General features: G+C 41.3%; 1 protein-coding gene, 1 long non-coding RNA gene and 1 pseudogene across 2 annotated transcripts; 2 read left to right on the top strand and 1 right to left on the bottom strand.

Annotated features, from left to right (window-relative positions):
• The first annotated feature begins 2,748 nt into the window (after nucleotides 1-2,748).
• On the top strand, nucleotides 2,749-3,274 carry LOC134216200 (uncharacterized). Its single transcript, XR_009980549.1, has 3 exons — nucleotides 2,749-2,808; nucleotides 2,861-2,936; nucleotides 2,999-3,274. It is a non-coding gene; the product is annotated as an uncharacterized LOC134216200 (long non-coding RNA).
• Nucleotides 3,275-44,649: 41,375 nt separating this feature from the next.
• LOC134216199 (male-specific lethal 1 homolog) lies at nucleotides 44,650-46,541 on the top strand. The gene has a single exon (XM_062695151.1). The coding sequence runs from the start codon at nucleotides 44,826-44,828 to the stop codon at nucleotides 46,374-46,376; it is 1,551 nt and encodes a 516-aa protein (XP_062551135.1). The 5' UTR covers nucleotides 44,650-44,825; the 3' UTR covers nucleotides 46,377-46,541.
• Nucleotides 46,542-55,294: 8,753 nt separating this feature from the next.
• On the bottom strand, nucleotides 55,295-100,787 carry LOC134212093 (voltage-dependent calcium channel subunit alpha-2/delta-3-like; annotated as a pseudogene).
• Between the last annotated feature and the right edge of the window lie 43,392 nt (nucleotides 100,788-144,179).

Raw genomic sequence — 144,179 nt, 5'->3', positions numbered from 1 at the left:
CGTATCTTGAGCTCCATCCACTTCACTGAATCTCCGTAGCCAACTTGTTCTTCGCTTTCCAGTGTAAAGTTTCATCCTGATCCAGTGAAAGTGTCGCACCTGGCTTTGCAACGCTTCCGTATCGGTCAATGCAGAAAGTTGGTCGACCTCAGATGCTGTGAGGACGCAGTCCAAGCCGAATTCTTCCCAACTGTCCTGATCAGCGATCTGACTGTAATGAAAATCCATTGCGAAATGATGACACTTTTATTTATTTCACCAGCCTACTGCGAAAAAATCGTCTACCTTCAGCTTTCGTTTTGAAATGTTGGTTTGTTCCATGGATTCGTTATCACAAAACTTTCTTTTAGAAACCCAGCCTACTACTAAAAACTTCTTCTCCATTCCTACCGCTTGACGTTTCCATGGACACGAGACTTTGTATACTTCTAGAAAATTCATTATCAGATCGTAGTTCATTGGAGCATCTATTTCATTCCCAGGTAATATTTGAATATTTATTATGGAATTTCTGAATTAATTAAATGAACTCAGGAAATCTTGTTCATCTTACCATAATCTTCAGGAAGAATTACATATATGTTCACTTCCATTTTAAGGTGGATATGAATATGATGAACGTATTATCTAAAATCTATTATGAACATACATATTCCTCCGATATGCTGTTTACCGTCCAAGACGTATGTGGTCCGGCATATAAGTGGCCAAACTATATAAAAAAATTATAGTGTCATCATCTTCAACTATTCGGAATGAATCAAGCTTTTGACGTTTTTTGGTGAACGGATTTCGTGATCACGATGGATGGTATCAGTTTGTCGTAAAATAAAAGGAACGTCATTTTTAAGTACAAATCAGAGATTGAAAGTATATAAGTATATACAACGAGATGATATGAAACTTAAATATTTTTCATATTGTGTTGTCTATAACCAGTATGAAATTTGGATGGATCGAAAAGGTATAAATCGTAACATATAAGCATACATATAATAGTAATAATTATGTTATTGAAATAAAATTATGAAATACTATTCAAGGGTAAGATTGTAATCAAAATATCTACAATACTAAATATTGATAAAGAACTGCCCTTGAAATAAAGAAGGTAATTCTGAATATGCTATTAGTTTGTGCCTTCGACCTTTGTCCATTCGACATTTTGTCCATTCGACCTTTGTCCCTCTGGCTTTTTTGCCTTTCGATCTTTTTCTCTTCGACGTTTGTCCTTCGACCATTTGTCCTCGACCTTTGTCTTTCGACCTTCTGTCCCACAGCCGTCTCTGTACCAGTTTCTAAAGAAAGCAAGCGAGTTGTCATCGGCGAGAAGGCCTGTACTGCTCCTCGAAGGCCAATGATTTTCTCAGGAACCTCTTGTTCCACCCACATATTCTCATGATAGAGTCAAAGCTTTTCCGCAGTCTATGAATACCAAATAAAGGGTTTCTTGAATTCATTGATCTGCTCCAGAATGATACGGAGCGTGACAATATGGTCCACACAGGATCTTTCGGATGAATCGCCTGCGCCGCCGGAGAGTCGCATTGATCGTCCCCTGAATCCGATAATAGTATAATTTGCATAGAACTAAATATGAGAACGGTACACAGCAAAATAAGCCTCGCCAGTTATCGCATCGTCAGGTCCCTTTTGGCAACCTTCACTAGATATCTTGCATCCAGTCGACCGGAAAGTGCGGTGTTCCAGATATTCGAAATAAACGATGCAGTAGTTGAGGGATGTCATGGGATCAGTTGAGCATCTCGGCTGATATGCGATCGACCCCTGGGGCTTTATTCGGTTTCAGCGTTTAGATGGCTGTTTGGACTCTAACAGTGATGGAGCTGGTATTGACGCGTAATACGCCGGATCCTAGGCAGATCGCGCCTGTGGTGGCCTGGCCGGCACTTAAAAATTTGTTCGAAGTGCTCGAACCAGCGTTTCAGCTGGTCAGTTGGGTCGGTCAATAACCGATCATTCGTGTCTTTCACAGGCATCGTTGCATCTTTTTTCGTCCTGTTTACCACGGAATCCAGATCAGGCTCGCAGTGGGCACACCACTGATACGGAGGCACAACCGTCATTTTGTTGATTTAGCTTTTGCGTCGCTGCATGAGTGAAATAATAAAAATGACAGTTGTGCGTTGCTTCTATATCGAGTAATGTGCCTGACAATGCGAGCACTTTTAAATTGAATTCCGTGATGAGTGATTCGTCTGAGATATCGAGAGAGGCGAATGTCCCTGGTTGCTGCGGTCTCGATTTCTCGTCGGCCAGAAAGTCTGCCCACACTTCGTGTCCCGTCGAACTGTGGAGGACCAGAGCTATGTTAGGGCTCCTTCCCGGATGTCTTCTCACCATTTCATAACCTAAAACTAATCATAAAAAAACCAAAAGCCTCGGATACAGTTATGTATTTGCGAAAAAAATCGCTTTACTGTTTAAAGGCTCAGAGTACAGACGCTAACGCGCCAAATAAATTTTCTGCTACAACCAGCACCGACGGGCACCATTGATGCCATTTTTGCTCTCGACGCTATCATTGTATTAATTGTTCTGACACCATGACGAAAATTCAATGGTGGAAATAACAAAATGTGCGCAACGGTTCAAGACCCCTCGTTAACTGCTAACGCTACAAATGCACGGAGTTGTCTACTGACAGTGTTAATGGGTGAAATACGTCAGCCTGGAGACGTCAAGCTCTAGATGTGAGTAATATCTGCTTATCATTGTGAAACAGAGTACAAATATAACACAACATTCTCGGCTTGTTAAGTTAAACTTTTTTATTAAAATACTATTGTAAGTACACCCTAAATTATATAACATACACAACACTAATTGAATTACACAGCTTAATTAAGGATACATCGAAGAAAAACTACAATTGTTACGAATAAGACGGATTGTAAACGAAGAGGATTAAAATTGTAAGTAACCTAAAATTATATTAAAACGTGCATTGAATAAAAAAAAACAAATATACTTACAGCTAAAAGCTTACTCTAAACTTAAAAATACGAGTTTGTCTTGAGGAAGTCCGAACGACTTCACCGTCTCCGTAACAAAACTTTTAGAATTTTATATTCTTAAGTTGTTCTTCGTTGGACATTCATCGAGTAGATAGAACATAACCATGTCCCACTCGAGTCAGCATCAGTGCATCATATGCAACCAACCAAATGAAGCAGATCGGAAAATGGTTCAATGTGACGTCTGCGACCGATGGTACCACTTCATGTGTGCCGGAGTCAACGACAGTATTGAGAACGAGAGCAGAAACTTCATATGTACGGCATGCCACAACTCAGATCCGTGTGAATCCGTAGCATCAACGACCACCAGCGCACGAGCCGCAAGGTTGGAGCTTGAAATGCAACGATTGGCAGAGGAAAAGCGGTTGCAGGACAAAATGCGAGAGGAACGCGAGAAGCAGGACAGGGAAATGCAAGACATGGTGCTGCGTTTGGAATCTGAAGCGGAGGAAAAGGCGATCACAGCGATGTTCGCTCTGGAGAAGGAGTATATCAAGAAAAATACAATCTACTCCAAACCAAGCTGGACGATGGAAGTGCAACAGGTAGTGTTCGCAGCCGACGAAACTGTGATCAAGTACGAGTAAGGTGCAGGATTGATAGATCGGAACCCACAGTGACCCTGAGTTCCAATACTGGGTGCATTCCCACTGGACTTACGTTGCAAGCGGAGACGACATCAGATTCAGTCCAACCTACTTCGACGACTACTACAACAGCAGCTGGGACAAGTCAAGCTAGAATGACTGCAGTCGCCGTCGTTAGTGAATGTGAGACACCTGTATTAGCCCCAAACAGTTCAATTGTACAACCAGTGAGATCCCCTGTGACAACAACGTTACAGCAAGTGTATGCACAGCCTATGTCTTCGTTGCGGAATCCACTACCGCCACAAACCACATCAATAACAACATCAGCGTTGCACTTCAATCAACACAAGTCGACCCCGTTGGTGAGCAGAGAGATGACCATGACGAACGATGCCTTTGTGATATCCCCGACGACGACGGCATCTATCTCGCACTCGTTGCTACCACCGCCTTGCTCTTTATATTCTATTCCATCCTGTGTCCCACAACCGACGTACTCTATGCATACATCGATATCTGCTCCGTCATACATGCAGAACTGTGCTACACAACAAATCGCATCGCATAGACCGCTACAAACAGCATCAACAGTAGACCCAACACGTGCATACGCGCCTTCAGTACCACCGTCTTCTGTACCGATGTATGCGCCACAAGGTATGGATATATCGCTTTGGCAGCAGCCTTCAAACTTCATACCAGCATCATCGCACTCAACACCAACTACTAGATCACACCAAGTCGCTCAACATATGGGTCATCCGACACATACATTAATGCCAGGTATGAAAACAGCTAATCCATTGATGCACCCGAGTTCGTTTGCTGGTCCGAATGTAAATACAACAGTAGGTCAGTACACATTTCCAACGTCGGCGGTGAGCAACCGTTTTTACGAGTCTGATAGGCAACAATCAAATCAAAATAATGCGATAAATCCATTGGGTTCGAACTATATGTCGGCTTTGTCTTGAACAGCCAGGAGTCCATTCCAATTGTTTTCCTGTATCGATTTCGAATGGGAACTGGGGTCAGAACAGACAGTCTGGGTATCAGGGATTAGAAATAAATCAGCCTGCTTTTCCGTATTTGCAATCAGTGCCATCGGGTGGGACCTGTATGGGTGTAAATTATCCTAGAGTAATCAACACATCCAATGCTCCGATTATGAATGTTCGAGAAAATGTTCCAACTACAACAAGCATAAATCCGGGGCCAAGTACTCATCAACTTGCTGCGCGGCATGTTGTTCCAAAGGATCTTCCATTGTTTGGAGGAAATCCTGCGGAATGGCCATTGTTCTGGAGTGCCTTTGAGACGTCGACGCAAATGTGTGGATATACGGAAGCTGAAAATCTCCTAAGATTGCAGCGTTGCTTGAAGGGGGAAGCGAAGAAAGCGGTTAGTAGTTTTTTATTACATCCATCGAACGTTGGCGAGATAATGTCAACCCTTCGAATGCTGTATGGAAGACCAGATGTTATTATTGGTTCGCTTCTAAATGATGTCCGAAGCACACCTGCACCCAAACCGGAGAAGTTAGATACTCTAGTTAACTTCGGCTTAGCAGTTCGAAATCTTTGCGCACATCTTGTGTCAGCTGGACAGCAAGTGCATCTATCTAACCTGATCCTTCTTCAGGAACTTGTGGAAAAATTACCAGCAAACATCAAGCTAGGGTGGGCAATGCACATGCAGTCTGTATTAGTAGACGACTTACGCGCGTTTGCAGACTATATGAACATGATCATCAATGCGGCGAGCAGTGTAAGCGGTGGAAGTTTGGAATGCTCTAGGCCAGAGCGCACAAAAGGAAAGGCTTTTTGTCAACTCTGTCCGCTCCGAGGTGGAAAACAACTCTGGTGGTAAGAAACCAGATAATCTGCAACCATCATCGGTTCCTAAGGTACGTCCATGTGCGGTATGTCAAACACCCGGCATAAACCAAAGGAATGCTCTGTATTCAAAGCTAAAAACTTGGCGATCGTTGGAAGGTAGTTAAGGACTCACATTTGTGTAAACGATGCCTTTACCCGCACGGTAAGTGGCCGTGCAAAGCTCCAGTGTGTGGGATGGACGGCTGTCAAGAGCATCACCACAGGTGCCTACATCCAGGGAATCCACAAGATGAAGGAAAACCTAAAGTTACATCAAGCAGCACAGGTGTAGTAACAGTACATCATCATCAACACCGCAGGATACTGTTTCGGATCATTCCAGTTTCACTCCATGTAAACGGGAAAACGGTAAAACCTTCGCCTTTCTGGATAGTGGATCAGATTCCACACTGCTGGAGAGTTCCATTGCCAAGGAGCTTGGGATATCGGGGCCTATGTTTCCGCTGTGCATGCAGTGGACAAACGGTGTAAAGCGTGTTGAAGAAGATTCCCGACGGGTGCAGATGGAGATTTCTGGAGACAACTCTAACAAGCGCTTCGCTTTGGGCGGAGTATACACGGTATCCAGACTAGATTTACCACATCAGACTGTAGATTTCGAAGAGTTACAAGCTAGGTTTCCATATCTCAAAGGGCTTCCGGTTCCAAGTTACGAAGAAGCGGTTCCAGGCCTATTGATCGGTTTGGATAACACCAAGCTGAAGTCGCCTCTCAAACCTGAGAAGGAAAATGGGATGAACCAGTTGCGGCGAAGACACGTCTCGGTGGATATTATATGGTAGATCCGGAGATACGAATGATTCGGAATCGCATAGAGTTATGCACGTCTGTCACCGCCCAACAAATGATGACCTCCACGAATTGGTGAAAATTTCTTCGCGATTGAAAGTACAGGTGTTGGAGCAAACGAACTGGTTGAATCAAACAGCGAGAAACGGCCCGTGAGCTAATGGAAGCAACTACGGTGCGTACTAAGTCTGGGAAGTTCAAACAGGTTTGCTATGGAAGCACGATAAGGTGGAGTTCCTGAATAGTAAGCCTATGGCGGAAAGAAGGTTACAGTGTCTGGAGAAGCGGTTGTCGAAGGATCCGGAGTTATACGAAAATGTTCGAAAACAAATAGTCGTGTATTTAGCTAAGGGCTATGCTCACAAAGCTACGGAACAAGAACTGCAGAATACAGATCCAAGTCAAACTTGGTACTGACCACAAGGAATATTGATGAACCCAAAAAAACCGGAAAAGGTTCGCATCGTGCGGGACGCAGCCGCAACTGTCAAAGTTGTTTCGTTAAATTCAGTTCTTCAAAAGGGTCCGGATCTGCTGCAGTCGCTACCAACCGTATTAAGTCGATTTCGTCAAAAGGACGTCAGAGAGATGTTCCACCAAGTGTTCATCAGACAGAAAATCGCCAAGCTTTGCGCTCCCTATGGTGAAACTGTCCGTCGCAGCCGGTGGAAATATTTGTCATGAATGTTGCAATATTCGGTTCAACATGTTCGCCAAGTTCGGCACAATTTGTGAAAAACCTTAACGCAAATGAGCAATTGACTGAATTTCTAAGAGCCGCAGCGGCAGTAGTGGAGAACCATTATGTCGACGACTATTTAGATAGCGTCGATACGGTCGACGAAGCGGTTCAATTGGCGAAGGAAGTAACAACAGTTCATCAACGCGCTGGATTTGAACTTCGACATTGGTTGTCTAATTCGTCAGAGGTGCTGCAACGAATCGGCGAAGCATCATCAGAATCAACCAAAAGTTTTGTGATGGGAAAAGGTGGTGGATCAGAACGAGTTCTGGGCATGATTTGGATACCACGAGAAGACGTGTTTACCTTTGCCGTGCGTTTTCATAGTGGCCTTCAAAGATTGCTAGATGGAAATGTATTTCCTACCAAAAGAGAAGCCCTGAGTCTAGTTATGTCCATATTTGATCCAGCAAATAATAGCAAATTTTGTAACACACGGCAAAATTTTGCTACAAGATGTGTGGAGATCTGGTACAGCTTGGGACGATGAAATACCGGAAACCATTTTTCCACAGTGGCGCTGATTTGTGCTGGCAATACAGGATTTGGCACAATTGCGAATTGAAAGATACTATTTACCTGTTATGATCTGAGAGTTTTGGAAATACTCGAGCTACACATTTTTGTAGACGCGAGTATGACTGCTTATGCCGCCGCTGCGTACTTTCGAGTTATTGATCGAGGAAGTGTTCGTTGCACATTAGTGGCATCCAAAACTAAGGTTGCTCCTCTGAAGCAATTATCGATACCGCGGCTAGAGCTGCAGGCGGCGGTTATCGGCACAAGGCTCATGAAGGCCATCCTCGATAGCCACACACTTTCCAATGGAAGAAAAATATTTTGGAGTGTGGCCTCCAATTTGTGGCCTTCAGAGTCGGAGAGATCCTTGAAAGTTCAGATGTATCAGAATGGAGAAAGGTGCCTACGAGATGGAACGTATCCGACGAGGCTACGAAGTGGGGAAGTGGTCCGACTACGTCCGAAAGAAGTAGGTGGTTAAGAGGTCCAGAATTTCTATATCAGGATGAACAAGATTGGCCGCAAAAAGAGGAGGATTGGACTACTGCCGAAGAGATGAAAAACATCAACATACACCATCAAGCGGAATCAGGATTAACTATCCAATTTGAACGATTTTCCAAATGGGAAAGGTTGTTAAGAGCAGTAGGATACCTGCGACGATTTCAAGAAAAACTGTAGGAGAAGTAGAAGCAAGCTGCCGCTACCAGGTGCTTTTGGACTTAAACATGGAAGAACTTCGGGAAGCAGAGCTGACGGTGGTGCGACTGATTCAGCGAGAAGCGTTCTCAAGCGAATACGCCAGCGATGGATTCGGACCAATCGGTTCCTATGGATCCATGGAAGAAAATAAAGAAAGCGAAGCAGTAGGATCTATAAACTGTGCCCTTTTCATTGGAGTTGATGGAGTAATCCGCAAGGACGGAAGGATCAGTGCGGCACATTGGCTGTCGGAGGAATCAAAGTATCCAGCAATTCTACCAAAGAATCATTATGTGACGGAACTTATCATCGACAGCTAGCATCGGGAGTTTGGACATGCGAACAACGAGACGGTCGTAAATGAGCTTCGACAGCAGTTCCACGTTTCCAAACTAAAAACTTTCATGAGGAAGGTGGCGAAGAAGTGTTGGTGATGTAAAGTGCGCAAACTGAGTCCACAGGCTCCCCGAAAGGGGCCCGCTTCCAGAGGCACGACTTACTCCATACATCAAACCGTTCACCTTTACAGGTTTAGATTATTTCGGACCAGTATCCATCAGAATTGGACGTAAGTTGGCTAAACGTTGGGTGGCACTCTTTACTTGCCTCACGACAAGGGCAGTGCACTTAGAGGTAGCTTTCTCGCTGTCCACGGAATCCTGTAAGCTAGCTGTGCGAAGATTCATCGCTCGTCGTGGTGCGCCTCTAGAAATATACTCCGATCAGGGAACAAATTTTCAGGGGGCGCGAAAGGAGTTGCGGCAAGAAATCAGTAAAGTGAATCATGATCTGGCGTCGACGTTTACTAATGCTCGAACACAATGGAAGCTGAATCCTCCATATGCTCCCCACATGGGAGGCATTTGGGAACGGTTAGTGCGCTCGGTAAAAACAGCATTGGCCGCTATGGAGTTGTCGAGAAACCCGGACGAGGAAACACTCCTCACCGCTATAGCTGAAGCAGAGTCAATGGTGAACACTCGTCCTCTAACGTATCTTCCATTGGATTCAGCTGAAGCTGAAGCACCACACCGAACCACTTCCTGCTTCTTAGTTCGAGTGGGGTATGTCAACCAGCTTGTGCTCCGTCGGATTCCTCATCGGTGATGCGCTCAAACTGGAAACATGTCCAGGTCATGCTTGACCGTTTCTGGAATCGGTGGATAAAGGAATATCTCCCTGTTATCTCGAGACAGTCCAAGTGGTTTGCGGAAGTGAAGCCGATTCAAGTTGGAGACCTGGTTATAGTCGTCAACGAGTCACGGAGGAACAGCTGGGAAAGGGGAATCGTAGTCAAAGTGTATCCAGGCAAGGACGGACGTATCCGGAGCGCAGATGTGAAAACAGCAACAAGCATTGTTCAGCGGCCGTTAACCAAGCTCGCAGTCTTGGACGTGCTAGGAAAAAACGGTATGGCTGAAGAAACTACAAGCAATACGGGGCGGGGTATGTGCGCAACGGTTCAAGACCCCTCGTTAACTGCTAACGCTACAAATGCACGGAGTTGTCTCCGGACAGTGTCAATATGCAAAATACGTCAGTCAGAAGACGCCAAGCTTTGGATGTCAGTAATATCTGCTTATCATTGTGAAACAGAGTACAAATATAACACAAGCATTCTCGGCTTGTTGTTAAACTTTTTATTAAAATACTATTGTAAGTACACCCTAAATTATATAACATACACAACACTAATTGAATTACACAGCTTAATTAAGGATACATCGAAGAAAAACTACAATTGTTACGAATAAGACGGATTTGTAAACGAAAGAGGATTAAAATTGTAAGTAACCTAAAATTATGTTAAAACGTGGATTAAAACTATAAACAAATATACTTACAGCTAAAAGCTTACTCTAAACTTAAAAATACGAGTTTGTCTTGAGGAAGTCCGAACGACTTCACCGTCTCCGTAACAGGTACTTAAAAATTACAATTTATGCTTCTTGATGCACCTCTGCAACCACTAACATAAAGCAAAAGACAATCTAAATTTTGCGAGCAAATTTCATGTACTGATGACAATTGTCACACCACAATTTGCTCAAAATTCACTAGAGTGGTGATGATGCTGATGACGCCCGCACGATGATTTACAGCAAACCCGCCAACATTGAAATCAATTTCATTGCAATTCAATTTTATCATCATCCCGCTATATTTTTAATATACATCGAGTAAAATATTTATGCAATTTTTCACATACTTTTACTGATTTTTTGAGCCATGACAGAACCAGTGCTGTCATGGTGGTTACTCAAGTTACTCACTGAGTAACCAGCTCTCGGGACCAAAAAAATTTTTTTGCCTCTTTCACCGAAACGAAAAATAATTTTCTTTGAAAAATTGTCCGCTCTCTAAGATCGCTTTTACTGCTCCTACCATTCTGAAATCGTTCCCCTTATATTCTCCATGTATCCTATTCGAGTTCCTGCTCCCCTAGAACGTATTATTCGAACATTTTGCACCCTGTAGATTTTGAAATATGTCCTCTGCAGGATCTCCGCCCTCCTATACGAATCCCTCTAACTGATTTGCGCCTCCTTAGATTAAAAAAGTCCTCTACGGGATCTAGAACGTATTATTTGAACTTTTTGCGCCCCTGCAGAATTTATTTAAAATATCTCCGCCCTCCTATACGTATTCCTCTAACTTTTTTGCGCCCCGTAGATTTCAAAATATGTCCTCTACGGGATTTCCGCTCCCCAAAACGTATTACTCGAACTGTTAGCGCCCCTGTAGATTTAAAAATATGTCCTCGGCAGGATCTACGCCCTCCTATATTTGTTCCTTTAACTTTTTTGCGCCCCTGCAGATTTAAAACATGTCCTCCACGGGATTTCCGCCTCCATAAAATGTATTATTCGAACATTCTTCGCCCTCATTAATTTAGAAATATATGCCTCTGCTGGATCTCCGCCCTCCTATATGTATTCCTCTTACTTTTTTGCGCCCCTGTAGATTTTAAGAAAATTTTCCGCTTCGGTTCCCTAGAACGTATTATTCGAATTTTTACTTAGATTTCAAAATATGTCCTCTACAGTTCCGCTCCCTAGAACGTATTATTCAAACTTTTTGCGCCCCGTGGATTTAGAAATATGTCCTCTGAAGGATCTCTACCCTCCTATAGGTGTTCATCTAACTTTTTTGCGCCCTGGTAGAATTAAAAAATTGTCCGCTTTTTGGATTTCCGCCCCATAAAACGTATTATTCAAACTTTATTGCGCCCTCAGAATTAGAAATATGCCCTCTGCTGGATCTCCGCCCTCCTATATGTATTCCTCTTACTTTTTTGCGCCCTGTAGATTTTAAGAAAATTTTCCGCTTCGGGATTTCCACCCCCTAGAACGTATTATTCGAACTTTTTTGCGCCCCCGTAGATTTCAAAATATGTCCTCTACGGGATTTTCGCTCCCCTAGAACGTATTATTCAAACTTTTTTTGCGCCCCCGTGGATTTAGAAATATGTCCTCTGAAGGATCTCCGCCCTCCTATACGTGTTCCTTTAACTTTTTTTGCGCCCCAGTAGATTAAAAAAAAAATTGTCCGCTTCGGGATTTCCGCCCCATAAAATGTATTATTCGAACATTATTGCGCCCTCATTAATTTAGAAATATGCCCTCTGCTGGATCTCCGCCCTCCTATATGTATTCCTCTTACTTTTTTTGCGCCCTGTAGATTTTAAGAAAATTTTCCGCTTCGGGATTTCCGCCCCCTAGAACGTATTATTCGATTTTTTTGCGCCCCCGTAGATTTCAAAATATGTCCTCTACGGGATTTCCGCTCCCCTAAAACGTATTATTCGAACTGTTTGCGCCCCCGTAGATTTAAAAATATGTCCTCTGAAGGATCTCCGCCCTCCTATACGTGTTCCTTTAATTTTTTTTGCGCCCCTGTAGATTAAAAAAAAATGTCCGCTTCGGGATTTCCGCCCCATAAAATGTATTATTCGAACATTATTGCGCCCTCATCAATTAAGAAATATGCCCTCTGCTGGATCTCCGCCCTTCTATATGTATTCCTCTTACTTTTTTGCGCCCTGTAGATTTTTAAGAAAATTTTCCGCTTCCGGATTTCCGCCCCCTAGAACGTATTATTCGAACTTTTCTGCGCCCCCGTGGATATGAAAATATGTCCTTTGCAGGATCTCCGCCCTCCTATACGAATTTCTTCGATTTTTTTGCGCCCCCGTAGATTTCAAAATATGTCCTCTACGGGATTTCCGCTAGAACGTATTATTCAAACTTTTTTGCGCCCCCGTGAATTTAGAAATATGTCCTCTGCAGGATCTCCACCTCCTATAGGTGTTCATCTAACTTTTTTGCGCCCTGTAGAATTAAAGAAAATTGTCCGCTTTTGGATTTCCGCCTCGAGAACGTATTATTCAAACTTTTTGCGCCCCCGTAGAATTAGAAATATGACGTCTGCATGATCTCTGCCCTCCTATATGTATTTCTCTTACTTTTTTTGCGCCCTTTAGATTTTAAGAAAATTTTCCGCTTCGGGATTTCCGCCCCCTAGAACGTATTATTCGAATTTTTCGCGCCCCCGTAGATTTCAAAATATGTCCTCTACGGGATTTCCGCTCCCCTAAAACGTATTATTCGAACTATTTGCGCCCGTAGATTTAGAAATATGTCCTCTGAAGGATCTCCGCCCTCCCATACGTGTTCCTTTTAACTTTTTGCGCCCCTGTAGATTAAAAAAAAATTGTCCGCTTCGGGATTTCCGCCCCATAAAATGTATTATTCGAACATTATTGCGCCCTCATTAATTTAGAAATATGCCCTCTGCTGGATCTCCGCCCTCCTATAGGTGTTCCTCTAACTTTTTTTTGCGCCCTGTGAATTTTAAGAAAATTTTCCGCTTGGATTTCCGCCCCCTAGAACGTATTATTCGAACTTTTGCGCCCCGTGGATATAAAAATATGTCCTTTGCAGGATCTCCGCCCCCTATACGAATTTTCTTCGACTTTTTTTGCGCCCCCGTAGATTTCAAAATATGTCCTCTACGGGATTTCCGCTCCCCTAAAACGTATTACTCGAACTGTTTGCGCCCCCGTAGATTTAAAAATATGTCCTCTGAAGGATCTCCGCCCTCCTATACGTGTTCCTTTAACTTTTTTTTGCGCCCCAGTAGATTAAAAAAAATTGTCCGCTTCGGGATTTCCGCCCCATAAAATGTATTATTCGAACATTATTGCGCCCTCATTAATTTAGAAATATGCCCTCTGCTGGATCTCCGCCCTCCTATATGTATTCCTCTTACTTTTTTGCGCCCTGTAGATTTTAAGAAAATTTTCCGCTTCGGGATTTCCGCCCTCAGAACGTATTATTAGAACTTTTTGCGCCCCTGTGGATATGAAAATATTTTGCAGGATCTCCGCCCTCCTATACGAATTTCTTCAACTTTTTGCGCCCCGTAGATTTCAAATATGTCCTCTACGGGATTTTCGCTACCCTAGAACGTATTATTCAAACTTTTTGCGCCCTGTGGATTTAGAAATATGTCCTCTGCAGGATCTCCACCTCCTATAGGTGTTCATCTAACTTTTTTGCGCCCTGGTAGAATTAAAAAATTGTCCGCTTTTGGATTTCGCCCTGAGAACGTATTATTAAAACTTTTGCGCCCCTGCACAATTAGAAATATGCCGTATGCATGATCTCTGCCCTCCTATATGTATTCCTCTTACTTTTTTGCGCCCTGTAGATTTGAAAAAAATTGTCAGCTTCGGGATATCCGCCCCCTAGAACATATTATTCGATTTTTTTTGCGCCCCCGTAGATTTCAAAATATGTCCTCTACGGGATTTCCGGTCCCCTAAAACGTATTATTCGAACTATTTGCGCCCCCGTAGATTTAGAAATAAGTCCTCTGAAGGATCTCCGCCCTCCTATACGTGTTCCTTTAACTTTTTTTGCGCCCCTGTAGATTAAAAAAAAATTGTCCGCTTCGGGATTTCCGCCCCATAAAATGTATTATTCGAACATTATTGCGCCCTCATTAATTTAGAAATATGCCCTCTGCTGGATCTCCGCTCCCTATATGTATTCCTCTTACTTTTTTTGCGCCCTGTAGATTTTAAGAAAATTTTCCGCTTCGGAATTTCCGCCCCTAGAACGTATTATTCGAATTTTTGCGCCCCCGTAGATTTCAAAATATGTCCTCTACGGGATTTCCGCTCCCTAAAACGTATTATTCGAACTGTTTGCGGCCCTGTAGATTTAGAAATATGTCCTCTGAAGGATCTCCGCCCTCCCATATACGTGTTCCTTTAACTTTTTTGCGCCCTGTAGATTTAAAAAAATGTCCGCTCCGGGATTTCCGCCCCATAAAATGTATTATTCGAACATTATTGCGCCCTCATTAATTTAGAAATATGCCCTCTGCGGGATCTCCGCCCTCCTATATGTATTCCTTTAACTTTTTTTGCGCCCTGTAAGATTTAAAAAAATTTTCCGTTTCGGGATTTCCGCCCCTAGAACGTATTATTCGAACTTTTTGCGCCCCCGTGGATATGAAAATATGTCCTCTCAGGATCTGCGCCCTCCTATACGAATTTCTTCAACTTTTTGCGCCCCCATAGATTTTATAATATGTCCTCTAGGGGATTCCGCTCCCTAAAACGTATTATTCGAACTGTTTGCGCCCCGTAGATTTAGAAATATGTCCTCTGAAGGATCTCCGCCTCCTATACGTGTTCCTTTAACTTTTTGCGCCCCTGTAGATTTGAAAAAAATGTCCGCTCCGGGATTTCCGCCCCATAAAATGTATTATTCGAACATTATTGCGCCCTCATTAATTTAGAAATATGCCTCTGCTGGATCTCCGCCCTCCTATCTGTATTCCTCTGACTTTTTTGCGCCCTGTAGATTTTAAGAAAATTTTCCGTTTCGGGATTTCCGCCCCTAGAACGTAATTATTCGAACTTTTTGCGCCCCGTGGATATGAAAATATGTCCTCTGCAGAATCTCCGCCCTCCTATACGAATTTCTTCAACTTTTTTGCGCCCCCATAGATTTAAAAATATGTTCTCTACGGGATTTCCGCTCCCATAGAACGTATTATTCGAACTGTTTGCGCCCCCCGTAGATTTAGAAATATGTCCTCTGAAGGATCTCCGCCCTTCTATACGTGTTCCTTTAACTTTTTTTTGCGCCCCTGTAGATTAAAAAAAATTGTCCGCTTCGGGATTTCCTCCCCATAAAATGTATTATTCGAACATTATTGCGTCCCCTATTAATTTAGAAATATGCCCTCTGCTGGATCTCCGCCCTCCTATATGTATTCCTCTTACTTTTTTTGTGCTCTGTAGATTTTAAGAAAATTTTCCGCTTCGGGATTTCCGCCCCTAGAACGTATTATTCAGAATTTTTTGCGCCCCCGTGGATATGAAAATATGTCCTCTGCAGGATCTCCGCCCTCCTATACGAATTTCTTCAACTTTTTTGCGCCCCCGTAAATTTAAAATATGTCCTCTACGGGATTTCCGCTACCCTAGAACGTATTATTCAAACTTTTTTGCGCCCCCGTGGATTTAGAAATATGTCCTCTGCAGTATCTCCACCCTCCTATACGTATTCCTCTAATTTATTTGTGCCCCCTAAGATTTCAAAATATGTCCGCTACGGGATTTCCGCTCCCCTAGAACGTAATTTTCGAACTTTCAAGCCCCCATAGATTTAGAAATATGTCCTCCGCCCTCCTATACGTATTCTTCTAACTTTTTTTTGCGCAACTGTTGATTTAAAAAAAAATCCGTTTCCGATTTCCGTATTGCTCAAACTTTTTTGCGCCCCCGAGGATTTAGAAATGTATCCTCTGCAGGATCTCCGCCCTCCTATACGAATTTCTTCAACTTTTTTGCGCCCCCATAGATTTCAAAATATGTCCTCTACGGGATTTCCGCTCCCCTAGAACGTATTATTCAAACTTTTTTGCGCCCCCCTGGATTTAGAAATATGTCCTCTGTAGGAACTTCTTCCTCCTATATGAATTCCTCTAACTTTTTTGCGCCCCCCCTTAAAAAATGGTTCTCTGGAGGATTTCTGCTTCCCTAAAACATATTATTCTAATGATTAATTATTTTATTATTTTAGAGCATCTTAGGCTGAATGCTACAAGGTTAAAAGACTATAATAGTCTTTAATATTATTCTAACTTTTTTGCGCCCCTTGGATTTAGAAATATGTCCTCTATAAGATCTCCGCTCTCCTATACGAATTCCTCTATTTTGCACCCCCATAGATTTTGAAAAATGTCCTCTGCAGGATCTCCACCTTCCTATACGTTAGATCTGTTCACCATTTTCAAAAAGTATTTCAGATTCAAAGTGCCACCGCTCTATTTCAATAAGTATCTTTAATGGAGTCTCCTGATCAATTTTCAGCCAAATCCATGGAGATTTAGAGGTGCATCAAACGAGATTTGTGATTTTTCAGACTTTTTTCGTAAAAATATCATCTGAACGCATCAATTTAACTCCACCTAATAAAAGGATTAGTTGGTGATAGCTTCTTTAGACTATTCTCTACCACTTTGTCCTTTGCTGGATCTCCGCCCTCCTATACGAATTCCTCCATTTTGCGTAGATTTTGAAATATGTCCTCTGCAGAATTCCTCTAAATTTTTGCGCCCTGTAGATTTAAAAAATGTCCGCTCCGGGATTTCGCCCCTGGAACGTATTATTCGAACTTTTTGCGCCCCGTGGATTTAGAAATATGTAGTCTGCAGGATCTCCGCCCTCCTATACGTATTCCTCTAACTTTCTTGCGCTATCTTAGATTTCAAAATATGTCCTCTACGGGATTTTCGCTCCCTAGAACGTATTACTCAAACTTTTTGCGCCCCGTGGATTTAGAAATATGTCCTCTGTAGGATCTCCGCCTCCTATATGTATTCCTCTAACTTGCGCCTCCTTAGATTTAAAAATATGTCCTCTATGGGATTACCCTTTGCAGGATCTCCTATACGTATGTTCTGGGCTGCAAGAATCAGCGAAAATGCATCCGGAAGATTTTGTTTACAAATTACAGGGAAACATCCGGAAAGCAGCGGAATGCTTCCGGACGCATTCGTTTCATAATGGTACGCTTCGAATCAACAATCCCCAGCATTCTGAGGCTGTTCCAATACGGGAACCAAGCGAAATGTTCGTTCCGGGATGCGAGAATCAGCGAAAATGCATCCGGAAGATTTTGTTTACAAATTACGGGGAAACATCCGGAAAGCAGCGGGAATGCTTCCGGACGCGTTCGTTTCATAATGGTACGCTTCGAATCAACAATCCCCAGCATTCAGAGGCTGTTCCAATACGGGAACAAAGCGAAATGTTTGTTCCGGGATGCGAGAATCAGCGAAAAATGCATCCGGAAGATTTTGTTTACAAATTACGGGGAAACATCCGGAAAGCAGCAGGAATGCTTCCGGACGCGTTCGTTTCATGATAATACGCTTCGAATCAACAATCCCCAGCATTCATAGGCCATTCCAATGCGGGAACCATGCGATCTGTGTGTTCCAGGCTGCGAGATTCAGCGAAAAATGCATCCGGAAGATTTTGTTTACAAATTACGGGGGAAACATCTGGAAAGCAGCGGGAATGCTTCCGGACGCGTTCGTTTCATAATGGTACGCTTCGAATCAACAATCCCCAGCATTCAGAGGCTGTTCCAATGCGGGAACCATGCGATCTGGTATGTTCCGGGATGCGAGATTCAGCGAAAAATGCATCCGGAAGATTTTGTTTACAAATTACGGGGAAACATCCGGAAAGCAGCGGGAATGCTTCCGGGCGCGTTCGTTTCATAATGGTACGCTTCTGAATCAACAATCCCAGCATTCAGAGGCTGTTCCAATACGGGAACCATGCGATCTGTGTGTTCCGGGATGCGAGATTCAGCGAAAAATGCATCCGGAAGATTTTGTTTACAAATCACAGGGGGAAACATCCGGAAAGCAGCGGGAATGCTTCCGGACGCGTTCGTTTCATGATGGTACGCTTCGAATCAACAATCCCCAGCATTCATAGGCCATTCCAATGCGGGAACCATGCGATCTGTGTGTTCCGGGCTGCGAGATTCAGCGAAAAATACATCCGGAAGATTTTGTTTACAAATTACGGGGGAAGCATCCGGAAAGCAGCGGGAATGCTTCCGGACGCGTTCGTTTCATAATGGTACGCTTCGAATCAACAATCCCCAGCATTCAGAGGCTGTTCCAATACGGGAACCATGCGAAATGTTTGTTCCGGGATGCGAGAATCAGCGAAAAATGCATCCGGAAGATTTTGTTTACAAATTACGGGGGAAACATCCGGAAAGCAGCGGGAATGCTTCCGGACGCGTTCGTTTCATGATGGTACGCTTCGAATCAACAATCCCCAGCATTCAGAGGCCATTCCAATGCGGGAACCATGCGATCTGTGTGTTCCGGGCTGCGAGATTCAGCGAAAAAATACATCCGGAAGATTTTGTTTACAAATTACGGGGAAACATCCGAAAAGCAGCGGGAATGCTTCCGGACGCGTTCGTTTCATGATGGTACGCTTCGAATCAACAATCCCCAGCATTCAGAGGCTGTTCCAATACGGGAACCATGCGATCTGTGTGTTCCGGGCTGCGAGATTCAGCGAAAAATGCATCCGGAAGATTTTGTTTACAAATTACGGGGGAAACATCCGGAAAGCAGCGGGAATGCTTCCGGACGCGTTCGTTTCATGATGGTACGCTTCGAATCAACAATCCCCAGCATTCATAGGCCATTCCAATACGGGAACCAAGCGAAATGTTTGTTCCGGGATGCGAGAATCAGCGAAAAATGCATCCGGAAGATTTCGTTTACAAATCACAGGGGAAAACATCCGGAAAGCAGCGGGAATGCTTCCGGACGCGTTCGTTTCATAATGGTACGCTTCGAATCAACAATCCCCAGCATTCAGAGGCTGTTCCAAAACGGGAGCTATGCGAAATGTAAGTTCCGGGATGCGAGAATCAGCGAAAAATGCATCCGGAAGATTTTGTTTACAAATTACGGGGGAAACATCCGGAAAGCAGCGGGAATGCTTCCGGACGCGTTCGTTTCATGATGGTACGCTTCGAATCAACAATCCCCAGCATTCAGAGGCTGTTCCAATGCGGGAACCATGCGATCTGTATGTTCCGGGATGCGAGATTCAGCGAAAAATGCATCCGGAAGATTTTGTTTACAAATTACGGGGGAAACAACCGGAAAGCAGCGGGAATGCTTCCGGGCGCGTTCGTTTCATAATGATGCGCTTCGAATCAACAATCCCCAGCATTCAGAGGCTGTTCCAATACGGGAACCATGCGATCTGTGTGTTCCGGGCTGCGAGATTCAGCGAAAAATGCATCCGGAAGATTTTGTTTACAAATTACGGGGAAACATCCGGAAAGCAGCGGAACAAGCTTCCGGGCGCGTTCGTTTCATAATTATACGCTTCGAATCAACAATCCCCAGCATTCAGAGGCTGTTCCAATACGGGAACCATGCGATCTGTGTGTTCCGGGCTGCGAGATTCAGCGAAAAATGCATCCGGAAGATTTTGTTTACAAATCACAGGGGGAAACATCCGGAAAGCAGCGGGAATGCTTCCGGACGCGTTCGTTTCATGATGGTACGCTTCGAATCAACAATCCCCAGCATTCAGAGGCTGTTCCAATACGGGAACCAAGCGAAATGTTTGTTCCGGGATGCGAGAATCAGCGAAAAATGCATCCGGAAGATTTTGTTTACAAATTACGGGGGAAACATCCGGAAAGCAGCGGGAATGCTTCCGGACGCATTCGTTTCATAATGGTACGCTTCGAATCAACAATCCCCAGCATTCAGAGGCTGTTCCAATACGGGAACCAAGCGAAATGTTTGTTCCGGGATGTGAGAATCAGCGAAAATGCATCCGGAAGATTTGTTTACAAATTACGGGGAAACATCCGGAAAGCAGCAGGAATGCTGCCGGACGCATTCGTTTCATAATGGTACGCTTCGAATGAATAATCCCCAGCATTCAGAGTCTGTTCCAATACGGGAACCATGCGATCTGTGTGTTCCGGGCTGCGACATTCAGCGAAAAATGCATCCGGAAGATTTTGTTTACAAATTACGGGGGAAACATCCGGAAAGCAGCGAAAAATGCATCCGGAAGATTTTGTTTACAAATCACAGGGGAAATCCCCAGCATCCGGAAACATTCCAATGGGAACCAAGCGGAATGTTTGTTCCGGGATGCGAGAATCAGCGAAAAATGCATCCGGAAGATTTTGTTTACAAATCACTTGGAAACATCCGGAAAGTAGCGGGAATGCTTCCGGACGCGTTCGTTTCATGATGTTACGCTTCGAATCAACAATCCCCGGCATTCAGAGGCCATTCCAATGCGGAACCATGCGATCTGTGCGGGAATGCTTCCGGACGCGTTCGTTTCATAATATTTCGCTTGAATGAATGATCCCCAGCATTCAGAGGTTGTTCCAATGCGGGAATCAAGCGAACTGTTTGTTCCGGGATGCGAGAATCAGCGAAAAATGCATTCGGAAGATTTAGTTTAGAAATTACAGGGGAAACATGAGGAAATTAGCAGGAATGCTTAATTATGTTTAATTATTTTTGGATTGAGCGCTCGTCGGATTCCATGAGGGCGGTCGCAGTATCATTTTGAGTTCAATTCGGTTGCTTGATATGAGTTCAATATGGTAGCACTTATGTGATGATAGTGGATTGAGCGCTCGTCTGAGTCCATGAGGGCGGGCGCAGTATCGATATGAGTTCAATTTGGTTGCACTTTTGTGATGATAGTGGATTGAGCGCTCGTCTGAGTCAATGAGGGCGGGCGCAGTATCGATATGAGTTCAATTTGGTTGCACTTATGTGATGATAGTGGATTGATTGCTCGTCTGAGTCAATGAGGGCGGGCGCAGTATCGATATGAGTTCAATTTGGTTGCACTTATGTGATGATAGTGGATTGAGCGCTCGTCTGAGTCAATGAGGGTGGGCGCAGTATCCATATGGAGTTCAATTTGGTTGCACTTATGTGATGATAGTGGATTGATTGCTCGTCTGAGTCAATGAGGGCGGGCGCAGCATCGATATGAGTGCACTTTGGCTGCAATTATGTGATGATAGTGGATTGAGCGCTCGTCTGAGTCCATGAGGGCGGGCGCAGTCGAAATTCAATTCGATTTGGTATGGGTAATATGGTAGCACTTATGTGATGATAGTGGATTGAGCGCTCGACTGAGTCCATGAGGGGGGGCGCAGTAGCATTCTGAGCTCAATTTGATTGTTTTAACTCATGTGATGATAGTGAATTGAGCGCTCGTCTGAGTCCATGAGGGTGGGCGCAGTAGCATTCTGAGTTCAATTAGGTTTCTCTAATGAGATTATAGAATGAGCGCTCGTTTTAATCCTTGGGGGCGGTCGCAGTGTCGATATGAGATCAATTTGGTTGCACTTATGTGATGATAGTGGATTGAGCGCTCGTCTGAGTCAATGAGGGTGGGCGCAGTATCGATATGAGATCAATTTGGTTGCACTTATGTGATGATAGTGGATTGAGCGCTCGTCTGAGTCAATGAGGGCGGGCGCAGTGTCGTTATGAGTTCAATTTGGTTGCACTTATGTGATGATAGTGGATTGAGCGCTCGTCTGAGTAAATGAGGGCGGGCGCAGCATCGATATGAGTTCAATTTGGTTGCACTTATGTGATGATAATGAATTGAGCGCTCGTCTGAGTCAATGAGGGCGGGCGCAGTGTCGATATGACTTCAATTTGGTTGCACTTATGTGATGATAGTGGATTGAGCGCTCGTCTGAGTCAATGAGGGTGGGCGCAGTATCGATATGAGTTCAATTTGGTTGCACTTATGTGATGATAGTGGATTGAGCGCTCGTCTGAGTCAATGAGGGTGGGCGCAGTATCGATATGAGTTCAATTTGGTTGCACTTATGTGTTGATAGTGGATTGAGTGCCCGTCTGAGTCAATGGGGGTGGGCGCAGTAGCATTCTGAATTCAATTAGGTTTCTCTAATGAGGTTATAGTATGAGCGCTCGTTTTAATCCTTGGGGCGGTCGCAGTGTCGATATGAGTTCAATTTGGTTGCACTTATGTGATGATAGTGGATTGAGTGCTCATCTGAGTCAATGAGGGCGGGCGCAGCATCGATATGAGTTCAATTTGGTTGCACTTATGTGATGATAGTGGATTGAGCGCTCGTCTGAGTCAATGAGGGTGGGCGCAGTATCGATATGAGTTCAATTTGGTTGCACTTATGTGATGATAGTGGATTGAGCGCTCGTCTGAGTCAATGAGGGCGGGCGCAGTATCGATATGAGTTCAATTTGGTTGCACTTATGTGATGATAGTGGATTGAGCGCTCGTCTGAGTCAATGAGGGCGGGCGCAGTATCGATATGAGTTCAATTTGGTTGCACTTATGTGATGATAGTGGATTGATTGCTCGTCTGAGTCAATGAGGGCGGGCGCAGCATCGATATGAGTTCAATTTGGTTGCACTTATGTGATGATAGTGGATTGAGCGCTCGTCTGAGTCAATGAGGGCGGCATCGAAATGAGTTCAATTTGGTTGCACTTATGTGATGATAGTGGATTGAGCGCTCGTCTGGTCAATGCGCAGTATCGATATGAGTTCAATTTGGTTGCACTTATGTGATGATAGTGGATTGATTGCTCGTCTGAGTCAATGAGGCGGGCGCAGCATCGATGTAGTTCAATTTGGTTGCACTTATGTGATGATAGTGGATTGAGTGCTCGTCTGAGTCAATGAGGCGGGCGCAGCGATATGAGTTCGAATTTGGTTGCACTTATGTGATGATAGTGGATTGAGCGCTCGTCTGGAGTCAATGAGGGCGGGCGCAGTATCGATATGAGTTCAATTTGGTTGCACTTATGTGATGATAGTGGATTGAGTGCTCGTCTGAGTCAATGAGGCAGGCGCAACATCGATATGAGTTCAATTTGGTTACTTATGTGATGATAGTGGATTGAGCGCTCGTCTGAGTCAATGAGGCGGGCGCGTGTCGATATGAGATCAATTTGGTTGCACTTATGTGATGATAGCGGATTGAGCGCACGTCTGAGTCAATGAGGGCGGTCGCAGTGTCGATATTAGTTCCATTTGTTTACACTTATGTGATAATAGTGGATTGAGTGCTCGTCTGAGTCAATGAGGGCGGGCGCAACGTCGATATGAGTTCAATTTGGTTGCACTATGTGATGATAGTGGATTGAGCTCGTCTGAGTCAATGAGGGTGGGCGCAGTATCGATATGAGTTCAATTTGGTTGCACTTATGTGATGATAGTGGATTGAGCGCTCGTCTGAGTCAATGAGGGCGGGCGCAGTATCGATATGAGTTCAATTTGGTTGCACTTATGTGATGATAGTGGATTGAGTGCTCGTCTGGAGTCAATGAGGGCGGGCGCAGTATCGATATGAGTTCAATTTGGTTACGCACTTATGAGATGATAGTGGATTGAGTGCTCGTCTGAGTCAATGAGGGCGGGCGCAGCATCGATATGAGTTTAATATGGTTGCACTTATGTGATTATAGTGGATTGAGCGCTCGTCTGAGTCAATGAGGGCGGGCGCAGTATCGATATGAGTTCAATTTGGTTGCACTTATGTGATGATAGTGGATTGAGTGCTCGTCTGAGTCAATAAGGGTGGGCGCAGTGTCGATATGAGTTCAATTTGGTTGCGCTTGTGTGTTGATAGTGGATTGAGTGCTCGTTCTGAGTCAATGAGGGCGGGCGCAGTGTCGATATGAGTTCAATTTGGTTTGCACTTATGTGATGATAGTGGATTGAGCGCTCGTCTGAGTCAATGAGGGGCGGGCGCAGCATCGATGAGTTCAATTTGGTTTGCACTTATGTGTTGATAGTGGATTGAGCGCTCGTCTGGGTCAATGAGGGCGGGCGCAGTGTCGAAATGAGTTCAATTTGGTTTGCACTTATGTGATGATAGTGGATTGAGCGCTCGTCTGAGTCAATGAGGGTGGGCGCAGTATCGATATGAGTTCAATTTGGTTTGCACTTATGTGATGATAGTGGATTGAGCGCTCGTCTGAGTCAATGAGGGCGGGCGCGTCGATATGAGTTCAATTTGGTTGCACTTATGTGATGATAGTGGATTGAGCGCTCGTCTGAGTCCAATGAGGGTGGGCGCAGTATCGATATGAGTTCAATTTGGTTGCACTTATGTGATGATAGTGGATTGAGCGCTCGTCTGAGTCAATGAGGGCGGGCGCAGTATCGATATGAGTTCAATTTGGTTGCACTTATGTGATTGACAGTGGATTGAGCGCTCGTCTGGAGTCCAATGAGGCGGGCGCAGTGTTGATCTGAGTTCAATTTGGTTGCACTTATGTGATGATAGTAGATTGAGCGCTCGTCTGAGTAATGAGGGAATTGGGCGCAGTATCGATATGAGTTCAATTTGGTTGCACTTATGTGTTGATAGTGGATTGGAGCGCTCGTCTGAGTCAATGAGGGCGGGCTGCATGTCGATATGAGTTCAATTTGGTTGCACTTATGTGATGATAGTGGTTTGAGCGCTCGTCTGAGTCAATGAGGGTGGGCAGCAGTCGATATGAGTTCAATTTGGTTGCACTTATGTGATGATAGTGAATTGAGCGCTCGTCTGAGTCAATGAGGGCGGGCAGGTATCGATATGAGTTCAATTTGGTTGCACTTATGTGATGATAGTGGATTGAGCGCTCGTCTGAGTCAATGAGGGCGGGCGCAGTATCGATATGAGTTCAATTTGGTTGTACTTATGTGTTGATATTGGATTGGGTGCTCGTCTGAGTCAATGGGGGTGGGTGCGGTATCGATATGAGTTCAATTTGGTTGCACTTATGTGATGATAGTGGATTGAGCGCTCGTCTGAGTCAATGAGGGCGGGCGCAGTATCGATATGAGTTCAATTTGGTTTGCACTTATGTGATGATAGTATTGAGCGCTCGTCTGGAGTCAATGGGGGTGGGCGCAGTATCGATGGAGTTCAATTTGGTTGCACTTATGTGATGATAGTGGATTGAGTGCTCGTCTGAGTCAATGAGGGCGGGCGTAGTATCGATATGAGTTCAATTTGGTTGCACTTTTGTGATGATAGTGGATTGAGCGCTCGTCTGAGTCAATGAGGGCGGGCGCAGTATCGATATGAGTTCAATTTGGTTGCACTTATGTGATGATAGTGGATTGATTGCTCGTCTGAGTCAATGAGGGCGGGCGCAGCATCGATATGAGTTCAATTTGGTTGCACTTATGTGATGATAGTGGATTGAGCGCTCGTCTGAGTCAATGAGGGCGGGCGCAGTGTCGAAATTACTTCAATTTGGTTGCACTTATGTGATGATAGTGGATTGAGCGCTCGTCTGAGTCCATGAGGGTGGGCGCAGTGTCGAAATTACTTCAATTTGGTTGCACTTATGTGATGATAGTGGATTGAGCGCTCGTCTGAGTCAATGAGGGCGGGCGCAGCATCGATATGAGTTCAATTTGGTTGCACTTATGTGATGATAGTGGATTGAGCGCTCGTCTGAGTCAATGAGGGTGGGCGCAGCATCGATATGAGTTCAATTTGGTTGCACTTATGTGATGATAGTGGATTGAGTGCTCGTCTGAGTCAATGAGGGCGGGCGCAGCATCGATATGAATTCAATTTGGTTGCACTTATGTGATGATAGTGGGTTGAACGCTCGTCTGAGTCAATGAGGGCGGGCGCAGCATCGATATGAGTTCAATTTGGTTGCACTTATGTGATGATAGTGGATTGAGTGCTCATCTGAGTCAATGAGGGCGGGCGCAGCATCGATATGAGTTCAATTTGGTTGCACTTATGTGGTGATAGTGGATTGAGCGCTCGTCTGAGTCAATGAGGGCGGGCGCAGTATCGATATGAGTTCAAGTTGGTTGCACTTATGTGATGATAGTGGATTGAGTGCTCGTCTGAGTCAATGAGGGCGGGCGCAGCATCGATATGAGTTCAATTTGGTTGCACTTATGTGATGATAGTGGATTGAGTGCTCATCTGAGTCAATGAGGGCGGGCGCAGCATCGATATGAGTTCAATTTGGTTGCACTTATGTGATGATAGTGGATTGATTGCTCGTCTGAGTCAATGAGGGCGGGCGCAGCATCGATATGAGTTCAATTTGGTTGCACTTATGTGATGATAGTGGATTGAGTGCTCGTCTGAGTCAATGAGGGCGGGCGCAGTATCGATATGAGTTCAATTTGGTTGCACTTATGTGATGATAGTGGTTTGAGCGCTCGTCTGAGTCAATGAGGGTGGGCGCAGTATCGATATGAGTTCAATTTGGTTGCACTTATGTGATGATAGTGGATTGAGTGCTCGTCTGAGTCAATGAGGGCGGGCGCAGCATCGATATGAGTTCAATTTGGTTGCACTTATGTGATGATAGTGGATTGAGCGCTCGTCTGAGTCAATGAGGGTGGGCGCAGTATCGATATGAGTTCAATTTGGTTGCACTTATGTGATGATAGTGGATTGAGCGCTCGTCTGAGTCAATGAGGGTGGGCGCAGTATCGATATGAGTTCAATTTGGTTGCACTTATGTGATGATAGTGGATTGAGTGCTCGTCTGAGTCAATGAAGGCGGGCGCAGCATCGATATGAGTTCAATTTGGTTGCACTTATGTGATGATAGTGGATTGAGCGCTCGTCTGAGTCAATGAGGGTGGGCGCAGTATCGATATGAGTTCAATTTGGTTGCACTTATGTGATGATAGTGGATTGAGTGCTCGTCTGAGTCAATGAGGGTGGGCGCAGCATCGATATGAGTTCAATTTGGTTGCACTTATGTGATGATAGTGGATTGAAGTGGATTGAGCGCTCGTCTGAGTCAATGAGGGTGGGCGCAGTGTCGATATGAGTTCAATTTGGTTGCACTTATGTGATGATAGTGGATTGAGTGCTCGTCTGAGTCAATGAGGGCGGGCGCAGCATCGATATGAGTTCAATTTGGTTGCACTTATGTGATGATAGTGGATTGAGCGCTCGTCTGAGTCAATGAGGGTGGGCGCAGTATCGATATGAGTTCAATTTGGTTGCACTTATGTGATGATACAGTCAAACCTCCATGAGTCGATATTGAAGGGACCATCGACTCATAGAAATATCGAGATGTAGAATAGAAAATCCTTGGAAAGCTCTTTGGAGGACCATCACAGTAACTCCAGAAAATATTTTTAGTATGGAATAATTTGCTTCCGTCGATATCGAGTCATAGAACATCGACTCATGGAGGTTTGACTGTGGTGGATTGAGTGCTCGCCTGAGTCAATGAGGGTGGGCGCAGCATCGATATGAGTTCAATTTGGTTGCACTTATGTGATGATAGTGGATTGAGTGCTCGTCTGAGTCAATGAGGGCGGGCGCAGCATCGATATGAGTTCAATTTGGTTGCACTTATGTGATGATAGTGGATTGAGCGCTCGTCTGAGTCAATGAGGGTGGGCGCAGTATCGATATGAGTTCAATTTGGTTGCACTTATGTGATGATAGTGGATTGAGCGCTCGTCTGAGTCAATGAGGGCGGGCGTAGTATCGATATGAGTTCAATTTGGTTGCACTTTTGTGATGATAGTGGATTGAGCGCTCGTCTGAGTCAATGAGGGCGGGCGCAGTATCGATATGAGTTCAATTTGGTTGCACTTATGTGATGATAGTGGATTGATTGCTCGTCTTAGTCAATGAGGGCGGGCGCAGCATCGATATGAGTTCAATTTGGTTGCACTTATGTGATGATAGTGGATTGAGCGCTCGTCTGAGTCCATGAGGGCGGGCGCAGTGTCGAAATTACTTCAATTTGGTTGCACTTATGTGATGATAGTGGATTGAGCGCTCGTCTGAGTCCATGAGGGTGGGCGCAGTGTCGAAATTACTTCAATTTGGTTGCACTTATGTGATGATAGTGGATTGAGCGCTCGTCTGAGTCAATGAGGGCGGGCGCAGCATCGATATGAGTTCAATTTGGTTGCACTTATGTGATGATAGTGGTTTGAGCGCTCGTCTGAGTCAATGAGGGTGGGCGCAGTATCGATATGAGTTCAATTTGGTTGCACTTATGTGATGATAGTGGATTGAGTGCTCGTCTGAGTCAATGAGGGCGGGCGCAGCATCGATATGAGTTCAAGTTGGTTGCACTTATGTGATGATAGTGGATTGAGCGCTCGTCTGAGTCAATGAGGGTGGGCGCAGTATCGATATGAGTTCAATTTGGTTGCACTTATGTGATGATAGTGGATTGAGCGCTCGTCTGAGTCAATGAGGGTGGGCGCAGTATCGATATGAGTTCAATTTGGTTGCACTTATGTGATGATAGTGGATTGAGTGCTTGTCTGAGTCAATGAGGGCGGGCGCAGCATCGATATGAGTTCAATTTGGTTGCACTTATGTGATGATAGTGGATTGAGCGCTCGTCTGAGTCAATGAGGGTGGGCGCAGTATCGATATGAGTTCAATTTGGTTGCACTTATGTGATGATAGTGGATTGAGTGCTCGTCTGAGTCAATGAGGGTGGGCGCAGCATCGATATGAGTTCAATTTGGTTGCACTTATGTGATGATAGTGGATTGATTGCTCGTCTGAGTCAATGAGGGCGGGCGCAGCATCGATATGAGTTCAATTTGGTTGCACTTATGTGATGATAGTGGATTGAGCGCTCGTCTGAGTCAATGAGGGTGGGCGCAGTGTCGATATGAGTTCAATTTGGTTGCACTTATGTGATGATAGTGGATTGAGTGCTCGTCTGAGTCAATGAGGGCGGGCGCAGCATCGATATGAGTTCAATTTGGTTGCACTTATGTGATGATAGTGGATTGAGCGCTCGTCTGAGTCAATGAGGGTGGGCGCAGTATCGATATGAGTTCAATTTGGTTGCACTTATGTGATGATACAGTCAAACCTCCATGAGTCGATATTGAAGGGACCATCGACTCATAGAAATATCGAGATGTAGAATAGAAAATCCTGGAAAGCTCTTTGGAGGGACCATCACAGTAACCCAGAAAATATTTTTTAGTATGGAATAATTTGCTTCCGTCGATATCGAGTCATAGAACATCGACTCATGGAGGTTTGACTGTAGTGGATTGAGTGCTCGTCTGAGTCAATGAGGGCGGGCGCAGCATCGATATGAGTTCAATTTGGTTGCACTTATGTGATGATAGTGGATTGATTGCTCGTCTGAGTCAATGAGGGCGGGCGCAGCATCGATATGAGTTCAACTTGGTTGCACTTATGTGATGATAGTGGATTCAGCGCTCGTCTGAGTCAATGAGGGTGGGCGCAGTATCGATATGAGTTCAATTTGGTTGCACTTATGTGATGATAGTGGATTGAGCGCTCGTCTGAGTCAATGAGGGCGGGCGTAGTATCGATATGAGTTCAATTTGGTTGCACTTTTGTGATGATAGTGGATTGAGCGCTCGTCTGAGTCAATGAGGGCGGGCGCAGTATCGATATGAGTTCAATTTGGTTGCACTTATGTGATGATAGTGGATTGAGCGCTCGTCTGAGTCAATGAGGGCGGGCGCAGCATCGATATGAGTTCAATTTGGTTGCACTTATGTTATGATAGTGGATTGAGCGCTCGTCTGAGTCCATGAGGGCGGGCGCAGTGTCGAAATTACTTCAATTTGGTTGCACTTATGTGATGATAGTGGATTGAGCGCTCGTCTGAGTCCATGAGGGTGGGCGCAGTGTCGAAATTACTTCAATTTGGTTGCACTTATGTGATGATAGTGGATTGAGCGCTCGTCTGAGTCAATGAGGGCGGGCGCAGCATCGATATGAGTTCAATTTGGTTGCACTTATGTGATGATAGTGGATTGAGCGCTCGTCTGAGTCAATGAGGGTGGGCGCAGTATCGATATGAGTTCAATTTGGTTGCACTTATGTGATGATAGTGGATTGAGTGCTCGTCTGAGTCAATGAGGGCGGGCGCAGCATCGATATGAATTCAATTTGGTTGCACTTATGTGATGATAGTGGATTGAACGCTCGTCTGAGTCAATGAGGGCGGGCGCAGTATCGATATGAGTTCAATTTGGTTGCACTTATGTGATTATAGTGAATTGAGTGCTCGTCTTAGTCAATGAGGGCGGGGGCAGCATCGATATGAGTTCAATTTGGTTGCACTTATGTGATGATAGTGGATTGAGCGCTCGTGTGAGTCAATGAGGGCGAGCGCAGTATCGATATGAGTTCAATTTGGTTGCACTTATGTGATGATAGTGGATTGAGTGCTCGTCTGAGTCAATGAGGGCGGGCGCAGCATCGATATGAGTTCAATTTGGTTGCACTTATGTGATGATAGTGGATTGAGTGCTCATCTGAGTCAATGAGGGCGGGCGCAGCATCGATATGAGTTCAATTTGGTTGCACTTATGTGATAATAGTGGATTGATTGCTCGTCTGAGTCAATGAGGGCGGGCGCAGCATCGATATGAGTTCAATTTGGTTGCACTTATGTGATGATAGTGGATTGAGTGCTCGTCTGAGTCAATGAGGGCGGGCGCAGCATCGAAATGAGTTCAATTTGGTTGCACTTATGTGATGATAGTGGTTTGAGCGCTCGTCTGAGTCAATGAGGGTGGGCGCAGTATCGATATGAGTTCAATTTGGTTGCACTTATGTGATGATAGTGGATTGAGTGCTCGTCTGAGTCAATGAGGGCGGGCGCAGCATCGATATGAGTTCAATTTGGTTGCACTTATGTGATGATAGTGGATTGAGCGCTCGTCTGAGTCCATGAGGGTGGGCGCAGTGTCGAAATTACTTCAATTTGGTTGCACTTATGTGATGATAGTGGATTGAGCGTTCGTCTGTGTCAATGAGGGCGGGCGCAGTGTCGATATGAATTCAATTTGGTTGCACTTATGTGATGATAGTGGTTTGAGCGCTCGTCTGAGTCCATGAGGGTGGGCGCAGTAGCATTCTGAATTCAATTAGGTTTCTCCAATGAGGTCATAGAATGAGCGCTCGTTTTAATCGTTGGGGGCGAACGCAGTGTCGATATGAGTTCAATTTGGTTGCACTTATGTGATGATAGTGGATTGAGCGTTTGTCTGAGTCAATGAGGGCGGGCGCAGTGTCGATATGAGTTCAATTTGGTTGCACTTATGAGATGATAGTGGATTGAGCGCTCGTCTGAGTCAATAAGGGTGGGCGCAGTGTCGCTATGAGTTCAATTTGGTTGCACTTATGTGATGATAGTGGATTGAGTGCTCGTCTGAGTCAATGAGGGCGGGCGCAGCATCGATATGAGTTCAATTTGGTTGCACTTATGTGATGATAGTGGATTGACCGCTCGTCTGGAGTCAATGAGGGTGGGCGCAGTATCGATATGAGTTCAATTTGGTTGCACTTATGTGATGATAGTGGATTGAGTGCTCGTCTGAGTCAATGAGGGCGGGCGCAGCATCGATATGAGTTCAATTTCGTTGCACTTATGTGATGATAGTGGATTGAACGCTCGTCTGAGTCAATGAGGGCGGGCGCAGTATCGATATGAGTTCAATTTGATTGCACTTATGTGATGATAGTGGATTGAGTGCTCGTCTGAGTCAATGAGGGCGGGCGCAGCATCGATATGAGTTCAATTTGGTTGCACTTATGTGATGATAGTGGATTGAGTGCTCGTCTGAGTCAATGAGGGCGGGCGCAGCATCGATATGAGTTCAATTTGGTTGCACTTATGTGATGATAGTGGATTGAACGCTCGTCTGAGTCAATGAGGGCGGGCGCAGTATCGATATGAGTTCAATTTGATTGCACTTATGTGATGATAGTGGATTGAGTGCTCGTCTGAGTCAATGAGGGCGGGCGCAGCATCGATATGAGTTCAATTTGGTTGCACTTATGTGATGATAGTGGATTGAGTGCTCATCTGAGTCAATGAGGGCGGGCGCAGCATCGATATGAGTTCAATTTGGTTGCACTTATGTGATGATAGTGGATTGATTGCTCGTCTGAGTCAATGAGGGCGGGCGCAGCATCGATATGAGTTCAATTTGGTTGCACTTATGTGATGATAGTGGTTTGAGCGCTCGTCTGAGTCCATGAGGGTGGGCGCAGTAGCATTCTGAATTCAATTAGGTTTCTTCAATGAGGTTATAGAATGAGCGCTCGATTTAATCCTTGGGGGCGGTCGCAGTGTCGATATGAGTTCAATTTGGTTGCGCTTATGTGATGATAGTGGATTGAGCGCTCGTCTGAGTCCATGAGGGCGGTCACAGTAGCATTTTAAGTCCAATTAGGTTTCTTTAAGGAGATAGTAAAATGAGCGCTCGTTCGAATCCTTGGGGGCGGTCGTAGTGTTGATATGAGATCAATTTGGTTGCACTTATGTGATGATAGTGGATTGAGCGCTCGTCTGAGTCCATGAGAGCGGGCACAGTAGTATTTTGAGTTCAATTTGGTTTATCTAAGGAGATAGCAGATTGAGCGCTCGTTTGAATCCTTGGGGCGGTCGCAGTGTCGACATAAGATCAATTTGGTTGTACTGCTCGTCTGAGTCCATGAGAGCGGGCACAGTAGTATTTTGAGTTCAATTTGGTTTCACTAAGAAGATAGTAGAATGAGTGCTCGTTTGAATCCTTTGGGGCGGTCGCAGTGTCGATATGAGATCAATTTGGTTGCACTCATGTGATGATAGTGAATTGAGCGTCTGAGTCCATGAGGACGGGCACAGTAGCATTTTGAGTTCAATTAGGTTTCTCTAAGGCGATAGTAGAATGAGCGCTCGTTTGAATCCTTTGGGGCGGTCGCAGTGTCAATATGAGTTCAATTTGGTTGCACTCATGTGATGATAGTGGATTGAGCGCTCGTCTGAGTCAATGAGGGTGGGCGCAGTGTCGATATGAGTTTAAATTGGTTGCACTTATGTGATGATAGTGGATTGAGTGCTCGTCTTAGTCAATGAGGGTTTGCGCAGTGTCGATATGAGTTCAATTTGGGTGCACTTATGTGATGATAGTGGATTGAGTGCTCGCCTGAGTCAATGAGGGTGGGCGCAGTGTCGATATGAGTTTAAATTGGTTGCACTTATGTGATGATAGTGGATTGAGCGCTCGTCTGAGTCAATGAGGGCGGGCGCAGTATCGATATGAGTTCAATTTGGTTGCACTTATGTGATGATATTGGATTGAGCGCTCGTCTGAGTCAATGAGGGTGGGCGCTCTGTCGATATGAGTTCAATTTGGTTGCACTTATGTGATGATAGTGGATTGAGCGATTGTTTGAGTCAATGTGGGTGAGCGCAGTGTCGATACGAGTTCAATTTGGTTGCACTTATGTGATGATATTGGATTGAGCGCTCGTCTGAGTCCATGAGGGCGGGCACAGTAGCATTTTGAATTAAATTTTGTTTCTCTAAGGAAATAGTCAAATGAGCGCTCGTTTGAATCTTTGGGGCGGTCGCAGTGTCAATATGAGTTCAATTTGGTTGCACTCATGTGATGATAGTGGATTGAGCGCTCGTCTGAGTCCATGAGGGCGGGCACAGTAGCATTTTGAATTAAATTTGGTTTCTCTAAGGAGATAGTAAAATGAGCGCTCGTTTGAATCCTTGGGGGCGGTCGCAGTATCGATATGAGTTCAATTTGATTGCACTCATGTGATGATAGTGCATTGAGCGCACGTCTGAGTCAATGAGGGTGGGCGCAGTGTCGATATGACTTCAATTTGGTTGCACTTATGTAATGATAGTGGATTGAGCGCTCGTCTGAGTCAATGAGGGCGGACGCAGTGTCGATATGAGTTCAATTTGGTTGCACTTATGTGATGATAGTGGATGGAGCGCTCGTCTGAGTCAATGAGTGCGGGCGCAGTATCGATATGAGCTCAATTTGGTTGCACTTATGTGATGATAGTGGATTGAGCGCTCTCCTGAGTCCATGAGGGTGGGCGCAGTGTCGATATGACTTCAATTTGGTTGCACTTATGTAATGATAGTGGATTGAGCGCTCGTCTGAGTCAATGAGGGCGGACGCAGTGTCGATATGAGTTCAATTTGGTTGCACTTATGTGATGATAGTGGATTGAGAGCTCGTCTGAGTCCATGAGGTTTGGCTCAGTAGCATGTTGAGTACAATGTGGTTTCTCTAAGTAGATAGCAAATTGAGCGCTCGTTCGAATCCTTGGGGCGGTCGTAGTTTCGATATGAGATCAATTTGGTTGCACTAATGTGATGATAGTGGATTGAGCGCTCGTCTGAGTCCATGAGAGCGGGCACAGTAGTATTTTGAGTTCAATTTGGTTTCTCTAAGGAGATAGCAGATTGAGCGCTCGTTTGAATCCTTGGGGCGGTCGCAGTGTCGACATAAGATCAATTTGGTTGTACTGCTCGTGTGAGTCCATGAGAGCAGGCTCAGTAGTATTTTGAGTTCAATTTGGTTTCTCTAAGAAGATAGTAGAATGAGTGCTCGTTTGAATCCTTTGGGGCGGTCGCAGTGTTGATATGACTTCAATTTGGTTGCACTTATGTGATGATAGTGGATTGAGCGCTCGTCTGTGCCAATGAGGGCGGGCGCAGTGTCGATATGAGTTCAATTTGGTTGCACTTATGTGATGATAGTGGATTGAGCGCTCGTCTGAGTCAACGAGAGCGGGCACAGTAGTATTTTGAGTTCAATTTGGTTTCTCTAAGGAGATAGCAGATTGAGCGCTCGTTTGAATCCTTGGGGCGGTTGCAGTGTCGACATAAGATCAATTTGGTTGTACTGCTCGTCTGAGTCCATGAGAGCGGGCACAGTAGTATTTTGAGTTCAATTTGGTTTCTCTAAGAAGATAGTAGAATGAGTGCTCGTTTGAATCCTTGGGGGCGGTCGCAGTGTCGATATGTGATCAATTTGTTTACACTTATGTGATAATAGTGGATTGAGCGCCCGTCTGAGTCCATAAAGGGGGGCACAGTAGTATTTTGAGTTCCTTTTTATTTTCTCTAAGGAGATAGTAGAATGAGCGCTCGTTTGAATCCTTGGGGGCGGTCACAGTGTCGATATGAGATCAATTTGGTTGCACTCATGTGATGATAGTGAATTGAGCGCTCGTCTGAGTCAATGAGGACGGGCACAGTAGCATTTTGAGTTCAATTAGGTTTCTCTAAGGCGATAGTAGAATGAGCGCTCGTTTGAATCCTTGGGGGGGTCGCAGTACCGATAAGAGAACAATTTGGTTAAACTTATGTGTCGATAGTGGATTGAGCGCACGTCTGAGTCAATGAGGGTGGGCGCAGTGTCGATATGAGTTCAATTTGGTTGCACTTATGTGATGATAGTGGATTGAGCGCTCGTCTGAGCCAATGAGGGTGTGTCGATATGACTTCAATTTGGTTCCACTTATGTGATGATAGTGGATTGAGTGCTCGTCTGCGTCAATGAGGGTGGGCGCAGTGTCGATATGAGTTCAATTTGGTTGCATTTATGTGATGATAGTGGATTGAGCGCTCGTCTGAGTCAATGAGGGCGTTCAGTGTCGACCTGAGTTCAATTTGGTTGCACTTATGTGATGATAGTGGATTGAGCGCTCATCTGAGTCAATGAGGGTGGGCGCTGTGTCGATATGAGTTCAAATTGGTTGCACTTATGTGATGATAGTGGATTGAGCGATTGTTTGAGTCAATGTGGGTGGGCGCTGTGTCAATATGACTTAAATTTGGTTGCACTTATGTGATGATAGTGGATTGAGCGCTCGTCTGAGTCAATGCGGGCGGGCGCAGTATCGATATGACTTCAATTTAGTTCCGCTTATGTGATGATAGTGGATTGAGTGCTCGTCTGAGTCAATGAGGGTGGGCGCAGTGTCGATATGAGTTCAATTTGGGTGCCCTTATGTGATGATAGTGGATTGAGCGCTCGTCTGAGTCAATGAGGGCGTTCAGTGTCGACATGAGCTCAATTTGGTTGCACTTATGTGATGATAGTGCATTGAGCGCACGTCCGAGTCAATGAGGGCGGGCGCAGTGTCGATATAAGTTCAATTTGGTTGCACTCATGTGATGATAGTGGATTGAGCGTTCGTCTGAGTCCATGAGGGCGGGCACAGTAACATTTTGAGTTCAATTAGGTTTCTTCAAGGAGATAGTAGAATGAGCGCTCGTTTGAATCCTTGGGGGCGGTCGCAGTGTCGATATGAGAACAATTTGGTTAAACTTATGTGTTGATAGTGGATTGAGCGCACGTCTGAGTCAATGAGGGCGGGCGCAGTGTCGATATGAGATCAATTCGGTTGCACTTATGTGATGATAGTGGATTGAGCGCTCGTCTGAGTCAATGATGGCGGGCGCAGTGTCGATATGAGTTCAATTTGGTTGCACTTATGTGATGATAGTGGATTGAGAGCTCGTATGAGTCCATGAGGGTGGGCACAGTAGCATTTTGAGTACAATTAGGTTTCTCCAAGGAGATAGTAAAATGAGCGCTCGTTTGAATCCTTGGGGGCGGTTGCAGTGTCGATATGAGATCAATTTGATTGCACTAATGTGATGATAGTGGATTGAGCGCTCGTCTGAGTCTATGAGGGTGGGCGCTGTGTCGATATGAGTTCAATTTGGTTGCACTTATGTGATGATAGTGGATTGAGCGCTCGTCTGAGTCAATGAGGGCGAGCGCAGTGTCGATATGAGTTCAATTTGGTTGCACTTATGTGATTATAGTGGATTGAGTGCTCGTCTGAGTCCATGAGAGCGGGCACAGTAGTATTTTGAGTTTTATTTTTGATTTCTCTAAGGAGATAGCAGATTATGCGCTCGTTTGAATCCTTGGGGCGGTCGCAGTGTCGATATAAGATGAATTTGGTTGTACTGCTCGTCTGAGTCCATGAGGGCGGGCACAGTAGCATTTTGAGTTTAATATGGTTTCTCTAAAAAGATAGTAGAATGAGTGCTCGTTTGAATCCTTTGGGGCGTTCGCAGTGTCGATATGAGATCAATTTGGTTGTACTTATGTGATGATAGTAGATTGAGCGTACGTCTAAGTCCATGAGGGCGGGCACAGTAGCAGTTTGAGTTCAATTCGGTTTCTCTTAGAAGATAGTAGAATGAGCGCTCATTTGAATCCTTGGGGGCGGTCGCAGTGTCGATATGTGATCAATTTGTTTACACTTATGTGATAATAGTGGATTGAGCGCTCGTCTGAGTCCATAAAGGGGGGCACAGTAGTATTTTGAGTTCCTTTTTATTTTCTCTAAGGAGATAGCAGATTGAGCGCTCGTTTGAATCCTTGGGGCGGTCGCAGTGTCGATATAAGATCAATTTGGTTGTACTGCCATGAGTCCATGAGGGCGGGCACAGTAGCATTTTGAGTTTAATATGGTTTCTCTAAGAAGATAGTAGAATGAGTGCTCGTTTGAATCCTTTGGGGCGGTCGCAGTGTCGATATGAGATCAATTTGGTTGTACTTATGTGATGATAGTAAATTGAGCGTACGTCTAAGTCCATGAGGGCGGGCACAGTAGCATTTTGAGTTCAATTAGGTTTCTCTAAGACGATAGTAGAATGAGCGCTTGTTTGAATCCTTGGGGATGGTCCCAGTGCCGATGTGAGATCAATTCAATTATTTTAATAAACCTAAAATTTATTTCTTATTACAGCAATCGTACACTACTTTTTAATAACATTTACTAACCGTCTCATAGTTTTAATCCACAATAAATAGAAGTAGATTGTTAGAAACCCGGATAAAATTTAGAAAAAAAAGTGATATTGTAAAGACCTCAGCTATTAGCAGCAGGACTTTGCGATTTCGTAGAAACTTCTTATAGTTGGGAAAATCATATTTGAAAAGAATTTCTACCTCTAATTGAATATTAAAAGGTTTTCTGGACTTGAAGATACAAAAGTTGAAAGTTTAATCATACATCGTGGAACCAATGCTAACAGAATCCTGAATTGGCATCAAAACATTTTCACTTGGTTGAAAACTACCAAAAATATGTGAAGTGTGATAGTACGGTTTTTTTTGTTCAAGAAAAAACACGTTGGGGACATAGGAGGAGGGGGTCAAAATCTACAAAAAAAATGTGGATTGCTCTAGTAATGAGTAGAGACATAAGCCATTGAACTAATTCTTTCATAAAAATAATTTATTTTTGATTAAAGAAGTTATGAAAATTTTCAATGAAATTGTTATGCGGATACATTAAGTACAAGCAAGCATGTATATATTTTCTACATTTCTTTCGAAAAAAGGCACAATTTCCATCGTGGTATGCCAGACCCCCCTAAGATATTTATCATTGCCACATGGTTAAATTCATCTACCCAAAATGAAGTTCAAACAAGTCAAAATTAAGTTCAATTTCCTTAATTCTAGATCGTTGCTGGGGGAAGCCAAATTTCAGTCGAATGGGTCAGCCTGAGCTTTAGTATTTGATTTGAGTTTGCGTTTGATCATGTGTAGAAAAGTATCTGAATTCTAAGTTGTTTCCACCTAACGAAAGGTTTGAATAGGTTCAAAAAACCTAAGTTTGAGATAAACCCCTTCAACCCAATTTTTAATTCCCGTCGAACTGCTATCGTTAAGGGGTTTACTTTTTTTCTGATTCTGATATCATCGGGTGGAATGAGACAACTAAAACAACTCAAAATTGAATTGGAAATGTTAATTTAAAAAACCTTTTTTGTTTCTTTATTTTTGTATCTTTATTAAGAAGACTTTCAGCCCTAGGCTGGCTCGACTCAATAAATCTTTCTTAAATTCAATTACATGTAAAATGTGAACAGTAATAACCTTTCAAAATTTCAGCTAATTTAACTTACTTTCGCATTTACTACGGTAATTCAATCGTTGTAACATCGATAAGTTGCATGTCTCAAACCTCATTTAAGTTTTTACGGGTAAATTGTTTTAAGATTTGCGATATTTGTTTTCAAGTAATTCCAAATATCAACTATAAAATCATGGACAGATTAAGTACCCAACATTTTATATTAAATATTCAAAAATAGCAAAGTTCATTTTATCATCGTACAATGTTCTGTGAAATTGTTCTGTAACATACCAACAATCGAGCGATCAGAACCAATTTCCAAATCGAATGTCGGAGGTGTATTTTCCTATAAATTTTGACTCAAAGCCCCATAAAAACATCTAATCAAATGCGCAGCCTATGCTACAAGCGATTGAGCTGAAATTTCGAGGGATTGATATTCTTACCATAAGACACAATCCAAGGGGGGGAGGGGCGTGGAATTCGACAACTTTTTGTTTCCTGGGCGAGTCTACTGGGTACTTTGCGTGGGCGCGGCGTTCATAGTGACTTGAGCGCTTGCCAGAGCCCCATGATGGCAAACACAGCACGAGTTTGAGTCTAAATATGTTGCACTGAGACGACCATAGTGACTTGAGCGCTTGCCAGAGTCCCATGAGAGCGGACACAGCATGAATTTAAGTACAAAATTATTACTCTGAGACGTTCATAGTGAATTCAATACCTAATTTCCATAACGACTTATCTGCTTTTGTAAATAAAGATTCAAACGACGATTTGACGAATCTGATGGCTCACCCACGCAAACCATCACCATCTACACGTAAGTGAAGGCTTCGGCTACCTGTTATGGTGTTGGTTAGCGTGGAAGTGCCATCAGATTCGTCAAATCGACGTTTGAATCTTTATTTACAAAAGCAGATAAGTCGTTTTGAAAATTTGTTATTGAATTGAGTGCCCCCCAGAGTCCCATAAGGGCGGACACAGCATTGTTACTCTGATTCGTTCATAGTGACTTGAGCGCTTATCAGAGTCCCATGAGGGAGAACACAGCATAAGTTTTAGTCTAAATCTGTTGCACTGAGACGTTCATAGTGAATTGAGCGCTTGCCAGAGTCCCATAAGGGGGAAAACAACATGAATTTGAGTACAAGATTGTTACTCTGAGACGTTTATAGTGAATTGAGCGCTCGCCAGAGTCCCATGAGGGCGGATACATCATGAGTTTGAGTTCAAAACTGTTGCCTTGAGACGTTCATAGTGTCTTGAGCCCTCGCTATGAGATTTGATTACAATTTGGTTACTCGTAGGTGCTCATAGTTAAATTAGTGATCGTCTTAGTCCCATGTGGGTGGACATGAATTTGATTTGAGTACAATTCGGTTACTCTGAGGCTTTCATAGTGAATCGAGCGGAGGCTGAGGCTTTCATAGTGAAGGCGGACACAGATTGGATTTGAGTACATTTTGATTACTCTGAGCCTGAGGTGTTCATTGTGAAATGAGCGATCATCTGAGTCCCTTGAGTGGGCGGACATTAGGGTGGCTCAAATTAGTATGGGAAAAATTTTGTTCAATTTTTTTGATGGGCCGCCCTCTTAATCGGTTCTATTTGATGCCCTGATGCTCTGGACAAAATTTCAGCCAAATCGGTCAACGTTTGGGCAGTGCTAAACTCGTTGGAAGTTTATATGGAAAAATGTATGCAGAAACATTCAAAAACAGTAAATTGCAGCTGGACTACACAACTTACGATGAAGAACTATGATAGTCATTCAGATCTTGGAGAATTTAATACAGAATGTTATGCAGAAAACCGCGAGAAGATTCGAGTTTGCGCGGCTAAGTTATTAGCATTTCTCTGCAGTGGGGTTTGTGCAAATTTCGTTTCTTTTACCTTTGAAAAGAAATAAATTCACCCCTACAACACTCCAGTAAAATGCTAATATCTTTGCGTAATAAACTCTAATCTTCTCGCGGTTTTCGGCATAACATTCTGTATTTTATTTTACAAGAACTGAATGAGTATCATGGTTCTTGATCCTAAATTGTGCCGTCCAACTGCAAATCACTGTTTTTGGATTTTTCTGCATACATTTTTCCATATAAACTTCCAACGAGTTTAGCACTGCCCAAACGTTGACCGATTTGGCTGAAATTTTGTCCAGAGCATCAGGGCATCAAATAAAACCGAATAAAAGGGCGGCCCATCAAAAAATTTGAAAAAGTGTTTTTTGAGCCACCCTAGCGGACATAGATTTGATTTACCCTGAGGCCTTCATAGTAAGTTGATAGATCCTTTGAGTTTTGTAGTGCGGACATAGAATCAATTTTAGTACAATATGTTTGATTCGAGGCATCCATAATGAGCTCAGCGAACGTCTGAAACCCATGAAGTTAGACACAGATTGGATTTGAGTACATTATGGTTACTCTGAGACCTTCATTGGGATTTGGGCGGTCTTGTGAGTCATGTGAGGGCGGCCTTAGTAGCAATTGAGTACAATTTAATTGCTCTAAGGCATTTATAGTGAATAGTTTGTTTTGGTCGATTGATGAACATTTAAAATTAAAATTAAAGCCGGTACACCTTATTAGTTTTCATTTTAACGTGACACACCACGATAACAAATTTGTCTTGGCCTAGACAACGGACAGCACTCTCATGTAACAAAAGTTGATTAGTGATAAATTTTCCGATGCCAAAAAAAATCTTTTTACTAGGGTAGGAATCAAACCGACATTTCTCAGCACGTGCCACTAGACGATTGAAGTTACCCAGAAGCATTTTAAACGTCTAAAACACATGGGCGTAAAACTGTTAATGAAGTAAAGTTTAGGAGTGTGAAAACAAGCATTTTTATGGAATGTTTGTTCAATGAAGATACCGAAATTTGTGGAGACGAAACTTAAAAAAAAAGAAAAAATGTCGGGTGCAGGCGAAGTTCAACGGACGCGGACGTAAAGACATTTGTTCAGTTTGTTGAGCTGAGTCGATTGGTATACAATACTATGGGTCTAAGAGCCTTTTATAAAAAGTTCGTTGTTGGAGTGAAATGATAGCCTGAATGAATTTATTCACATTTAGGCGTGGGGCGCAATTTTCAAATCAATAAAGTTTGATGGGCGGATTTTCCAAGGGGCGCAAAATTTTAAATGTATGAGTAACCAGCTCATGATTTGCCATGACAGCACTGGCGGTGATCAAAGCTTTCCTAATTAACCACGGTTTTGCCGAATCTGGGTCACTTTGACATTATTCTGGGTAGGTCCATGTTAGCATGTAAAAATACATGGAGAAAAATTCCGCGTATTGCATTCCCGAGGCTAGCTAAAGACTGCCTTACACCTCGCGCGGAGATTTGAGATTACACATTTTATGTTTCAAAATCACCCACCTTTAATAGCTATATGAAGCTGTCAAAAAGGTGGGTGATTTCAAATTTACAAAAATGTGTTAAAAGCACCCACCGTGGACTTGCGTTATGTAGTCCCGAATATATATATATGCCGAATATATGCCGCGGCATATCACGTGCATTTTTGCTACAACTTCTACAATTTCGTAAGCTTTTTCGAAAATCTAATAAGTACTATTGATAAATACTATCAATAATCTACAGGTAAGCCTTTTCTAAATATATGATAAATAAAACCGTCATGGAGGAAACAAGGAAGCGCATTCTCTCTAAGCATTCTGCCCTTGTCCTGTAGTCCTGCGAATGGCAATGTGACTCCTTTCAAATGGGTGCAGGTTGTCGTGTTCCGCCGCTGAGAGCAATCAAAGGAACTCCAACTTTATCACAACTTTATCTTTTGAACCAAAATCTTTTCTAAGTATTTTGTATTGTAATTGATAAAATGTTGAGGAAAAATAAAAAAATGTGTGAATAAATAAATGAACCGTTTGTTTGAGAAACTGCATATGTAACATTTTTGGCCAAAATGAGATTTTTATATATTCTGGATCCTCGTCCAAAAATACGTATTCTAGCAAAAAATGCGAAAAAAAAAAATTTGTTCAGGAATGTATGAAATTTTTTTCGTTTTTTTGAGAAACTATACATATGTCCACGTACTTTGAAGAGCAATTGTGGAGTACTGCTTAAATTTTTTGCACTGAAAGTGCCCCAGAGTGTTGAGTTTAGCCAAAAACTATTGATCTGTATCAAAGAAATCGAAAAATTCGGTGCAAATTTGTTCAAAAACAGTTTTTTGTTGTTTTTTCGAAATAGTGTAAAATGGACTTATGCAGTTTCTCAAACAAATGATTCAAATATGTTTTGTCGTTAGTTTCCAGCTTTTCATTTTATTTATATTAATTTTTATTTTTTCGAAGTTTTTTTTCTATTCATATACTACTGCTACTACATGGGTACTTTTCACCCATCTACTGAATTTTTAGATTTCTGAAGGTGGGTAAAAATTATACATCCATTTTGACGTTCAAGTTGTCTACCCACTTATGAGTACAGCTGCTCTACCCACCTTGTGGGTTGGTCCACTTATCTTAAAGGTGGGTGAAAAAACACCCACTTCTGAGTAGTTCTAATCCCCCGTGCGGGGAAATTTTCCTCCGGAATTTAGTCTCCGTGTATTTTAAAGGGGTCCGGGATTTTTATTTTCCGTGTCCAAATCCCGAAAACATCGCATATGCAAAAAAGTCATGAGGAAAAAATCCGCGGATCAAATTCCCAAGGTGTGAGGCTACCTTAAAGGCTGCCTTACACCTCGGGAAAATTTTCCGCCGGAATTTGGTCCCCGTGTATTTTAAAGGGGGCCGGGATTTTTATTTTCTGTGCTCAAATTCCGAAAACATCGCATATGCAAAAAACATGGCGAAAAAATCCGCAGACCAAATTCCCGAGGTGTGAGGCTACCTTAACTAGCAGCGCGTTTAGTAGTGTCCGGTGAAGTGCCAAAGTTATGATACTGCGCTGCTAAACGACTAATACTCGCACGCGGTAATTTTGCTCTATCAGATTCAATAAAATATTTCTCTGCATATTAATTAAATTATTGTCTATCCGGAATAAAGTTAGAACGCTTTTTATACCGAAGTTTGATTTTTCTCCAGATACAGGCAACTTTTCCAACTTCGTAAGTAGTTCACTGGATTCGCCTAAAGATGTGCTAAACAACGCATCAATTAGTTTGACAGATAAAACTTCCGAAGAAAGTTCGGTTCGGAAGTCCCGATTTCCGAATTCTAAGTTGGTTCTACGCCGACAATACATAATAGAAAACTCGTGACGTTGAACGGAGCTTATTGTTATTCCGTGTATGGTATAAAATCGGAAATTCGTTTTCAATTAAATTAAAATATCTGAAGTTATAAGACGTCGCAACAAATTAATGCGCATGATAGTGCACTGCTAATGATATAATTCGATTGCGACTCGCGTCGCAACGCGAGTGTTCAATCGCGCTCAATCGTGGCGGCCCGACAATATTAAACGGTACAATCAAATAAAAAAAACAAAGTGCAAAAAGCCCTTCTATGAAAACATCGCTAAAACATTGAGCTGTCGCCTTGACAGCTCTCGCCAGGCCACAGTTGATCAGAAGCTACCTGCTGAGCTGACAGGTGCCGTCAACGGCTTTCAGTACTGCGTTGTTTTCGGCTTTATGGAAAATTTTTATTGCGGCGTGTTGAATCTTGATAAGAAGTTTGTGAATATATTTCAAAGTGAATTTAAATGTCTCAATAAATAAAACGCGGTTCATTCGGAGGTGATTTTGATTGTGCTGTGGAATAAACGAATAATCATGATGATGGAAAACCTGGATCATGTCTATTGCAACACGGCTTCCGCCGATGTTGGTAGCAAAGATTCGTCGGAACAGATGAGTCTGTTCAAGGAGGTGAAACAATTGCAATCAATTTTGTTGCTCCATCTAGATCTGATACAGGAGCAAAGTGATCAAATCCTGGCCAAGGATAAAATGATTATCAAATTAAAAGATGAGAATGAAATGCTCAAGCATCAGCTGGAACTAGTCAACAAACGGCTTCAGCAAATGAAACATCAGAAAGAGCAACGCGAAATAGGCATTCCAATTAGAAATGTTACTGTTGACAAAGTGTACGAATACAACAACCGCGTAATTTCAAGTGTCGTACCGGAGCCGGCTCCACGAGAACAATTATCAGATGCAACCAATGCTGTCAAAATAATTAAAAAGGAAGTCATTTCCAACGACTACGACAGTTTCGATGTGATTTGTCAAGATTTCAGCGGCGAGCTGGAATCCGACATCAAAATTGAAAATAACGAGATTGAAGAGGAAATTTTTCTCAACTACTCCAAGTCTGACGACGAATCTGTTCCTTCAAATGAGCCACCGATAGTTGAAACAATCCCCCCGGTGGAATCAAGACCCAACAGTTGCAGCACACCAATCAGTTATGGCGTCATCTCCTCGCAACCACTGAAAAATATTAAATCAGAAAACAAGGGCCAATCTGTCAAAAGCAGCGACAGCGAAGACATAGTCAACAATCTGCAGCAATCAGAAGAGGATCCGGCATCTAAAACAGAGGTTATTGTTATCAATGATGATCCGATTAAAAGTAGTTTGTACAATCCGGTTTGTTCATCGGGAAATTCTTCGGATGGTAGTTCGGTAAGGAAATCGTGCAAATTTATGATGACATCGAAACCATACATCACATGTAATTGGAAAGATGAAGCAATAACTAATGATCTGGACCGGCTACTCGAGAATGAGGCTGCTGAGCTGGAAGTTCCATGTTGGACAGTGATTGAAGATAATTACGAGTGTTTGTCAAGTCCCAGTGAATTAACGTCGGAAAACATTAGTGAAGAAGTATATTTAAAGCGCCATGCAAAGTTTGAAATTGATGAGCGGCGGCGCAAAAAATGGGATGTTCAAAGAATTCGCGAGCAAAAGAATATCGAGCGCCTCAAGAAACGACACCTAAAGGCCGACTCGGATTGTGAACAGAAGAACATTGGATCGTTCTTCCCGTCAGTCGAGTCCATCAAATACGTACAAATTACCGAAGACATACCAGTGCAAGCATTTGGAGAGTTGATTCCGATCCTACCTACCAGTAGTTTCAGCCTGCCCTGGATGGCAGCGCATATTGACACGACGAGTATTAACAATGTTACGCCATCGGAACTGGGCCCGGGGCCGCTATTCAGTGCGGCGACTGGCATTCCAACGACAACGACCTCCGGCGCTTCATGCTCAACATCGCAGGAGCAGAAAACAAAATTCATGCATCGCCTAGGACCCAACCTAAACATTCAGAAACAGCGGTTTACGAAACGCATCAAGAAAGAAAACTAAACAAAATATCAACTCGACTGACGCGGCTGGTGATGTGCTTTAACGGGAATCTACTGGAAGTGATTTTAGGAGTCTGTTTGTCAAAAGTGAATCCAATAAGAATCGAAAACAAATCCAATAGGGTTAGGGAAGCTTGTGTAAAAATGCAAAATATAAATATGTATCGTTCCAAAATGTGTCGTATTGAGTGTTTTCAATCCGAAATTGGGCCCAATTGTCAGCCTCCGGTGTTCCAGAGTCAAACTGCATGTGAACTTGTAATGAACCATCCACAAAGTAGGTCACGCCTATAGGGGAGAGGGTGGTACAGAGCAGCGTGACGACCCATACAAAAAATTAGAGGTTTGTTACAAAAACCGTGTCAAAGGGGGGAGGTTGGTGGTTTGAAAATCGCCATTCTTTCATGACGTACTTTATGGATCTTCCCTAATTAATACTATGTTAAGATCAGCGATGCCAGATTTGTAAACATTTGAGTCTCTGTGAAGATATTTTATTTTATGAAGACATTTTAAAACGTTTTGAAATATTTCTCGCGCTGATGTGTAACTGCGTTGATCGATTTCACTACATCGATATTATTATGCATCTCGAGATAAAATAGAATACTGCGGCTTCCTACTGGTGCGGTGTTGAACTTAGTCTGTAGATTAAAAAAACACCTTAACGAAGATTAAAAAAAATCCTACTGGTTGCTTCTCAGGTAATCACAACGGTCACAAAACACAACAGCAACAAAGATGGTTGTAACACAGACAAACAGACATAACACATTGAACATTTACTCATCAAATTCATGGTCGTTCAAACACTAACGACATCTGTTAATTTCAGCTAGTTGGGCAAATCACGAACCAGGTGGTGGTAGTGAGTAAACCTCAAACTAGAGCAAATCCTATGCGAGCGCCACGAGTGATCGATTGACCAGCTAATGATTATTTGAATTGACCAGTAAATCAGTACTTACTAGCTTATGGATCCTGTACACCTCCGGTGGTGCAAAGGGCCGACTTGAAAGATCTCCATCCTGAGCGTTTCCAGTAAATCAGTGGACGATGGAAATTTGACGAGTGTTATGTCTGTTTGTCTGTGGTTGTAGTTTTTAAGTCAGTTGAGTTGTTAAGATAAAAAACATCGATGAAGAGGAATCGATCAACACAGTTACGCCCTTATGAAGCAAAGCGCGAGAATGAAGAATCTATAAATTCTGAAATAAATCTATCATGAATTTCCAAAAGAAATGTCTAATAAGTTCGATGTATTGCTTAACACGTAAGCATTATGTGAAATCCTATAAGTAGTACGTAGTAAAGTATTCATATTCATAAGTGCAAACATGAATAATAATGACAACAGTTCATATTGAATGTATGTGCTCGTTACATGTTTGATGTATAATGTATATGCTGTGCACATAACTCCGACCGATCGGCTTCGTTGTCATGTATATTTAGCTGTGCTAGCAGTGCTTGCAACCCAACTGAAGATGAGCAAACCATGCATGCCTCGTTCTCTCGTTTGATTCACAAGCAGCTAGTGGTAGTGAGGAAACAAATTCGGCAAGCAACACGAAGCGTTGCTTGATCGTTGTTTGATCGCCTACCGAGGGAGGCGATTGTAGCGAAATCTTGTGTTGATGTCACTCCTGCGTTGTATTACGGGAGAAGATGATACATAACAAAGCAAAACAATTCTGAATTTTGCTGCTGTTCTCAGGCTGCAATTCGCGAATACGAAGGTAATGCCTCTACTCACTCTTATGACAAAATCTCATTGCTATCTGTCAGACTGTGCGTGAAACATGGCCGCCAATCACCCCTTCTTGTTCCTCCACAGTAAAATCCCATAATGAACTGTCAGTCTGTGCGTGAAGAATTTACCTTCGTAGTCGCGAATATACGAGACAAATGTAGCGCTTCTCTCTGCTGAATACATGTTTTTACGAAGTAGTTTTGATCAAAACGCGGAACAAAAAAAATGCGGTTATTTCGAAAGGTTAGAGACTAATTGAGTATAACAAATCTAATATATCTTAGAAGCGGTTAGATTTAGAAAGTAGTCGTCTTCTACAAAGTTGTTTGAAAGGTCAAAACCATTATGTTAAAGATTAGTTTAGTTCAGAATTCATCCACTTAACGGCGCTAGTGTACGTGAGAGATCGGCAAGGAAGGATATCTCGGAATCTATTTAACTTAGAAAGTCGTTGGCTTCTATAAAGTTAATCGGAAGTTCAAAACCATTATGTTGAAGTTTAGTTTAGATCAGAATTGATCCACCCAACGGCGCTATTGTACATGAGATCTTCGGCAAGGTAAGATATCTCAGAATCTATTTAACTTAGAAAGTCATTGTCTTCTATAAAGTTAATCGGAAGTTCAAAGCCATTATGTTGAGGATTAGTTAAGTTCAGAATTGATCCACCTAACGGCGCTGATGTACATGAGACCTTCAGCAAGGTAGGATATCTCGGAATATATTCAATTTAGAAAGAAGCCGTCTTCTACAAAGTTGTTCGAAAGGTCAAAACCATTATGTTGAAGATTAGTTTAGTTCAGAATTCACCCACCCAACGGCGCTAGTTTACATGAGATCTTCGTAGTAGTTTACATGAGATCTTAGAAAGTAGGCGTCTTCTACAAAAATGTTCGGAAAGTCAAAACCATTATGTTGGAAATTAATTTGGTTCAGAATTCATCCACCCAACGGCGCTAGTGTACATGAGACCTTCGGCAAGGTAGAATATCTCGGAATATATTCAATTTAAAAAGAAGGCGTCTTCTACAAAGTTGTTCAAAAGGTCACAACCATTATGTTAAAGATAAGTTTAGTTCAGAATTAATCCACCCAACGGATTAAGTGTCTTACGTAAGTGTACGTAAGACTTTCAGTTAGGTAGGATATTTCAGAATATGTAAATTAAGAAAGTCGTCGCCTTCTACCAAGTTCAATAAACTGAAATATAAAATTTTGACGGTTTCCAAGAATGTAACAGCTTAAATGATTTCGGTAACTTCATCGAGTCATCGGTAATCGTAATCTCGCTCTGGTACTTCCCAGAGGGGTATTTCTCAAGAATTTTATTTAGTTCACTTTAACAAAAGTGAACTAAAAAATTTGAACAGTTTCGAAAAAGCCTGTAATATGTCCCATGTCCATGTTACATTGGAACATTTTCGCAGGTCTGGGGGAAATTTCTAAAACCCCACTCAGTGCCGTAAGTGCCGAAATTGCGACCAAGGAACCAAACATTGCCACATGGATGCTGAATGCATGATTTGTGATGGAACCTTTCACGCCAAGGACGCCTGTCCTGTGAGAGAAGATTCCAATAAATTTAAATGTGCCAATTGTGGGGGTAATCATAAATCCAATTTCTGGGAATGCACTTCATGCAAAAAAGTTTTGAATTCGCGTGCAAAATTGATGACGGGAAATTCCAATAGGATCCCAGATTCGCCGGGTAAACACATTTCAAACACTCAAAATCCGCAATTATTTGCCGGTCGAGCAATTCATACCCACCACAATCAACTAACAAATTTTACTCTTATCTCTCACCGGGTAACGAACAGTTCGTCGAATTCTAAGCATCGCTGTAGGCAGGCAAAATTTCATGTCTGAAAATTTACCGACGATGAATGATTTTCATACCCATTCTTCAACGGAAAATAACGTTCGTTCTGGCGACTCAGGTAGCATGCCTGCTTCTTACTTTGATTTTCTAAATGAACAATTGCATCACATGATTGATGCGATGTTCAAGGCAAATACCAAAACTGAAGCTGTTCAGGTTGGTATCAAATCTACTCAAAAAAATGTTATTGGACTTCGTTTTAATGGATCCAAATAATTCTTGGAAAATTTTAAATTGGAATTCCCGCTCTCTAAAGAGTAAGGGAGATAAATTATACAACTTCCTATCAGTTCATAATGTGTACATTGCCAATATAACTGAAACGTATTTAAAGCCCGGACTCTCCATTAAAAGAGATCCAAATTACTTCATTTATCGAAATGATCGTCTTGACAGCGCCTGTGGTGGGTCTCCAATGTCATTAATAGACGTATCAAACATAAATTATATTCTTCATTTGAAACCAAAGTTTTTTGAAACCTTGGGTGTTTCTGTTGAAACAAATTTTGGACAATTTTCTTTTATTGCTGCCTACTTGCCTCTCCTTTATGGCAGCTAATGCACGAACACGGTTTTCCGGATAAACTGACACGATTGATCAAAGCGACGATGGATCGGGTGATGTGCGTAGTTCGAGTTTCAGGGGCATTCTCGAGTCCCTTCGAAACCCGCAGAGGGTTACGGCAAGGTGATGGTCTTTCGTGTTTGCTATTCAACATCGCTTTGGAAGGGGTAATACGAAGAGCAGGGATTAACACGAGTGGTACAATTTTCAATAAGTCCGTCCAGCTATTTGGTTTCGCCGACGACATAGATATTATGGCACGTAACTTTGAGAAGATGGAGGAAGCCTACATCAGACTGACGAGGGAAGCTAAGCGGATCGGACTAGTCATCAAAACGTCGAAGACGAAGTACATGATAGGCAGAGGTTCAAGAGAAGACAATGTGAGCCACCCACCGCGAGTTTGCATCGGTGGTGACGAAATCGAGGTGGTAGAAGAATTTGTGTACTTGGGCTCACTGGTGACTGCCGAAAATGACACCAGCAGAGAAATTCGGAGACGCATAGTGGCTGGAAATCGTACGTACTTTGGACTCCGCAGGACGCTCCGATCGAATAGAGTTCGCCGCCGTACCAAACTGACAATCTACAAAACGCTAATTAGACCGGTAGTCCTCTACGGACACGAGACCTGGACGATGCTCGTGGAGGACCAACGCGCACTTGGAGTTTTCGAAAGGAAAGTGCTGCGTACCATCTATGGTGGGGTGCAGATGGCGGACGGTACGTGGAGGAGGCGAATGAACCACGAATTGCATCAGCTGTTGGGAGAACCATCCATCGTTCACACCGCGAAAATCGGACGACTGCGATGGGCCGGGCACGTAGCCAGAATGTCGGACAGTAACCCGGTGAAAATGGTTCTCGACAACGATCCGACGGGCACAAGAAGGCGAGGTGCGCAGCGGGCAAGGTGGATCGATCAGGTGGAAGATGACTTGCGGACCCTCCGTAGACTGCGTGGTTGGCGACGTGTAGCCATGGACCGAGCCGAATGGAGAAGACTCTTATATACCGCACAGGCCACTTCGGCCTTAGTCTGAATAAATAAATAAATACTTGCCTCTCCGGTGCAATGGGCATCAATCTTCAAATTTCAACTCGCAACAAATTCAAATTTTTCGTAATTGGTGACTTCAATGCCAAACACCGTTCATGGAATAATGCTCAAACCAATTCCAATGGTAAAATTTTATTTGAAGATTGTTCTGCAGGATATTATACTATTCAATATCCCAATGAGCCAACTTGTTTTTCTTCCAGTCGAAATCCTTCTACAATTGATTTAGTTTTAACGGATTCAAGTCAGCTGTGTGGCCAATTGTTAACTCATGCTGACTTCATCTCATAGCTCCTATTTCCATCCCATCAAAAACAAATCAATGGAAAGAAATGTGGTTTGTTTATTATTTTTGTGATTATTTTCAGCAGTGAGCACGCATGTTGACAAAAAGAAGCGACGAATTTGGGGCCGAATTTCTTTGTTTAGCGATGAGATGGATATATGTACAGTGGGATGGAGATCGGAACAGTTCCCCTAATACGTTTATCGATAGGAATTTTGATGTTGGCAATCCTCTCGATACCAAAAGTGTTATTGATAATGCTCTCGTATCTTTGACAAATTTGATTGTCATAGCCAGAGGCATTGCAATTTCAAAATGTGAAATTAAATTCAACTCCATTATTATTGACGATGATCTTCAGCTACTGATCCGTCTTAAAAATGTAAGACAAAGGCAGTACAAATGGCGAAAAGGCTCAAAAACTTGCTCAGCAGTTCGAGAGTGTCAATAATTTTAGTCTAGGTCTCACTAGTCCAATTGAGGATCAGGTTACACGGAGCTTCGAAAACATTTTCAATCATGAGAATGTTTTTGACCCTTCGTTGGGAACTAATTTGGATGAAGTGAGATCTATTACTAGAAAATTTAAAAATATGAAAGCCCCGGGTGATGATGGTATTTTCTACATACTTATCAAAAAACTTCCTGAGAGCTCTTTATCCTTTTTGGTTAATTTATTTAACAAATGTTTTCAATTGGCATACTTCCCAGATAAATGGAAAAACGCCAAAGTTGTTCCTTTTTTGAAGCCGGACAAAAATCCAGCTAAGGCTTCTAGCTATCGCCCAATCAGTTTGCTTTCTTCAATAAGCAAACTGTTTGAAAAGATTATTTTAAATAGAATGATGGTTCATATTAATGACAATTCTATTTTTGCTGATGAGCAATTTGGTTTTCGCCATGGGCATTCAACTACTCATCAGTTATTAAGAGTAACGAACTTAATTCGGCTCAACAAATCTGAAGGATATTCGACTGGAGTTGCTCTTCTTGATATAGAGAAATCATTTGATAGTGTTTGGCATGAAGGTTTGATTGTAAAATTGATGAATTTTAATTTTCCTCTGTACATTATTAAACTGATCCAAAATTATTTATCAGATCGCTCACTGCAGGTAAACTATCATAATTCCAAATCTGATAGATTACCTGTAAGGGCTGGTGTTCCCCAAGGCAGCATACTGGGGCCCATATTGTATAACATTTTTACTTCTGACTTACCTGATTTACCACCAGGGTGTCAAAAATCTTTGTTTGCAGATGACACTGGTCTCTCAGCCAAAGGGCGAAGCCTTCGTGGCATTTGTAGTAGATTGCAAAAAAGTTTGGATATTTTCTCCACTTACTTGCAAAAATGGAAAATTTCCCCGAATGCTTCCAAAACTCAGCTTACAATTTTCCCACATAAGCCGAGAGCTTCTTATTTGAAACCTTCTAGCAGACATATTGTCACTATGAATGGGGTTCCAATTAATTGGTCTAGCGAAGCTAAATATTTAGGACTTCAGCTAGTACAAAACTTAACTTTTAAAAATCACATTGAAGGCCTTCAAGCCAAATGTAACAAATATATTAAGTTTCTATATCCACTTATAAACAGAAAATCAAAACTTTGTCTTAAGAACAAACTTTTGATTTACAAACAAATTTTAAGACCAGCCATGTTATATGCTGTGCCAATATGGACTAGTTGCTGCAATACCAGAAAGAAGGAACTTCAGAGGATTCAAAATAAAATTTTGAAAATGATTCTGAAGTTACCTCCGTGGTAACGTGGTAACCAATGAACTTCATAGAATTTCTAATATTGAGACATTGCAACAAATGTCAAATAAAATAATTTCGAATTTTAGACAAAAATCGTTGCAATCTTCTATTGCAACGATTAGCTCCTTGTACCCTTAGTATAATTTAGGTGAGGTTTAGTTTAAGTAGAAAACAATGTAATTCCTACGTGGTTTATATGAACAAGATGAAATATCCTAATTGCCAGAGGCAATTAAAATGTATTAATAATATCTAAAAGCGTTACATAGCAAATAAGGATGATAGTGTTAAGAAAACACGGAACACCTAGTCTAAGAGATAAATGCATGTATTCGAACATTAGCAAATAAAATTAGTTAAAAAAAAATAACTGGTGAAGAAATTTGATTTATTCTAAATAATGTTGAAATTTTTTCAATAATAATTTGGTTGAGTGTTGATTTTATGCCGTTTCCAAACAGGTGGTCGGTTGTCGGCAATGAAGTGAATTACATCTAAGTACCGTCAACTGGGGGGAAGATGATCATTGAGGTGAAGATGATCATTTGATGTGTCAGTCAAAAGTGCCAAATTTTTTTATGAAACGGTAGTCAACAATATTCTCCGTTCAAGTAATGTTACCGCTAGGTAGATATCCGAGTTTTTCGATTATAATCATGAAAATGTATTTTGTGGAAGAAAGAGAGAGATAGTCATAAATGACGCTATTTTCCTTTCAAATATTGATTTCGTAGACTTCTGTACGTAGTAAATGCAACATTCATACAAATAACCTAGTGTATTTTGACTACTAGGTCATAATGATTTTAGTAGAGCTGTCTTGATCAACTTCACCCCAAACCAGATTACTCAAAAAATGTGTGATAATTTAATTTATTTTAATAAATGCGAATGCATTTCAGAAAACTAAAGTTGTTGATTATTGCAACGTATAGCAGTACATGTTTTGAAAATATTTGTTTCGATTTAAAATGTAAACACACATTGTTATTGCATGTTTTGTATTAAAAATGATCCTCTCCCCCCCAGTTGACGGTACATTATTTATTTAATAAAGTTTTCGAAAATGGTTATTTTCGCTCACATTATGGCTAATAACCTGAAATTAGGCAATTAACTTGGATTTGTCGTGGAAAATTGGGTGCCGTCAACCAACCATATGTGGGTGCCGACAACCTAAATTAGGTACTATTTTGAAAAGTGAAAATAAAAGTAGAATTGCCAATGAAAAAAGTATAATAGAATCACAAAAAAGAGTAACTTTATTACTTTGTAAATACGTAATAAAGTTACCTTTTCGATCGTTTTAGTTCGTTTTGTAACACAAAGAAAATGACGGAAAAAACTTCTGAGTAGGTTTTCACTTGATTAAAAAAAAAGTTTTCCATGTTAAACGAAACATCGACATCTGTTTGGATCGGTAGTCGGCACAAAAAGATCGTGCTTATATAGCACATGCTTGGCATATGTCAAAATGCCCATATCTGTTCAAAAATTACGTGGGGATGCCGACAACTGGAAGGTTATAGTCTACAATTTATAGCAAAGAGTATAGATAGATTGGGATGTGATATCTCTCAATTTCCAATAACGTAAATACACTCAATTAACAACAATTTCACATAGGATGTGTTCCGTTATACCTCTGGTTACTTCGAACAAAATATAAACTTATGAATCTCCGTAATTGCAATAATGTAACAAAATTCCCATTAAAAAGGCGACTTCGACTAGCTACTTTCTACTTGTATACCACTGTTTATGTCACCGCTGTATTAAATATTGCGTCCGAATGTCATCTTTTCAATAAACGGATGAAGTGGTGGCCATCACAAGAAATGTGTCTTTTTACAATTATAGTTATTTACATTTTTCTAATCTGAATTTTGACTATCCAAAAAACCACTTAAAACACAATTCTTACCTTAATTTTTTTTTTTCTGTGCAGATTACCTTTTACCCAGTTACACGTTTACCTTTCCAATAACAAGTATCAAGAATAAAACAACTATGTCATGTGCATCAGATTCCGTACTTCACGCAGTTTTGAGTATTGACTGAGGTTCTGTATATCCGTATGTTGTTCGTGTTCTAGTTAAAAAGTGCGGCTCGTGTTAAGGGGAATGATAAAACATTTGTGCTTATGATGAATTCGAGTTCAATGTTATTTGTGGTTTGTATTTGTGTTTGTGTGGACGAAAGCATAACTCGTTTACCAATGAATGGGTACTTTTTTTCTATCTCTTCCGCTTCACTAGTGATGGTTTCAAACTAGAAAATCTTCTTATTCAATAGACCCACTTATTCTAGGAATAGAGTAAGGTTAAAGAGACAGTGAAAAGTATCCATTTATGAACATTTTGGATTATTCGTATGTGGGTGGAGGTCACTGACCCTTGAAGTAAATCAAAGTATTATCAGCCGGTAAGTCGTGTGGAAATGATAATCACATGGCACGATAGTAAGAAAATGGAGGGCGGTAAATGGTAAGTCTTCGAATGCCATAATTGTGGACGCAAGAGTGTACAAGTTCAAAATATTGACTCTTCCTGATTGTATAGATTCCAAGGGTTTTTCCATTTGAATGTGCGTTTCGCTTTAGGAAAAAAAAGTTGTACAACAAATTTGGATCCTTTCACGTGTCATCACGGCTTACGAATAGGGTCACGTGTAATGTTTCCAGTATAAAAGTTTTCTCATCTTTTCATCTACAGGTATGTATATGCTTGCTCGAAAAATGTTTCTCCTAGTTCTACGAATTTAAAGACTTTGGTTTCAGCCTAGAGTATTGAGCCAGGATTACCATCTGACTCCGTCTACGCTCGGTTTGCTTAGCTCTAGCCTAAGCTAACATTTGGGCACATCGATATAACAGAAGTGATACTAAAGACGTTACCACTACAGTCAGTTGAATTGTTGTCTTGGAGGCATCGCCACATTGAGCCACTACATCCTCCTGCAAAAAAACACTATTGTACTCGCACAGCAGTTAAATCATGGAATGTAGGACTTACATCGGGATGCTCAGTGTAGCACTCCTCCAACCGTCGGCGGGGTAAGAAGTTTAACCTTGTTTTCACGCACGGCAGCTCGTTGGTCGTATTGTGAACGACGTTCTGCGGAGCTGCCGAAAGGATCACGTGGTCCGATGGGAACTCGCTTTCTACTATCACCATCAGTAGATTCGATCGTGGAACTCGTTTGGCAAAGTATGGCCGATGTAGCAGTCTGTTGAATGTTAGATTGAAAATGTGGAGCTCTCTGAAAATTAATCCACTTATGATCAACTTACTCCATTGGGTTCACTGGTTCTGACTCGTAGAAGAATCCAACCCCTTTGATAAACTTGTCCTGCTGCATGACGTACAGGTTTGATTTTTTGTCGCACGCTTCGTAGATTGTCTCCATTTTGATTTCCTTGGGACGGTTAAAATATTCCTCTTCTTCATCTACAAGAGGTTTCTTTGGTTTTTTACGTGGTACATCACTGTAATCGGAATCCTCGTAGTCCACTGCATTAGAGAAATAATTAGTACATAAATTGTTCGTGATGTAGATTATATTCAGCATATTCCGTTTACCTCCTATATCATAATCGAAATCAGGGCTGGGAATGCCGTGAACCCAGAAATCGAACTTCGACAAAGCAATGAAGAACTCCGTTATCAACCAGTTGATTCCGAGCTTCAGTATCCGCCAGGGCTGAAATTGGAAGATTTAAATGCATTTTATATTTTAGTGATCCAGTAGACTACGTAATTCTAAAAAAAACTTACTATTGAAAGAATTTCAAGGTACTTTCAAATTCAACGATCAAAATATCAAAAATAGCACTTATCGAATACTTTGGCGATAAACGAGATCTTTCCAGCCTCGTAACCCAGATTTGCTATTTAAAACAAGAGCATGAGTATAACCACCTTTTATAACGAATGTCACGAGTTATTATCAGATATTGTTGCAAAGCTAGCCTTAGATCCAGAATTGAACAGAAATATTCAAACCCTTTCTGACAATTATGAAAACATGATTCTCAATTCATTTATTGATGGCCTCCTTGAGCCCTATTCCACACTCTTTTGAACTACATGCCCTACTACTCTCCTGTTAGCTTATCAACTTGCGCTTGATCAGTTTAACGCTGCTCAGCGTAAGAGAGAAAAATTTCCAAAACTTTGGTTTCCTTCGAATAAGAATAACAGAGCCCCACCTCAGCAAACTGGAAATTTCAATAGATATCCCCAAAATAATTTTAGGACTCAATTTCAACCAAACCACAACCCGAATTATCGCCCATACTACCAAAATAATTTCAAACCTCATAATCAGAACCAGCATAACGGGCAATTGCAGAACGCAATTAAATTCGAACCCCAATCTGCCTCAAACTTTAGACAGAACAAGCCACCCCAAGGCCTATTCCAAAACAATCAAACCGAACTAAAGGGTTTTTTGGGAATCCAGAGCTACTATAGGCTAGTATAGGCGTTAACCGCTCAACTACGCAAAGCAGAATCCACAGAGCACACGCCTTTATTCATAAAAAAAACTTTTAAAACCTGCAAAAGCCTACTGACTCATAGTAACATTTTGCAGTATCCCGACTTTGATAAGCCGTTCGTTTTAACATCCCAGGTTTTAACTACGGATGCGAGCAATTTCGCCCTAGGAGCAGTGCTATCGCAGGGACCTATCGGAGCAGATAGACCCACAGCTTACGCTTCGAGAAAATTGACCATGTTCGAAGAGAATTGTTGGCTATCGTATGGGCAACTCGATACTTCCGCCTGTATCTCTTTGGTAAAAAGTTCACGCTCTATACTGATCACCAGCCTCTCACATATGCCCTAAATTTGAAATCCCCGAACACGAAACTCGTAAAATGGAGACTTCAGTTATCAGAATACGATTACGAGATAAAACACCGTCCAGGGAGATAAAATTTTGTAGCAGATGCTTTGTCCAGAAAACTCGAAGTGAATTTAAACGAAGAATCATCCGATTCAAGTTCAGTTCATTCGGCAGATACTGATGTTTCAGAATTTATCGAATGCACTGAACGTCCCATTAACTTCTTTCGTAATCAGATTATTTGGAAAATCGGTGTTGATGATTCTGAAACATATGAAGAAATCTTTCCGAGAGTGCATAGACGTATCATTAATAGAGATGGGCGCTCCGCTCAGGAGCTGTTCCAAAGATTCGCTTCCTTACATTGAGCTGATGAGCCATGGATCTTTTTTAAAGAAGCCCAGCTCAGCAGCTCACTTTAAATTGATGAAATCTTTGTCAAACACGCGCCTAGAGAAACTCCCTCGAGCGTACGCACTCGAGTACGCGCGCTGTTGTATTTTGTACAGCACAAACGAAAATACCACGGTCGCGGTACACAACACAAGCGAGCTTGCATGAGCATTCCAGTCTAGTACCGCGCACGTGCTGTTCGTTTTTATTTGCACCTCAAGCACCATCAAGCCAAGCGACAGCACCATCTAGCCAAGCTACAGAAATCATTTCTGCTGCAGAGAGGAATAAGAAACACACAAGCAAAAATAATCTAGTTTGCCGTCTATTTCTTAACCCATACCCACATACTCGGCGCTACGAACGGACACACAAAGGATACCTAGTAGTGCGGTAGCGAACGAACCGTACTAAGCAAAAGATCCGAAGATCCGAACAACTCTCAGTTCCGCTCATGTCGTCGTCCAGCTCGAAATTGCTGTGACATGGAAGCGAGAGCTGCGCCACCAGCTCAGATCCGTGCGACACGGATCTCGATCCGGATCACACGCTTAAAGTCATTCACACAATTTTGTGTTTCGTTCACACAAAACGGGCCTAACCTGGAACAACACATATTATGAGTAACTGCCATGTTACTCATTTTAGTGTAATTGACGGTGAACGATTTCCGATGAGTTCATTTCACACAGTGAGAGAGCGGTCGAAAAACGGACCTAACCTCAATTATATTTTTTCATGTAAATTGAAAATTATCGCAACATTTTTATACTATTTCAGAGGAGTCCCCATTTGTTTCGATATGACCAAACTAAAGTGCGATGTTTATAGTCGCACATTTTAGTTGTATCGTATCGAAACAAAACGAAAATCCACAGAAAAAGTCATTTTCGTTGCGGTGCATGCCGGGCGCAACCGCCATCATGGCAGTCAAAATAGACTTGACAGTTCGAAGCAAAGTTTCTTACACATATTAGAATAATAAAAGACATTACACAGCGACTGTGCATGTCTTATACATAATTTTCACACAGATTGCTATTCTCTCGTGTCATCGTCGTCATGTGTGAAAATTATTCATGCGATGTGTAATTTACTTTAAGCGTGCAGTCGCGACCGATTTTAGCGAGCGAATCGTGTGGTTCAAACGAAGCGAACTGGGAGCTGTGTCTTGCACGAAGCGGATCTTTTACTTGCGACGGGTTTTCCCGCCAGCATACTGCTACATATGCACTCGGTTTGTTTGTAGCACCGTGCTCTGTATTTTTTACTCTCTTGTTTCTATTTCTCTCGCATTTCGGGAACCACACGCTTAAAGTCATTCACACAATTTTGTGTTTCGTTCACACAAAACGGGCCTAACCTGGAACAACACATATTATGAGTAACTGCCATGTTACTCATTTTAGTGTAATTGACGGTGAACGATTTCCGATGAGTTCATTTCACACAGTGAGAGAGCGGTCGAAAAACGGACCTAACCTCAATTATATTTTTTCATGTAAATTGAAAATTATCGCAACATTTTTATACTATTTCAGAGGAGTCCCCATTTGTTTCGATATGACCAAACTAAAGTGCGATGTTTATAGTCGCACATTTTAGTTGTATCGTATCGAAACATAACGAAAATCCACAGAAAAAGTCATTTTCGTTGCGGTGCATGCCGGACGCAACCGCCATCATGGCAGTCAAAATGGACTTGACAGTTCGAAGCAAAGTTTCTTACACATATTAAAATAATAAAAGACATTACACAGCGACTGTGCATGTCTTACACATAATTTTCACACAGATTGCTATTCTCTCGTGTCATCGTCGTCATGTGTGAAAATTATTCATGCGATGTGTAATTTACTTTAAGCGTGCAATATAGATGAATGGGCTCGCTTGTATGAAAATGTCAACTACGCTACTACGCATGGTTAGAAGGGTTAGAAGCGCGCGCAAACAAGGCATTGATTTACTGCACCCAATATGAAGAGAAAACTTATGACACGTGATATGGTTCATATGTATACATATCAGAGACTAGGGACTGAATTACAGGTATACCTCGATTATATGGACTTTTTCGATGCAAAAAAGTCCATATAATCGAATTTTCCATATAATCGAAGCAAATTTTTTTTTCTCGAAATTTGTGTTACACGATGAAATAAGTCTTAAAAGTTGAAAGAAAATATCCATATATTGCCTTACAGTCTAATCCGCATGTTTGGGCTCATTTTATGATAACTCAGTAGATTATGATTTTCTATAAGAACGTAACCTTTTTCCAGCCGCTTGTTTCTAAGAATACATTAGTAATGAAGACTTCGCCCAGCTCAATGTGAGCACACTAATATACTTATTCACGAATTCAACTACAGTGCCTTCCTGTTTCAGCAACAAAGCAAACACTGAGTGGTCGAGAAAGGTATATGTTAGATTCAAAAACTGGCTTTATATAGAAGGACTGACACTTGTCCTCTTTTGATTTGGTCGCAGCAAATTAAAACCGATGTAAAGTTTTGTCCTATTGTCTCCTTATAAAAATTGGCCGGATTGGACTATGGGCTCAGAAGATATGGGCAAAATGCATTTGTTTATGCAAAAATCGCGTAGAAAGAGTTTCACTTTTCTGACACTTAACTTTAAAAGATCTCCTTGCAACAAGTTGCGTTTGTTTGATATTCTTAAAAAGAATTTAAATCAATGTAAATAAGGGGCTCTATCCACGTATCAGTGTCATTTTTACAAGATTCAATTGACATTTCCCGCCAAAAAATGTATCTCGTTTTATTGTCTCAGTCAATTCTTTGATCTATTTAAGTTCAACTTTTTCACAGAATTCATATTTTAGAACCAAAAAAAATCGGAAAAGTGCCACACGTTTGAAGAATTGGAATTGGCCTTATTTTAATTCAAAATCGGGCGAATGTTAGGTCAAGCTTGGAAACCAGTACTATTCGCCAAAAAGTATGGCGTCAAAAAGTATGGGTTCTTTGGGAAAGTTGTCCTCGAAAATTGAAGAATCGATTGAGCGGATAAAAATTGGACGGGAAAGGTCAATTGCACAGTGCACCTACACCTGCTAAGTGAAATATTAAAGGATAAATTGTTATGGCTATTTTGGACTATGTTCGTATATCAAAGCAGGGCTGTATTTTGCACCGGGTTTTAAAATTCAAAACGACGCACAATGGCGGGCCCTCATAAAAATCCCGGACAAAACTTGAGATTGCATTCAAAATTTCACCACCGCGCGCTGTTGTATTTTGTACAACACTAAAGAAAAACACATCGCTCACATTACACGAGTGAGCGAGTTTGCATGAGCATTTCAGGATCACGCTTTACTGAACGGTTTAGCAGCAATTTATTTTAGAACTGCTAACAAGAACATTCTAAAGATATTCAATTTCTTTTCCTACCGTTGAGCGTCAGTATAATCCTTAAGCCTTGTGCTGAACAAATGTGAATTTGTTCATTCGACAACATTTATTTAAACATATTCGATATTCGACAACATTTATTTAAACATAAAGACTGCTCGAAGAGCTTTCAGTTTTTTACATTCAAATAATTATCAAGTTCGTCCAGAAGAAATAATGCCAGGTTTGAAAACCATTTGGAACTTTATGTATCACATATTGAAATAAACTCTTCCAGTTTCGTGGATATACCTAAGAAATCTGTCTCAGTGGGTCCGGTTTGCTAAATGTTAATGCATCATCCGTCCTTCTATACTTAATTCCATGCACCAATAGCAGAAAAAGGTTGGAAGCAATGACAATCTCATCTTATCACTTGCTCCGCATACTGTCAGTCTGACAATTCACTTCACGTTTTCGTATGGCAGAGATCACCAAAAATACGCATTATTTTTCACCACCTATTTGTAAGGACGTGGCCGTGGCTGTTGCAGATTAAAGAATTGTATATTTATTATTATATACAATGAAATTTTCCAACGCGAAAATGGTAAATCGATCAAGTCAATCGAACATATGACTCAGAGTGCATATCCATATATAACATCACAACATGCCTTACGGGCCTTTATTTGCCCCAATGTACCATAATAAATAAAGAATCAATGTAAAATATGACTTACAATATTCAACATCTTTTTAAAACCCCAAAACACAACAAAAAATTGAGCTTAAAAAAATGTCCATATAATCGAGGTAAAAAGTCCATATAATCGAAGTCCATATAATCGAGGGTCCATATAATCGAGGGTCCATATAATCGAGGTAAACCTGTATTCAAATTAACGATTTGAGAAACGTTATCAACAAAATGTAACTTAGAATTATGAATAGAAAATAATGTTGAGTTAGTTTTTGTATAGAAATAAATGTGATGGTTCTAAATGAACTCCTAGACTTCAAAACTAGACGGTCAGAAATGTTATTAGTTTAAAATTGTCTGGTTTTCAATAGAAATTATTACCTCACTGTAGCTTAACATTTTAAAAAATTCAAAGAAAGGTAAATAGATGAATGATGAATGAATGAATAAATTAATGAATGACATAAATTTTTCAAATTTTTGAACAATAATTAAAATAATAATATTAACAATTATGTTTTATTATAACAATTATGATACATTAAAGAACTGAAGAGCTGATCCAAGGAGCTGACTCTTTTCAATGAGCTGAACGGATCAGATCCGCTCACTGCAATGAGCTGTTTTGCCCATCTCTAATCATTAAAGCCATGTCCATTTAGAATCCGGAATCATTTATTGTTTTGCAGAGGCACGGAAAGTGACCGCTGCAAAAATTCTTTTACAGCGGTTTTTCTACCTAGGCGCCCACTTGCTGTGGTATAAATTTCACGAAGTTTCGGGCAGCGTGTCAAAAATTATTCCAGATGGAAGCCGTAAGGAAAGAAAAAAGTCTGCACACCCACGTTGATAATCCTGCTCATCGTCGATGAAACCTACGTCAAAATGGATTTCGGACAGCTTCCTAGCCAAAAATTCTACACGGTGACTGCACGAGGAGTAGTTCCTGCGAGGTTTAAGTTTGATTTTTGGACAAACTTGCAAAAAAAACTGATGATTTTGGCAAGGGATATGCAACTGTGGGGCAAAGACCTAAGTGTTTGTGGCGAATAAGACGATGGACTCGAAGTTGTACAAGGAGGAATGTCTCAAAAACCGCGGTCGACCTTCCATAAAGCTCATAAAGGTCCCGTGAAGTTTTGGCCAGATTTGGCGAGTTGCCACTACAGCCGGGAGGTCATCCAGTGGTACCGCGATAATAACGAAGATTTCATCGATAAAAACATAAATCCACGCAACTCCCCACAGCTCCGGCCCATCGAGATATTTCGGGCAGTAATGCAGCGGAAGCTTAAGAAAAGTGAAAAAAAGTGGAAAATCAGCTCGAGACGCGACTCAGATGACCAAAATGTGCCAAGGAAGTTGACTCCGGAGGTGTGCAACTTTTGATGAGAGGAATAAAGAAAATGACCCTTGTTTTGATGTATTAACCTTCTTTGTACGTCAATCCGTTACCGAGATACAGATGATTTTATTATTCCGGATTCTAAATGGACATAGCTTTACCAAAGTAAATTTTGGAGTGCCAGTAATGATTCGAATCTTCCTGGAATGCATGGATCCATCAAAACAAAATTGCATACTCTGCCCCGAAATCTTGATTCCAACTATTCAAATTGTCTATAAAAACTACTTTAGTAGACATAAATTCTTCAAAGTCAAAATATCGCAGAAGATGTTTACAGATGTAACTGATATTCAAGAGCAAGATTTGAAATTATTAGACGGTACTATTTCCCCAACCTTAAGGCCAAGAGTAGGAATGTTATTGTCTTATGCCAAATATGCAATAAAGTCAAGGACGAGTGAAAGATAAAACATGGTGTAACTCTCATCCCTAAAAAGCCATTGGATACTATCCATATTGATTTGTTCATTTCGCAGCCATACTTATTTTTGTCAGTAGTCGACAAACTAACTAGATCTGGAAGCCTCATCCCCATAAAATTCAGAGCTATTCCGGATATTAGAAAATCTATACTGAAATACTTTGGCTTGTACGGAACCCCTCAGCTAATAGTTTCGGATAACGAACCGGCTATAAAGCCCATCGTAGTGAAACAAATGGCATCGTAGAACGCTTTCATTCTACAATAGCCGAAATGTTTAAATGCAATAAACATAAGTATCCAAATGTCACTCGAGAAGACATAGTAGCTCGAAATAAAACCTACGACGAAGCTGTGTACCAAATTTCACAATCTCAACTTAATCAAAATGCCCAAAGAAACCAAATGAAAACCCGCCACTTCTGGATTTAGATCAATTGGCGTTTATCAAACGACACGGAGTGAAAAACAAAAGACAAGATAATTTCATCCCCGTCGTAATCGCCGAGGACAGGCAACCATTGGCGTAACTACAGGGGGGCTAGGGGGGGCTATAGCCCCACCTAGGATCTGGCTAGCCCCCCTAGAAAATTTGTTACTTTGTATAAGTATTGCACATATCTAGTCCACTGATTATATACAGGGGTAAATGCAGAGAAAGGATTGTCTTCATTATCCAATCCCTCTCTTCGAAACACTACAGCAAGTTGAATCTATTCGCTCAAGTTTTTGAACTTCGAGCTATTGTTATAAGGCTTGCTAACGACAAAATCTGGACCCATCAAAACACGTTATAACTTATGAAATACCAAAAGAAACACCTCATCAACAAGTGAAATAAAAAATATATTATTTATTAGTATTACAAGTACATAATGGATAATGGACAATTCCTTGAAATTTTCAAGTTTTTCCAGGGTTTTGTGAGTAATTGTTATCTAAATCGAGCGTATGATCTTAACCTTCCTAACTAATACCAATCCTAAAAGCTACAGCGCATTTTAAATCACTGCTGGCTTCTTGAAAAAGGTTCGGTAAAACTCTTCGATTTCAAGTAGAGGTAACTAAAAGTTGAATAAGAAAGAGCTTTGTATTCTTTCGGATGGGTTTTATAAACTCCGCATACTATTTAATTCTCTGAACTCCTATTGTCGCTGCAGCAATGGAACCAGTGAAAATGACTCAGTAGGCGTGAAACAGACTTACTGAGAGAAAAGATGTGTTAAATGTTCCTATTACACAAATTAACACAAATGCTCCTATAAGTTAATTTGTTGCAATTTTTTTAACTTAATTGAAAATAAACGACCAATAAGTTGTATTGGAATGGTTAGGTTAGGTTAGAGAGTTCCTACGAGCTTTCAAACGGCGATTTGACCACAACAGATCGCCGTTTGAAAGCTCGTAGGAACTCTCAGGCCACTGAATTGAAAGCTGGCAAAAAGAGTTTAACTAACTAATATTTAATTTATAATGTATTCTAGGTTCGAAGCAAATCAAAAAATCCTTTAAAAATAAGGATTGTGCTTCACATTCTATTTACGACGAGCACAACACCTATGGTTTTCTGAACCTATCAAGGATTTTGGGAATCCCACGAGATTTCTAGATTTTTGAAACAGGGCTGAGCGTTGATGAACATCATTTGAAATATTTAAGTCGTCCATATATCTGGTAGACCAACAATATACATTAGTTGAATCGAGCGAAAATGGTAAACTTTCTGTCTTATGAGTGTTAAAATAGAAAAGTTTAAAAAAAAGTTAGCCCCCCCTAGAATTTTTCATTAGTTACGCCAATGCAGGCAAAATACGTTCCTTGATGAGAATCAAAGGAAATTAGATAAAGAAGCGCTTCGTCGAATCAGAGAATAGCTGTTTATTAACACTTGGAGTGAAATGTTTAATTACATGCAATATTGTAAGAACATTCATTTACGCAGGAAGTATTGCTTGGACCAATCCCAGCACCTGCTCAATTTATCAGAGCTTAATTGCAAACCACAGTAACCCGATAGTCAACCTACTCGCACTAATCCAATTACACCTTAACACTATACAAATTTCGTTCTAAATATTCCATCTTTGCTTCAAGCCATTTTAAAAAAAAAATGTTTTCTAATTTTAGGACAACGTTATGTATGCTACCACGCTCATCATTCTCGCCGTGATCATCTGTTCATCCACAGCAAAATCCTTCCATCACATCCAAATAACCGATCTCCAAGAAAATCCTGGTTTATTAACACTAGACATTGGTAAAAACTTTGTAAAAATGTAAGTATCAAATTTACCATATAATTGACTTGAAACGATACGAACCAATATTTGCAAGGCTCGAAATTATCCTTCAAGGTATCAAAAGTTTTCAAAATTGTACAGATATAATTAAAATGCTTGAGTCAAAATTTAGCAATGCTCAAACTCTATTTCACAACCTAATGCCAAGACATAGAAATAGAAGAGGATTGTTCAATTTTCTCAGCTCAACTCTGAAACAGATTACAGGAAATCTGGACGAAAATGATCTAATCTAATCTAATCTAATCTAATCTCATACTTGCGTAGCCAATACTTGAAAGCATCCTGGAAAATGACGGTTTCTGAATTCCGTCATTTTTCTTTTCATATGGCCAGGCCAACTACGCAGTATGTACCGCATAGATGACTCCTAGATATTGAGCGACTTCAGGAATACCTAAAGTCACTTAATAGCTTGGAATCGAGGGGAAAGGAAGAAAGCGTGGACCTCCCGTACCAAACGCTTCCAATAATATATGTACCTAATATATAATAAAAATCGTGTACGTGTTTATGTATGATGTATATCTGTATGTGTGTATGTGTGTTTATATGTGTACACTGATAGACAAAAGTATTCGTCATGTTTTAATAGAGTTTACTATGAAAACATGACGAACACTCACGTCCATCAGTGTATGTATGTATTTGTCTATATATGTGAATGTGTGAGTGTGTTTTTGTGTGGGTGCATCCGTGTTTAAATAAAGTTACAGGTTTTCAAAACCTTACCTCTCCTCAATAATTCTGACGCTGAACATGTTTGAGCATTTATATAGGCTTGATCGCAATATTAGAAAGGGCATTACCCTTGATAACAATCGATCAGCCCTAGCAAGCACAGACATGCGCACGTCTTCAGTATCTGCAGCACTTTTTTATACACTACACATTTGTTTCGACCGCGGTCACTGCACTGGTTCTATTGTTCTACTTTTAGGCGAATCTCCGCACAAAAGTAGAGCGCAAAAACCAACCGCATTGGAAGACGGTCGAAACGAGACTCCAGGAAATCTGGACGAAAATGATCTAATAAAAATTTCGGAAAATATCAGAAAGTTAGAGTTCAACAACGAAATTTTGATCAACGAAAATAATGAACAAATAAAAATCAATTGCCAACTTCAAGATAGGATAAATGGGATTATCAGACAGTTAGAAAGAGACCATGAGCAGATCAAACGAAGTTTAATTGAATCACGAATGAGTTCAGGTGTAACGAAAAATTCTACAAGACATTCTAAAAATTAATATTCTATTAGACAATGTTAATGATCACTTGAGAACCATTTTTGAAATAGTACAGCTAGCCAAATTGAAAGTTATTTCCAAAGATATTTTGACTCCCGATGAATTAAAAATTATACTAGAACAATTTGAAACCCAAAAGCTTAACATAGAAACCATAGACCAGATGTATGAATTCCTTGAAATAAACTGCTTCATAATGAAACTGAGATTATAATTGTAATTGAAATCGCCTTGCTCGAAATTTCTGCCTATAAAACCTTCTTACTAGATTACTTCGATAGTTAAAGATAGGACGGTGAAGGTACCGGGAACCATAGCAATCACCAACGACTCTAATCTCTACTTCATCAGCAAACCCTGCCAGGAAATAGAACGCAACCGCATGTGTAGCTTGGAAAACCTTCAACACTCGACGAACGATGGTTCCCAAGTAACAATTTTCATGCTTGTTAGATTTATTTAATTCTTATAGCGGATTTATGACAGCAGTCACCATGGCTAGTTGCTCAGATTTATTGGCGATCTTATTGCTATCAATAAACCTCTAATAAATCTGTTCGAAAAGCTTCAAACGTCAAATGCCGACTGGTCTTGTTAGCAGCTCTACGGTTGTAACGAAGAGCATAATAAGTCCAATTTTCAAAGCTTGATCAAAGCCATAATTTTGGGTCGTAATGTGGTCAAATGAACAACCCCAATAAGAATATTTACATTGTAAAGGGTTTATAACGGTGTTTAATAAGAGCAACATTTTTCTGATCGAAATCTATGATAGCCATATTGGAAATGGAGAACCATCTTCAAGTCAGTGAAATTTATCACTGGAATTTATGATTAGACGGTGTTTTCGCCGCAAAAGAACGTTTTTGGTAAAGGATATAAAAAACAATCATATCTAAGTGTAATATCAATTAGTTTAGTGAAGATTTACGTTATTGATATTATAATAATTTTAAATTCATTTCCCAAAACTATATTATTTTGCGGGCGCGTAGTGCTTAATCTCATTTTTGCACTAGCTTTCACCATGAAATCGAGCGCGCACCTCATTTCCATGAAAGTACATAGAAGAAAAAACTTAAAAAAGAATTATTTTGTAGTCATCCTTATCATGATTTTCATCAACACTTTATTTTGTTATTATTTGTTTGCAAGATTTTGTTTATCTTTTTTCAAAGCAAATTTTTGACAGCTGCCGCAGCCAAATTCCCTTTTTTTGCGGGCGGCTTGAAACGGATTTTTATATACTCTTATAAGAGGTTTATAGTGGTAATCTAGAGAGGGCCACTTGGACATATCTTACTCTTATAGTGGTCATCAGAAGGTAATCCTGTAGTAATGGGTTTTATTGTCAGTTCTTGTAATTCGATCTTGAAAACCATTTCTAGAGCGGAATAAAACTTGAAATGTTACTTGGGTTGTTTCTCAATGCTTCTCAATGGAAACCCAGCAAACTGCTCATTTAAGGAAAAGCCAATTATCGGTGGTAAAACCACTAACCCCAAACAATTTGGTTGTCAAGCAAATCAAAAACGAGGAGATTATTACTTCTTGTGGAATACAAAAACTGCACCATCTTTATCAATGTGTTGGAATTCACCAACAAAGCATGGTATAAAACAAGTCAATTATCAATCGTTCCACTAGACGGTCTGGACATCCACATTAATGGCCTAGAGCCTGAGATGAGTTTAAAACAAATCCACATCAAGAATAGACACCACTTGAATACTCTAAGAAAAACCACAAATTCCGCCATGCTAACGTCAACGTCTCGTGGGCAGCAGGGACTATGTCCAAGGGCTTGACGATCCCTCCCCAGGCCATCTGTGAGTTGTGGCGCCTGCCTAGGATGTGGTGGGGTTTGACAGTGGGCCCTGTTAAACCTCTATATAAAGCAGCATGTATCCACAAGTAGGCTCCGCCAAAGCGACCGTGTGCCGGTCAAAGCGCACAAGCCCAAGTCCTGGTGTTATGTAGGAAACAGCCTAAACAGCCCTGACACGACGGCCCTCCGACGAGACAGGAGGTTTGCGCAGGCCCAATAAGCCGCCTTTAAAAACGAACGACATAGAAGATAATACGACTCGATACAATCGGCAACGACCTAGGCGACGAATAAAGGATCACGATTGGAAGCTTGGAACATGGAACTGCAAGTCGCTAGGCTTCGCCGGTTTGCGACAGGATAATCTACGATGAATTACGCAACTTCGATGTCGCAGCGCTGCAGGAAATCTGCTGGACAGGACAGAAAGTGTGGAAAAGCGGGCATCGAGCGGCTACTTTCTACCAAAGATGTGGATGTGCAAGCTGAGGATAAAAGGCCGTTTCTTCAACTATAGCATCATCAACGTGCACTGCCCAAACGAAGGGAGATCCGACGACGAGAAAGAAGCGTTCTATGCGTAGCTGGAGCAGACATACGATGGATGCCCACTGCGGGACGTCAAAATCGTCATCGGTGACATGAACGCTCAGGTAGGAAGGAAGGAAATGTATAGACCGGTCATCGGACCGGATAGTTTGCATACCGTATTGAACGACAACGGCCAACGATGCATAAATTTTGCAGCCTCCCGCGGAATGGTAGTCAGAAGCACTTTTTTCCCCCGCAAGAATATCCTCAAGGCCACATGGAAATCACCTAATCAAGTAACGGAAGACCAAATCGACCACTTTCTTATCGACGGTAAATTCTTCCCCGACATCACGAACGTACGCACTTACCGCAGTGCGAATATTGAATCCGACCACTACCTCGTTGCAGTATGTCTGCGCTCAAAACTCTCGACGGTGATCAACACGCGTCGGAGTCATCCGCCGCGGCTAAACATTGGGTGGCTGCAAGACGGTAGACTAGCCCAATATTACGCGCAGCAGCTGGAAGTGGCACTCCCAACGGAAGAGCAGCTAGGCGCAGCAACTCTTGAAGATGGTTGGAGAGATATTCGATCCGCCATTGGAAGCACCGCAACCGCTGCACTAGGCACGGTGGTTCCGGATCAGAGAAATGACTGGTATGACGGCGAATGTGAGCAGTAAGTTGAGGAGAAGAATGCAGCATGGGCGAGATTGCTGCAACACCGCACGAGGGCGAACGAGGCACGATACAAACGGGCGCGGAACAGACAAAACTCGATTTTCCGGAGAAAAAAGCGCCAGCAGGAAGATCGAGACCGTGAAGAGACGGAGGAACTGTACCGTGTTAATAACGCACGAAAGTTCTATGAGAAGTTGAACCGTTCACGTAAGGGCCACGTGCCACAGCCCGATATGTGTAAGGACATTAACGGAAACCTTCTTACAAACAAGCGTGAGGTGATCCAAAGATGGCGGCAGCACTACGAAGAGCACCTGAATGGCGATATGGCAGACAACGGTGGCGGTATGGTAATAAATCTAGGAGCACGCGCGCAGGACATAATCTTACCGGCTCCGAATCTCCAGGAAATCCAGGAGGAGATCGGCCGGCTGAAAAACAACAAAACCCCTGGAGTTGACCAACTACCAGGAGAGCTGTTTAAACAAGGTGGTGAAGCACTGGCTAGAGCGCTGCACTGGGTGATTACCAAGGTTTGGGAGGATGAGGTTCTACAAAAAAGGGCGATAAGCTGGATTGTAGCAACTACCGCGCAATCACATTGCTGAACGCCGCCTACAAGGTACTCTCCCAAATTTTATGCCGCCGACTAACAAGACATTGATATCATGGCACGTAACTTTGAGAGGATGGAGGAAGCCTACATCAGACTGAAAAGCGAAGCTAAACAGGAAGAGGCTCAAGAGAGGTCAATGTAAGCCACCCACCACGAGTTTCTATCAGTGGTGACGAAATCGAGGTGGTTGAAGAATTCGTGTACTTGGGCTCACTGGTGACCGCCGATAACGATACCAGCAGAGAAATTCGGAGGCGCATAGTGGCTGGAAATCGTACGTACTTTGGACTCCGCAAATAGAGTTCGCCGCCGTACCAAACTAACTATCTACAAAACGCTCATAAGACCGGAAGTTCTCTACGGACACGAGACCTGGACGATGCTCGTGGTGGACCAACGCGCACTGGGAGTTTTTGAAAGGAAAGTGTTGCGTACCATCTATGGTGGGGTGCAGGATGGCGGACGGTACGTTGAGGAGGCGAATGAACCACGAGTTGCATCAGCTGTTGGGAGAACCATCCATCGTTCACACCGCGAAAATCGGAAGACTGCGGTGGGCCGGGCACGTAGCCAGAATGTCGGACAGTAATACGGTGAAAATGGTTCTCGACAATGATTCGACTGGAACAAGAAGGCGAGGTGCACAGCGGGCAAGGTGGATCGATCAGGTGGAGGACGATTTGCGGACCCTCCGCAGACTGCGTGGTTGGCGAAGTGCAGCCATGGACCGAGCTGAATGGAGAAGTCCTATATGTGCAGCACAGGCCACTCCGGCCTTAGTCTGATAATAAATAAATAAACGTCAATGTCTCTATCAAGTATCAGCCTGCTTGCCGTAATAATCGCCATTTTATCTTATATGAGCAGAAAAATTCTCCATAAGAAGCAACGTGCCAAATTAACCGGAAACGAGGACGTTTCGGACTTCAATGAGGGGCCAGTTACAGACGTAAATGCAACCCGAATCCAATTGCTGGAACAGCAACTCTTAGCGTCAAACTTCAAGCTAGCCACATTGCACCAGACGTAATCGGAGACCGACACCTTGCACATTCCGCACCGGTGTTATTGGAGCCGCGACCAACGACATGGTTCTAATCCTCCAGATAAGTCCTATAATAATTAAGTTGACAATAAATTCATTCGTATTTCTTCACTTGAGCAGACCAGTCGATTGTTCGTTGTTTTTTTCAAAACGTATCGCGAACAACCAAAAATATAAGTTGGGTAATACATGATAATTGAAAATGGGACTGTACGGCGTGACAAATTAAGAATAAAGAAGCTTCCTGTCAAAACGGGACCATTTTAAATGTTGATGCGCCTACCAGCAAGATAGATCAGCATTAAATTAAATTGACATTGGTGGCTTCTTTTGTTTTTCATGTAAGGGAAAGCCTGAAAACTTGCCCGTTTCTCCCTTTTATTAGCAAACGGTTTCTAAGAAAGAATCATATCTCCCCTTGCATTGAACGTAGTGAATCAAATGCTTGAATTGAAAGAAGGAGTCATATCCTCTCTGGCTTCTGCTGGGCAAATGCATCGTTTGAAAGAAGGGAAATATCTTCCTGTGCCTTAAACCAAGAAAATACCTGAATTGAAAGAAGGGACCATTTGGACTCAATGATACTACCCATAATTCCATTACACCCAATATTTTTTTTTACACGGTTGGTATTCTTTAATTTCTGGGTTAACCTTATTTTTCACAGCTTTTTAAATACCACCTGAATTTTCTTTGATTTTTTAAGAATTTTTTTAGAGGGTTAGCTCAGAGTTTCATCAACGCTAAAGGTCGTAATCAAGTAAAACCCACCCGTGTAAAAAAAAAGAACCGGGTGTATCCATAATGTCATTACCTCGAAGGCCACTACCCCGAACGCCATTACCCCGAGTAGGGTAGGGTATCTGTTCCTATATCAATAACAATAAGCCAATGCGCATATGAAATGCATTCATTTCTCACCCAATTATCAAGTAACATGAGAATAATTATGCTCGGCACACGTCATTTTTAATTGATAACAATTTGGTAACTTCAAAAATGAAATTGTTATCACATTATAGAAGTATTTAGCTAAAAAACATCATCACTGCCATGCACCTATTTCAATAACATTCAAAAACAGTTAATCCTATGCCTGTACCTATATCAATAATACTGTTTCCAACATAAAATACGCACACTATTACTCGTGTGTATACGTAACGATATGATTGCAGTGATGCCGAATTCTTCAATGTTTTGTATTTGAGTTGAAATATAATTACAAAATTCCAGCTTTTATTGTAGTTTTCCAACTTATCAGTTTAATTTTATGTTTGTCATAGCTTATCTCTTCGATATACCTTGTTTTACAAACATAAGAGTTGAATTTCACAATGAAAGTTCATTCAAGCATTTTTGAAACAAAAATCTAGGTCGGCAACCCTTGCAGATGCTGCAGGCCATGTAAATAGTTTGGAATACGGACAAGAATAATTTAGACGTTGTTCGAAATAAACCTATATCAAACTATAGGAAATCGCGTTAGTTTTTCAAATATGATTATATTTATAGTGAAAATGTGATGTGCTCTATGTGTTGTGAAGTGTATTTTGAAAGGATACATTTGTTTTAGCTTGAAATTGAGTGGAAAACAACGGCGTGAAATGAGATGAATCTGCTAGTAGCAATCGAGCAGTGCATCAAATCAACAGAACAGAGGTAGGAAAATGAAAATAAATGTGTTTTATAATTTTGTTTTTAATAATTTGAGTCTTGTGAACTAAAACATTACTCAAACGGAATTTTAAATAATATTCCAAACATTGGAGAAGGTGGTTTGTTCATTATTGTGTACATACGATGTGAGAAATTGTAATCAAATTGATTTTTTATTTGGTTTATCGACGGTTGAGATTAATATACGGGCTGTTATTAATATGGGAACAGATACCCTACTACCCCGAATAAGTCCTGATTTCAAGTTTATAGTTTATATCAATGAAAAAAAATTTAATCAATATAAATTTATTTATAATTCATGTGAATGATTATTACTTGTTTTACGACTTATTCAATAGCAGGGTGACTCCAGTCGAGTATTACACAATTTTTACGAGAATTTTTATCGTAGATCCGTACTTATTTTTCGATCCGATAGTCCTTTTACAAGGTTCACCGTGTTGGACTCGCGATTCGTTTCATCAAACTACAACTGTTTGAAAACAGTATAGCACAACGAACAGACGTTTATCTTTGCTCTTGCAGTTGTGTAAAGCTTTGCAATGGCCATTTTGAAGTACATATGTCGTTATGCCCCCGCAGCGTGGTGCTAGGGTAGTCTTGGACTTCTTGCTGGCGCTTTTTCCTCTTAGTTTTGTCTGTTCCTCGCCCGTTTGTATCGTGCCTCGTTCGCCCTCGTGCGGTGTTGCAGCAATCTCGCCCATGCTGAATTCTTCTCTTCCACTAACTGCTCACATTCGCCGTCATACCAGTCGTTTCTCTAATCCGGGGGCATCGTGCCAAGTACAGCGCTTGCGGTGCTACCAATGGCGGATCGAATATATCTCCAGTCATCTTCAAGAGACGCTGCGAGCTGCTTTTCCGTTGGGAGTGCCACTTCCAGCTGCTGCGCATAGTCTAGGGCTAGTCTATCGTCTTGTAACCGCCCATTGTTGGGACGCGGCGTTTGGCTTTGATGCATATTGGACACCTTCGAGAGATTTGAGCGTAGAAATACTAGAACGAGGTAGTGGTCGGAATCAATATTCGCACTGCGGTAAGTTCGGATGTTCGTGATGTCGGAGGATAATTTGCCGTCGATTAGAATGTGGTCGATTTGGTTTTTCGTTTCTTGGTTTGGTGATCTCCATGTGGATATTCTTGCGGCTAAAAAGTGCTTCGGACTGCCTTGCCTTGTTTATGCATTGTTGGCCGTTTTCGTTCGATACAGTTTGCAGACCATCCTGTCCGATGATCGGTCTTACCCTCAGCTTGTACATCCTTGATTGGCTACCACCCAATCACGCGTTGGCGCAACTTTTCCAGTACTATGAAGCCGGTTTCCAGCTCGATAGTGGTGCCACAGTGTTGGTAGAAGGGAGCCGCTCGATGCCCAATTTTCCACAGTTTCTGTCCAGCCCAACAGATTTCCTGCAGCACCACGACATCGAAGTTGCGGGGATGCTATTCATCCTACATTATCCTGTCGTATCCTGCAAAACCTATCGACTTGCAATTGCATGTTCCAAGCTTCCAATCGTGATATTTTATTCGTCGCCTAGGTCGCCGACACATCAGTGTCAGCCGAATATGAAAACGATGTCTTGATGTGCGTTTTTTTATTATAAAAACAGATTTCCAAAGAACTCATTATTATTGAAAAATAATCCACTTATTCTGTCCAACGTACAAAACCATGCTGCACAAAAATAGCAATTAAAAACTTTAATTGGTCATTATAGCCTATATCAAAAATCTGATCGTTTTACAATTTAGCGCAGCAACTCGGCATGACTGATAAGGCATTTAGGCAGTTGACTATGCGCATCACACTCGCTCTGATCGTGTGTTTAGCGTCCCGTATTCTGTGCGCCAACTTGTCATGGTATCCGGGATTTTTAGATAATAGGCCATTCACTGTCCGCACAACCAGATTCCTGTGCACTGGCCATCCGCAGTATTGCAGGATAGATGTCTGCAAACTGAAACTACACCGCAACGGTTCTTCAACAATTTCCTTTCGAGCAATTTTCCCGGAACCACTGCAACCCGTCTACGGGGCAATGAAAATATGGTACAAAACCAACGTGAATGTCTGGCGACCACTGCTGGGCATCGACGAATGGGGTGACATTTGCCAGTTTCTGGGCGCGACCGAGAATAAATTTACAATGATGCAGGTAATCTACAGTCACACGCTAAAGCAAATGATGCCAAATGTATCGCTCACCTGTCCACTGCATGTAAGTGATTTACAAATTAAAAAACGAACAATGATCGAGTGACATTATCGATAATTGCTAATCTAGAATCAATAAAAAGTTGTTCAATGTTGCAGAAAAATTGAGAAAAGGACTAAATAACAATAAATACTTTATTTATTATAGGCAGGGCCTGATTTAGGGGGGGGCCGGGGGGGCCATGGCCCCGGGCCCCCACAAATCTTATGTACCAAAACCAACCTATTTTGTACATTTTGGGGCCCCCACATACTGTCGGCCCCGGGGCCCCCTTCCGGCTAAATCCGGCCCTGATTATAGGGCTCTATTGAATATAAGGACTTTACGTACTACGATTATATGTTTCCACCCTTCTTACCAGCGGGCAATTATCGCAACGACATAACTCTTCTGACCCCCAACAACCATACTATTTTAGCTCTTCAATATTATGGTACAGTTCGAGCAAAAGGAATCTTTGACCTAAGCATGGGTTAACCTTTCATTTATATTGTTCATTATATGCAGAAAATAAAAAGATTTTTAATAACGTGTCCAGATTTTTTTTATGAAAAAAAAGACAACACAGCGACAGTGAAAAACTTACATGCATCAACGGAAAAGCGTCGTTCTTCGCCTCTATTTCGTAATCGCACAAGCCTTGCAGATCATACACCGTTATCATGGAGAATATTTCTTTGTCAACCATAGACTGCATGATCGCTCCCTGAATTTCTCCAAAAAATCGACCCGTGTCGTTGTAAATCTCGGACAATATAACGTAACCGTTGTGATCGATCACATAACAATCACGAGACTCCGAGTTGCATGTATCTATGCACCCGTCACACTAAAACAGATAAAGTTACACATATTTAGTAAAAAATACAACTCAACAAAGTTTAAAATAAACTCACGGTGGTTTTCGCCGTAATCTCCATGAACCGTTCGTACATCAGCTGATGCGAAAACTGGAATCCCGTCACACAACCAGGCGCTTCCAAGCCACCGTCTCTGGGAAAGATTCCCATCGATGCCGTGACTTTCAGTTCTTCGTTTTCTGCTTCATCCGAAGCGTGCTCCACCGAGTAGACAAAACTTTTCGGGTCGATCTTATGTTGCAAAATTGCACTCCTGTACCACGTTTCATCGATGGCCTTTTTATGGTAATCACCAAACTCATGATCTGAGTCTACTTCAACCTCCCCAAAATGAACTGCCATCTCGTGGAGCCCACTCATGGTCGCTACGAAACGCAGCGTGGCATTGTACATGTCAATGATCCTCCGCTCATTGGCATTCTCAAACCTCAATTCCGGTAGCTGGTATTAGTGACCTTCGCGTCAAACACCAACAGCTGGACGAGCTCCTTGTTACAATAGTAAGCATCATCGTCCAGCGTCTTGCGGCCACAATTTGCTGCAACGGCAAAAGAGGAGTGGAGACTTGAATTACGAGGGAAATCTCAAAGCTACTCACGTTCGTCACCATCTTTCGCCACATCATCCGGTTCGGATTCGTACTGCTGGAACCACTTCCAGTCCGGTTCGTAGAGCCGCACCAAAAAGTGCCGCAGTTCGTCCTCTGGAGTTTTGAACTCGTGCCCTTCCAGGTAGTGGTACTTGCAGTAGATCCTGAAAGAAAGGAATTCGTAACTGCCCTTTGAATATAAATATGTACACACAATGTCTTGTTCTGAACAATTTTGGCCACGTTTGACCTTGGAAAATTTGCAACTGATACTGATTTTCTTCAGAATAAGTTTAACATTTTAGTTGAATGGTGCGATGCTAATCGTATGGTACTAAAAATGTCCTTAGTGATACAACCTATTCTGTAACAAAAACTACCAAAACCTGTATAAGAATAGGGCATTTGCGAAAATGATAGAATCTTATACAAATATTTATTTATTGTACATGGTCTTCAACTTGTAAATTGCACAGACTGATTGTTTGGCTTAATCCTATTTTTAAAAAATAATTTGGTAACATTAAAGTCGAAAAAACAACACACTTCGTTGAATAGTCTGCAGCATAAGTCCAATGGATTATTTTGACCGTAGTGTGTGCGGTGACCACGGATCCATAACAGTTGACGATTCCTGAGTTGACGAGACGGTGCATGAAATCGAACATTCTCCAGGATGTAACGGCAGTCGATGTTGCACGTTATGACGTCGAAAATAAACATTCTCTGAAGCATCACTCGACGGTCTGCCATTGGTTGTAAGTCAATCAAAGCACAACGATTTCGGTATGGAGGCAGGTTTGATGGATCGTTCCATGGTAAGCGGCGCAAGGCGTAGTTGATGAAGCTTTTTTGTATTCTCTCGATGCGTTCAATGTGAACGGAATGATACGGAGCCCAGATTTGCACTCCATACTCTAGTATGCTCCGAATTAATGCACAATATAATGATTTGAGAGCATGGACATCATCGAACTGTGCTGTATTCCGCCGTAAGAATCCAAGCATAGCATTGGCCTTAGCAATGGTAACTGATAAATGTTCCGAAGCTTACTGTCGAGAACAATTCCAAGGTCTTTGATCGATGTAACCCTCTGAAGCGCTGTGTGATTCAGACAATAGTCATAGGTTATAGAAGATCGGCAACGAGTGAATGTTATGGCTTTGCATTTAGTCAGGTTCATCTGCATACCATTGATCTTGCACCAGTTTGCAACATTCACAATATCAGTATGTAAAGCACAGCAGTCTACGAGCGATTTTATGACACGGTACATTTTCAAATCATCTGCATAAAGCTGTTTTCCAGAGCTCAGGTTGCTACATAGATCATTGACGAAAAGAATGAAGATGAGCGGACCTAGAATACTGCCCTGCGGTACTCCAGAGGGCATGTCATAGGCATCAGACTTGGCGCCAAGTACTTTGACGAAAGCCTTGCGAGAGGATAAGTACGATTTTAACCACCGAATGATCCAAGTAGGTAAGCCTAGTCGGTCAAGTTTTTCTATCGCTAGTGCATGTGGCACCTTGTCAAACGCCTTTGAAAAGTCAAAATAAATAGCATCGACCTGGCTACGGTTCTCCAATTCGTCTAGCACTGTATGAGTGAATGCCATTAGGTTGGATGTCGTCGAGCGCTTTTTCATGAACCCATGTTGATACTCGGAGATGATAGACTGTACTGCTGGGTATAATACTTCGTGCAAAAGACTCTCAAAAACTTTGGCGAAACAGTTCAAGATTGATATCGGACGGTAGTTCTCTACACTATGTATGTTACCGGATTTGTACACGGGAACGATCGAAGCAAGCTTCCAAGCTTCCGGGAAAACACTATCGCTTATAGATCGATTGAAAATTGAAGCAATGGGCATTGCCAGCGATGAAGCACATTGTTTGATGAAGGTGGGTGGTAAGTGATCGGGTCCCGGTCCTTTTGATGTGTCAAGCGAGCTGGGAGCTTCAAAAATATCCGCATTGCTAAAAGTGATTTGAGAAAGCCGGACGGAATACGACGGAAGACTTTCGATGTAGCTTTGATCCAATGGAGGAGGATTGTCGTCATGTACTGAGCGGAAGAAGCTGGCAAACAAATTTGCTGTTGCGTCAGGTGATCGGGAGGAAAGCGTACGATAAGTGACGTCAACAGGGATATTGTTCGACCCCTTCCTTTTTTTAATGTAGGCCCAGAACGATGAAGGATCATTTTTCAAGTTTGCTTGAAGGCTTACCATGTACTCACGGAACCGACAATGCTGCATACGAGTATATTCTTCTTCAGCTAACCGCAGATTAGCCGCGTTCGCTTCAATCCTGTTTCGGAAGAACTTCTTCCATGCATTTCCGCAGACGATTGCGAAGATTCCGGAGCTGTGGCGTCCACCGTCCAGCGTTGATTGTACTTCTTCGATGGTCGGCAAATTTTGACCGGCACGTTTTCTTTAATGATCTGTTCGATTGTGCTATAAAACGCGGTAACAGAGTCGTCGATTGAGGCATAATTCATAACATGATTCCAGTCCAGGGCAGCAATCCTTGCATTGACGATTTGATAATCACACCTGTTGAAGTCATAGTCAACGGTAGATATTGGCACTGATCTTTCATCGCGAGAACGGACGTCAACGGTTAAAACTAATGGCTTGTGATGAGGGTCAATTTTTAAAAGAGCAGATGGCGACTCGAAGAGATCTATGATGCATGGATCGCTTACGAACACCAAGTCAAGAAGTTTGCCGTTCGCGTTCAGAAGATCATTTATCTGATGCATTCCGGAGGATAACAAGGACTCTGATAGGGCAAGCTCCTGCTCAGTTGACGCGTTGATAGGCAAGTATCCGTTAATTTCATCATCGAAATGTCAGACTAGATTCGGCAGATTGTAAGGGCAAACCATGACGTCGCAGGTATCGGCACGATTCAGTATCTGGCTAATAGAATCCGCGTGTTTCGTGAAGATATCAGGGCAGCTGTTTGGGCGAATGTAGATGCAGCTAACGTATTCTATGAGACCTTACAATTATGCAAGCATCTCTTACAATATTTGTTTATGAGCTTACATTTTGTTTCAGAATCTAACATGCGCAGTTCTTATACAGGTTTCAAACAAATCCAAAAATTCCTGAATCCTATAATTTCTGGAACCTGAAATCCAGAAATTCAAAATTCTCATACAGTGAAATCTCCCTAACTCGATGTTCTGTAACTCGATATTTTCCATTACTCAATGAAATTCAAATATCTCCCTAACTCGATATTCTCTAAGTCGAAGTAATTTTCCAATGCATTTTCACCTCGCTAACTCGATGTTGTCAGAAACAGTTACATGCACGATATAGTTAGAAGTGAAAAGTGATAAGCGAGAAGTGAGAAATGAGAAGTGAGAAATAATAAGTTAGAAGTGAGAAATCCGAAGTGAGAAGAGAAAAATGAGAAGTGAAAAATGAGAAGTGCGAAGTAAGAAGTGAGCAAAGAATAGTGGGAAGTAAGAATTAAGTGAAAAATGAAAGGTGAGAAGTGAAAAATGAGAAGTGAAAAGGGATAAGCGAGAAGTCAGAAGTGTGATATAAAAAGTTATAAGTGAGTATATGAAAAGTGAAATGTGAAAATGAGAAATGAGAAATAAATAGAGAAAGGTGAGGAGTGAGAAATTCGAAGTGTGAAGTGAAAAGTGAAAAGTGAGAAGTGCAAAGTAACACAGTTAGATGTGAGTAGTGGGAAGTGAGAAATGAGAAGTAAGAAGTGATAAGTTAGAAGAAATAAATTCAAAGTGCAAAGTAGTGGTGAGAAGTGAAAAGTTAGAAGTTAGAAGTGATAAGTAAGAAATGAGAAATCAGAAGAGAGATAAGAATTTATAAGTGAGAAGTGAAAAGTGAAAAATGAGAAGTAAAAAGAGAGAAGTGCTTGCTTTTTTCGCGAGTATGGTCAACGCAAAGACGCAGTATTTTGTTTGCGAGTAAAAATCACGGTCGCGAGTTTTTGTGGTTTCTTCGAATAGAATGAAAAATGTTAATTCTAAATGAACACAAAAACAATAAACAAGTGTGTTCTTCGAACCTACGTGAGAAACATATTCCGATGTTGTTTTATGCTATTTTATAAATTACCCCAATGACTCGCGAAGCTCCACGAACATTTTTTCGGGGTGCGTTTTTCTGGTTTCTCTGCGAGTAGTAGGTAGGCAAGAAAAAAGCAAAACAAATGTTCGCGAGTATTTTACATTGCTTATTTCTCGTTTTGAGGGGTAGACAGATTTCCACCACTGGTAGTGAGAAGCGAGAAGTTAGAAGTGAAAAGTGAGAAATGAAAAGTCATAAGTAAGATAAGAAGTTATAAGCGAGAAGAGAGAAGTGAAAAGTGAGAAATGAAAAGTGAGAAGTGAGCTGTGCGAAGTGAGAAATGAATAGTGAAAAGTGTAAAGTGAGAAGAGAGTAGTGGGAAGAGGGAGGTGAGAAGTGAGATTTGCAAAAAGAAAAGTGAAAAGTAAATAGTGAGAAGTGAGTAACGAGGATTCAGAAGTGAGTTGTGAGAAGCGAGTAGGAAGAAGTGAGAAATGAGGACCAAGGAACGAGAAATAAGAAACGATATTCCTTATCTTTCCTTCATCCTTTTTTTTCTTCTTCCTTCTTCTTTCTATCTTTAATATCTCCACTCACTTCTCACTACTCAACATCTCGCATCTCACTTCTAAATTATCTCTAATTTCTTACTCTACTTCTCACATTCTCACATTCTACTACTCACTTCGTAACTATTACTTCTCACTATTCACCACTCACTTCTCGCCACTGGTCTTCTCATTTCTCATTTCTCACTTTTATACTACCTAAATGTTACTTCAGATATCTCACTACTCAATACTCACTTCCGTTTTTCAGTACTCGCTTCTCACTACTTTGTACTTACTTCGAACATCTCATTTCTCGCTGTTCACTTTTCACTTCGTACATTAAGTTTTTCACTTCACTTAATAAGGAATCAAATTTTAACTTCTCGGCCAAGCGGTATTCGGCAAAACATAAATGTATTCCCTATCTCGATACCTCCTCAAAATCATAAAATCATAAAATCATAAAATCAAAAAATAATAAAATCATAAAATCATAAAATCATAAAATCATAAAATCATAAAATCATAAAATCATAAAATCATAAAATCATTAAATCATAATATCATAAAATCATAAAATCATAAAATCATAAAATCATAAAATCATAAAATCATAAAATCATAAAATCATAAAATCATAAAATCATAAAATCATAAAATCATAAAATCATAAAATCATAAAATCATAAAATCATAAAATCATAAAATCATAAAATCATAAAATCATAAAATCATTAAAATCATAAAATCATAAAATCACAAAAATCATAAAATCATTAAAATCATAAAATCATAAAATCATAAAATCATAAAATCATAAAATCATAAAATCATAAAAATCCTTAAAATCATAAAATCATAAAATCATAAAATCATGAAATCCTTGAAATCATAAAATCATAAAATCATAAAATCATAAAATCATAAAAATCATAAAATCATAAATCATAAAATCTTAAAATCATAAAATCATAAAATCATTAAAATCATAAAATCATAAAATCATAAAATCATAAAATCCTTAAAATCATAAAATCATAAAATCATAAAATCATAAAATCATAAAATCCTTAAAATCATAAAATCATAAAATCATAAAATCATAAAATCATAAAATCATAAAATCATAAAATCATTAAAATCATAAAATCCTTAAAATCATAAAATCATAAAATCATAAAATCATTAAAATCATAAAATCATTAAAATCATAAAATCATAAAATCATAAATTCATATAATCATAAAATCATAAAATCATAAAATCATAAAATCATAGCATTAGCATTTAGCAGTTCGCACAAATTCGTAGGTGGTACAAGCCAAGACTATTGTATGAGAGCAGCACCACTTTCATCCGTTACCACAGATATTGATTTGGGACTAATCACTAACTCTTAGATGTAAGCACTGCACTCTCCAATAGTCGAGATCTGCCCTGGCCACGTCCTTGCGAATGCTGAGGAAGGGGAAGGATGGTTAGTTGGACACCTACTTAAGAAAGATGCAGATAACTCTACGACCTCTCATAGGTGCCACGAGAGGTTTTTGGATTGCGTGGAAGGTTATTACAGTAGGCATCGTTTTGGTAGAACGTGAAACAAAGAAAGACCTAAGATAGAAATACAAAGTAGGAAAAGGACGAGCCTGGAATTGAACCCACGACCTCCTGTTTATAAGGCAGAAGCGGTAGCTACTAGACCACCGAGTTCGTCTATCAAATCAAAATCATAAAATCATAAATCATAAAATCATAAAATCATAGAATCATAAAATCATAAAATCATAAAATCATAAAACCAAAAATCAAAAATCATTAAAATCATTAAAATCATAACATCATTACATCATAACATCATTACATCATAGCATCATAAAATCATAACATCATTAAATCATAACATCATAAAATCATAAAATAAAATACCAAAATCCCTAAAAAATAAAATCTTGGAATCCATGAATTCCAAAATCCTGTTATTTTAAAATCGAAGAATGGTCAACTGGCCAAAAGTTCTCTAGATTTTGGCTAGATAACTTTTGTCAATCGACCATTTCTTGAAAAAAAAGAATTCCATTTGGGCGAATTGAACTTTTGCCGAAACGATTATTGGGCCGAAAACTAGCTAGCCGAAAAAATACGTTTGATCCGAACAAGCTACATATATGGCCGAACAAGTCATAAAGCCGGAAATGTCATTATACAGAAAATACCATTTGGTCGAAAATGTCGTTCGGCTGATCTGGTTATTTGATCGAAATAGATGTTTGTCAGAGCGAATCATTTGCATGTGCGTGAGTTTGTGAATGAAAATGTCAATTGGCCGATAATGTCATTTGGTACGGGCAAATACGGCCAAAATGTTGTTTGGCTGAACACATCATAAGGCCGAAAGTTGTGGGTTTCGTGGCTGTGCGGTTATCGTCGTCAATCGTCTAGACGCATCTGATGTGGAGTGTGGTTTCGATTCCGTAAAGCAAAAAGTTCTCTAAGTGGTCATTGGGTGTTGTATGAATGTTCTGTCCTTGGTATCATGATGGATGGTAAGTTTTCAGACGGTGATTCTTTAAAAAATATCATTTGACCGAACGAGTCGTGCGGCCCTATATGTCGTTTGCAGAACGGTGGTTAAGGCCGATAATGTCGCTTGACCGAACAAAAGTGAATGTGAAAAAGTTAAGTGATTAATGATTCTTGAGAAATAAGAAATTAGGTATGAAAAGTGAGAATTAAGACCTCTCAAACTCACTCCTAATTTCTCGCTATGGAAGTGGTAAGAAGAAGTTTCGAAGCTAGAATGGATAAGTAAGCCGTCTCTCTTCTCACTTCGCACTCCTTTATTCTCACATAACCCTCCTCATTGAGTCTTAATTCTTGAGAAATATTGTATCTGTTGGAAATTGTAATTTCTGTTGATATAAAAGAAAAGGAGGTTTTGCGCCCGCTTGAGGAAGGGATTTTGCTCTACTCAAGCGGGCTTTTCCCTACCCCAAATAAAGAATAAAGAATAAAGAGAAATGAGGAGCAAGAAATAAGGAACGAGAAGTGTGCAGTGAGCCGTCTCACTTCTCACATCTTATTGTTTACTTTTGTCATAAAGTGAGACTTTAGATGTACCGCTTCTCACATCTCATATCTCACTTCTTACTTCTCATTGGTTTACTTTTCAGAAGCAAAAAATGAGAACATATGAGCAACAATTAAGTTCGTAAGAAAAAAGGTTGTGTGACGTGTCGCTTCTCGCTTCTTACTTCTAGCTTGCTTGAGAATTGTTAAATGAGACTTCTCTTAACTCACATTTTGCTTCCTACTTTGCACTTTGCATTTCTTATTACTCACAATGAGAAGATATATTAAAAGAAGAGCAAGAAGTGAGAAATGATAATGGAGACGACTCACTTATCACTCCTTGTTTATTACGTCTCATTTATCATTTATCACTTCGCGCTTCTACATTGCCACATGAAGAAGTGCGAGTGGACGTCTCACTTCTTTCTCCTATTTTCTTCTCACTACTCCTTTCATTCGTCGCACTTCTCAAATATCATCATTCTTTCTACACTTCTCATATTCACTATTATTCGGTATATCGAATAAAATTTAAAAAAAAAATCAGACATATCATCTGTTCTGTTAAACGACGTATTCGGGCAAATGTCCTTTTCACCAAGCGAAATTTTAGACTAAATGTCCTTTTCTGATGAACGACCAATTCGGCCAAATGGTATTTTCAGCTAAATTACCTTTTCAAACGTTTGTACATTTCGACCAAATGATAATTTCGTCCAAATTTCTTACGGTCAAATAGGTTTAGGTCTGATGGTTTGTTCGGCTATTTGAAATATTAGACCAAACATCTTTCGGTTTAGTGACCTTCAGCTAAACAGCCCTTCCCGAAGGCCACGGAATATCCAAAAAATCTGAAACTCTTTGAAGCGCAAGGTCCCAAAATCCAAAAATTAAAGGTACCAAAAAACAAGGAACCCAAGTTCACCAAGGTGCATTTGATGGACTTCGACTCTGAACTAAAATGCCAAAAGATGTAATTTTCCTACAACCTGAAATCCTACAGCACACTACCTACTTTTATGCGTTTTAGATATGTATTGAGTTCTCCAAGCGCAGTTTTTGCACACTAACGTCACAGTATAGAATATATAAAGTCAAAGTGGGTGGTAATCTTGTTTGCGGCAAAAATATCACGAATACTTTTGGAGGAAGACAGCACACATTGACAGGAATACAGCGAAGTCACGCACACCTCCATTCATTTGGAGAAGTCAATTTGACCGACGGTTGGTTCATGCTTGACATTTATACAAACATCGTCCGTATTTCCGAAAATATTTAAATGCGAAGGTCAAAAGCAAAACACAAAAAGCCAAAGCACTCACCAGTCAGGATGAAGTTTCCAGTTTTCTCCAACAAAAAAGTCAGATATATTCAGTCCCATATGCTGATTCCGTTTGATCTCATCTCCAACCTTTATCCACGTATTGCCATAATCGTGCGGTAGCGCCAAACCCAACGAAAACGGTGTATTCTCAGCGGTTCGTAATAGTAGTCCTGATATTCAACGATACACGCCGCATTTTGTCGTAGTGGAACCGCACCGGAACCTGCAACATTTGCCCGACTTCGAGAACACCAAGTTTTCTCGAAGTGCTTCCATCTGCGGATTGACTTCACGACCCGTCAATGTTTCGTCCGACGCTTCCATGATGTCGTTCAGCACTTGCTCAATCTCTGTCAAATCTATACTGTTGTAGTTCTCCTTTAGACGACCCTTGTAGACAGGCCGAAGGTCGGGATGCATCACCACGTATCCATTGTTACTCACAATGAAGGAGTATCCGTTTACACCGAGCTAAATCATACACTTATTAGAATTCAATGTGTTAAAAATACGTTATTTATAAACAAACCTTATAAGGCAACGTTTGATCATCCAATTCTTCGAGAGGAATATCAGTTCCCGCTACACCAAGCAGGCGAGCAGTTCGAGTTTCATTGTAATGATTAGCTTTTCTGTCGAAAGCCGGAGCCCCGACAGCGATCATGAGACGAGGCGGTTCGTCATCGTCCGCATCCGATTGAAGATTCTCCTGATAAAGAAAGATACAATTACCTCATGGTTTTACCGGACATTGATCCACATACCGCCGTATCCGTAAACGCATGCGTCCACGTCGGTGGATGTTCCACCCCTTGCAATACCAAGGGCGTTGCTATCCACAGTTACATACTTCAGCACCTCTTCCTGTACCTCATCCAACGACTGGATGTGTGAGTAATGGCCACGATTCAAACATGCCATCCACTGTATTTCGCGTACTTTGGTCACTTCTCGTCCCAGCAGGTAAGTGAAAACTCGCACCGGAATCTTTGTTCCATTTTCGTACCAGTTGTACTGTTCGAACACGTTAGTGATGTTGCTAGGAACACCATCTGTAATCAACATGATGGCCTGATTACAGCCACTTACAGTTTCATTGCACCTTCGCATCTCCCGGTACTGGAAATCATCAAACAAGCGATTAAACATTACGAACGATTTATTCTAAACAGTGACCTTACATGCTGCAATAACCGAAAGCCTTCACAAACTTTCCCAACATTACATACCCGTCCGGTTCAAGTGTTTGCACCTTTTCATTCATGAATCGGATGTTTTCCGGCGTTGCTTGAATCAACATGTCCTAAAATGAATGAAACCATTTCGGGTTCTTATCAATCGCTCAATGTCTCAGAAACTTACCGCGAAACAATCGATCAATGGATCTACGTCGTTTGAGTATTTATAGATGTTGATGAAATCGTTATTCGAAAACGTATCTAATATACTTTTCACTGTTAATTGAGCTATGTAGTTTCGGTACCCGGTCATTGAGCCGGAGTTATCCAGCAGGATCACAATATCTTTCGAGCAGGTCGCCGTTTCAATGTACCACGAACGTTTTCGGCAGTCGAAAGTATCGACCTGGTCACGGTCCCACTCCAGTGCTGGGTAGTGCCTCAGGATACCCGTGTAGGAACCAAAGTACTGCCACGACAGCGCCGGATCAGAGTTATAGTTCTGCAGGAACACGTCGTCCAACGCTTCCGACCACTGGAGAGCTTCCATCACCCATGGATACCGGTCGTATACGTTTTGAGGCACATGCACTGAACTGTACGACGTATTCACCGAGATGTTGAAGAAGTGCGTGTCTGGATTTAAGTACATGTCTCGATACATCCAGGTGTTCTCCTCCAACGTGGACGGTATTTCCGGCTCCGGGCGACCATCGATCTTGAAAGAAACCCATTTTTGTTACATCGAATCTGAAAACTGCAAAATGAACACTTACATTCGAATATTTACTCGAATAGTACGTGAAGTTTCCGAGATCGTTCGTTGAACTCAAACTCCTCGGATAGCTGCTCGGCCATGTTGATGATACACTTGATGGCGTCCATCTTACGGATCAACATTCGGCCGACGTTGTCCACGATGGATTTGATTAGGCTGGTGCCGTCCTTGTGCTCCACCCGAGCATTGTACGCCTTATACTTTTGGGTGATTTCGCTAGCTTTCGTCATGGTTTGCGCTAGATCCCACAGCTCTTCACCGAAGTTGTCGCCCCATTTTGCCATTCTGAAAAAAAAATAATGAGAATTGAAATGAATTATTATGTGTATTGTGCAATTCATCTGTCGTCACGTTACTTAAATAATATTACAGCGGAAGATGTATTAAGCACCTTTCCCTTCTTCTTTTTACTGGCATGGCATTAATGTATCATAGCCATTGCCGTCTTATAAGACTTCCTAATAACGGTAAATAAGGCCCGATGCCCACGTAGCGTCTTTTCGACGCAGTATGTACCTGGCGGTAAAACGACGCAAGTATGCATCGGGAAAAATAACCTAGCGGCTACCTCCAATACCTACATGTTCCAAATCAATATCTTCCACATAACGTACATATTCACATATAAGTTTCATAACATTGTAAATTAACGTCCAAGTCGGGTGGTTTAATCCCCGGAAATAGGCAATTAACTTTGATTAAACTGAACCTGAGTTGCGTGCTCTTGCCTACGCAATGCGGTCGGGTCTGAGCTTGACGACCGACTGGCAAATAGCTTACACAACCTCACTTGATCAGTATAGTTGCTGCTGAAGAATGTGTATAGCCGCCAGATATTCTAAATACTCACGCTCCTCTAATGCAACGTACACACCAGTCAAGCAGTTTGACGAACATTGACTCCACCCCCAAGAAAACGCTTCGGTTGCTGCTTTGTTTGAACGTGTGTGAAGTTGTTTGAACAACCATTTGACAGTTGGCGGCTCGGTTGGAAAAAATTAAAACGGTTTGATTTTGGTTTGAGTTGTCGGGGGTGGAGTCAAGGTTCGCCGAACATGTTTGAGCATTTGTAGTACAGTGGTACAAACCCCCATATATTTTTTGATGGTTGGTGCTCGAGTTGGAGCTTCGGACGTTCGTGTGTGATATTGTTGGTCGAATAAATTGATTGTTCGTGTCGCTGTTGGTAAAACTTGATGGATGTTTGAATAAACGAAAGGTGGAGTCAATGTTGGTCAAACTGCTTGACCGTGTTTTTTTCTTCCTAAGCAATGGAGGGAATCTGCTCAACAGACATCGTGGGTTGACCAGGAAGTGCAGGGTTAGGGATCACCGAGGGAGGCAGGACTACTCCGACCCGACCCGCTAAACCGTTTCCATTGCCGTCAAGCCCATAGTCCCTTCGGTACAACCAGAAAGTAATGCTTCAAAGGGGCCAGTGCACAACGCACCCTCGAGGTTAGCTGCGTGTCCTTGCAGCACCGAACATCGTAACTCGCTTTTTAGAAGAACACCATGGTATCGTGCCAGCGCGTTGCCGGCTTTCCAGGTGGCCTTACCATGCCCTATGTCCTCGGAAGGTGGGAAGGTAGACTTCACGCCTGCTTCCCTCTGCACGATTGGTATCAAAATGATGATGCCGCGTGCACCCCAAATTGACCTTTCTGCGATAGGGCCTATTCGCCCAGCACACAGAGGGACTTGCCGACGCGGTGCCTACACCTGCCCCAGCCTTGACGAGGACTCCTTTCCGTCCTCGGGCTCGGAACCCGCCCGGTTGACCGACACCGCGAAAGCGACGATACCATGTTGTTCTTCACGCGACCACTTGTTCGATAAAAGGATCGAGTTCGACCACAGAGCATGACCACCGGTATGACCCATGAAGCCGACTCCGATCCCTTGGACCACCTTCTATGTAGCTCCGAGACGATTTGGGCGATAGCCGATAAAACAGCGTTCCAGCCAACTTCATCTTTACACATCCTCCGAACTAGGTTGTCCGGGGTAGTGTCCAGACCACATGTGGCAAGCATGTGGTCACGCATTGCGCAAAACGTGAGCACACGAACAACACGTGTTCCGACGTTTCCTCTAAACCTGCGCACACCAAACACTCAGGCGAGGCCGAGCAAGCCAGCTGCGTTACCTACACTTTGATTTTGCAGCACGCTTAAACGCCGGGCACATCAAACCCCCATGGGGTGCTTTCTGTTCACAGCTTTGCTGGAACAAATCAAACAATTAGGAGGGTTCGTGCAGCATTGTGCCTTATGTCCCTCAATCCGCAGCGTCGGCAGAGATTGCTTCTGTCAGGGCCTTTGCAGTCCATTGCTTGTGCCCCGGTTCCAGGCACTTGAAGCAAACTTCGGTTTTGCTCGTATATGCGCACAGGGCATACTGACCATCACTTTGACGCTCCCTAACCGGCTACCTTGGGCGTCCACTGTAGATAGCCGAACCAATGCTACCTGCGTCCCTGCCGGACCTTTTCGTAGCCGAACGGGCCGTGACGAGCTCTTCGACTTCGGTGATCTCGTCCAGGTCTTTAACCCTTAGATTCACCTCCGTCGTGAGTGCCCTCACCTTGTAGGCGGCGCCCTTTTGCGAGACGCCCCGCTTCAGCTCGAGGATCATCTCGCCCATCCGGGTACGTCTTATTCGACGTACGTCGGCGCCGAGTTCACCGAGCTTGACGTCCTCCTCATCGCCTTCAAAACATCCGAGTACTTAGCCTCGTCCGCCGTGATGACTAGGGCATCGCCCCTGGAGCGATTGGCGCCTACCCTAAACTTCTTGCTACCCTCATTCGCCTGGGCCTTCTTTTCGGCCCTTGACGTCTTCGGTTTCCTCTTGTTCTTGACCAGGGTCCAGGAAACGTCATCCCCCTCTATTTCCCTGGTCTGTTGCGGCTGAGAACTTTTAGCCTGCCGTAACCTCTTGCCACCGTCTTTCCTGAGTGGACGGACCTTTCCATGTCCTTCCTCCCCCGGTTTTGAAGGTACCTGGCCGGGGTTCAGCTTCCAGCCCACTACCCTTGTTCAGGGCAGTAACCCTCCGCGTTTTGGAGCGGCCCCAGGAGCTCATCCCCTGGAGACTGTCTCCCCCGTTTTTGTGTCTGCTCCGTTGGGCAGTCACCCCTGACAATACCCGCAAATACTTGAGCCTCAGTCTGGGTAGACTTTGGCACCACCGTCTTCGCTGGCACGCCTTCGGTCGATTCGACCTTGCCCGAGTCCGCGAATCCTTGGGCCTCAGTCTGGGTAGATCTCGACTCCACCGATTTCACGGGTTTACACTTGGCCGCCCTCTTCAGCTTGGCGTCCAGCATCGACTTTCAAAGTTTCTGCAAGCTCCTCTTGAGGTCCTTGCTGATATTATGCTTCGATGACGCAAAGTCGATGATGGCGTCAGCTGTTCCGTCGCCACCTCGAAGGCCGAAAGCCCATCGCGTTTGCGGTTCATCGCCTCCACAAGCCATGGGCCGTCAATAACTCCTACCGGCGTTTTTTAGCCGAGAGGAAGGTTGAGTGACCCACGCTGGCGCTGCGCACTGAGCTGCCGACTATTGCCTCTGGCCTCCTAGGCGGAGACCTGAACAACCCACCTCTTGCGAAGGGGTTGTCGCCTACACTACTACAACTAATTGAAGAATTGACTTGGTTTTCCATTTTGGTCCCACGAGTTGCTCAGGAAAAGAGGTCCACCACGCCAGAGCCCAGCATGACGCAATGAGGGACAATTACTGTGGAGGGTGCCCAGGTACCCCACAGGCTCCGTTAAAGGCCTAGCTCATTATTTCACCCCCCCCCTGGCCATGCATCCCCTCGGCACGGGTCGCTTGACGCCTTGGGATTAGGGGTTAGGGACGATGGTCCCGGTCTAACTCGCAGTGGCCATGGGGAGGGGTCGTCAAGCCCTTGGACAAAGTCCCTGCTGCCCCGCTTGACCGTGTGTACGTTCCATAATGTGGACGTGTACCATACACATGTGGAAGTATTGGTTTGAGAAATGGATTGCGAGTGATTTGACTATGCGTCAAATATGGGAATCTCGAGCTCGTTCAGTAGCCGCTAGGTTGCGAAGGCCGACGGAGGTCCTTCGTAGCTTAGTTGGTTAAAGCACCAGTCTAGCGTACTGTAGGGTCATGGGTTCGAGTCCCATCGAAAGGAAAGTGGTTACCTCCAATACATTTTCCAAATCAATATCTTCCATATTCACATATGAGTTTCATAACAACGATATTTTATTTTTTTTTCATGAGCAAGGGTGAATGGAAATCTGCATCCAGACACCTGAGGAGGTAACTCTGGTAGTGTGGGTATGGGTATGTCATGTAACTCTTACCCGACCCACTAAAACCAAAACCTTTTCGCCAGTCCGTACCCCCGACCCGCAATTAAGCAATACATCAAGGGGGGACTATTGAGAACGCTCACGCCTATGCTAACGCACTTGACGTTAATACACACAACATCGACTTCAAGGGTGGTACTTATTTATTTATTACTTCGTCTCGAATGTAAAAACAGTTCCACAGACTGATTCTTATGCTAAATTTCTAATCCTGTTCTTAAACATTGACTTGGACATATTAAAATCGAAAACAGCACTGACATCATTAAACATTCTCACACAACTATCAAACGGATTATTGTACCCATAGGAGGTTCTGTGGCGTCTAACCGAAAAAGTGGGCCTGTCGTTGAAGCTGGCGTGTAGGTGCATACAAATTTATGTTTTGGAGAAGTGAAGGGTTATTTAAATAATTATTTATAAGATCAAATATGAACATTCTTTGCAGTTTAATGCGTCTAAGCGCTAATGTTTCAAGGTATATGAGCCTGCATCAACTGGCGTAGTCAGGAAGGTTCAGAAAGTCATTCCATGGGAGCTGTCGTAAAGCGTATCTGAGAAAAGAGCGTTGAACTCTTTTCATTCGGAAGTTTGGACTGCATGGTAAGGCGACCAGACACAAACAGCATATTCCAAAATACTGAGGACTAAACAACAGTAAAGTGACTTGAGCGCATAAACATCTGTAAAACAACCAGCGTTACGACGGATAAATCCAAGGGCAGCGAAAGCCGTTGCTGTTGTCATACCAATGTGCTCGTTAAACCTAAGCTTGGCATCTACAATTACACCTAGGTCCCGAATTGATTCAATGCGATCAAGAGAAGCTGAGTTGATATAATACTCAAACTCTATCCAGGATTGACGACGAGAAAACGATATCACGTTGCACTTTTTGCATTGAGATCTATTCCGTTTTCCGTGCACCTTCTTTGAAGTTTTTCAATATTGTTTTGAAGAGCCTGGCAGTCGAGAGAGTGAGGATATTGCCTTGTAGATTTTTAGGTCATCGGCGTACAGCAGGTAACATGACTTCAAACGGAAGATGAAAATCAAAGGTCCCAGTACACTCCCTTGTGGGATACCTGACATGATGTTAAAGTTGCGGGAGCTTGGTCCGTTGACTATCACAGATGCTATCCAGATGATCCAGTTATCCAATCAGGAAGCCAATGCCAATAAAAAATCGAAAGGAAATTCACGTACGTCATTAGGTTTGTTGTGGTCGAGCGATGCTTGACGAAACCATGTTGAGAATCAGAGATGAACTGTCGAGACGCTGCGTATAGAGATTTCTGTACTGATTCCTTGAAAATTTTAGCCAGGCTGCATAAAATTGAAACTCCTCTGTAATTTTCTACTGCTTGATTGTTACCAGCCTTGAAAATTGGCGTTATTGAAGCTATCTTCCATGCGGCGGGGAATGTGCGCTCATTCAGGGACCGATTAAAAATTAGCGTCAGCAGGTGTGCAGTGATACTGCACACTCTTTCAAGACAAGTGGAGGGATGTTGTCAACACCGGGCCCTTTTGTGGTATTCAGATTCAAGGCGTTCAGCACTTCACTATGTCTTACAGTTAAAGGAGGAAAATTTAAGTCGTATGTAGCAGATAACTGCATGTTGTCCGTGGAAAATATTGGTGAGGTAGTGCTGTGTACATTTCCAAAAAGTCGGCGAACAGATTTGCTAAGTTGCTAGGAGAGTCGGCCTTGAGTCCTTTGTATGTCATTTCGCCTGGAATTCGATCATTACTCTTACGGTTACGAATGTTCGACCAGAACGATCCCGGATTCTGCTTCGCTGATGCTTCCGTTCGAAGTATATAGCGTCGAAATGCAGCTTCTTGGCAACTATTGTACTGCGATTCAAGTGAACGTAGATTGAAACGATTCTCGGGTGTACGCGCTTTGAAATAACGCTTACGGGATTTCCTCAACGTTTCGAAGGTGTTGCAACTCAGATGTCCACCACGGCTGCTTGAAAGCTAGCTGTCTTTTTCGTCGGCGCGGGACGTGTTCTCGAAGCGCGAGATACAATTTTGATAAAACATACGTACCGAACAATCCGTGTTTGCAGCGTGGATGATGTCTGTCCAATCTATACTAGAGAGTGCGACGGTTAGCTCAGGAAAATTACACCGGCGAAAATCGAAGCTGTTGTCATCAATGTAATCTGGGTCTTCTGCGTAATCCATGCGTCCATCTTTAACGTTAATGTGAAGAACGAAAGGCCTATGGTGGTTATCCATTTTGAGGAGGGCTGTTGGAGGCTCGACAAGTTCGATATCGTTCGGTTCATTAACAAAAGCCAAGTCAAGAATGCGACCGTTTGAGTTGGGAAGGCTGTTGAGCTGGTACAATCCTGTTGCAACTATAGACTCAACTAGGGCGATCTCCTGTTCACTCGATGCGTTGGAAGGAAGCAAGCTGTTGAAATCATTGTCGAACATCCACGTTAAGTAGGGCAAATTGTAATCACCGATGATAATGATTTTATCCGTCTGCTTAGCCATTTCGCAAATTTGCTGAACTGCGTCGAAATGTTGTGAGTAGAGGATTTTTTGTGAGTTAGGTCGGCCGCATACATATATCGTCGTTTTCTGCAGGTACCTCACCACCCGTCGATCGCAAGCTATGATAGTAACCTAGCGGTCCGTATCATAATCTCACGTTGGAGACGAGCACCCCGACAACAACCTCCGCGCTTGAACCGCAATGACCTCTATATCTACATACGGAGGTCCCCGCAGCCCACCCGCGACATGTTGGTTGTCGGGGTGAGCAAAGTGTTCACTGCATCACAGGTGCCCTTACTACATACGTTCAAGACGCCGCCACCGCTGCAGTTTCGACATTATCTGTTGAGATGCTGTGTTCACCGCATTCCATATAACTTCCTCGGCACATCCTCTCGACGAGGTTGTCCGGGTTGTTCCATACCGCTAACAATTAAGCAACGTGGCATCGCGGGCATGCGAACATCACATGCTCTGCCGACTCTACCTCACCTTCACATTCTGGACACTCCGCAGAATCTGCGAAGCCAAACCTATGTAGGATTTTTTTAATGTTCAGACAACACCTGTGTTAAGTGGAAGTTGACCTGTCCATGTTTCCAATCGACCCAGTTGGACACATCCGGAATCAGTCTGTGGGTCCAACGACCTTTGACTGCGGTGTCCCATGCTCTTTGCCATTTGAGCAGCGAGACTGCTCTCTTGACACGTCGCACTTGCACCGAGTCCTTTTCGTTGTAGCACTCCACATCTTCCTCTAGAAGTATGTGTCTATCAGCATCATCCGAGCTATTCCGCACAACGCATCATATGATATGGTGCGATATGCGCTCGCGACACGTAAGCACATCAGCCGGTGTAGTCTGATCAGTTTCTTTATATTGTACTCGGTCTTTATTGCTACGGCCCATGCCGGTACGCCATAGCGGATGATAGACAATGCTACGCCCGCTATCAACCTACGCACTTGACTATGGACCGCCGATCTGTTGTACATCATTCGTGAAAAAGATTTTATCGCCAATGAAGCCCGCTGACATGCATTATCGACGTGGCTCGTAAAATTGAGCTTATCGTCGATCATCACGCCCAGATGCTTAAGAAACCTCACGGAGTTAACTGTGCAAGTTCCTACTCTTATCCTCGCTTGCTGCAACCCATGGCGGTTATGCACCACCACGACTTCCGTCTTGTGATGTGCAAGGGACAACCGCCTCGAGTTGAACTGGACACCCAACTATTTTGAATTTCTACCTACTTCTACCTAATTGTATAGGATATATACAACGCAGTGATAGAATGCGAATCCGATTTCTAGACAGTTATTATACAAGGCAGAATGAGATGGGGTGCTATTGCGTTCTCTTAAAAATAGGCGCGCAGAATTTGAGGGGTTTTTAAAAACTAAATTTCCATCATAAGTTTATTCTTGTGCGATTCGTTGACACTTCTTATTAGGTGTGCTTATACAGATTCAAACGATTATTCCAATAATAGTTATATTTTATTGAAGTGTTATGAAGAAATTATTGCTAGTTGAGCAATTGAAATTGTAATGTAGATTGTAGTGCAGGTGAAAGAATATTTAGATCGAAAAAAGTGTAGCAGTTTTAATAGGATTTGTCCATTTTGTAGATTGAGTGCAATTGTTAAGGAAGCCATTTTGAAAATCGCTTTGCATTTACTGATTTTAAATTGCGATAAATTATAAGGTAAGAAAACTAATTTCTCTAAAAAATCCTAAACGTGAAATTTATAAACATTCGATCGACCAGGTTATTCCCGCTGGTCTCCACGGGTGCTAGTGCTGGTTCCGAATTTGACAAAGTTCTGCGGCTCGATAAACCACCCTGTGCGCAGACACCCCGCAAATTGCACCACCTTATTTCCCTGTGGACGGTCACGCAAGCTTTTCCTTTATCACGCGACATCGGCCAAGACTCCCCTAACAACATAGTTTTGAGCTTTCCGACTGGTTGCACAACTGTCTGATGACGTCATCATAACATCGCACGTCTAATCGCGCGCAAAGTGAATCACGGTTATGTTTTCCCCTGTTAGTTAGGCAACCCGAACATACACATCTAGATCGTAGTGAGAAAACGCACCCTTCACGACAACAGAGGTCCGGAGCAGAGCATAAAATATTCATCTTCATGAAGCAACTTCAGTCCGAATTTTGACAAACATCACATGATTATTCAAAACATAGATAACATAGTCAGAGGACTACTCCACCAATTCATTCATTTGACTGTCACTGAATGTGCTTACTATGTGCAGAAAAACACAATAAGCATTGTTTATATTGATGTTTACCCTTGAAAGTGCCTCGTGGGTGAAAATCGAATTCAGTTCTATGTGATAAATAACTTTATTCATTTAAAACGCGTTCAGATTTCAGATAATTTATCAATTTGTAGAATGTGCATAAATGGTCGGGGTTCAGCGAATCCGGACCAAGCGTCTTTTTGACTGACTTGTGATATGTTGCTCGTAGACCGAAAGTAATTCACATCAATTCATTTATACATTTGTTGAAGGATATCCTCAGTTATAGGGTAGAATGATATCCGATACGATTTGTGATCAATTGGATCTACTACACGAAAATTTGTGCAAGAAAATGGGTAATTTTTCATTGGCGCTTGGTGCGATTTGGTTGAACCCCGACCACATATTCAATGACTAATATTCAACCGAATATTGACAGTCCAGAGCCGACTATGAATGTGTCTGGAAGTGAGCTGACAAGTGAAGAAAGGTGGACGTCACCACAAATTTTCGATTATTTTACACTCTGGTCCGAAGTTGAAAGGTGCGCCGTTCGGTGGACGACAATTGCAACTGCACAGCCGCATGCGCATGCGAAGCAAGGTCACGTGGCAGCAGCACATCGGTGGATTCGAGGAACCCTGGGGCTATAGCCGAAATATTCAACGTGATTTAATGAAATTTGCAGATGGAAAAAGGTCAGAGATTTTTATTGTACATATTATTAGCATTAAGTATCAAAAATCTAACGTAGGAATCCAAACCAAATAGTAGTGACGTCACCTTCAAGTAGGATAGGCTTCTGTATTGAAAATTGGAACCAATAAACAGGACTTGAAAATCTAGGCCGCCACCAATTAGAGGGTTAGGTTTCCGAAAACCCCATCTGTTTCGTCGCTTCTGTAGTAAAAACCAATATCAAAAAATAAAAAGTGCTGAAATATAATTTTGGATTGATTTTCGCCAAATTTTGGGAGAGCATCAATCTCATTGTTCAGGCCGGTTCACACTGCAACACTTTTTTGATTTTTTCTTTTCGTTTTTTGTAATAGTTAGAGGCGTCAACAAATGGGTATTTTAGCAAATTTGATCCTAGTTAAGTTAAATAATCGACTGCGGCAATCAAATGAGTTAATTTGTTTGTTGGGAAAGGTTTAAAGCAGAAAAATTTTGGCTTAGGACTTGTACAAAATGTTATGGATTCATTTAAGAAAAAAGTTCCAGCATTTGAATATATTGATAAATAAAAGTGAAATAGTTAATGCATATAACAAGCTTACAAAATTTCATAACAATCTGATAGTTGACTTATTTTGACGAGTAGTTCTATGTGATGCAATTTGATCGTACACCCTCTTTAGTTATAGATATAATATCATATACTTGGAAAACCTTTAAAGGTTATTTGTGTTACTATGTAGATTAATTATATAAAATAAGTATGAAAATTTTCCACGAAAACTGATTCTACGTCATACAATATACATATTTTCCATATGAATACAAATATCAATGTTTACAAACAAGCTACCGCCTTACAGCGCCTGCGCTTTTCCTACCAAACCAGCTGGTTTTATTATGATTACAATAAACCGCGTGTCGAGGAAAAACATGTTTACCAACGAATCTTCAAGAGCGTCCAAAACAATCCGAAAAAACAACTCACCGTCTCACACGCCGGCATGCGCAACACGTGTTTTTGGTGAGAAAGGAGCAACATTTAGCGAACAGTGAGTAAAGAAAGACTCACGCGTCCGAAAATAGCTTTTCCTTTCGTTAAGTTTTCATTTTCATCTCGATGGCACTTTTCCCCTAATGACAGCTGTCAAAATGATTACGATCTATTATTTTAGCATGGAAAATAGAATTTTTCCTAATTTTCTCCATAATTAACATGAAATCTACCTTTTGGACTTACATTTCAGTCTGTACAGTTGCATTCGCGCTTTGGTCCGGCAATTTTATCCATAAAGGAATAGAGCGATGCTAATCATGAGCCCCCGTTTGGTGCTCATTTTCCCTACTTTAGCACTCATTTTCACCTATAATTTTTACACTAAAGCTAATAGTATTATCTAATGCACATATTTCCGCTGGAAAAGTCGCGTTTTCCCCGGTGGGAATGGACTGCGAAGCACCTCCTACCAGCCCGTCGCTGCCACCATCGCACACAATGGATGGGATGAAAAGATAAGATGGAAATTTTCTCGAGCGATGATTAAATGAACTTCGACTTCCGTACGCGACCGCAGTTCGATAGGGACTGAGCACGGTGAGAAAAGCTATTTTGGGGCACCGATCCGGTGAGAATTTTCCACGGCGGCGCGGCAGGCGTTGCTTTGTTGTGGTTTAGTTTTCCACCGCGACGATTCCGTTTTTCGTTCAATGTGCGTTTTTGACGACCAGTTGACGAAGGAATTTTCTTAATCGAAAAGAAAATATCCGTTGTTTTCGTTAATTCTTATTAATGGAGAAGCTCTATGCTTGTTGTTTTGTTGTCTTCTTGTCTTCGTGTCTGCTTGTCTTCTTGTCTTCTTGTTTTCTTGTCTTCTTGTCTTCTTGTCTTCTTGTCTTCTTGTCTTCTTGTCTTCTTGTCTTCTTGTCTTCTTGTCTTCTTGTCTTCTTGTCTTCTTGTCTTCTTGTCTTCTTGTCTTCTTGTCTTCTTGTCTTCTTGTCTTCTTGTCTTCTTGTCTTCTTGTCTTCTTGTCTTCTTGTCTTCTTGTCTTCTTGTCTTCTTGTCTTCTTGTCTTCTTGTCTTCTTGTCTTCTTGTCTTCTTGTCTTCTTGTCTTCTTGTCTTCTTGTCTTCTTGTCTTCTTGTCTTCTTGTCTTCTTGTCTTCTTGTCTTCTTGTCTTCTTGTCTTCTTGTCTTCTTGTCTTCTTGTCTTCTTGTCTTCTTGTCTTCTTGTCTTCTTGTCTTCTTGTCTTCTTGTCTTCTTGTCTTCTTGTCTTCTTGTCTTCTTGTCTTCTTGTCTTCTTGTCTTCTTGTCTTCTTGTCTTCTTGTCTTCTTGTCTTCTTGTCTTCTTGTCTTCTTGTCTTCTTGTCTTCTTGTCTTCTTGTCTTCTTGTCTTCTTGTCTTCTTATCTTCTTGTCTTCTTGTCTTCTTGTCTTCTTGTCTTCTTGTCTTCTTGTCTTCTTGTCTTCTTGTTTTCTTGTCTTTTTGTCTTTTTGTATTTTTGAATTCATTTTTCCATGCGACGTGATAGTAACAGTAACACCAGTTCATTTTATCGCCATATACACATTCCATTCCACACACATGTTTCATCGATTGCCTTCAGGAACTCAATGGCATATTTCTGATTTATTAATGCCATACGGGAGGCAATCATTCTGCAGGATTTACAGGATGCACCGAACCTTCCACTATTCAGATACGGTCTCGTCGGGATTGATTGATATTCCAAAAACCAAAGAGTCAGCTTCCCATCCAGTGGACTGCACACGAACGGATTAGAGCTACGAACTACACCACCATCGACAGTCGCTGCAGTTTAGTGGCTCGCTGCATGTGCCAATCATTCTGTCACTCGCAATAATGGTCAATCGAACCGGCTGAAGGTATTTCCGATTCCGATTCAAAGCAGATGATTTTTGCACTCAAGCTACGAAGTGCCTATGCCATAGGTGATGGGGTAACATATGTGAGTTATTTTTAGTGATTTGAATCTTCGGGTGTTTTTTTATCCTGTTGAAACGATGATTATGGGAAAAATATGGTTTACTACACTCAGAACTAAACTAAGCAGTTGCATTTTGACACTACGGCCATACGTGGGACTAAGCCTCAATCATATCAAGCGAAAATAGGGTTTTGATCTCAATCAAAAGCATATTAAGTCGGTGTGCCCAAACAATTTGTGTATGAATATCCACAAATAAGGATTTACATTACCAGTTTCTACGTTGCGATGTGAATGCCGAGTCTTCCTTATGCAGAGACTAAATAAAGGTCATGTTACGGAGACTGGCTTAATTAGCTTTCCTATCTTTGGTCATTTATATGGATTCACATTATGCGTTTTCGGTGCCTGAAGAGTAGAAGAACAGCTTTGACACATATATCATCAGTTGGCGAGCAGGACGATATTAATAGGTATAGAAACCGTCATAAGTGTTCCGATGTGCTATCGGCAATCGATGATTGTGTTTTCCAGATTGTTGAACCATACCGAAAGATATATCAAATTACATTAAGACCGCCGTGTCAAACGCTTTGAAGGATGCTAAGTGCGGATGCTGTGGTAATCAAAAGATCTGTTATATGACGTTAATTAATGCTTATACAATAGGTATTGTATAAAAAGCTTGCAAAATTGTAATGTCTTATACAATACATTATGAGAATCTAGCAAATATGACCAGTTTTTTTCATATCACGAAAAGGATCTTATATAGAATAGTTAGGGAAACGAGACGAGCCAGCCTCAGGCTGAAAGTCTCGATAATAAAGACAAAAAAAAATGTTGGGGGGTTATTACATTTTTGTTTTCTTGTTCTCAGACATGTCATTATGAAGACAGAATCTATGACAAAAGGCCGAAAGGACAAAATGTCGAAAAGACAAAACGTTGAAAGTGGCAGAAGGTCGAAAGGACAAAAGGTCGAAAAGGACAGAAAGTCAATATGAACAAAAGGTAAAAAGGAAAAAGGTGAAAAGAGAAGAAAGAAAAAAGAAGAAAGAAGTAAAGAAGAAGGAGAAAAAGGAAGAAAATTAGGAAAAAAAAGGATGAAATAATGAAGAGGAAGGAAGAAAGAAGAAGAAAGAAGGGAGAAGAAAAAAGAATGAAGGAAAGCAGGTGACGGAAGAAGGAATAAGGAAGAAAGGATAAATTATAAGGAAGTAGGAAGAAATAAGAAGGAAAAAGAAAAATGGAGGAGGAAGCATGGAGAATAAAGAAGGAAAAAGGAAAAATGGAGAAGGCGGAAGAGAGAATGGAGAAAGAAGGAGATAAAAAGAAGAAAGAAGGTAAAAGGAAAAAGAAATAAGGAAGAAAGAAAAATGAAGAATGAAGAATGAATAAAGAAGAAGGAAAGAATAAAAAGAGGCAGGAATCAGAAAGAATAAACAGGAAGAAAGAAGGAGGAAAAAGGAAAAAATGAGGATGAAATAAGAAGAATAAAAAGAAATAGGAAAAAGTCAGAAAAAGAAAGAAGGAAGAAGAAGGAAAAAAAATCCCATATTACTCCTCCTATCGGTGATGGTGTCTTTCACGTACATTATAAAATTACTGAAGAAAAGTACATAAGAGCACTTTAGATAAATCCAATTATATCCATCAATTCTTATTTGGTTGTATTCATTTCTGTACATTTCTGATCGATTATTTTCTGCTATTGCTCCCGTCAAATTTTCTTCAACAATTTCCGTTAGTTTATTGTTTGTTTGTTAAATTGTTTCTCAGAATGGACGAATTCAGTAGTGAAAATAGTGGAAAATGAGGCTAAAAGGAGAAATGCATGCTGACGATGGTTCATGTCAAGGTTTTTGTCAAGATCCTTCGCATAAAAACTGGATGGGAGGAGAATTATAACGGAAAACCCTGCGAAGCTGGTGAGATCTACCCAATTTACCCTTTTAAACCATTTGTACATAATTCAAAATAAATCATGGTCACGGTAATCCTAGAATATCTCATACAGCACATTTCAAGTAAAACCCAGTTTCTATAGGATTGAAATTTAGTTTTAAAAAGGTACCAAGCCGTTGAACTTGAGTTTTGATCACTTAAATTTTATTAGATCCATTTATATATGTATACCTATTCTTATTTTACATGGTCAATACATTTTAATATTCCATATGATTTTTGATATATATTTACTTCCTTGAACTGAAATAAACATTTTGAACTAATAACGAATAGGTTTTATTAGTTGTGATTTTTGCATTTGTATAACATGAGGCTAACATAGGAATTTTGAAGTAAACATTTTCAAGAATTTATTACCGGATTTAGGATGGTGTGAGCGAAAAGCACGTATTCAAGCCAATCTAGACTAAACAGAATATGGAACAATATGTAACCAGTGATACGAGTGATAATGGTGAGCTAATCTGGAGAGGTTTGGTGAAAGGTTGGATAGATTATTTTTTAATTAATTTCGTTCTAGAACTTTTTTGGTGGTGGCTGGCCCAATTATTACTTACGGTCTTTTACTATACTTAGTATAGTAATAGTCAAGCATTCGTTCTACATATTACTAATATGGGGGGTAAGCGTGGTCAATTGTTATAGAATTTAAAAAGAAAACGAATGCTAAGACCAAGTGCCACCGGTTGACTCCAAGCGGGCCAGTGTAATGTGGGGTAGTTAGGGTTTAACAAAATTAACTAATTATATAACTTATTTTACCACGCACAATTTTAGGATTGTTTCTACGCATCATATTATTAGAAGGTTTGTTTTCAGTATTACTTAGCGCAAGAGAGGGTTTAAACTCTGCGTAACATTGCATTTATTCCCCGATTCAGTGAGTAATGGCAGTTTCGGGGCGGTAAGGATATCATTTTGATAACCAAAGTTGATTTGAATAATTTTCCACTGGTGATGCTAAACTGATAAGCGGAATCAACATCTATCTCTCTCTATTTTAGTCACGATCTTTCGATGTCATAAGTGATCAGCACTCATAATATTACTTAATGTGGAGGGCACGCATGGAACATATTTTTGACGCGTGTCAGCCGGCTGACTCGGGATCGATAAGGAGTTTTTAAGGTTTGGTGTGATTATTTTAATTCAGTTTGATTATTTATATTCTTAGGCAGCAAATGATAGGGAGCTTGTTTCTCAACATATCGCGACGCAGGAAACATATTGTGTTGTCTAGTTGTATGATTCAAATCTTCATTGTTTTATTCATTAAATAAATAGGAGCAGTGTAGTGCAAATCACTTGAGATTCGAAACAGGTAGAACTGGAATTAAAATCAAATATTCTAATAGTAGTGAAAGAAGTCGATTGAAAATACCTACCTTTATGCAATTCATATATTCTCCAATTATTATTGTAAAAACGGTCTAAAGAACAATCACTAATGCTTTGGGGCCCATGATGGAGGCCCCTCTATTATTTTTGTTACAGACGACCGGCTTTTGAAGAACAACAACATCAACATGGAGTTTCAGTTGACAGAGAGGCATGGAGGTGAATACATGGATCTAAGAGATAATCGTTATCCATATACGTGGAGTTACTATACTAACCATAAAATCATTGTCTCGTTTCAGCAAACGTAAATCTTCTCAACTACATTTCCCTATCCTATCAACTCTCTTTTCTTTTAATGTATCCGATACTTGTGGGACTGGTTAAACCCAGCGCCTGCTTGTGGTTGGAAGCCGGTGTACTATACGGTCTAGCGCATGATAACGGTGAAGGCTTGGTAGGTCTTCACCTAACAAATAATGTAGATGGGCGAACACTGTTGGCCAGGGGTGAAGGCTGATAAATTACAATTACAATTACAATTTCATTCTAGAACTTTACCAATTGATACTAGAATTTATTTCTTTTATTAATACTCAGTTTTATTAAGTTCTATTACTATTTCGTGTAATTGTGTAATTCCACACAAACAAAATTATTTACCTGCATTGCACACTTCCATTATTACTATTGACTGGAAGATCACCTTTGATATGAGCGTTCGGAGATCGTTTCTGAACAATATTTTAAGAAAAAGGAGTGATTATATTTATTTGGATAATTTTCCCGTAACACGGTAGATCAGTGTGTTAGTGTGTTTGCGGTGTAAGATCTACCAAACAGAACCTAGCTTAATCCATTTTCTAGCTAGGGCAATAAGTTCAATAGTAATTAAGGATTCATCGTATTTAGTCCCCGCTACCAACAGCAGTCTCAGAAATTAATGTTACCTTGCAGACAGTTGAAAGACTCGAATTCCTCTTGTTTCAAGCTAAACTGTATGCAGCGGAAACAACTTTTCAAGCAATTAGTTAAAAAACCTCGGACCCGGTCCTAGGCTGAACTGACTGCTTGAAAAATCGAGTTAGGGGTTTAAATTCGTACCAACTCTTCTTGAACTGGTGAACAATGGTAGTGAGAGGAACACACGGAAGTTCTTATTACTGAACAAATTCTCTAGCTTGAAATGGTCTTGTAGACAGAGCTAAATCCCGGGTTTTAAGGTGGTTATACAACAAAGCCACAAATCAGCCATCTTGGAGACCACGTGCTTTTCTAATGATTTTCAAGAGCATGAATTGAGAGAAGCACAACGCTCATGGGGATGGAACATTCGTAGATCGTTTGCTTACTTATGCTAAACAATCGACTTCAATTTCAGCATTGTACGAAAATTATTACGCTAGATTTGAACTTTTGATAATAGGAGTAGAAAATCGCGTGGTGAATTTAAAATTCACCACTTGGCTTGATTGTATAATCACCTTAAGAGTTTCACTGGTGATATTCTAGAAGCAAGACAAGGATGTAGGTAGGGCTCCGATGCATGGCCAAAAACAGTATTACTGTTCTCTAAATTAATGATTTCGTGTGTGTTACTTCTACGTGAAGTTAAACGATTTACAATGATATGGAAATGCTAATATCATCTTCCAAACTTGGACGTACATGTTCATGGTAGCATTAGAGGCGAAAGTATAGAATTGATAGTTCCGTTAGGATACGGCAGGCATGAAGAATGTTTTTATAGAAGTCGATTTGAAAGCGAGCGGAGGGCAATATTTGTGATGGCACATATCACATATGGCACATGGCAGAAGGAAGGTCGTGTGATATGTGCCATCACAAATATTGCCCTCCGCTCGCAAAACTGATGACTATCAAAATTGACATTCCATATCGTACTATTCTATTTTCCCAAGAAAGGATTGATTTCCTATTGATAAGGGCGCGCCTTCAATGGGATTGCTCTCTATGAAGGGTCTAAAAATAGCGGGACCTTGTCATGGTGGTCTTGAGAAAACAAAACAACAACTGTATCAAAACCGATACTGCATTGCTTCTCAATAGCACTGGAGTAATTCGACATGCACTTAAACACTAAGGATACAGGTAACACTACAATAGATCTAATAATTGGTCGCAGTGACACACCCGAACAGGAAAAAAAGGATAATTACCCCAATCACTACGATTAAACTGGTAATACCGGTATTACCGGCCAATTTTCAGTACCGAAAATACCGGTATTAGATATGGGAAATACCGATATTTCCGGTTTTACAAATTTTGCTGTCAATATAAGAAGTCTCGAATGGTTTTCACCTACATTCACATATATCAGCTAAAGACTCACCGTATAGACAACACTTACAACAATTGTATGCGCGCATGAATTAACCTTTGCACATGTAAGCATCAATAACGACGTTTACGCTACAGTAAAAACCGTCATTATTCATACGTGTTGCTTAATTCTCTTAGCCATCTGTTTATTTGCCAATCACTTTTTTCTTCAATGAAAATTTTCGAAAATTTTCCAATATATGAAATTGTGTAAAAGGCACGTGTCGTAATCATTCTCTTCCGGAGATCAGCGGTAAAAATTATTTGCTGCAAAAATATTTCCGTTTTGATTTCGGAAAAGAGCATGTAGAGCATGTATAAAAAGAGCATGGCTGATACACCCAGGTTTTTTTTTACACGGTTGGAATTCATTAATTTCTCGGGTAACCTAATTTTTTACAGCTTTTTAAATACCCCCTGAATTTTCTTTGATTTTTTGTGAATTTTTCGTGGGGTTAACTCATTTGTTTCATTGATGCTGAAGGTCTTAAGGACTAAAACCAAACCGTGTAAAAAAACCTGGGTGTACCAAGGCACGTTGGAATATCGTGTTATCCATACTCAAACAGTTCCAATGAATCAAAGGGGTCCGTTCAAAATCTCTGATTGTTTTGAAACTTCAATCCAAATTCAACTTAAGTGATAAGGATTTTCTGGTGATAAGTGAAAGAGCCGTCGAACATGTCCAAGCTGCCGCGGAACTACTCTGCCGTGAGTTCTGAACTCTATATGAAACCAACAAGGTGCTCCATTTTATGTTGGAGCAATTAGGCCGGAACAAATATTAATTTCGGTTTTTGTCCCACTGATCATTCAAAAATGAGGGGGTGGAAAATAAAAAACAAATGAATAAGCATAGCATAGCATATGTGATTGTACAAATCGTGGGTGGCTATACAATGCTCAATTGAGCAATCTACTGTATATTGTCGCAAATTGGTACTTAGTATTAGTACCTTTTCCTATACAGTAGCAGTTGTATACCTGGCCACGTCCTTCCAATCACGGAAGGAAGGGAAGGAATATTAGTACAACATCTACTAGTGAAGATGCAGGGAACCCATACTACCTTCATAGATGTCTCGGGAAGGAAAATTTGTGTTAGTGGGTAAGGTGAATAATAGGGAGCTCTATTCGACAATATAGAGCGTTTGTCAATAACAGTATATGCTGAAAAAAATAATAAAATATATTCATCAATTTAATTGCGAACCGTCCAAAGGAGGACAAAGTAACCTGGATTTTACAAATGTTTCGCATTATATACAAAACACTTTCAACCGCACACTTATTCACCGAACATTAAAATCAGAACCAAAAACTCGGACTTTACGAATGTTCTAAATCCTACCTGAAACACGTCCGATCACGCACCAATTGAGTTACTCACTCGGCCGCGCGAACTATCTGCGCGTCACCATTTATCCAACTTCGGTTGTATTAGAGAGAACATTTTCAGTATCTGGCATCAAAATCCGAGGCGGATTGGGAGATGAATCACTCAGTATGTTATGTTTCACTTTGGCCAGCTTTAAATTTCTGAAATTTTCACAAATATCGGTATTTTACTGGTATTACCAGTATTGACTCCACCAAATACCGAACACCGGTATTTGTCAAAAATGGCCAATACCGACCACCCTAGATTAACCTCTTCAATATCGTAAATCTCCTCCAATTTGGTATGGAACCGATCCATTTCCAATGACAATTGCTTCAATTCTTCATACGTTAAATCTCCGTATCGCTGTATATTCTGATTCAAAACGTCTTACCATGTAAAGTTTGGCCGACAAGAGCGAAATCGAGAAGCTCTTAGTCGGGCAGCTACGCCCGACTACCGTGTAAATTTCTATTTCGGACACTTAAGGCACAGAGAACAGACGTTCATCTTCATTCGCGGACTTGTGTAAAAGTTTGCACTGGTCATTTTAAAGTATGTCGTTATGCCCCCGTTGCGCGGTGCTAGTGTGCTGATAAATATGGTTAAAATTTGCCGTGTTTTACTTTTTAGCGCTATTGTTAATTCTGTATTGCTCCTAGGCTCGCTCCTAGGTGGCAGCACTACATTGTTTATGTAGTGTATGCCAACGTCATCACTTAGTGAGATTGAGTTTTTATGTCGGGCAGCCTGCGTTGGCGGCGCTGAGGTGCGATTTAAATTTTTACACACGTTTTTAACGAAATTTTGTACGAGGATCCATGTCTGTTCTCTGTGCTTAAGGCTCTAATGAGATATAATTATTTCTAACGCATGCAAATTTGCACATTCTTATCAGATCATAATGCCACAGATTAATCAAGGTCATCAGCTTTTTATTGACGGCCTAATAAGTTGTTTTTGAATCTTCAAATGATCACAATTAAAGGAAAATTTGGGCCGCTTTTTGATTCAATGTTCGGACACTTACTTGAACTGTATTCTTATTTCGGACAGCTATAAAACCATACAGGAATAAGTATTCGCAAATCAATTCATATTTTATTGAAAAATACGTCTTTAAGGTCACTCCTGACAGAATCCAAGTTTCAAAGTGCTCGCGTTTTCGGGGGCACACCACTCGATACGAAGGCGGCGGACAACTGTCATTTTTGTTGATTCAGCTTTGCTGCGTCGCAGCATGCGTGAAAAAATAAAAATGACGGTTGTGCATGCTTCCATATCAGTGGTGTGCAACTACAACACTGAAACAGATTCTATAAATAATAAACAATCCTGTTTAAATTACATGGCTAACTATGACGATGCCATGTTAAAATATATTCTAAACAGATGCTTGCTATGGACGCATTGAAAGAAAAATGAATGTCTGAAGTTAGAATGCGTCCGAATTTTAAGTTTGCACGGTACTACGACTCAACACTGCCTCCAAAAGTAAATTGAAGATAAATGGGGCAATAAAGACAAGGGGCAGCCTTGTTTAATGCTCCATTTTCTCTCCATTGGATAGTTGACCTTGTCACAAGAATTGCTGTAGCTCGTTTTGAAAGCATCCAATAACACGATTTATAAAGAAACGTGGTAATATAGTCGTAATTATTAACTTTATATTATTGAATAGAAATCGACTAGTTCAGAACAGGCATAGACAATAACTTTCCGTGAAAGATTGATTGTTTGCCTTCGAGCTGAGAAAATAACTACTGAGTACCTAAAAAACATCGCCGCAGTTTAACGAAAACACTAATAATATAATAAATATATAATAACTCGCCGCGAACGAATAATTGTTTGAAATCATTTTGGAAACATATATATGTAATTCATAATCATCGTGTGGTTACCCATAGTACAAATAAACAAGTCTATTGCTAAGATATTGATTATTTTTCCTCGCGTTAGATGAAGATAAAACAATCACGCTAGCTTATTATAGCGAACAGTTAAAAGATAAATTAACAATAGCTCTACCGGAGCGATTGATTGTCTACCCGTACGTTGGGTAAACAATGACACAACAAAACACGTCATAACTGATCTATACTTTGTTCTCGCGTCAACATTAACATGATAGTTACTTGGATTACATCACTTACCAAGGTGAATCCTTATCTAAGTAATGACACTTCCTCTCCTTACTTACAATACTCCTTCCCGTAAAGACCGTAGAGATGCAGACGTTTCGTCGGTATCTAAAACAACGGTTGTTAAACTAATATTCCTTCCCATACCTCGATGATCGTAAGGACGTGGCCAGCGCCGTTATTGATCCATTAATAATTGAGCTTTCGGAACGTGCACATTAAGGATGCAGTGCTAATCTCAAGTCCTATCTGTTGGTTCTCTGTGCAATTCCGCTAATTCTTGTCAATCACGGGGTAGCAACTACGCATTGTACGGTCATCTTATGCTCATGCTCATGTATTCGTTTCTGTACATTTATGCTCGAAAAAATCTTGCCTCTCTATAATCGTTTCCTTCGGGTAGAGAAAACGTGTTGCGTGACAGAATATATTTCGAAATCGGTCATAGGGTTCAAGAGTTTCATTGAGTTGATCGATAACTTAACAATTACTCTCCCACAAACCCTCCCCTTTTCAATAACTCACCACCCTATCGTCGGCTCCTTAAAACAAAAAATGTGTTTTCCAAATTTGGTTGAAATCGGCCAAGGAGTTCAGAAGTTACACTGAGGTAATCGATTGGTAAACAATACTCCTACTCCACACCCGCCCCGAAACAGCAGGGGACTTTGTCCAAGGGCTTGACGACCCCTCCCTGGCCACTGCGAGTTAGACCGGGACCATCGTCCCTAACCCCTAATCCCAAGGCGTCAAGCGACCCGTGCCGAGGAGATGCATGGCCAGGGGGTGAAATAATAAGCTAGGCCTTTAACGGAGCCTGTGGGGTACCTGGGCACCCTCCACAGTAATTGTCCCTTACCGCGTCATGCTGGGCTCTGGCGTGGTGGACCTCTTTTTCCCGAGCAACTCGTGGGACCAAAATGGAAAACCAAGTCAATTCTTCAATTAGTGGTAGTAGTGTAGGCGACAACCCCTTCGCAAGAGGTAGGTTGTTCAGGTCTCCGCCTAGAAGTCCAGAGGCAATAGTCGGCAGCTCAGTGCGCAGCGCCAGCGTGGGTCACTCAACCTTCCTCTCGGCTATAAAAACGCCGGTAGGGGTTATTGACGGCCCATGGCTTGTGGAGGCGATGAACCGCAAACGCGATGGGCTTTCGGCCTTCGAGGTGGCGACGGAACAGCTGGACGCCATCATCGACTTTGCGTCATCGAAGCATAATATCAGCAAGGACCTCAAGAGGAGCTTGCAGAAACTTCGAAAGTCGATGCTGGACGCCAAGCTGGAGAGGGCGGTCAGGACGGCCATGTGTAAACCCGTGAAATCGGTGGAGTCGAGGTCTACCCAGACTGAGGCCCAAGGATTCGCGGACTCAGGCAAGGTCGAATCGACCGAAGGCGTGCCAGCTAAGACAGTGGTGCCAAAGTCTACCCAGACTGAGGCTCAAGTATTTGCAGGTACGTCAGGGGTGACTGCTCCAACGGAGCAGACACAAAAACAGGGGAGACAGTCTCAGGGGATGAGCTCCCTGGGGCCGCTCCAAAACGCGGAGGTTACTACCCCGAACAAGGGTAGTGGGGCTGGGAAGCTGAACCCCGGTCAGGTACCTCCAAAACCGGGGAGGAAGGACCTGGAAAGGTCCGTCCACTCAGGAAAAGACGGTGATAAGGGGTTACGGCAGGCTGAAAGTTCTCAGCCGCACCAGACCAGGGAAATAGAGGGGTGACGCCTCCTGGACCCTGGTCAAGAACAAGAGGAAACCGAAGACGTCAAGGGCCGAAAGAAGGCCCAGGCAGATGAGGGTAGCAAGAAGTTTAGGGTAGGCGCCAATCGCTCCAGGGGCGATGCCCTAGTCATCACGGCGGACGAGGCTAAGTACTCAGCGGATGTTTTGAAGGCGATGAGGGTGACGTCAAGCTCGGTGAACTCGGCGCCGACGTACGTCGAATAAGACGTACCCGGATGGGCGAGATGATACTCGAGCTGAAGCTGGGCGTCTCGCAAAAGGGCGCCGCCTACAAGTAGTTGGCGGAGGAGGTCCTAGGCGAGACGGTCAAGGTGAGGGAACTCACGACGGAGGTGAATCTAAGGGTTAAAGACCTGGACGAGATCACTGAAGTCGAGGAGCTCGTCACGGCACTGCGGCGACAGTGTGAAGTGGAGACGACCACCGCAGCCGTTCGGCTACGGAAAGGTCCGGCAGGGACGCAGGTAGCATTGGTTCGGCTATCTGCAGCGGACGCCTCCAAGGTAGTCAAGTTAGGGAGCGTCAAGGTGGGATGGTCGGTATGCCCTGTGCGCATATACGAGCAACCCGAAGTTTGCTTCAAGTGCCTGGAACCGGGGCACAAGCAATGGGACTGCAAAGGCCCTGACAGAAGCAATCTCTGCCGACGCTGCGGATTGGAGGGACATAAGGCACAATGCTGCACGAACCCTCCCAATTGTTTGATTTGTTCCAGCAAAGCTGTGAACAGGGGGTTCGATGTGCCCGGCGTTTAAGCGTGCTGCAAAATCAAAGTGCAGGTAACGCAGCTGGCTTGCTCGGCCTCGCCCGAGTGTTTGGTGTGCGCAGGTTTAGAGGAAACGGCGGAACACGTGTTGTTCGTGTGCTCACGTTTTCGCGCAATGCGTGACCACATGCTTGCCACAAGTGGTCTGAACACTACCGGACAACCTAATTCGGAGGATGAGTAAAGATGAAGTTGGCTGGAACGCTGTTTTATCGGCTATCGCCCAAATCGTCTCGGAGCTACACAGAAGGTGGCGCGTGGACTCAAGGATGGCTAGTTCAGGCGCAAATAAGAGGTGGTCAAGGGATCGGAGTCGGCTTCATGGGTCATACCGGTGGTCATGCTCTGTGGTCGAACTCGATCCTTTTATCGAACAAGTGGCCGCGCGAAGAACAACATGGTATCGTCGCTTTCGCGGCGTCAGTCAACCAGGCGGGTTCCGAGCCCGAGGACGGAAAGGGTTCTCGTCAAGGCTGGGGCAGGCGTAGGCCTCGCGTCAGCAAGTCCCTCTGTGTGCTGGCGAATAGGCCATATCGCAGAAAGGTCAATTTGGGTGCACGCGGCATCATCATTCTTGATACCAGTCGTGCAGAGGAAGCAGGCGCGAAGTCGACCCTGGCCACCTTCCGAGGACATAGGGCGTGGTAAGGCCACCTGGAAAGCCGGCAACGCGCTGGCACGATACCATGGTGTTCTTCTAAAAAGCGAGTTACGATGTTCGGTGCTGCAAGGACACGCAGCTAACCTCGAGGGTGCGTTGTGCACTGGCCCCCCTTTGAAGCATTACTTTCTGGTTGTACCGAAGGGACTATGGGCTTGGCGGCAATGGAAACGGTTTAGCGGGTCGGGAATGTAGTCCTGCCTCCCTCGGTGATCCCTAACCCCGCACTTCCTGGTCAACCCAGGATGTCTGTTGAGCAGATTCCCCCTCCATTACTTAGGAAGAAAAAAAAAAAACACCCTCCCCCTTTTCCAAATATCGTCCTCAACCCCCTATCATCGTCTTCTTAGGGTAAAGTATGTGTGTTCCAAATTTTGTTGAAATAGGCTAAGGGGTTCTGTAGTTGCACTGAGTAGATCGATAACTAAGCAATACCTTTTCGCAAGCTAACATGATAAAGAACTGATTCGAGAGACTTTACCACATGATAAATTTCTGTTAGAAAGCTTTAAACGCGGGGAACACTGGTTCTGAGGATGTATTTCAACTTGTTTTAGACAGCTGTGTGGTCACCAACACAAAATGAGCGTTGACAGAGTGTTTTATCATCACTTCTTGGTATGGCTGCCTATCCGATCTTTTTTTTTTGGGTTTGTATACAAGTTCGATAAATTTGTTTTCATGGCATGATTCGGAACAATGTTTGCCTTTCTTTTATCGCTGTTCGTTATCTATTGAGAGCAGTTTCTGCAAACCCTAAACAGGAACAATATTATCATTTTATCGACTAGTCATCGTTGTTTGCTCAAATCTATCAAAATTATTAAGAAATATAAAGAAATATAAGTCCTTTACTCGTTGCCGGGTCTGTTGCCGTTGAATCAATCCGTTTGCTCTACTTTTGCTTTTCTTGGTAACTGTAGAATCTTCGGTAGGCTACCTTACCAGGGTTGCACTACCTAAATCGCGTTAAAGGGGCTGCCTTCTCAATGCTGACACGATGCAGCATGGTGTGCACAGTTTTGCTTAGAATCCCTCGCTGCCACTCGGACGATGATCAACCGCCCCTAACAGATGCTGTTGTGAGCCTCTCCTAACATGGAGAACAGGCGCTCGATCAGATTTACACCTCCGGAAAGAAGCAAATCACCCCTTCCTTGTCAGCATACGACCATAGTTCCCTCCGGGGTTGGTTACCCGATCTTCCCTAAGGTTGCTCGTATCCCGGCCAGCGCCACGAGGAGGTAGGGATACTTGCTGCGTTAGAGGATAAGGAACGCGAAATGGGGTCTATTTTATTCCTTCAGGTACGCATTACCCAGCATTTGTCATGCTACAGAAAACGACACAGATGAAGTCGAATCACCCAACTTGCGTATATTATTGATAAAGCATGTTATTTAAACAAATACGCTATATGCATCGCCATTTTCCTGAAATAAAAAAAAAGCAAAGGAGAAATCGTAATGAAAAAAAGTAAGGAAGACCGGAAAAGGAAGCTTGTCTAGACAAGCTTCAAGAATTCCTTTGGAAGATCCGCCAGTAGTTCCTCCGAAAATTACTCTTTCCCCAAAAAAACTAGGCATTAAAAAAAAAGTTCCAAGAAATCAAGCTTCTAATAAATATAAAATTTCCCTTAATAATGCAAAATTTCCATTAACGCAACAAAATTTTCCAAAAACCCAAAGTTATTGGCATTAGTTTTATTTTTGTGCGACGTATTCCGCATTTTTAGTTAGAAATCATCTTCATGCTGTGAAAATTTCAGCCAGATCCGTCAAGTCTAACTGGATGCTCAACGAGCCTGAAGTTTATATGGGAAAAATCGACTGAATGTATGGAAAATGATCCCCTTTCACTGTTTTACCTCTAGGTGGTGCTGTAGTCATTCAATGCCACTCATTAGTAACACGTACAATCTTTACCTTATTATGAAGAGGCTCCAGAAAACTGCGAGTGATTTCGTCAAAAAATAAAAAAGTTATACCTTGATGGAAAAAGTTGATTTTTTTCGGTTTGATGAAACGCGCCATCCAGCTATTATACTTGCAGAATCGATTGGATCGAAGTACTTCGATTTACTTCATTTGTCCGATACTCGTTTTGAAATTAACTAAAACTAACGAATTTGGGACTCACTAAACATATCCGATCGATTTTGTATGTGAACTAGTTGGATGGCGCGTTTCATCCAGGGGGAGGGAATTTATTTTTCCAACTTTTTTCATCAAGGTATAACTTTTTTTGTTTTTTTGGCTAAATGACTCGTGATTTTCTGGAGCCTCTTCGTAATAAGGTAAAGATTGTACCACGAATTACTAATAAGTGGCACCGAATGACTACAGCGGTAAAACAGTGAAAGGGATCATTTTCCCATACATTCAGTCGATTTTTCCCATTTAAACTTCAGGCTCATTGAGCATACAATTAGACTTGACGGATCTGGCTGAAATTCTCACAGTAGCTTCTGGGAGTAAAAAACTTCATTTTCAGAGGGTATGTGTCTCAAAAAAAATATTTTGAATTTTTTCATATAAGTGTGGTCCACCTGCTGCACACTGATTAGTTTTTACAGCGCCAACGGCGAAGAAAATTGTAGACTACATAGGCCTAACCAGAAGTGGGCCGTCGTTAATTCTAAAATGGCGCCAAACATTGGCGAGCCCATTCCGGCAATGCCCATATTGCATGGGGTTTCAGTCATTTTAGCAAACTGGAAGTCGGCCATCTTGAATTTCAAAATGGTGCCAAACATCAATTTCCGGCTTCCACTCGTCCAGCCCATTCCGGCAATACAAAATTTCTAAGTTTTTGTCAATCATATATAATGATAAACTTTTCACTTACCAGTAAATTGTTTTAAGTCTTTTCCATTGAAAACGACTTAGAAAAGTTTTCGATGGTTACGGATTTTCAAATTACCTCGTAAAAAGATCTGGGTGAATAGCCTTTCGGTATATTTAGTGTTCGAGAAAGGCAAAAAGTCAATCCCATAGTGCGATCGGGCCGATGAAAATTAAAATTAAAATTAAAAAAAAAACAGTTAGAAACAACAAGACAGGATTGCCCGTCGAATGCAACTTGTCGCGAGCAAATCTGTCAACGTAAAGTGCCTGAAAAATGAATGAGCGTTTTGCACGGGGTTGGCGTATTAAGATTTGTTTTGGCCAAACATAAAAAAAATACAAAGCAGACTAAGTGATTATCAACGTACAGCCAACTTTAACTTGTTGGGATATTTTTAGATGAGCTACACTTGACATGAGCGCTCGTTGGACTGCAGCCCAATTAATATGGAATTTATTAGAAATCATTGCTAATTTATTATACTATTATTCCTCTTTTTTCTCTGGACATTTGAGTAATAAAATAACCAATGTGCAATTTCACGTTAGATTCTTAAAAATAAGAAGCTGAACATTTGTCATAAATTTGGATGTTATGATTTCTACAAACAAATTTGACATAAGGCTTATCTTAGCATAGAAATTATGATTCTGGGCAGACCGGTTGAATTTTGATACTTTTTGAAAATATTAATAGGTCTAATACATACATATGTATACAAATAAAAAATAGGAAAAATTTTCAATTCTATAAATTTACTAACAAAAATCAACAATCGTAGTTTTATAATGCTTCAAGCAATAAATTAATTGTAATACACATAACAATCAATTATAGCTCATTATGTACTGTTTAGTCCATTATATACTATTTGAAATACCAATGTATTCAAGTCAGGGGTAACATATTGCGATCCCCCTCTCTTATTTCAAACACCCACATTAGTCGATAAACCATATTTCGTCACTGGTCGTACCACCAATCACCTGATATTCTATCCCCCAACGGTTTTATCTGCTTCCGACTGTCCATAGTCTCGTTTGTTCGTTCGTTATGATACAATTGTTTCGAGCGAAAACGGTTTGTTCCGCCTGGCAAGCGTGATATCGATTTAAACTCAATTAAACATACCATCATCGTATGATTGGCTAATTACATACCAACTCCCTCTCATGCTCCGTCCAGGTCTACACATCAAAGCATATACATCATCATTGTTGTAGTTCCCTTATGGCAAGCTTCACTCTCCCTCGGTCTCGTCGGTGTGGATTTGACGGCAAACAAAACAAAACCGAGCAAAACGCGTATGGTGAGGGGAAAACTTTGCGAAAATTTTCCAACCGTCACACCAATATGAACCACGCTATAAAGGTACTGGTTATCCGTCCATTGACGTCCAATCGATGGTAAATCGATGCGAACTTTTGGCAAGGTCACATAATAGTCGTACAGCATTCTATGATTTGAAACAGCAAAATTGTTTAACCAAGATTATAAGAAGACAAATAGACAAAAAGACATGAAGCAAGAAAACAATAAGAATAGTAACCCAGAAGACTAGAAGACAAAAATATGTGTTGAACTTATTGTTTCAATAAAAAAAACACGTTAATAAAGTAATTTTTAAAAAAGAAGAAGACAATAAGAGAATAAGACAAAAAACAAGAAGAAAAGAAGACTAGAAGACAAGAAGAAAAGAAGACTAGAAGACAACAAGAAAAGAAGACAAGAAAAAAAGAAGACAAGAAGGCAATAAGGCAAGGGGGTAAAAAGACAAGCCGTTGCAGGAACCATTATCAACATCAATAATCATTTATCGATAGCATGGTAGTTCAATACTGAATCCCAGTGCACTTCGTTCGAGCAAAAGCCAAGTGCGGTCAGTCTTTCACCCCTTTCTTGACAGCAGCCATCCGAGAAAAAAAAAGTTCACAATTCCACAGTAATGGAAATGAATCGCATGAAAGGGCTTACCAGCTAATCCGAAGTAAACCAATCCCAACAACAGGAGGAAGAAAACAAACTGCATCAGCTGAGCGACCGAATGATGGCATAAAACCGAACAGTTGGCACGCCTAACCGAAGAGCCCCAGGAAGCGAGATCGACCACCCATGCGCTCTTGCTCTCAACCGGCAGCGTATCTCCCATGTTGTCGGAGCGCCGGCCGGTCTGAGTAGGATCGATTCGCAAACATAAAACATGCTGCTCGTGCAAATTCGTAGCCCATACATTGCGTATATTTTGCGCTCTCCTGTGATGTTCTCCCACCACGTGTAAGAAGGGAACCATCGCCCTGTTTGGGCCACATGAACGGTGGCGAATTTTCTTGTTATTTTCCCTTTTTTTCAAACGGGACAAACATATACACACATAATCGCTGGGAAACAATAAACATCGACATGTTCCGTGTGAAAGAGACCTCCTGAAATAGGGAGGATCGATTTTTTATTTCTGTTGACAAAAACCATTGAAAATATGTGAAGTTTTCATGTGAATTCATGCGATTTATATGACTTACTTCGTCTCAGGAATATCCTATGATCTTGAGATATGATTAAACGAATCTCAAAAGTCCACATAATAGATGAGGTTTCCTCGAAAACTCGGCATTCAAGCCTAAATGTCAGAAATATGTTTGTGGCACTTTATTTTTCCGTTTTTCATTTCTTTGCGGCTTCCGTTAACAAATAGCCCAGATACTTAACTTGTTTGCGTTTGTTTGGTTAAGCCTGCCCTTTTTAAACGGAGAGCGGCTTCCTCCAGTAAACGAAACTGCTCCTCAAGAGATTCAGTAGCGAAAATGATATCGTCAAGATATACGAATACAAATGGCTCCAAATCAAAGCCTATCGCCAAATTCATTAGCCTGTTCATTGTAAAAGGTGCATGATTCTTGATTCTTTTAGTGGAATCTGGAAGTAAGCATCCTTCAAATCCACAATACTAAAATATTTTACCTTCTGCAACCTATGAAATATTTCAGCCATGTTCTTCATGAGATACGCATCCTTCTTTGTCACTGAATTAATCCTCCATGAGTCCAAACATACTCGGATTTTGCCATTCGTCTTTTTGACTGGGACAAGAGGGCTGACGAATTCTGAGGTGCATTCCTCTGTCACTTCAAGGCTTTGCCATATCTCTATTTTCTCCCAAATCTTCGGCGAGTACCTATACATCGGTAAATCTTTCATGTTAAGAAAATTATTTTGAGCTTTTTAGTGGAATGTCTTCACTTGTCATAAGTTTGTACAATCCCATTGAATTCCACCACTTAATTGTATCTTGACAGATACGTATTTCGACCTCAACAGTAAGGCCGTCTTCAGTGTCTCGTACTTGACTCGACTTTGTGTGTTTGTGTGTCATTCTTTCACCCTTCCATTTAGATCGGCTCTTACCACTCACCGGTGGCCGTCTTCCACTCCTAGCTCTTTCATAATCCTTAGTAAATTTCCCATCACGGGACTTCCGGTTCTTAGTACACCCCGGCGACCGATCGTCTCCTCTAACTCTGTTGCTCATATCTACGCTTCTATCTTTGGATGATCTAAAGCTCTTATAGCCCTTCGGCGGCTTCTCATCATCTTCCTCTATCATTTTCCAATGTCTTTCTTTGAACTGGTTGTATAACTTTTCTTTCTTCCAAATGTGAAACTCTTCCTATTCTGCATCTAGTTCCTTCCGCTTTTCAACTCCCTCTACCGTTATCTCCTGTTCTTCTCTACCTTGTTCTGTTCTTGCTAATCTTTGTCCTCCTATTTGTCTTTAATATCCATTTTCTTACCGTCTTTCTCGGATTCGATTTCCTCTTCATTCGTACATACAATTTTTTACAAAATTTGTACAAAATTTTTCAAAATATCCTCGATTTGTGAACAAATCTTTATCTGATGTTGTTACTTCTCTGACTCATCCTTCATTACAGCGGTTTGAGCTCGAATCGAATAATGTCACAACCTAGAAATCAACGTCAGATCGAACTTTTTGCTCATACCTTGCTCTATTCCTATCACGGTTTTGTCGATTATCAAACCTCGTCTCTAAAACTGTATTTACCTCTCAGGACGATCTTCGTTTTCTTCTCATCATGAAGTAATCTTCGCAAAAATCTTTTCTTATCATGCAGATTCTCTCTTCTATCCACCGCCTGTCCACATAACTTCAACTCGAATTCTACTTCTTCCACCCATCCATAAATTCTCATATTTCAAAAGGAACAGATTATAATAGATTAACCTAAAAATTCAACGAAAACTAAAGCAATTCACTCTACCTACTAAAAAAACCTTAACCTTGAAAAAAAGTGTGATAATTCAAAATAATTCAGTTACCTATGCTAGAAAGACTTAATTTGAAACTTCAAAATTAAATGCAACTTGTCTAAAACCAAATGAAATGATATTCAACTAAAATGCTTTGCACCTTGATTTAATTGAAGGTCAACTGAATGTTATGCTTCTAGACTTTTAACGTTGGGCGCCAATGTAACTGTTTCGACCGATTTCTTGAGAGTACAGCAAATCTTTGTGGCTTAAGCGCCAGTCCCGCGAACGAGAGATCACCAGTTCACTTTTTGCATTTGCCCGACTTATGCTGACTCTTTTCCTCAGGGGACTCATTTGAACGGTCGATGGCTCGAATCCTAAACGGATGCAAAAATTCTTAAAAAGGGGTACAATTGGTTATTTATTTCGCTCATTCGGGTTGATACGGAATATAAAATGAACTAACTTATCATGGCCATGTAAGAATCCGAGCAGTACAATTCAGACAAACATGGTTGCAGCAACGTGATTGTGACTGAATTCAGGCACATATGAGTTGCAGTAACCTTCATGGAACATGTATGTGCTGCTAGGGAAGGGAAAGCTCACGTACCTGCGCAGGTTTTCTCTGATGCGACGTCTCGATGGCTAGCTGGTCCGGAGATTGTTTCCCGCCGGGAAGATGGCGGCGATTGTCCTCAACAAACTAAGAGCTGGAAAGTGCAAAGCGAATTTACTTTAGTAATTAATATAAAAAACTCAAAACAATTTGTAATTACACCCAACCGGTGGTTGTTAAATTTTCTAACAATTCTGTATAAGAATCTACCAAAACCAGTATAAGATCTGGGCATATGCGAAATTGTTAGATTCTTATTCAAGTATTGTATAAGAATCTATCAATTTTGTAAGCTTTTCTAACAATATTTGTTTGTGCGCTTACATTTTGTGTATAGAATCTAACAATTTCGCATACGCCCAGATCTTATACAGGTTTTGGTAGATTCTTATACAAATTGATGAAAATCTACCAACCGCCAGTTGGAGTCTTCTACTAATACGTTTCACTGAACACTATTTGAAATTCTTCGTTGAAATGGTCAGACATACTGACACTCGTAACGCAAACCTTTCGAGCGGAAATAAGAAATTTGAAAACTTATTAAATGCTCGAAGTTCACTCCAGTTACACTTGGTGTACCTTGCGATCAAAAGTATTAAACTAAAAGGAATGTACTTGGAACAAATTATCCCCAAATTAAAGAATCTCGCGAAAAACTTCTGCACACCAGCCGTTCACTTTGCGAAATGATCAAGCTTAAATGGAAGCTGTAAAGCTGTAAAAATCCTTGATTGAAAAGGTGATACCTTTTCTTTTGAATTTTGCCCCAAAGCAATTACGACTGGCGTAAAAGACTTCGCGTCTTTGTTGAGCTGACAAAAACCGAGCACATGAAATAGTATGGAATCAAATTCATATTAGAACGAAATTATGGTTATTGCTAGCCGAGACACATTGACATTGCTAGACGACTTCCATATTATTTTTATTGCTGGACAAGGTGGAACAAATTAGTACTTCGTTCATTCAAACTGTGCTACCGTATTGAGTTATAGTTATTTCAAAATTATTTAAGCAATGATTTTTCTTATTATTATTTATTCAGCCTAAGGCTGAAGTGGCCTGTGCGGTATATAAGAGTCTTCTCCATTCGGCTCGGTCCATGGCTACACGTCGCCAACCACGCAGTCTATGGAGGGTCCGCAAGTCATCTTCCACCTGATCGATCCACCTTGCCCGCTGCGCACCTCGTCTTCTTGTGCCCGTCGGATCGTTGTCTAGAACCATTTTTACCGGGTAGCTGTCCGACTTTCCGGCTACGTGCCCGGCCCACCGCAGTCGTCCGATTTTCGCGGTGTGAACGATGGATGGTTCTCCCAACAGCTGATGCAACTCGTGGTTCATTCGTCTCCTCCACGTACCGTCCGCCATCTGCACCCCACAATAGATGGTACGCAGCACTTTCCTTTCGACGAGCATCGTCCAGGTCTCGTGTCCGTAGAGGACTACCGGTCTAATGAGCGTTTTGTAGATTGTCAGTTTGGTACGGCGGCGAACTCTATTCGGATCGTCTTGCGGAGTCCAAAGTACGTACGATCTCCAGCCACTATGCGTCTCCGAATTTCTCTGCTGGTATCATTTTCGGCAGTCACCAGTGAGCCCAAGTACACAAATTCTTCTACCACCTCGATTTCGTAACCACCGATGCAAACTCGTGGTGGGTGGCTCACATTGTCGTCTCTTGAACCTCTTCCTATCATGTACTTTGTCTTCGACGTGTTGATGACTAATCCGATTCGCTTAGCTTCCCTCTTCAGTCTGATGTAGGCTTCCTCCATCTTCTCAAAGTTACGTGCCATAATATCTATGTCGTCGGCGAAGCCAAATAGCTGGACGGACTTATTGAAAATTGTACCACTCGTGTTAATCCCTGCTCTTCGTATTACCCCTTCCAAAGCGATGTTGAATAGCAGACACCAAAGACCATCACCTTTCCGTAACCCTCTGCGGGCTTCGAAGGGACCCGAGAATGTCCCTGAAACTCGAGCTACGCACATCACCCGAAGTCGATGAATAAATGATGTGTGGGCACGTTGTATTCGCGGCATTTCTGCAGTACTTGGCGAATGGCGAACACCTGGTCCGTAGTGGAGCGTTCGCCCATAAAACCCGCCTGGTACTGCCCCACGAACTCCCTTGCAGTTGGTGCTAGTCGACGGCATAAAATTTGGGAGAGTACGTTGTAGGCGGCGTTCAGCAATGTGATTGCGCGATAGTTGCTAAAGCTATGTCCATTTAGAATCCGGAATAATAAAATCACCTGTTTCTCGGTAACGGATTGACGTACAAATAAGGTTAATACATCAAAACAAGGGTAATTCACTGCACTTTAAGGAAAAATTATTGATACAAATAATTTCTTCTTGTTTCTAGTGAAAATTCACACCTTCTTCTTTATTCCTCTCATCAAAAGTTGCACACCTCCGGCATCAACTTCCTTGGCACATTTGTTCCACATTTTGGTCATCTGAGTCGCGTCCCGAGTTGTTTTTCCATTTTATCCACTATTCTTAAGCTTCCGCTTCATTACTGCCCAAATGTCTCGAGGAGCTGGAGCTGGGGGCAGTTGCGTGGTTATGTTTTTATCGATGAAATCTTCGTTATTATCGCGGTACCACTGGATGACTTCCCGGCTGTGGTGGCAACTCGCCCTATCTGGCCAAAACTTCACGGGACCTTTATGGAAGCTTAATGGAAGGTCGACCGCGGTTTTGAGACATTCCTCCTTGTACAGCTTCGAGTCCATCGTCTTATTCGTCACAAACACTTAGGTCTTTGCCCCACAGTTGCTTATCCTTTCCAAAATCATCCGTTTTTTGCAAGTTTGTCCAAAAGCAAACTTAAACTTCACAGGAACTTCTCCTCGCACCGTCACCATGTAGAATTTTTGGCTGAAAGCTGTCCGAAATCCATTTTGACGTAGGTTCCATCGTCGATGAGCAGGATTATCAATGTGAGTGTGCAAACTTTTTTCTCTCCTTTCGGGTTCCATCTGGAATAATTTTTGACACGCTGCACGAAACTTCGTGAAATTTATACCACAGCAAGTGGGCGCCTAGGTAGACAAACCGCTGTAAAAGAATTCTTGCAGCGGTCACTTTCCGTGCCGCTGCAATACAATAAATGATTCCGGATTCTAAATGGACATGTCTTTACAGTCCAGCTTATCGTCCTTTTTGTAGATGGGACACGACACCTTCCATCCACTCGAGCGGAAAAACTTCCTCCTCCCAAATCTTAGTAATGACCCAGTGCAGCGCTCTAGCCAGTGCTTCACCACCGTGTTTAAATAGCTCTCCTGATAGTTGGTCAACCCCAGGGGCTTTGATGTTCTTCAGCTGGCCAATCTCCTCACCATACCGCCATCTTCGTCTGCCACATCGCCATTCAGGTGTTCTTCGTAGTGCTGCCGCCACCTTTGGATCACCTCACGCTCGTTCGTAAGAAGGTTCCCGTTTATGTCCTTGCACATATCAGGCTGTGGCACGTGTCCCTTACGTGAACGGTTTAACTTCTCATAGAACTTTCGTATGATATTAGCGCGGTACAGTTGCTCCGTCTCTTCACGGTCTCGATCTTCCTGCTGGCGCTTTTTCCTCCGAAAAATCGAGTTTTGTCTGTTCCGCGCCTGTTTATATCGTGCCTCGTTCGCCCTCGTGTGGTGTTGCAGCAATCTTGCCCATGCTGCATTCTTCTCTTCCACTAACTGCTCACATTCGCCGTCACACCAGTCGTTTCTCTGATCCGGGGCACCGTGCCAAGTGCAGCGGTTGCGGTGCTACCAATGGCGGATCGAATATCTCTCCAGCCATCTTCAAGAGACGCTGCGCCTGGCTGCTCTTCCGATGGAAGTGCCACTTCCAACTGCTGTGCGTATTCTTGGGCTAGTCTACCGTCTTGTAGCCGCCCAATGTTAAGCCGCGGCGTCCGACTTCGACGCGTGTTGTACACCGTCCAGAGTTTTGAGCGCAGGCATACTGCAACGAGGTAGTCGTCGGATTCAATATTCGCACTGCGGTAAGTGCGGACGTTCGTGATGTCCGAGAAGATTTTGCTTAAAACGATAAAAACGTCAAACGTTATCGTATTTATTATTCAAATGTAAAATTAAGTTAAGCTTCACTAGAAAAAAAGTCAAACGTTACAATCATAAGATATATTATTTTTTGTACTTTTGACCTTATGTCCCAGATCCACATACTTTCCTTAATTCGGACAAATGGTCCTTTTGGGAGTTTGGTCTTTTCGGGCGAATGGAATTCGGATTTGCGTTACATTCGGGCGTTTGTCATTCGGGCGAATGGGATTCGGGTTTATGTCATTCGGGCGTTTGTGATAGAATCATCATTCAGGACTTGGTTGATCGGGTAGATCACATGTTAGAACTCCAGGACGTTTTGGAAACCCTGAAATAGTTTACGTTTATTGAAAACTCGATCAATTCATGTGTTACGATTACATAGATATTTTTGGACATATATCTCAGTTAGGGACATTTTGTTTCTAGACACATTTCCTGCTCCATTCAAGGATATGTGCTTCAGAACAGTTTGGATGGCCTAGGACCTCCGAAAAAAAATTTCAGTTCAGTTTATACTACTTTTGGCACGATCGAGTGAAAAAACCAAAGTTTGTGTGTTTAGTCTAACCTAACCCTAACGAGAGTAAAATTTTCGATAAGTCTTTATCAGACCCAAGGCAAAGAACAAGGAAAAAAGAGCTGTTACGGGCCCAGCGAAAACCTCCGGCCATCTTAGCCGGCTGTGATCAGCACCAGGGTGGTTTCACTGTATCCAACCCAACTTGACCGCCAGCTCGAGAAATCCTCAAAAAGCACTTGAAAGTACTACCGCCAAACCAAAAAGGACCAGGCCCTAGCTGTGCCGAACCCGTTTTTCCACGAGAACCGAACATTCCACACGTCACGGAACTTCGTCCCAGTATAGCCCACCTGAGTCAAGTTGGCCGCACTGGCATCTTTACCGCGTGTGCCCGTCCGGAAGCGATAGTCGTAACCGACAACGCGTTCAACAAATTGAGACCCAATTCGGGTTAATACAGCGTGGAGTGATGAACCCGCTCCCGCCAGATTCATCTTTGCTCCATTCCGGCGTGTCGTGAGATATCTTAGAGGATGCAAAAATCTCCAGTTGTTGCGGTTCTCTCGTCCACGGGACGGGACGTAATTTAGCTGTTGTGATCCTTGTTCGCGCTATCATGCTTCTCTACGCTTATCAAAATTTTTTGCCAAGTTGCGATCGATTATTTTCGCTGAATGCGCGACTCATCCGGGCTATTCTTGCTGGTTTCGATAAAGGCATTTAGAGATGATTTTGCTTCTCTATAGGAGTTTTCGGGTAAGAAACATTCTCGGCTCCCTCAACATATGAATTGTTGGGGAGACTGGGGAGACTTGATCTCCTTTTCTGATTTCCGATGTATCACAGCCAAAAATAAATAAACATACGCGATTTCCACACAGACTCTCTAAGAAATATTGTATTTAACTTTACTGATGTATGACAGTCCTTAAATTATTATTGTTATTGACACACAATCGATTTTTTGGAGTGCTGTCAAAATCGACTTTTAAAATATTCGGGGGAAATTGATTCCTCTCCAAGAACTTGCTTTGATAAAATTAGAAAGGTGTCCTCAGATTTTAAAAATATTTTTACTTCAAAATACGTGGAATTTAGAGTAGTAGAGTGGGGCAATAGTGCGCGTGGGGTAAGAGTACGTTTTCGATTTTTTGAAGTAATAAAAAAATATAAACTAGCAGCACTGCATCAGTTTGACAGGTATTCTGGCCAACTGTTATCATGGGTAATTGTGAACGATTTGAATAAACAACAAGAAAGATATGGAGTTAGAAAGTTTTTTGGTCATTTTGCTAAAAATAATTGTGTTTCCGCAACTAGTATTCCATTACCATATATATGTTCAATAAGGTGGACGTTATACCATTTCGATCACCTATTGTATAGAGAACTTTATGGTGCAGAACACCAATCCGGTTGGTTTTCCAAGAAGTCGAAACAATTACTTGAATAAATTTTGGGACTGTGGGGTAACAGTACGCAGGACCGGTTGGGGCAAGAGTACGCATGAGAATCTTCAGGTTCTGATTTCAAACCCGTTAGGGGGAGGGGTGATGAAATAGCTAAATTTTACGTTACGTGATTGGTAAACTTTCTTTAAGAAAAATTCCTTTGTTTGCGTCACGCGAAACCTGATATATTTTTACCTCTGTAGTTTTTTGTACATAAAAAAAACAATGGTTTTCGTATGAAAGTGCTCATCTCTAGGACCCCCCCCTCCTTTAAGAGTTACGTAATCTTTAAACATTCCCTAATATATGTTCATTAAACATCAATTGAATGTTATTAACTCCTTATTTGTGTTAATATATACTTCAAGCACATGATTGGATAAATGCGTACTCTTACCCCACCCACCGGTGGGGTAAGAGTGCGTTTTTCACTTGTCATGCATTAAGGGTTCTACTTAAACGAATCTCAAAAATATCAATATTTTTTCCACAATTGAAAACTAAGTGCGTACTCTTGCCCCACTCTACTCTATATATGAACGATATTTGTTATTGAATTCGACAGCACATGCAATTTTAAAATTGGGGGGACTTGATCCCCTTTCTATGATATCTACGCAAAAAATAATTTTTCCTGCCAACCCTTCATCAAATCTGTCAAATACACAAAAAAAATATTTTTTTGAATTTTTTTGCCAAATTTGTGTATGGGTGACTAATGGGGGATCAAGTGTCCCCATATTGAGGCAATAACTTCAAATCCAAATATCCTAAAACTTTGATGGAATGTTGACATTTTCATCAGTACAGATCATTAACCATATTTATGGCTTTGTGCTGTGTAAAAAACAAAAGCATTTGGTCATTGTTACGAAAAGTTGATCAAATTTTGCGTGGCCAATAAAAAAAATCTTCAGGAAGGTCAAAACATACAAACCGCCCTTTATTCATCATATCGTGACGCCACAGAATACTGAAATACCGATGACTTCGTATGAATTTTCAGTTCATTTGACTACGTAAGGGTATTTTCTAACGCATTTGCTTGGATGCAGCGGAATTGCAATTTTAAAACCACTTAATGTACATCTGCCCTAATTCCGTCAAGTACAGCAATCACAACGCTGTCACCTGAAACCTTTCGAGACAAAAAACACACTACCTACCTATATGTGCATGTGGTCGGAGTTCAGCCAAAACGCACCGAGCGGCTTTTCGACTGCCTTGTGATATTTAGCTCATTACAAGGACAATGGAAATCGTTTCATATTAATTTAAGCGTACATTTGCAATAGGATCCTCATTTATTGGATTGAGGGATACCCGATATAATTTGCGATCAATCAAACGAAATTTTGGGCGTAATTTTTGGGTATTTTTCGTTGACGCTTGTTGCGTTTGGCTGAACCCGACCATCTGATAGTATTTCAATTTCATTTTCATTGTACATGTTTTGGAACACTTGGTTCTAACTTATGTACCCTCTTTTCTAGGTTGCATACCCTAATTTGTTAATTTATTTTAGGTCGGATAATCGGCTCGTGTGTAGTTAGCGCTAGCTGCCGTCAATTAAAAATCCTGACGAATACTAACAATTACTTCATGCTTTTGTGTTTCAATGCTGGGTAATCATATTGTTTACGATGTCAATTTCATGCCCTTGTAAGGCCCCCCAAGCCCCTGGCATTTGCCATCTTCCAAATGACATTTTCAAAAGCCAATCAGAACATTATCTACGGCCACTTCCTACTACAAAGATTAGACTAATGTGGTGGCTCAGAGAGATTGTCCAGATTTCTGAGCACAATTCCTGCAGATAACATTTGGCGGAACTTCACTTTAATAAAGATAATTTAAAAAACGCTTGGAAAGAGCCCGTTTTGAACGAAAGTGACTTCTCCGTTTTACCCGAACTCTCACTAATAAGCAATTATTCTCCAATGAACAAATTCCTTCGAAAAGTAACAGACCGAACATCCCTAATTGCAGAAAATTAGGCACCATCTCATGTACCGGGAGAACGTACCCGGGTGCGCACCACCAGTGAGAGCCAACCGAAACCTTCTGGCAGTAGCCGCGTTGTGCACCGAACGTACGATGGGCTCTGAACGAAGCCCTAATCTACCAGCAATGAGCCCATCCGAATCAGAGTAAAACAAACTTTCGTCGGTGCCGGATCGGAACCGTTTGGGAGGCTCGTCCTTCTGTCGTGCGCGCAGTAAAAAAAAAAGTCAATTTCACTATTGCGTTCAAGAGGTACGAAACAGCCAGTGTTGAAGTAACACATACCGAGTGCCGCAGGTTGAAAACCTTTCCCCCCGCAGTGCACCCTCGAACAACAGGATTTACCTCTGGCTGACGCAGACGAGCATCCTTCAAACGGGGAGTGGATTTTTCCCTGTCTTCCGCGTTGCATAGAATCCAGGCCCAGTGCAGGGATAGAAAGCGACATAAAAAACCGGGCGGTGACAGTGTGAGAAAAGTCAATAACGTTATATCATCGAGTTCCTCGTATTTCGCACCGGTCAGTGGATTTTCGCACTATTCACCAATTCTAGGAGTGTCCGCAATCTTCTTGGTAGTGTTGAGAAGTTTTTTTTCTCGATATTTTTTAGCATCGAAACATAGAAGGATATTGCACTTGCCGCTGTTTGGGGGAGAGTGTGTGTGGTTGGATTCCAGAATAGATGTCGAAAACACGTGCCACTCGGTGATGTGTATGATGTGATTTATTGGATTAGGATTGCTGGTGTCAGGTGATGGATGTGAAAACGACGACGACGGTTCATCGAAGTGCATTTGAACGCGTTATCGTCCGTGCGGAAGAAAAAATACATACAAGTGTAGAAGCATTTCGACTGGATACTTAAGGATAATTTTGCAAAATCACACTGAAGATGAACTAACGACTTGTATGGCAGTACATAGAATTAGTCCAGCAAGCAATAAAAAAATCGATCCAACTAGCAGAACGTAGTTGATTGAACCAAGAATATATTCAACCTTTAATTGCTGTTGGTTCTTCATTATTAGCAGTTTTCCTTGAGTTTAATCCCACGTTTGCCTAATGTTTTTTTTATAGTCCATCTTTCATTTTAAATGTATTTAATTTATTATGTGTAACAGTTCAATACGTAAACTAATACGCTAGGTATTAAACGTACGAACTCCACACGTAGATGCTGTAGGCATAGAGGACAAAACAGGATTATAGCAAAGGTAAAACGCCCTATCTTCTATAAGAAAAATTCTTGCAGTTCCTATAATTTCTACAACATAATATGATCCATTACACTCGTGTAGTGCCAGATAGTTTTTTATGATTATTTTGGAATGCCAATATTATTTTATGAACTTATTTCTACTATTGCACGATTCTTCCTCATGCATCCTTGAATAAAAAGTAATAAATTTATTAAAAAGACAATAAAATCCCCCAAGTACATTAATTTTTCCCCCTTAATCCCTATTTAAATAATAGAAGATAGACTATAACAATAAAGTAAATACTATTGCTATTTCAAAGAATGCTTTCTTTATGTTTTTAGCAGCACAAGAAAATTTACCGCAATCTGAGAGAAAAAAAAAATGTTGAGAAGGTAAAAATTGATCATATGTTTCGTGACAAGCACATCTTATGATCACAAATGTAGACATAATCATAAAACTGAATTTTCATAATTTCGAGGTAATTAAGTCTGAGCTATACTGTTTTTAACTAATCTGTGATCTATCAAGAAAAAAATGTCAAATTACAGTTTTGCTGTCACAGCACATAATTGCTTGATCGCCAGCGGACGGACTTACCTTGTCCTTGGATTTTATACTCATATCATTTTAAAGAGATAGAATTCAGGTGACTTTCATATGAAATATTACACATCATATATACTTCTTAAAGAACTCTTTGGCTGCGTCGCTAAATAAAACTAATGAGTACGGTCTTCCAATTACCATCCGGAAACTCTCTTAGCATTTTCGGAAGGTACAGGCGATTTATCGACTTCTAATGAGCAATTGCATTCATCTTCATTTCTCCAGCATTTTGTTTAATGGAATGCTGTCATCTGCTTATATAAGCATAGTTAGTGCTGTTCTGAATTGTAACTCAATGTGTAAAGTAGCTTATGCTGGTCTATGTTGTATTCGACGAATGTGCTTTTTTTCGATGATGTTGTGCTTTTTACAATGCATTGTAATGGTTCAGTTAGTTTGAATTAAAATTCTATATAAACTTTGTTTATTTATACCTTTATTAGTGAGACTTTCAGCGACGATCTTGCACTATATCGGTTGGAACTAGAGCTGCGCACTGCCTCGATTTTTATGCGCCGCCACCGCCACCATTTTTAACCGGCGCACCGCTGCAATTTTTGGACCATGCCGCCGGTGAATTTTGGGCGCGCCGTTGCATTAATTTAAGTGTAGTAGCCTGGGGTTGTTTTTGGGAGTTCATCCTCCTCCCCTAATTTGTTCGAAGAAAATTTCCATTCAAACCCTTATACATTTGAAAAATTTCGGCTGCGCCGCTAAAAAGAACATGTACATGTAGACACGATGTGTCATCAAATGGTTCGATACGATAATTCGCCCGATCGGCATAGCATTTCCATAGACCAGCTATGGCAGCTAATGCACGAACACGGATTTCCGGATAAACTGACACGGTTGATCAAAGCGACGATGGATCGGGTGATGTGCGTAGTTCGAGTTTCAGTGGCATTCTCGAGTCCCTTCGAAACGCGTAGAGGGTTACGGCAAGGTGATGGTCTTTCGTCTCTGCTATTCAACATCGCTTTGGAAGGGGTAATACGAAGGATTCACACGGGTGGTACAATTTTGAATAAGTCCGTCCAGCTATTTGGCTTCGCCGACGACATAGATATTATGGCACGAAACTTTGATAAGATGGAGGAAGCCTACATCAGCCTGAAGAGGGAAGCTAAGCGAATCTTATTAGTCATCAAAACGTCGAAGATAAAGTACATGATAGGAAGAGGTTCAAGAGAAGACAATGTGAGCCACGCACCGTGAGTTTGCATCGGTGGTGACGAAACCGAAGTGGTAGAAGAATTTGGCTCACTGGTGACTGCCGAAAATGATACCAGCAGAGAAATTCGGAGACGCATAGTGGCTGGAAATCGTACGTACTTTGGACTCCGCAAGGAGCGTCTTAGAATAGAGTTCGCCGCCGTACCAAACTGACAATCTACAAAACACTCATTCGGACCTGGACGATGCTCGTGGAGGACCAACGCGCACTGGGAGTTTTCGAAAGGAAAGTGCTGCGTACCATCTATGGTGGGGTGCAGATGGCGGACGGTACGTGGAGAAGGCGAATGAACCACGAGTTGCATCAGCTGCTGGGAGAACCATCCATCGTTCACACCGCGAAAATCGGACGACTGCGGTGGGCCGGGCATGTAGCCAGAATGTCGGACAGTAACCCGGTGAAAATGGTTCTCGACAACGATCTGACCGGCACAAGAAGGCGAAGGTGCGCAGCGGGCAAGGTGGATGGATCAGGAGGAAGATTACTTGCGGACCCGTCGTAGACTGGGTGGTTGGCGACGACGTGTAGCCTCGGACCGAGCCGAATAGAGAAGACTCTTATGTACTGCACAGGCCACTTCGGCCTTAGTATGAATAAATAACAGCATAGCATTTCTGCAATGACAAAACCACCATTGAGCCATTTCACATAATAGATCTAGAAATATTTTTGACCACCCTTTTATATAACAGAACCTTTCTTAGAATTCCTACCCGGGAGTTCTGATCATTTATTCCTTCAGAAATTATGGAAAAATCTTCCTCCAAGAATTTCAGGAAACTTTGGCCCCTGCAGACAGTCATTTTCTTTAATTCTGATCAATTCTTCTAGGACTCTAGGAAATTCTTGGAAAATTCCTAGGAAATGCCTCCATTCAGGACTTATGGGGATTATTCCCCCAAAAAACCTAAAGCAGCAACCACCCTCACCCCTCAACCCAGGTATTCCTTTTTATAAAGCTCTCTGGAAATATGTCCAAGATATTTTTGGAAAGCTTCTTTTCAGGAATTCAGAAATCGTTACACAAGAATTGTGGAATACTCTGTTATTCACTTAAATTTCAGCAAACATGATTTTTGCCGAAATCTCAGTAAAAGTGACGGTTGCTGAGCTACGGTAGATATTTTGCTGAAAATCAATAATAAACGAAAATTTTGCCGATTTTGCCAAGCTCCAAAAAAACTAAGTTTGATAGTATTTTTGGAGGATTTCTCCTTCAGAAGCACTGGGATAATCCAATTTCAACGCAGTTCATCTCTTTGATTTTAATCCATTACCAGCTGCTCTACAACGACTTTTCGTAGCATGCTTTCGAGGCACAAATGAACTCAAAAACTGAAGATGGCTATGTCCCATTTTATTGTATTGACGTGCTTCTTATGTATTCTGATTGCTGTATTAAGAGCATATTTTATCCATGTTTGTATAATAATTAGATTTAGGGGACATTTTTATCATTATAGTCATTGAGACATCAGAAATAAAAAAGAAGAAATAAATATAATACCGTCGTGCGGGGCTTCTTTTGACAAATCGGGGGCTACTTTGGACATTTTGAAACAAGAATTATAACGTAAACTACTCTCAAATTGCCATTATCACCATTCGGCTGTCTTGTTGATAGTTGGATGGCAACTTTCTGTTTCAAATTTGGTATTTTTTACTTTTAGTTTTTTTAGAAAATCAAAAATCCAAAGAAGCCCCCGGTCAGAAGCCTCGCACATTTCAATAATAAATAAATAAATAAATATTTTTCTCACAAGAACTCCATCTTCAAAAATTCTCCTAAATACTCATTCAGGAATTTTACCCCTCCAAATGTCAGGGCCATTCCTCTCGCACGAATTTTGTGGAATCCCTTCCCCAGAAATTAAGATTAAGAGGAATTCAGGAATTAGGGAATTTAGAGGAAATTATCCTCCGAGGATTCCGGCGAATTATTCATCCTAAAAATTCAAGATCATTCTCTCTCCAATAACTCTGGGGAATCTCTCACTCACGAATTATGAGAAAATCTTCTCCTATGAGTTATAGGATTTTTTTTCTCCCTGTATTCTGGGCAATTCCTTCGATAGGCCTCCTAAAAGTTCCTTCTACAAGGATTCCTGTGAAATTGTAGGGGAGGTGGTTTATTTATTCTCCAAGTTTTAATTCACTCCAAGAATACCTTATCTATCATGGATCCAGTCACCTTCTGCAAGGCCTTGCTTTGTGGCCACAAGGCTAAGGAAGGCACAATTCAGGGGTTTTGATAGTATTTTCACTGGGAATTACAAATCCTTCCTGACGAACAGCTAAAAAATCATGAATAAATTTCAAGAAGAATTCCTGGAGAGATAGTTGAGAAATTCCTGAAGAGTCTTAAACGCATTTTTCTCATTGTTTTCTGAAGGATTATTTAACAGCGTACAATGAAAATTATGTTCATTGTCATAAATGCGAAAGATGCAAATAATATTCCAAAAAGTATTATTCGTCAACACCGACGTCAACAATCGCGCCGATCCGAACTACCGTCGTGAGCAACCATGGCGTGGCGCTTACTAAGCGATAGAAAATAACATTCCCGCCGCCGCCGGTTCAACGTATATCGGCGCACACAGGTCTAGTGAAAAATGAGAAGTTCTTTCTTCCCCTCACCTCTTCTTCCTTATCCCTTGTTGCATCCTCCTTTTTCTTTCTTCCTTCTTTCTTCCTTCTTCTTTCTTCCTCCTTCCTTCTTCCTCGTTCCTTATTTCTTCTGCCTTCTTCCTTTTTCCTTCTTCCATCTTCTTTTTTCCTTCTTTCTTCTTCCTTCTTTCTTCTTCTCTCTTCCTTCTACCTTCTTTCTCCCTCCTTCTTTTTTATTATTTCTTCTTCCTTCCGCCTTCTTCCTTCTTCCTTCTTTCTTCCTTCTTCTTTCTTCCTCCTTCCTTCTTCCTCCTTCTTTATTTCTTCTGCCTTCTTCCTTTTTCCTTGTTTCTTCTTCCTTCTTCATCCTTCTTTCTTCCTTCTTCTTCCTTCTTTCTTCTTTCTGCCTTCCTTCTTCTTCCTTCTTACTTCTGCCTTCTTCCTTTTTCCTTGTTTCTTCTTCCTTCTTCCTTCTCCCTTTTTCCTTCTTCCTTCTTCCTTCTTTCTTCTTCCTTCTTCCTTTTTCCTTCTTCCCTCTTCCTTCTTCCTTCTCCCTTCTTCCTTTTTCCTTCTTCCTTCTTCTCTCTTCCTTCTCCCTTCTCCCTTCTTTCTTCATCCGTCTTCTTTCTTCCTTCTTTCTTCTTTCTTCGTTCTTCTTCCTTCTTTCTTCTTCCTTCTTTCTTCTTCCTTCTTTCTTCTTCCTTCTTTCTTCTTCCTTCTTTCTTCTTTCTTCTTTCTTCTTCCTTCTTTATTTTTCCTTCTTCCGTTTTCCTTCTTCCTTTTTCCTTTTTCCTTCTTCCTTCTTCCTTCTTTCTTCTTCCTCTTCCTTCTTCCTTCTTCCTTCTTCCTTCTTCCTTCTTCCTTCTTCCTTATTCCTTCTTCCTTCTTGCTTCTTCCTTCTTCCTTCTTCCTTCTTGCTTCTTCCTTCTTTCTTCTTCCTTTTTTCTTCTTCCTTCTTTCTTCTTCCTTTTTTCTTCTTCCTTCTTTCTTCTTCCTTCTTCCGTTTTCCTTCTTCCTTTTTCCTTCTTCCTTATTCCTTCTTCCTTCTTGCTTCTTCCTTCTTCCTTCTTCCTTATTTCTTCTTCCTTCTCTCTTCTTTCTTCTTTCTTCTTTCTTCTTTCTTCTTCCTTTTTTCCTCTTCCTTCTTTCTTCTTCCTTCTTCCGTTTTCCTTCTTCCTTTTTCTTTCTTCCTTCTTCCTTCTTCCATCTTCCTTTTTCCTTCTTCCTTCTTCCTTCTTCCTTCTTCCTTCTTCCTTCTTCCTTCTTCCTTCTTCCTTCTTCCTTCTTTCCTCTTCCTTCTCCCTTCACCCTCCTTCCTTCTTCCTGCTTCCTTCTTCCTTCTTTCTTCTTCCTTCTTCCTTTTTCCTTCTTCCTTCTTCCTTCTTCCTTCTTTCTTCGTCCGTCTTCCTTCTTTCTTCTTTCTTCTTCCTTCTTTCTTTCTTCTTCCTTCTTCTGTTTTCCTTCTTTCTTCTTCCTTTTCTCTTCTTCCTTCTTCCTTCTTCATTCTCCCTTCTTCCTGCTTCCTTCTTCCTTCTTCCTTCTTGCTTCTTCCTCCTTTCTTCTTTTTTCTTTTTTCTTCCTTCTTCCTTCTTCCTACATACTTCTTTCTTCTTTCTTATATCTTCTTGCTTTTTTCTTCTTCCGTTTTCGTTCTTCGTTCTTCCATTTCATTTTCATTATTCCTTCTTCCTTCTTACTTCTTCCTCCTTTTCCTTCTTCCTTTCTACTTCTTCCTCATTGCGCACTACTCACTTCTCACTCCCCAGTTCTCATTCGGCCTAATGGCCATTCGGCCTAATGACCATTCGGCCTAATGGCCTTCGGCCCAATGACCCAGCATCGGAACATGTCCATGTTTTAACAAAAAAGCGAGCCTCTATTCCTTGAAAAAGGTTAAATATAAAACCAGAAACCGTCGTATGTAAAAAGCAAACTCGTTTTTGATGCTTTTACAGACTGCCAAGGCTGAAATAAAATCCCTAAAGCTAATTTATAGGAATAAAATATTTTGTCAAAATTTAGTTTATAATATAAAACATTTTTTTTTTGTGTCTTTATTAAGGAGACTTTCAGCCCGAGGCTGGCTCGTCTCTGTAATATAAAACATGTTTTTATATATCTTTATTAAGGAGACTTTCAGCCCTAGGCTGGCTCGTCTTGGTATATAAAACATCATTTTGTACTAAGCTTTAAAATTCAATTTCAAATGAAAAATCTTGTACGAACTGAGGATTAAATCCAAACCCGTAAATTGCTTGATTTTTATATCTGAGCGATGCAGGTAAGGTTGTTTTACTATTTCTAAACTGTCTTTTTTTTTGATAATAAATAGTTGAAAATCTGTATTTTTAGAACAATACAATGAAGCCTTTTCTCTTTCTAGATCGAGTGTTCCAAAAAAATTGGAAATCCATCATATGTTCGTGACGGTCTCCTACTATAGAAAACATAGAAAACATAGACGTACTCCTACATCAAAATATATCAAATATACTGTGTGACCCTCGATAGTAGGTATGCTGGGGACCACTGATTTACATATTTCCGCTTATACTTTATACAAAAAGCGACTCCTACTGTTCAAGCAAACTTGAACACAGTTATTTGTTTTTTTTAATCTTCATTAGTGATTTGTGATAGTTCCGGGAATATCAGGATTTTCGGGATTGTTTCGGGAAATCCCAAGATTTTTTGTAAAAGAGTGGACACTCTAAACACGATCTATTGCGTGTCATTTTACTTTCTGAAAGAAGCTGAGATTCTGAAAACCTAAAGATTCTTGATGATTGTATTTGACGCGGGACTCTAAGTGCAGAATCAAAGCTGAATAAACAGTATGAGAGATGAAACATTGAAATTGCTTCATCGAACACAATTGAAACCAATTAGACAAATTTTCTGGCTACGCTACTGGGCTGAACATTTTCCAAAAGTGTGAGGCTTTGGGTTATATGATGAACACGAATTTAAAGAGCCATCAATATAGACTCACGCCAAGGAAATTGAGAATCTTGTCCTCAGATTTTGATCATAATTATTTTCAAAGTGACGAGATTCATGAGAATTTCTAAAATACATGAGGACCAAAACCCAGCGACCAGTATTCCGACCAACATACGATTAATTGTTTGATCGTCTCGATTTGATTAGTGACAAAATTTTTCTGCGAAATTATGATCACGTTGATTCGCCAAACATTAAGTTTGTCTGGTTGCATAATGCTTTCATCTAGTTCAATTAATCTTGTACAACTCTGTTCACTGCTGGCAATAATTAAACTTAATTACCCCTAGTTTAGTGTTCTTTTCACTTCCATTAGGCGAACTAACTCAATCATCAATCTGCGCTATGAACTAAATAAATTCTTAGGAAATTGTGTGGATGAACTCTCATAGCACCTACACTCAAAGCGCTCCAAAAGTTCTTTTAATTTGATTTCAAGTTAAAAAGAATAGAAAGGAAAAACACAAGGCCTAAAATAAATAATAACTGGGTGTTTCATTTTGTTCCTATTACTGACGACGCGATCAAACGACACTTCAAATATTCCGTCAGTAACCACATCACTCACAGTGATAAAATATATCACGCGATTTCATTGAGCTAGAGTAAAATTCTGCACCCAATCCATTTTAACCCATCATATCCCAAAGCGTCTCTAACTGTTAAATTTAGTATGTAATACAAAACTACGGTGAATTCTTAACAAATGTATATGTTCACAGCGTAACTTGTTAAACACTATAGGAATACAATGAGTTTGAAAATTTTACGAAATAGAAAATACGAAACCAATAACTAGGGTATGTGTTCCATGTTCCATCGCTTTCAAAAATTATGATTTAGGAACTGGAACTGCTCAGCAATTCATACCATGTACCCAAATCAATACCATTCGAAAACAAAGAATCGGTGCACAATTTGTTTTATTTCTCATTTTTGTGATTTTTTTCAGCAGTGAGCACGCCGGATAACAACAAAACCACGACACAAATTGAGCCAAAATTGCCTGTTTTGCGAATATTATTGATATAGGAACATGTTATTAATAATGGAACCAGTGGCGCCGGGAGTGGGTGGGTCAAGTAGGACATGTCCTACGCATGAAAATACCTGGGTAGGACAGTCAAAGCATTGTCCTACCATGATTATAGTGAAAATACCATATGGATGACTAAAAGATCTAATACTATCAATACTGTTTTCATTTCTAGATCTAAAAATATCATTGAACGTTTCACAGTTAATCAGTGGTAAAACTGACAGTCGTGGAAGTTTATGGGATTATAAAGGAGAAATCTATTCAGAAAACTTCTTAGAGTCTATGAAGAATTCTTTCCATTTTAAAAAGTTCTTAATGATGTATTGAGATTTTCCAAGAAGTCTTCAAGTTTCTAATAGTTTCTGCTGTATGGAACTATTTGTTGAACATTTTCTAGAAGTACGTAATAATTTCTGCTAGTTCAGGGAGGCTCACAGAATTTCTGAAATTTTATAAGAATTGACAGACTGACAGGTGAAGTAATCAAAAGATGAATATCTAAATAAGGATATAGCTTAGTTTAACTTAGTTAAGACTGACTGTACTTTTCAATGGTTGCTTCTCCTTGACTGGTCATAACTTGTGTAAATTGTGCTACGATCCAAGTAAATAAAGGTTGGTATTCAATACATACGGGTCCACCCAGTTGGAAAAGGAGAGAAATGTTAGTGTGGTTATTGTTGCTACTAGAGACCGAGAAAACCTCAGAATCCGAACATTAGCACGGAAAGAAAAGTAAAGTTATCTTGATAAGGTAGATGACCAAAAATATGGATCGAGGATTCACCTAAAAAAATATGTAGCCTATTTCACATTATGTGATGTAGTTGTTTAGTCTTCGCCAAACCACCTGTCTATAAGGCAGAAGCGGTAGTCAATAGACTGCCGAGCTCGTCTTCAAAAGGTGAGAAAAGATGCAAAGATATGAGAGAACAATCGCAGAAATAACCGAATATGAAGCATTTTATAATGATTGTAGCCAGTGTTGTCCTACACTCCAGTGCAAAAATTCTGCTCTTCAGATTTTACTCCATCTGAACGATTTTATAGTCTTAACTAAGTAAGTGCAACTAATAGAGATATGTTGAATTTTCTAAATGTCATGTCAAACTATTGAAAAATGCACACCAGAGCCAAAGGAGCACGCGTACTGAAAATACACTGGAATGTTTTCACTGGAGTGTAATTTCAGCGCGCGCTCCTGTGGCTCTGGAGTGCATTTTCAACCTGTATGACTTTAGAAAATTCAAATAGTTACACCTGAATGAACTATGAAATCGTCTGAATAAGTAAAATCAATGAAACAATTTGTGCTTTGAAAGTAGGACAACACTGATTGTAGCCCATGCGGAAGTCTGGTAGTAAGCCTATGAGAGAGACAAATGTTGAAAGCTTCTAAGAGTTTATTGGAATCTGCAGGAATCACCTACTTTTGCATAAAATCTTAGAAGTTAGAAAGAAAACTGGAAAACTGTAAATAGTATTGAACTCCCTTAGAGATTTTTGGACGATCATAAGCTTCACTGATAGATCGTAGCTGTTTCCGAATATTTCTAAGGGTTCGAGTTCTTAGAAGTTAGTGATAATTGCTTGAGACCATCAAATATTTTATAAAATTTAAAGACTGTTTTAACAGGGAATTTATAACTTATCTGAGGAAGTCCGAAAAAAAATTCTAGAAATGTCTCCGGGGGATCTCCGGAAAGTCTCTAAAAGTATTCAATAGATATGATAATCCAGTTTGTCCTACCCACGTCTCAGAACGTGACGGCGCCTCTGAAAGCGATCATTCATAAATTATGTATAGCCATTAAGAGCTAGTTCGCGAGAAGCCCCTCTTGTATCGATGATCTCCGATTTGAATGAAATTTTCAGGATTTGTTCATATATGTATAAGAAGACATTTTGCTAATTTTCAGATCTTTTCATTGAGGGAAGTAGGGTAAAACATTTAAAAATTGATGTTAAAAAAAAGCCAAAATCAAAAAAATGCATTAACTTTGACACTGTATGGCCAATTTTGTTTAAATTTTGCACGCTTTTTATCCTCAATTAGTACTTTATACCAGGTGGTGGTTAATATGATTATAAAAATGTTCACTTTAGGAGAAAATGGACTTTTTTGATAAAAAATGGTCATTTTTCCGAAGGTAATATTTTTCACCAACAGATCTAGGATAAAAAACTAAACCCGTAGGGCAATAAAGGAACTAAAGAGCCTTCATTTCATATATACCTAATTCAGAAACGCCAACTCAAGAACATCTAAAAAAATAAAAATTTTCTGCAGCACTGTTTATTTAACCCTTTTGTTACCGACAAAAAACACCCTTACGTTACCGACAGGGTACCCGGGTACCCACGGACTTAAAATGATCATGACATTGTCAGTTTTTCACCGATTCTGACGATTTTGGTTGCTACGGATGCAGGAACTTACCCGCTACTCGATACATGTTACATAGAATCGATTCGGATTACCTGGTTACCGGAATTCCGGATGCACTGGCTGTCAAAGTATGTATAAATTGAAGATATATATTCAATCAAAAGAAGATTTCTTGCGAGACGACTAATGAACTTCGTTGGAAATCTAAAGAATATAATTTAACTACGTTACAGGATCATCTTATGATTAGATCCCGGAACGGTTATTCCGGAAACAGGTTCCCGTGGAGCCTAATGTGGCCACAAACTCATTCTTAAGAAACCCTGGCAATATGGGTATCAACATTCATGAAATTGTTTCGGAAGCATCATCTGATAAGTAATTGGACCATAGGATGGTTTGACAATGGATGGGTATCAAAATTCATGAAATTGTCTAGGAAGCATGATCTTTTGGGTTATTAGGCCATAAGATGGTTTGACAACGGATTCTCAACCAGGTTTCCATGGGGCCCCTTATTTAGAAGAAACTTTGGCTATCTCCGTTTTCCGTTATTTCTTGTCAAAAAGACAGATACTCAGAAATGATGTATACAGTCAAACATGAGTCGATGTTCTATGACTCGATATCAACTCATGGAAGCAAATTTTGCCCTATTAAAAAAAAATTCTAAAGTTACTGTGATGGTCAGTTCAAACAGCTTTCCAAAGATTTGCAATTCTCTATCTCGTATTTCCATGAGTCGATGATCCCTTCAATATCGAATCATGGAGGTTTGACTGTAATAAACTACAGGCGCTGTAAGTTATTTCATGAAGATCATTGTTCTTTGCTGATTAATTTACAAAAATAAAAAGAACGACTAAAATGTTTTGTGATGACAAAATGGGTCAAAAACGTAACAAAAGCGGGACGTGATAAAATCAGGTCGAAAATGGCAGTAAAGTCGGAGGTAAATAAAATCAGGGAGTGACAACATCAGGTCAACACTGTGTCACTTTTCACTCTCCTCTTTTCTCTTCTCATTTCTTTCATTTCACTTTTCACTTTTTTCTTTCCACTTTTAACTTTTCTCTTTCCACTTTTTACTTTCCACTTCTCACTCCTCACTTGTCATTCGACCTAATAACCATTCGGCCTAATGTCCGTTCGGCCTAACGGCCATTCGGCCTAATAACATAAATCCCATCTTCTTGAAAAACATGTTTTAAAAATATTCCAAATTTTTGATGCCAGGGTGTCTTCTAAATTAGTTTGCCACTAAAAGGCCGTTCTGGAACTTGTTCCGGTTGATATCCATCCTATGGTTTCCAACTTTATGGATAATATATTTCCGGATCTAATTCCAAGAATTTTGATACCCATGTTGCCAGGGGTTTATTCTAGAATTAATTTATGGTCACTTTAGGCCCTCCGGGAAACTGTTCCAGAATGAGCCATTCGGTTGATATTCATCCTATAAAGTCTCAACTACACTTGAAGAAAACTTGTTCCGAGAACAGTTCCAAAATTTTGATACCCATATTGCCAGGGTTTCCTTTAGAATGAATTTGCAGCCACTATAGGGTCTACGGGAACCCTATTCCGGGATGTCCGTTCCGAACCCATATGATCAGATGGTCCTAATACGTTTGGAAGGTCATAATCCTCAATTTTCTACGAAACTGGTAACTTAGGATACAAAAATCATCCATTTCTATAAGATCAACTTCTCGACTTTTGAGGACATAGTCTAGCAAATCCGGAACTTCGGTAACCAGGTAATCCCGGATCGGTCCTATGTGACA

Source organism: Armigeres subalbatus, chromosome 2 (assembly GCF_024139115.2).
Source record: "Armigeres subalbatus isolate Guangzhou_Male chromosome 2, GZ_Asu_2, whole genome shotgun sequence".
NCBI lineage: Eukaryota > Metazoa > Arthropoda > Insecta > Diptera > Culicidae > Armigeres > Armigeres subalbatus.
This window is presented reverse-complemented; position numbering and strand designations above follow the sequence as displayed.

Bases quoted from the DNA above. Each gene is read 5' to 3' on its own strand.
- LOC134216199 (XM_062695151.1), top strand. From the start codon at position 44,826: ATGATGATGGAAAACCTGGATCATGTCTATTGCAACACGGCTTCCGCC.